The 131,905-nt window shown below is 37.0% G+C and overlaps 2 protein-coding genes across 2 annotated transcripts; both read right to left on the bottom strand.

Annotated features, from left to right (window-relative positions):
- Nucleotides 1-12,516: 12,516 nt before the first annotated feature.
- Nucleotides 12,517-55,657, bottom strand: LOC146002819 (pseudouridylate synthase TRUB1-like). Its single transcript, XM_083140783.1, has 7 exons — nt 55,563-55,657; nt 43,070-43,229; nt 40,929-41,009; nt 40,390-40,527; nt 29,078-29,198; nt 17,946-18,091; nt 12,517-12,843 (listed from the first exon to the last, which is right to left on the bottom strand). Exons 2-7 carry the CDS (start codon nt 43,188-43,190, stop codon nt 12,665-12,667), a joined length of 786 nt encoding a protein of 261 aa, XP_082996909.1. The 5' UTR covers nt 43,191-43,229; nt 55,563-55,657; the 3' UTR covers nt 12,517-12,664.
- A 68,837-nt stretch (nt 55,658-124,494) lies between these two features.
- LOC146002985 (uncharacterized) lies at nt 124,495-125,922 on the bottom strand. Its single transcript, XM_083141140.1, has one exon. It carries the CDS (start codon nt 125,920-125,922, stop codon nt 124,495-124,497), a length of 1,428 nt encoding a protein of 475 aa, XP_082997266.1.
- Between the last annotated feature and the right edge of the window lie 5,983 nt (nt 125,923-131,905).

The following is a 131,905-nucleotide window of genomic DNA, read 5'->3' as shown; positions in this document are numbered from 1 at the left end:
TATAAAACACCTTGGGATGAATTAGAATGTCAACTTAGCTCTACACCTCATGTCCCATATCAGTACCTGGCCAGTGCTCTTCAGGAAGAATGCGTAACCATTCCTCCAGACATGTTTAGATGCATGGTGGCAAGTCTCCCCAGGAGGGGTGCTGGGATGAAAGCAAAGGGTGGACCTACCCCATATTATTACCCAGTACTGAGGAGTGTCTCCTCAGGAAATTGGGACTATGGTTTGGGGTAAGTGTTCAGATGTTTTGATCACACAGTATATACACTATACGAGGTGTGGCAGAAAAGTAACGAGACTGATTTTCTTTCAACCATGAATCTTATTCTTTTTTACAAATGAAGTTTATCCCCCTTCAAAATAGTTCCCTTGGGCAACTACACAGTGATGGAGGCGTTGTTTCCATCGTTCGTGGCAGTGCTGGAAGGCTTCTACTGGAATATCCTTCAGCTCGTTGGTTACTCTCTTATGGATATATTCCAAAGTACCAAAATGGCACCCTTTCAAGTGGTTTTCGAGGCGGGGGCATAAAAAGAAGTCATAGGGAAAAAGATCCGGCGAGTACGGGGCCTGAGGAATCCCTGGTATGCTTTTTTCTGCCAAAAATTTATTGATGTAGACTGCCATGCGACATGGGGCATTGTCGTGGTGAAGCATCCAAGTGCTAAAATGTTATGGACGGTAAACGGTTCAAATTTAACTCACTACTGATTGTTCTCAATGTCAAAAGATGATCTGACCTAACAAGAGACCTCACTCTTTCTACATTGTCATTCATTTTTGAGGTTGAAGGTCTTCCCGCACGAGGTTCATCTTTCACTTGTTATCGGCCTTCTAAAAAGGACTTGTGCCATCTGAACACTTGTGTCCTGGATAGGGAATGTTCTCCATAAGCCCTTTGTAACTTTTTATAAGTCTCAGTAGCGGATTTGTCAAGTGTTACACAAAATTTGATGGCAAAACATTGCTCAAACTTTCTGCCAGTCCATTTTCATAACGCACCTCGCAAACACAACTTCACTTCAGACACACTCAACAATCGCGTAGCAACTGTAACGAGTTAAAACTTGTACCAGAGATATTCTATACTTGTACTGAGTCAACATCAGGGGTTAACGTAACTGCCATGTCAAGGGGAAGGCAGGAGCGTCATCGATTTGTGCACAGTGTTGCCAGTCTCATTACTTTTCTATCACACTTCGTACTTAATAGATGAAAAGCTTGTGATTATTATTTTAAAACATATTATTTACTAAATTAATGTAATAACTATGAATACATATGCACATGCAATTGTTTATATGGTGCGTGTACACATGCACATAAGCATCTGCATATTATGGTGTGAATATAAATTGGTTCACGCTATTTAGTGACTATATTTTTATTTCTGCGTACCAGATATGTTCTGGAAACAGGGATATGAAGGCCCTTGAAGGGCCTAGGCCGATCTCCCGACTGCGTCTCCTTCCCACAATCCTACCTAGATCTTCAACATGGGGTCAGCATGTCGAACCCCCAGCCGTTAAAGAAGATTTCCCAGACCGGATTCGCTACTCACTCGTAGCTCCCCATTTTCCTCATGATGGTGGGTGGTCACCAGTCCTATACACAGGCCAAAAACCCAGATACTGAACCCAGGTGGATTCGAATCCATGCCGTCCCACCGTCAGAGCCAAAAGCACAGCACCTTAGACTGCATGGCCACGGAGGAAGACTAGAATCTCATATCTTTGCATATAATTTATTGAAGAAAATAAGTCAATGTAATTACTCCTGTTCCATTTTCCTACTCATAATAAGGTTGTTAGTAAATTGTAACAAACAAAACTATTTGGTTATTAATAATAATCCTTTGCGCTACAGCCCATGAAGGGCCTTGACTTGCCTACCGACTGCCGGTCTCCCTCCCACGCTTTCCTTCGTCACCTCTAAGCGTGGAGATCTTCAACCAGTATTGGAATAGTCGGGGGGGAGGGGGGGTCAGCCCGACGTATCCCCAGCCGTTATAGTAGGTCTCCGTGACCGGATTAGGCTTACTTATTCGAAGTTCCCCAATTTCCTCACGATGGTGGGTTGCCAACGGCCCTATACACAGGTCGAAATTTCCCGAGACTGAACCCGGGATCCAACCCATGCCGTCCAAAGCAAGGTGCCTTAGACTGCACAGCCACGGAGGAAGACATTACACAGCGTTAATTTTTTTTTTTGTGAATTTCATTTAACACATTGGGGTCTCACGACGGGCATAGCCCGCAGTGCACTTAAAGTCAATGTGGACGAACGACGGGCATAGCCCGTCGTGCAGTATGTAATCCCTTTGCCGATTGAACGACGGGCTATGCTCGTACTTCGTCTCATGCGCTTGTTCTTTCAAGCTCCTCTGTTGAAATTCCGACCGCTAGGTGACTCATGTGCTATTTTTATCTCGCACCTGTGACTGTTTGTTGTCGGGTTGATGTACTGTGCATTGTTTAGAATAGCGTCGTTAAATCCAGACTGCATAGAGGATTCCGCCTCAGAGTTTGAAGTTAGCGACGATTTTGATGATGCAGATGAATTTGAAGATTTGGAAGGTAGGTTATATTCGTAATAATTATTGTCGACAATATAAACAGTGTTGCAAACTCTAGTATTTTATGAATGAAGTGAGAAGAGGTAATTTTTTGGGTCTATTCATCTTGCCTCTTGCTTGATTCTCCTACATGCACTGATGTAATTTTAGTTTTTCCATTTATTATTTTGTATAGTGTATGTAAAATGAAAATGTATTTTATTTATTTAGTTTATTTATTTATTTATTTAATTTTTACAGATGACGCAGAACCAACTGATACATCGTCTGGTCCTGTCCTGCAGCCACTTTTTCATATAAAAAATAATTACTTGTAATTTGTAATTATTTTTTGTTATGTGCACATAAGAAGTATTCTTATGCAAGATTCGAAAGATGTATTGATAGTTTATGTAGTTAATTATTGAAATTTCCAGATTACGAACTTCAAATATCTCTATATTAACATTTGTTACAATGTTCTACTTTTTTCTTCTTCACAAAACATTGCTGAAAAAAATATTAAAAAACGTCTGAAAATGAAAATAAAATGTAACAAATTTTTGTTCATTGAAAAGAGGAAGTTTTGTAGATTTTAGAAACATGTGGATTAATAAAAACAAATTAAAAATATTTGTCCTATGAATTTTTGAAAAACATCCAAAAACCGCAGACCAGAGGTAACAATGCTGTATTATGAGGCCAGACCCGAATGTGTTAAAAACCTGTCTTGTATTAGGCAGAGATGACAATCTCACAGCACACATATTGTACCTTAGTTTGGCATTTGCAGTATTCATGGTAACATCATCGTGACAAAATAGTATCAATATTAAATGCATCATACCCATATACAGGGTGTTTGTGACCTTGAATTAAACTAGCAAGGTGGATGGAGACTGACCCAAGCACCAATATGAGATTACGAGCCCCGGTCCACAAACATGTTGTTAAAAAGTTGGAACTGCTATGGCAATGGAATAAGACAACTGAAAAATGCAGCTTGTATATTTAATGTGGACATTACTACAGTGTATTGTAGTAGCACTCTACAATGAAAACATTACAGTAATTGTTCAAAATGGTGGCCCCCAGCATTGATGCAGGCACATCATACAACCGCCTTTCGGGGCTGAACTCCTACCAGATCTGGGCCCATAAGAGGTCCTCAAAGCTCGGTCTAACAGTCACTCAATTTGCAGCAATTGAAATTTGACACCACCATTTATGCTAGCTATACATTTATTCAAGCCAATCAGTGGCTTAGTTACACATTATGGGTTTAATTACTTAAGATACTATTTCACATGGTTACATATTCAGTGGGAGAGCTTGCTTTCTTGAAAATGGTAATATGGAAATTCAACTAAATTAACCTTTTTTTTTTTGGAATGATCAAATAATCAATTAGCAAATTATCAACAGTTATGCACGCACAAAAAAATAAAGACCAAACCAATAATTTCCATACTTAACTGAAAACTAGACTGAGGATTGAAGACCAGGCGACTCTCTCTCCCCCATGGCTCCCGATAGACAAGGGCAGTTCTCTTCCTGCACGTACTCCTCCACTCGTCCACCAATCATCACCCTTCAATGACGTCACTATTGACGTACACTCACTGCTGCCAAGCTTTATTCTTCACAATCGCACACTTACACAAATAAAAAAAATAAGATGTGATAGAGGGGTTATAATCATCACAAGACGCTCTTGTCACATTCACTTGAACATCCCTGGAGTCGTTCGCCTGATCTGACCCTACATGATTTTTTCTTGTGGGCTCATGTCAAAAGTATTGGCTACGAGAGTATATAGGACCTGCTGGCAAGAATCCTTGCTGCCTGCGATATCATCAGAACGACTTCAGTGATGTTAGAGCAGATGCAACAAGCTTCTTGCGATGCTGTTGTGCCTGCTGGGGGTCACCATTTTGAATAACTATTATTACGTTCTCATTGTAGAATGCTACAATACACTGTAGCAATGTCCATATTAAATATACAAGCTGCATCTCCAGTTGTCTTATTCCAGTCATAAGCAGCCCCAACTAATTTAGGCTTATACTTTTTAATGATGCTATTGCGGACTGGGGTTCTTAATCCCATATTGGTACTTGGGCCAGTCTCCATCCACCCTGCTAGTTTGATTCAAGGTCATGGAAACACCCTGTATACATTGGCACCTGGTGTAACTTTACACACTAGTCCTGTTTGCCATTACTGTTCCAGTTCATTATTTATGTATGCTATCTTCTACCAGATCTTCAGTATCAGAAGTAGAATCCTTAATCCCTTGGATGCCAAACTATGACATACAAGGCTCATTCAATATATAACCGGAAATATTTGTAACAAATATTTATTACAAGTACCAAAAGAACTAGAGTACTATGTTTCAACATAGTCCCCCAGCTCAATGCACCTACGCCAGCGCTTGATAAGGGCACTGATTCCACAGGGAAAAAACATCTTTTGGACGCTTGCATAACCACTCATGCACCGCTGACTGGACTTCATCGTCATTCTGGAACCTCAATCCACTTAGTACATCTTTCAGTGGGCCAAAAGTGTGGAAATCGGAAGGTGCAAGATCGAGCGAATATGGAGGATGGGGTAAGCACTCAAACTTTAGGTCCTCGATGGTAGACAATGTGACATTGGCAGTGTGTGGTCTCGTATCGTCATGGAGCAAGAGCACAACAGTGGACACCAGACCACGTCGTATCTGCACAATGGCTGGTTTCAGTTTTTGGCACAAAAGGTTGGAGTAGGTGGTAGTTTACATTATGCTTCCATCTGAGAAGCAATTACACTGACAGTAATATGCCTGTTCTCCCGTATCAAGTCCTCCACTTGAGCAATGTTGCTTTCCGTGACTGCAGTGACAGAGCGACTTGGACGCGGAGAATCTTCAACACTGGCCCTGTTTGAACTTTTCAGCCCACTCGTACACTTGTGATCGACTCATACAGTTGTCACCATACAGAACTGTCATGCAGCGATGAACTTCTATTGGTTTCACGCCTTCACTCATCAAAAATCTCACGACACTTCGCTGCTCCAGCTTGGAGCACTCATGTAAGGGTGCCGCCATCTTGTGTAAATTTTTCCCAGCATCCCGTGCACGAGGCAGGCGTGCCAGCCCCATCTATGAATAGCTTACAGATGCCTTCACAAAATAACAAACATATAACAATCACGGTCGTACTTTAGATTTTTTATACGGCTTTTCCGGTTAATTTTTGAATGTACCTTGTATATTGGCTGGATATTTTCACAGAAGGTGATGTAATCTGATTGGCAACTTTGGAGGCATTCTATACCTCAGTTAATAATCCGGAGTTTCACATTCGAATTGTGTCATGAGCAGGGTTGTGCATTTTTAATTAAAAATAAGGAATATCAAAAACAAGAATAATGAGGTGAAAACCAATATGAAGGAAATTTTAGATACGTGGAATGAATATTATGCGGAAACCTTTAGAGAAGAAGAAGAGGAATTGTATGAGGAAAGACCCATGAGGGAAGAAAATGAGAACATGGAAGCTGAGGAAGAAATCCAACTAAAGAAGTACAAGAGGCAATTAAATCCTTAAAAACTGGTAAAGCACCCAGTTGGGATAATATACATCCAGAATTTATAAAATATGGAGGAAAGGAAATAGAAAAATGGATATGGGACTTATACAGACTAATATGGGCAACAGAGAGAATACCAAAAGATTGGGAACAGAATGTAATAATTCCTATACATAAAAAAGGAAGCACCCTCGATTGCTCAAACTATAGAGCAACATGCTTAGCGCCAGTGGCCCAGAAACTATATTCACACATTATAGAAAAAAGATTAAGGCAACAAGTGGAAGATAAATTGGAAGAAGAGCAAGCAGGTTTCAGGCCTCATCGTCAAACTCAAGATCTAATCTTCTCCCTGAGGAACGCAATAGAGAAGATACTAAGCAGAGGAGGGGAAATATTTACAGCTTTTATTGACTTAAAGTCTGCCTTCGACAGAGTACCAAGAGGGCAAATATGGAAGGCCCTTCATCAGTTCCAAGTAACGTCAAAACTGACTAGAATAATTCAAAGTCTATATAAGAACGTTAAAGGAACTGTTAGAATAAATGGACAATCCTCCAAGGAATTTAATATGGGAAAAGGTGTAAAACAAGGTGATGGACTTAGTCCTCTTCTTTTCATATTATTCATGGATCAAATTATAAAGCAATGCAAAAGAAGAAAAAGAAAATGTAAAATTGGAAATTATAAGATGAAACCGGTATGGGTACAAACATTAGTATACGCTGATGATATTGTTCTCCTAGCAAAAGATAGCAACAGCCTACAAAATGCTGTCCTAGAGTGGGGCCGAGCATTCAAAGAACGAAAGATGGAAGTCAATGTTAGCAAGACGAAAGTCATGCACTTCACTAAACAAGAACCAGCAAGGATGCGCATTCATTGGAATAATAAGACCTTAGAACAAGTAGAACAGTTTGAATATTTAGGAACCATACTAACTGCGGATGGGAAAATGGACTCTGAAATTAATCACAGAATTCAGAAAGCAAATAATCTGTACTATAATATTAGTAACACCATTATAGGTAAAAAGGAGATTAGTAGAGAAACAAAAATGAAAATATATAAAACAGTCTATCTCCCCACGCTATTATATGGATCAGAAAGCTGGATAATGCAAACTAAATTGGAGAGCAGACTTACTGCTACTGAAATGAAATTCTTAAGAAAAACTGTAGGAAAGACAAGGAGAGATATGATACGAAACACAACAATAAGAAGAGAATGCCTGAATCAGGAACCACTGATTGAAATCATCGAGAAGAGGGAATTAGGCTGGCTGGGACATCTTATTAGGATGGAGGAAGAGCGTAAACCGAAACAAATATTTGAGGCCCGACCAGAAGGAAAGAGAGGAAGGGGACGACCCAGGTTGAACTGGAACCAGTACATTTATGGACTGGCACAAAAGAGAGGGAAGACACCGGACGAAGTGAAAAGACTGGCACAGGATAGAACTTCTTTCAAGAAGTGGCTGAAAGGACCCGATGCTTAAGTGGGCATAAGGGAGAAGAAGAAGAAGAAAACCCTTGCTGATCACCTCATTGTATAGTAACAATATGTGAAACTGTAACAGAGTTATTTTTAAACTGTATAACTATAATTAAGTTACTTTTTGAATCAAGTATCAGTAACTCAGTTTCTCTACAAAAAGTAACTTTTTGGTCACTGCTTTTAAGTATCCTTCAAGTGTTCAAAAAAATTTCCAAACTCACAAATAAAATTAAAACTTCATTCAGATAGTTGCATAAAATATTTTATTTAGGTTCATATTAGCAACAATATCTGAAATACAAATCTTCAGAACTATATACACTCACTTCTACACTTCATTTCACTTTGTGACTCAGGAACATACTGTACCATAATTCAAAATGCAACAAAAACATGAAATCCATAAGAGATGTTCACGCAATCATACATGAAACTTTATTGAGGTAATGTTTAGTACTTTACTTTGGTAGCATACAATTTAACGAAGCAGTAACAGTAAGTACATTTATGAGATCTTTCCTTTGAAATATTCAAACAAATGAGTTATACATTTGGGATATAGCAAATTTATGTTTATAAATAATGATAAAGTACTGATATAATTTTTATTCACTATATGTGTATTTACAAATACCACATTAATTATTTTATAACAGGAAACATTTCACAAACCTCTCACTTGCCATGGTGGTATAGTCAGTAGAGGGCATCTGACTGCCATGTGGAAGACCCAGGTTAGATTTCCGGGGTGGGTGATCTAAAGTAGGATTTTTCCCTGCATAAAGTGCCTCTGGGGCTCACCCAGCCTCAAATTAATGGGAACTTGGGGGGGGGGGTTAAAGGCAGTTTGGAGCCTGGTGATGATCACATCACCTCCAAAATGGCCAAGATCCCTACCCCCCAAATCACCTAAATATGCCATCATGGCACGGTGCTATATGCAAGGGAAACTACATTTTTACCTTGCATCATCAAATCCAATGGAGTAGGAAGATAAATACTTTTATATTACATAGTTTGATGAATTGGTCCCAAGATGGTTGTTTTTTTCTTTATATATACGAAACATGTAATCTCATAGTTGCCAGGTCATATGATCTTTGTGCTAAGTTTTTACCATTTATCACTTGATGATCACTTACAGTCCTGATTGTATTTTTGCTTCACTATTGGTACCAAGGTGAAATAAAAGTTTTGCAATTCAATGCTATTTAAATTATTTAAACATATATTTACGGATGTAATATTTACCTACACAGATAACTTATCAATTGCCAACCTGTTATAAAATAACAAATACCTTTGAGCACTAGGCATTATTTGAACACTTCTGCCACAAAACAGTTGCAAAGGGGAAAAAAATGCAATTTCTCTTAGAGACAACTTGTAACTACTTCAAAGACATTGCTGGCCACTACCTCACTTGCTGCACTTTCCAGATTTCACCAGCATGCATTAGATTCGGAATGCGCATGCATATCTGAGTTTATCAGGAAAAAATCACCATCAGTGATTAAATCACAGAAGAGATTTCATGAATATTATATATTTTCACTTAACGGCATCTTATTTTGCATGTTCAGTACGAATTTAAGTGGTTTTCTTTTGTAATGATAACGAATGGATGCTTTACTGCATGTTGCAGCAGAAGAAGGACGCATCTTTTGATGCATCGGCATACTTTATTTCACTTTGCGTGGAAGTGAAGGAGCAGTAGTATTTAAAATGTCGACAATTTATGCCTGCATCCACTTTATTCGCCCTCCGTGCAACAAAATTGACGTGACATTCCGTACTATTGCCTACAGAACGCATATCACGAATCAGAAGCAGCTTCAGTGCAGACAACACCATTTTGATTCACCAGCTGTTGAGGCTGGTGTAAATTGATGATGTCATGGTTTAACCTGGTGAAAGCTTTGGTGCACCCCGGTGAAATACGGAAAGCTGAAGCATGCATCAGCAGTGCACCAGCCCGTCCACCGGAGAAATCTGGAAAGGACAGTTGGTAGCACTAATAGTTAGCCATGAGTTTGTATTCTATTTACCTCAACAAAATAAAGTTGATTTCAATCTTTTTTCATTTCATATATCGTATGAGGACCAGAGGAACGTAACTCCAAAAAAGGCAATTTCAGTTTCATTTGAAGAATTTCCTCTATTTGGAATCAGATCAGCAGATCTCCACTTCTAATCCTTAGCAGTACGGTGGAGTCATGCATCTCTAATTTAGTCAGATATATTCCTAAGAATACATTATTTCATCTCCTGTTAATTTGATAAATTCGCCCCTATGGTTCTCACAGAGCGATATACTCATTGGTATTGACATATATTAGAAATGGACCGATATGAAATTGTAACCAATATACAATTTACCAAGAACTGATCTGATACCTGCCATGAAGAATATGAATAGTTGTTAATTAAAATATCACCACCTGTTTTGCCTTAAGAGAAAATAATCTAAGTACAGTTGAACGTCGTTTATCCGCACACTCAAAAAAGCAACAGATACAGGACTGTACTTTAGGCATGTACTGTACGTATATTACAAGTGTTTTCTCATTTTCCCATGTCTTTTGTTTTCTTGTACTGTATACGTATGTAGTACTGTGTACTGTTTGTATAAAATAAACCTGTACTGTACGTGCTTTTCTCTGTTAAATAAACACATGTTTGATTATCCGCAAAAATTGTTATCTACATAACCTTCGGTTTCAATTAATGCGAATAAACGATGTTCTGCTGTCTTTAGAAATGGAACAGGCTAAACCAAGGCATGTGAATTCCATATTATTATGGAAATATCAGATTAGTAAAATTATGAACTCTTTTCCTGATACACCAACATTGGCCAATCCCAATAGAATACTAAATCAGTGGTTCTCACCTTTGTGAGCCTGCAGCCCAGTAATTTTGTTTTTTTAAAAGTCAATGCCCTGATCCCAACAATTTTACTTGTAAATAACGTTCTATTTTTTAAACTTTTATGCGTTAATTGATGTGTGCCTTTCAAATGTATTATTAATAAATAAATTAGTTTGATTATGTGTAGGCTTGTTGAAAAATACACAATTTTGTTTTAATTATTTGACGACGGGATCTAATGGAATCTTCTAGTTTCCTCTGACCAATATCATTAAATTAATTTGGTAAGTGCTTATATTCATTGGCATGTTTAATTTCAGACACTGAAAAATTCCAATTAATCAGAATATTTTCACTTCAATATATTTGTTAATGAAGATTGACCATAGTGCTTGTCCGCGAACCTTCAAATTTGGAGGCAGGAAGCAATGCACCCTGGTTAGATCGTGTGATCACTCACCACCAATGTCACGAAAGCATTTTCTGTTATTGCTGGTGATACCCTTCTGGCTCTAACTCAAGGAAGCCCAATCATAAAAAAAACAAATTTGGAGGCTGCACAGGAGACAGTACTCTCTCGGTGGCTTTATTTCTCAACGGTGCTGGCGAGAAAGAATGTACTGTTATTGCTGGTGAGCAGCGATCTAAAAAAAATATTTGCAAATGGTGGTAGGCTCGTGCTGTAAGTTGCAAACTTCAGGAGATCCTCTCGCGGCTCAGTAGAATTGATGCCAGGCCTGATACCGGGCCGGGTTGAGAAACTCTTTACTAAATAACCTGCTCCATCACTACCATATACAGCTTAACACCTTCAAAAGTTCTTTTGTTTTGGCATTACTCACTGGATACATGGATCAATCAAATTTCATTGAAAATCATCGAGCCTGGAGCTAAAAAAAATACAATTTGTTATAACTAGACCTCGGATTTTTAGGATCTAAAAAGTGTGTTTTTAGGTTCGTAAAATAGGCTCTAAAATCCTAAAATAGGTTCTAAAAACCCTTAAATAGGTTCTAAAAATCCTAAAATAGGCTGTGAAAATCCTAAAATAGGTTCTAAAAACCCCAAAATAGGTTTTAAAAATTTTAAAATAGGTCCTAAAAATCTAAAGTTAGGCTCGAAAAATCCTGAAGTAAGTTCAAAAACTTAAAATAGTTCAAAATTCCTGAAAAATGCTGATTAGGTATAGTCACCAGCAATGAAAATGGGACACCTATATCCTGAAATACGCATGTGGCAGAACTTACCCTTGGAAATTTGCTATTAAAATCCACTCTTCACCTATAGTTAGGCAACAATATTTTTTCATGTTATCCACAGTCAAACTCTGCAATTTTGTCTGTGAGGATGATCTTATATGCTGAAAATAATCTTTCAACAAAAACATAGTCAGTGGTGCAAACTTCAATGCCGAAATGTTAGTTTGCAAGGCGTAAATGCCACAAAGCATCAAAGTGATGCGAAAGTGAGCAAGACCACACAGATCAGACTACTTTGGATTGTACAGGTTAACAGTGGCACCAGACATTTTAATTTGTTTAGAGCTTTGAAAAATCACCATGGACTTAGAGGAAGGGAAATCGACAGAGAGTACATTTAAAACACGTTCGTCATTGATTTTTTTCATTACCAAACAAAGCAAATGCCTCTGTGTGACATAAAAATCCTGAAAAACCTTTAAAAATATATAAAAACCTACAAATAGGCTTCATTTAGGCACATAAACCTAAAATAGGTTCTAACAAGCAAAATAGGTTTTTTAGGCACTATTAAACTTCATCAGTTGTTGCATTTTTTAACGAAATGCTGACATAACTTATTATTTCTTAGATAACTTTAAAGGAAAAAATAGGTTAAAAACCTAAAATCCGAGGTCTAGTTATAACTTTTAAGCCACGTTACTTCAGATTTTTAATGTATTTTTTTTTATATTTTCACTGTATTTCTTATCTTTTACTTTTTCTACCAGTTCCTTTGCAAATAGAGGCCTGGGGCTGCAGTCCCCCATGACCCCACCCATTAAATCTGGGCCTGAAAAACTGCATGTTGCTCAAAAACCTGGCACCAACATCATTTATGCATTTCATGCTTGTTCAGATAAAAATTTATATGATGGATGAGATATGAATAAACCCTGTACATGGAAGTAGGTCACCACTGTTCCTTGAGCTTTTTGAGTCTGAATTCTTTTCCATACTTCTCTCTGCAATCACCAATTGTGTTCATAATGTTTTCCACTTTCCAGTCTTCTTCATTTAATGCCTCCTGAAGTAAAAAGGGCCCTTGCTTCACCCTTTGCAGTTCTCGAACATGTGCACAACTTCCTAAAACTGTATTTTAAAAATTCAAACTTATTATTGAGAAATAGTTCTATGTTTTGTAAATATGTACATTAATAGATTTCAGAACATATTGTGTATGTAAATTCTCTAAAGCCCATCTACCAGTGGCGTGCCCAAGGGGGTTGGGATTGGTGGGGGTTATAACCTCCCCCCTCTTTCGGCCAAGTATTACTAAGAAAAGGAACATCAAATGGAGGAAAAGTTGGCAAAATGAGGACTGACTACTAAAGAATATATACCTAACCCCCTCCTTTCAAAAATCCTGGGCACGCCACTGCCATCTACTATACCAGGATAATATTATTTTGATTCCTGATTTTTCAAATAAGTTTCCAGACCAACCTGAAATATTTGATCGTACATTAATGCTGTCTAGACTACATTTGTTTGGCTGGAAATATGAAAACAATCGCAACAGTAACATCATATTTTTAAGAATTTCTTTTACATACCAACATGTTTCTTTCATATAAAAAATCCATATTCATTAAAAGCTTAACAATTATATTTAATGTTCCCTAATTAATTAATTTTGTGTTAATGTTTAATTTTTTGGGGAGCGTGTGTGTAATTTCATAACTTTACCATGACTTATTTTTCCATGGTCTTCAGGACAATAAGAATGCTGCAAGGTGAGTCACTTAAAATTACCACCGGAAATTTTTCTTCAACAATAATAAATATTGAAAAATTACTTTTACAGACATAAAGTTATGAGAGGGGCTAATGAAATCAGTGAATACAATAAGTTCAACTACATAAGAAAGTACACTTTTCAAAACAAACTTACGTTTTTTTTAATGGAAACTCCATATTATTTTTAGTGCAATTGAAAGTAGGAAAAAATACATTATAAACGGCCTTTGTTACATTGTAATTATGTCAAGTAGTTCTCAAATAATTGTAACGTGAAGTTGACGCTTGAAACAAACATCTCAGAAGTTGATTTGTGTGTCATAACAAACATGTTTCCCATTTTGACTGTAAATTGGTACAGTCAAAAGGGAAAACATGTTTGTTACAACATAAGAATGAATAGTTAAAAGGGGAAACATGTTTGTAAAGACACACAAATGACGTCAAAGGTGGAAACATGTTTGTTACGACACATGAATGATATCAAAGGGGGGCGCATGTTTGTCAAGACACACTAATCAACTTCTGAGATGTTTGTTTCAAGCGTCAACTACATGTTACAATTACTTGAGAACTACTCGACGTATTTCAATGTAACAAACGCCATTCTTAGTGTATTCTTTCCTACTTTCAATTGCACTTAAAATAATATGGGGTTTCCATTTAAAAAAATGTAAGTTTATGTTGAAAATCATACTTCCTAACGTAGTTGTATGTATTGTATCCACTAATTTCATGAGCCCCTCTCATAACTTTATGTTTGTGAAAGTAGTTTTTCAATATTTATTGTTGATTCTGAAATATTTCCGGTGGTACTTTTAGGTGACTCACCCTGTATATCTACTGGGGATATAGTGAAACTGATTTCTAATGTTGGCTGAAATTGGAACTTCGGAATCAGTAAAGATCTGATATTTAAATTGATTTTGATACTCAATTTGACATTTTAATAAAATAAGGCATAGTGTTTATATTTAATGTAATATGATTATGAATTTTTTAACTTCTATTTTCTTGAGATGTTTTCAAATCTCTCGCACTCTATTCCTATCTTGTATAAGTGAATAATTGGTTCTGTATCAATGTACTGTTATACAGGTTCTGGTATTGTTTTGAAACAAACATTTCATAAATACCATTACAAATGATATAAGAGGCTTGTCAGGAAAGTAAAGATACAAACGAAATATAAGATATACAAGAAATGTATTGCACGCAACTAAAGCTACACTGGATACACTGGTACAGAGGCTATTTCTCCACATAAGTGCCACCATTGTCCAAACATTTGTTCAAACGTGGAACAAGTTTCTGTATCCAAAAATCTTGCAAATCCTCCGCCTGCATCTGGAACCAAGTTTGACTTCTTCCCTGACCTCATCGTTGTTGTCAAAGTGTTTTCCACCAAGATGTTTCTTTAGGTACAGGAACAGCTGGTAGTCGCTGGGTGCGAGGTCGGGGCTGTATGGTGGATGTTCAAGGACTTTCCATTGAAAATGTGCAAGCAGATCCTTGGTGACATTCGCTGAATGGGGCCGGGCGTTGTCATGAATAAAGCGGATTCCACGTGACAACATGCCCCTCCGTTTGTTTTGAATTGCACGTCGAAGATGTTTCAAAGTCTGGCAGTATGTTTCAGCACTATTTCTCGATGGATCTCCGATGGACACTTTCCTTGTGCCTGCAAAAACCTGATCACGGCGTGCACTTCACACCTTGGCGGGATTCGGTATTGTCGCTGCCATTTCCAATGTCTGTTCCTCGCACAAGACTCAGCGCAGCACTGACGACTCACTCCCAATCCTCGTCGTATGGATCAAGGTTACTGCCAGTGTTGCTAAATTTGGTACACATTTTCCCCCGAGCGTGCAAACGTGTTTGTATCTTTACTTTCCTGACAAGCCTCGTAATTGCGATATTTTGTACAAACTCTCATAGAATTGTGCAATCAGTGAAAGTATAAATAATTTTATTATGTTTGAAAAGTTTCATGTTTCCATGATGCAGATTATTTTCGAAGGCTCACTGCCTTCACTCACTCAGGCTACGGCATCTGGAATGGAGATGGTAGTGCATTTTCTAGGTTTTTTTTTCTTTTGTGGTCTGGGATTTTTTGAAGAATGGGATGCTAGGTTGGGTGTGCCTGTCTATTGTCTAGGTTCAGTGCTGGTTTCTGTTTGATGATGGCATGGGTTTCTTTGATAGTGTTTTCTATAATGGAGCCAGTTGGGTGAAGTATCGATGTAGAGGAGACAGGCCCGCACCTAGAATTGATCTCCAGGGGGGCTCACGGGTGATCAGGGGAGGCTTTGTAAACCAAATCCATTTTTCAAAAGTTTAACAGTATTAAATGAAGGTAAATTATGTGTGTGGAAAAGGGGGGGGGGGTGTTATTAAGTTGTATAAAATTTAGAAATATTATACAATACTATATTTTTTCTATATGTTTTAAAACATCGCTTGAAGTGTTAATTGACTGCTGCTGAAATCATCCCTTACTACACACTATATACTGTTTTTGATGATACAGATTTATATCACAAGAAAAAATGCACAATATTCAATCATAGTGCCTACAGTACATTCCAACTCCGGTCGTAGCAATGAAACTCTCCTTCGTTCCCAAAACTTGGGAGCTGTTAACCTTTGATGCAGATGTGGAGGGAATGTGAATGATGATGTCAAAGTCACAGATTTCTATCTAAACAGGAGGTCGCAACAAGGGCAGCGAAGGTTCAGATAAAGAAGCTTTCCTGTGAAAGAACTTTCTAGAACCTGGAGAAGAGAATCTTCTAAATACTTGCCGCTACTTAGACTTCTTCTTATAAATAAAATGAATGAATGTATTAGCTGTCGTTCATGATCTGTGAATTTATCCTTCACCAAAGTTGTGAGCAAGTAATATCTGCTGTCTACATTTTCACTCTTCACTGCAAACAAATTATACAACATAGTTTTAATGTCAAGGGGGCTGATGGCAGCACCAGGAGGGGCTGACGAAAGTTCCGGGGGGGGGGGGGCAGCCCCCCTGACCCCTGCCTGGCTACGGGCCTGGTGTGTGGAGTGGAGGTGTTGAGAAAGGCCTGATCCTAGTGGCATCTTTTACATGTTCCTCGATCCGTTCTTGAACAGTGAAGATGGTTCTGCCAATCTAGCTGTCGTGGCATTGGCATGTGGCCTTGTAGACACCAGGGGATGCAAGTTTGGGTACGTATTATCTCTAGAAATTGGGTAGGAATCTTGCAATTTGGGATATAGCTTTGTGTGTCAGTCTGATGTTAATGCGTTTGAAATTAATCAGGAAAAACTATCCAATCTGCAATGCGGAAACACGAAACTTTACGTATGTAATACATTAGCTGCATTTACCGCATCCATCATGAATAAATAATGTTACTCATAAGTCTGTTACAGAATGAATTTGTGCTATCTCTGAGAATTTTAAAATTTGAACTCAAAGCAAGGAAGGAAAATCCATACAGTGCAAAGGGAGGGGGGGATAGAGTCCCACACATTCCATAACCATATTATAAATGTAATTTTATTTTAATTTGTGCTTCCTTCTGTGAAGCTACAGTCTTGCTGCTATGTTGCCAACTTATGTATATTGTAGGGAGAGGGCAATTGCAGCTCTCACCCAATACTGAAAGTTTAGTTCTCAATGAAATGTACTTGTGTCGAGAAAGCACTTCCTTGGAATGCGTTTACTTTCATAAGAGCAGAAAATTCCATGGCTTTAAATGCAAGTATGTACATATACATTTTTAACTGAAAAAAGAGAAAACATAAGAAACTGCATATCACAACCAGTGAAGGTTACTTCAGAATATCTGAGTATCATAAATAAATGGACAGCAGGTAAAGTAGCTTACAAAAGCATGTCATTTGCTTGTTGTTCCGAAACAATTATTTGTTAAATAAGCAGAGGCAGTCTTAGAGATCTGCAATGCACCATTCCCATGCCAAAAGTAAAGTGTAATGGATCACTCGAGACCTCCAGTTGAAATCGTTTCCCTCAAATAAAGATCTTTTTGACCTATCATTCAAAATTTTATATCAATGGATGATATTCGGTGAACAACTTCCCCCACAATTCATTGCGCCATATTCTGAGCAAAGAGATCAAATCCTGTGACGAAAACATGCCGGGTAAACATTGTGCATATGGTCTTGGCCGAAGTGATTCAAGGAATGATTATTGTGTACTTTTTACCTTTTCCGAAGCCCTACAGAAAACATGAAATGTGGTTAAATGTAAATTTCCTCGCTGTAAGAAGGCTTCTCACATGCTTTCCTTAGCACATGTGAATCTGTTTGATTTCTTCCCAGAGGACACTGCATGATGATTGATGATGTAGATTGATCAATAAGTTCAATTCTACCCCATCAAAATTAGGTCCATAAAACCAAACACTATATTAACAAATATTCATGCAATATAGAATGAACTTTACCTTTTCCTAAGTCATTTACAAGGCTACGCACATAAAATCCACCTCCACTTGAAACAGCAAGCTTGAAGTATGGTGGGGAGAATTCCAAGCAACTTATGCTGTAGCAGACTACCTCTCGACTCTTCAGGTCAACTGGTTTGCCCTCTCTGCAAGGAATTATAAATAAGCAAAATGCACAAAATCAAAATTAAACAAGCTAACTAGCGAAGCAATGACACAGTAAAAAGAGTCTAAAAACTTAGTGACAAAAATCTGTATGCCTCAATTGTACTATACAACTCTGTGGTGAGAGATGCATCAAGGTATTTAAAAACAAAATAATACATGGTAAAAGACAATTCACACAGGTTATACAGGAGAGTAATGAAATATTGCGATGGCACTGTTGCTTCAACAGTAAAGTCAGTGGTGTAGTCATGCCAGGATGCACCAGGGAACCACCATGGTACTTTTTTTATGTAAACAAGTTGCACCCTGGCTCACAAAATGACAGTAAATACAGTGGAACCTCGATTTCATGTTCCTGGATATTACATTTTCCTGCAATAAAAATTCAGTCTTGATGGTCCCAACATATAAAAATGTTATAAAATTTACCTCGATTTTACATTTTTCCGCAGTTTAAATTTTATCAGCTTGGTTCGCTGAAAAATGTAAAATCGAGGTTTCACTGTATTTAGTTTTTTTTAAAAAAATGTTGTGTGTCTATCTAAACAAAACCTAATGTAGCACAATGACTTCTTTGTTGTGTAACAACATAATTATTATTTTATTGGGAGACACTTCGAGACGAAGCTCAAGAATTGAGAGGGTAGTCTGGAATAGAGTTGGGCAATATATCGTAACAGGTTCCCCTGATTAGAGAAATGTAGCAAGCCAGAAGCAATAACCTCCTTCGTCGGCTGTTACTCTCTCAAGCATTGAAAGAATGCTAGGTCAGTATTAAATCAATCCTCCTGGTTGATTGGAATTAAGTTGCTGATCAACTGGTTTGGTTTGAGTTGCTGTTTTAAGTCCACTTTATGCACAGTAAGACTAATCAAGACTGGACCTACAGTTTAAAGTGGGATCTGAACCACTTGTGCCTCCACCGGGTATCGAACCCGGGACCCCTTGATTACAAGGCAAAGACATGGGGGAGGCCGCTGATCAACTGGTATTAGGGAGCAATAACCAGGTGGTGGAAGAAAGGATAAGTCAGAGTGTAACGGGTGACGTGGGGTCTTTTGCTTTGGATTGAGAAACGAGGAACGAGAAACATCGGGGAGCTTGAGCGAGTCTGCATAACACAATTTTAAGAGTCTTCTCCAAGGAACTATTCATCATCAAATAGACAGGTAACATCCTTCTCTAACCATGTTGATCTAAACTAGAAGATATAAACCCAAATTCTAAGTGTTGTGCCATTTCCATGTGTGAAAAGTAACCTCTCGCCCATTATCCAGGCGATATCAACTAGATGATATATCGTCATGATATTTTGGCAATATATATTGTGTCGGCGATATATTGTCACGATATTTGGTGATATATATTGTTATTTTCTTGTAGTTTACGGTTATTACAAGCATAAGAAAAAAGTTTTTCGTTGTGACGTTTCAGGAGAACACACGCTCCCTTCATCAGACATTTATTTTCATTTTGACTAAAGATACAGTTATAACAATGGTTAGCAATTTTTTTAAACAAAAAGAATAATATGTTATATAATGGATGTTCTCAATGTTACATTGTTGTAATATAGCAACTTAACTGTGAAAAGAAGCAGTCTGTTTTATTTTTATTTCAGATAAAAAAAATTTGATCACATTATTTTTTTTATTTAAAATTATGAATCCCAAATATCATCAGGTAATTCAAAATCATCATTGTTTTCACAAAGTCTCTTGATGTTTTCTGTTACATTAAATTTTAAAGATGGTGGCTTACTCCATTTGTGAAAAAGAAAACTCCATACTGGATCTATGTTACCATTTTCATTATTTAATTTATTCCAGTGTTCTTCTGCAATGAACGAAGCTTCCCAGACAATCAACTTTATGTTTCCCGTCAATCTTTTGAAAACCCTTCTATTTTTAATCAAATGCTTCTCTTCGATGATGTGAGCTGACAAAACTTTTCTTGGGTTTAGATTTATAATGTCCAAATCGTGTTTGTGCCATCTTATTGCCATTTTCCTTGCTGTTTGTCCTACATAATCCTTTGAACATGAACAACTTATATTATATATTCCTGTGGTTTCCACATCTGGTAGAGAGTTTCTAATTTTGAATTCATTAAATGTACATTCCAAACTTCTTGGTGATCTAAAAACAATTTTGAAATTAAAACTTCTAAACCTGTTGGCAATTTTATGTGAAAATCCCTTGTGGAATGGAATGCACACACATTTCTTTTCAACAGATTTTTCATCTTTGTCTGTATTTCTAGTTTCCTTTAGTTTTCTTGCGACTTGTTTTTTGATTTGATTTATTCTGTTAGTGTGAAAGCCATTTTCTTTTGCTATATTAAAAAGCCTTTCTTCTTCTTTTTTGATATTCTTATTATTAGAACATAGTCTTTGTGCTCTGAGGAAAAAATTCAAAATATATTATCCATTGTTATATGCGAATCTTCTGAATTGGCATGGATGTATTTTTCCCCTGCTATTTTTTTCCAATGGACTGACGTTTGAATTGTTGAGTCAGTTGTCTTAATTTGCAGATCAAGGATAGAAATTACATTGTTATTCATGGGTTCGCAAGTGAATTTTATGCGACGATGTGATTCATTTAACGATTTAAATATGTCCATGATGGTGTTCTAATTTTTAGCATTCAGTGTTAAAAATGCATATGAAGTGAAACAGAAACTAAAAAATATTGTTTGGAATAATGAGTATCGTATTGCAAGTTTTGATGTTGAAAATGTATATCCTAATGTCCCAATAGAAGGTGCCACAGATGCATTACACAGATGGCTTATTAAGATGAAGGTTAACCCAGTAGAATCATGGGAAATGGTTCGATGGTTTACTGTATGTGCAAATTACAATTACTTTATATTTGATGGCAAAATCTATCAGCAAAGTAATGGTCTATCAATGGGAAACCCAGTATCCAGAATCATGTCCAGCATTTTCCTTCATTACATAGAATCTCCAATTGTTAATGAGATAGGTGCGGATATCATACTCTACATCAGATATGTAGATGATGTGCTAATTATTGCTAAAAATGAGAACATCATGATGATTCTGTCTTAAGTAAAAATGTCATAACTAGACTTCGAATTTTTAGGTTGCAAAAAGTATGCTTTTAGGTTCCTAACATCATGAAGTAGGTTGCAAAAAACTTTAAAAAAAATGGTTCAAAATTACTGAAAAATACTGATCAGATACAACCGTTAAAAACAAAATTTGGAAAGAACCGAAGAAATTTTAAGATATGTGTAACAATCAAATATTAATTTTCTAACCAAATTTTCATTTGTATACATAATTTTCAAAATTACCAAAAATTATTGTAATACTATACTTGTGCTGTTAGCAAAAGTTACTTGTTGATATGAAAAAGGAATTACGTATTCACTGCACAATATCAGGGTGGCTACTCACTGGGAATTCCTTGAATTCAGGGAATTATGCATGAATTATCTGGAACTTTCTTGATTACGTAAATTTGAGTTTGAAAATCTTACACAATTAACTATTGCTTGGGGATTAGTGTATGCTGTAACATTTGTAATTCGAGTCTGAGTATGGGAAATGTCAAATGTAAATCTCGCACCTTAAATTAAATATTTTAAATATATATATATATATATATATATATACCGTTTAATTGAATTGAATCAGAATTTTTGGCTATATTGGAGTCACATAGGGCACACACTGTTAATACAGTACCAATTTATAAATCTAGGAGATAATTCTATGTTATTGGAAACAGTAATCTCCTGAAACACATTAATGTTAGTGAATGCAAAGTATCAACTGAAACACATCCTATACCATTCTCTCACACAATAGGAAATTTAAGACATACCCTGGATCAGCAACATAACTGGTCTGAGCATGTTATAAAACAATATGAGAAAGAATATTTGATGGTAAAATCCTTGTTGACTTTATTCACCTAAAAAAACAACAACTTAGGTCCAGTCTTTAATAAAAATCTATTTTTACTACTGTGATGTTTACAGGCCATGATTTTTTTTAAAAAAAGTAGAAAAATGCTTCCAAGCAAAATACAGAACGTCTAAAATGCATGTATGAAGTATGTACGAGGTGCATTCTAAAAAAAGTGATTGCATGCTCATAACTGCCTCCTTACATAATTGTGCAGGACGGTGTTACTGTATTTCTTCATAATAGTCTCCGGCTGAGTATAGCACCTGTTGCCAAATTTCTGGCAATTTCATCACGCCCTCGGCAGAATTGTTTTTCCATGTATCACTGAGGGACTGCCCTAAGGCTTGCATTGTTATTGATGGTCTTGAAGCGATGTCCTTGTAGGGGGATCTTGTAGTTCCGAAGCACGTCATACTCGCAAGAACTCATGTCCAGACTATAGGGAGATGCTTTAGCACTTCCCAACCCCACTGTCCAAGCAGTTGCCCAACTGAATATGAAAAATTGCACCTTAGAGTTGTGGTGCAGCACAATCAGATGTCTCGCCAGAAGAGTTGGTGCTTTCCAACAAATAGTTGGGCAAAGATGATTTTCCAGAAAGTTACTGCAATATTCACTGTTCATGGTAACTCCCTTCAGTACTGTGTGACAAAGAAAAAACAACTTTTTAGTCGTAGGCAAATCACTTTAATCCTGCTGGGTGCTTGTTCGAACTTTCACGGCCTTGATGAATCAGTATGGCGAACTACTTAACCACTGTGTAGAATTTTCAGTGAAAAATGCATGCTCGACCAGGGCTCAAACCCAGGTCTCTGGCATACCGTGCAACCACTCTACCACTGAGCTACCAAGCTGACTTGGCTTCACCTGATTTTTCAATGCTGCTGTTTTACCTGTGTGGAATTATCTCTGCTAGTGCTACCACAATGGGATCTGTTGCCTTTGAAACACTGTAGACATCGATGTGGTTCAAAGTGAAGTGCCTCATCACCACAAGCCTAATAACATTTCTTTCATGTGCAACTTAAATTTTGATTAACGCAATCTGTTCTTTTCATGAGAGTATTATTTTAGGACACACCACTCATTATGGCTAGTCAGCACAGAGCTGCCACCACATGTCAATTTGTGGAACTACAATATGTCATGTGTAGAGGCGGAAACAAAGCCATTATCTGAATCCATGAACAAATTTTTGCTACCAGTGATAAACTAACTAACTCCCTAGCCTTCTTAAACCCAAAGGTTCATGACTGCAGCAACACAGGCCTTCCATCTTTCCCTATCTTGAGCAAGTTCTATATACTCTTTTCCATCCCTACCGATTTCCCTTAGGTCCATCTCAACGTTGTCCCTCCATCTTCGTCTTGGCCTTCCTACAGGTCTCTTACCATCAGGTTTCCCAACAAGAATCCTGTAAACTCCTCTTTCCTCTCCCATTCGTGCCACATGGCCAGCCCACCTAAGTCTTCTTGATTTAATTATTCTAATAATATCTGGACATGAATACAAATTATGTAGTTCTAAATTATGTAACCTTCTCCACTCACCTGTCTCCTCATCCCTTTTAGGTCCAAAGATTTTCCTAAGGATCTTATTTTCAAATACTCTCAATTTATGTTCCTCTTTCAATGTAAGGGACCAAGTTTCACATCCATATAATACTACAGGCAAAATTACTGTTTTGTATATTTTAACTTTTAGTTACTTAGATATTAAACGAAAAGACAAAAGTTTATGAAGAGAGAAGTAACATGCATTTCCTGAATTAAGGCTACTTTTTAATTCCTCTTTAATATAATTTTCATTTGTTAATATTACTCCTAAGTATTTGAATTTGGAAACTGGTTCAAACGAGTTGTTATCAATAATTAGATTTTGATTATTACCTAACACTTGGTTTCGGCCTGTAAGCATATATTTAGTTTTCTCTTTGTTAACTTCCAAACCTATCTCTTTAGCAGTTTTGAAAAATATTTTAGCATTATTCTTAATTGTATTCACATCATCCCCTAGTAAGTCTACATCATCTGCATATGCTAACAACTGAGTCACACCATTTAATTTTAGTCCTTCTTTAGTTTCTTTTGCCTTCCTAACAGCATATTCTAAGGCAAAATTAAAGAGCAATGGAGATAATGCATCTCCTTGTTTTAACCCATCATGAATTGTAAATTTGTCAGACATATTAATACCCACACGAATTTTACTTTCTGTTTCACTGGTGCATATTTTTATCATACTAACAAGCTTCTTAGGTATTCCAAACTCGACTAATATATTATATAATTTATCTCTTTTGACCGAATCATATGGTTTTTTGAAATCAATGAATAGCTGATGGACATTTTGATTATATTCCCACTTTTTTTCAAGTGTCTGTCTAATGTGAAAAATTTGATCTGTAGTTGATCTGTTACGTTTAAATCCACATTGATAATCACCTATAATTTCATTAGCGTATGGGGTAAGTCTTGTTTAAAGAATGTTAGATAATATTTTGTATGTTGTTGAGAGTAGAGAAATTCCACGGTAATTATTGCAGTTCATTTTATCACCTTTTTTAAACACAGGAACAATTATGGATTCTTTCCACTGTTGAGGGATTTCTTCTTTATTCCATATTAAACAAATTAATTTATGAATTTGACATATTAACGAATTTCCACCATATTTAATTAACTCAGCTGGTATTAAATCAATGCCAGGTGCTTTGTTATTCTTTAGCCTTTTAATAGCATCCTTAACTTCAGTCAAGTTAGGTTCTGGAACTAAACAGTGAACATATTGTTCAGTAATAACTTTTTTTGAATTGATTCTTGTATATTGGTTTAAAAATTACAAAAATGTTTTCCCTGTGTTTAATCAGCACAAATTACTCAACAATGTAAGACAGACGGAACTTCACATGATGTATACTACACAAAAACAACCCAAATTATCTTACTTTGAAGCTTAAATTTAGGAGTAAAATGTACTCATACACCACCAGAAATGCTACAAATCATATTCATCAACTTCACCCCAGAATGAAATTACTTGAATTAAACTGAAACATTCAATAGCTCCAATAAAAAAAATTGCAAATCCATAATTTGGTAAGCAGAAAGACCTATGAAATGCAACATATATTTTTTCAATTTGATGGCACTGTACATCATTCAAGTCACCCTAATCAGAAACTACATTACACACAAAGATAAACTTTTCACATTAAATAAAAAATATATCAACTACTAGTCTATGTGTTTGGCTGTTCTTCCTCCACCCCCCCCCCCTTTTTCTGCAAAATGGTAAACATCGCCACCATCGAACCAGTATCTGTATTTAATCATGAGCCACCCATCCCTGCTCGAGGTCTAGTTGCTGAGAAGTTGGGCATTTGAGAAGTGCAAATGAGTTACTGTTCTTATCCCTGCGGTCTGTCCCTGGGTTCAATTTTAAAAAAGTGCCATCTCTGGCACAAATCTTACCATGGCCGTAAGGTTCATAATTGTGGGACATCTTGTAGGTGTGTTTCAACACAAAGCAATTTGCCATTGGAATGAATTCTGTGGAATGTTTTTTTACTTTTGGTGATAGAAATAAAAGAAGCACATACTTCCCTTTTTTTTTATTTATTATTTAAGATATTTTTTTCATGTTGTTAGAATGCAGGAAGAGTGTGTCATACTGCTAGACTTTGAGTAATGCAGATAGTAACACTGTCAACTTACCTGTGGGGATTTGCATTTTGTAAATGGGAATTCTCATCTGCCAAGAAATGTTGTCAGCACTGAACATGAATTATGCTGTGGTACTTTCAGGGTAAAAAATGGCACCAAACATTCACCTTGAAAAGTACGAAATTTATCTCGAAAATGATGCATTGTACACAAAAGGTGAAGATGACTAAAATGAAAGAGCAGAAAATTTGCTAAATTATGTTCTTGCTTGGTAAAGCTACCATAAATATTCATTGCATTACAAAGCTTCAAAAAATGTATTTAATTTTTAGAATTAGCTTAAACGTTGGTTTTCGATACAATTAACAGCAATTATGTAAGAAACCATGTAATTTACATTCTAAAGACGTAGATAGATCATGAATTCCTGTAGAGAATGGTTTTTGGTACGTGCCTTTAGAGCCACGGGTTGAGGAGATATGGAATATAATGCAGAGTCATTTGCATTTATTACAAGTTGTTTAAAATTGTATGGACACGAAAGCGGCGATTAGTTGTCTAAACTGAGGAGGTGAGAAGGGGGCAAGGACAGATTACTTTCTACTTACTGCAATTAGAAAGAATCGTATTGATAATGGGATTCGGGCAGTTGACTTTGAGTCAAATCCACTGGTAGACAAGGCTTAGCATTGATAAACCATAGTGAACGTGCAAAAAGTGTGTGTGGGGGGAGGAGGGACTGCTATATGATAAGGTAAAATACGGTTCTAAACCGGTCACTTTGCCTAACTTAGAGTCCATTGCAATTTTTCATAGATACCTGGTGATAACATGTTCAATTTCATCATCTCCTGTACATACAGACATTCACTTGTAGCACATGTGTTGCCCCTGGTGCATAACTGATTGAAGATGTAAACTCCGTCAACAAACTTTATCAAACAAAAACCATAATTTAGCAAATTTTCTGCTCTTTCATTTTAGTTATCTTCACTTTTTGTGTACAATGCACCATTTTCGAGATATTATTTTTTTATACTTTCAAGGTGAATTTTAGGTGCCATTGGACGCGAACCTACAGGTCAGAGAGTTGTATACTCTTCTAAATCGAATTCCTCACATATTTTTTACTATAGGGGCAGTTGGTTTGATTTCTGTTGCAATTAGTTCCCCAGATGGACAAAAAATTGCATAACGTTCCTCAACTAAATGGTGAAAGAGGAGATGCCAACGAACAAGATTTAGGTCAGAAAAATGACACCGTCCAAATAATGACCATCTTTGCAGATGCATTCTATGAGTCTGTCAGTCAAGCTCAGCAGAGGTTGCTGAATCATTGCTGCCACAGCAATGTGAATTTGATGGAATTTGCTTTTGAGATACCCCAAAAGGAAGAAGTCGCAGATAGTCTGGCGATTGCTGTGCTCAAGAAATGTTGTAATTCCGGAAAATGACATGTCCTGGAAACATGCTGTTGACAACAGCCACCAAAGTCCTCATTGCATGGGACGTTGCCCAATCCTGTTGGAACCACATTCGGTACATGGGAATGCGACGTCTGTGGAGTTCTGATGCCAGGAAATTGTGCGACATCGAAATGTAGCAATCTGAATTAACAATAACTGTGTGACTATCTTCCTCAAAAATATGCAGGCCAATAACCACAAATTGTTTTTCTGTTCACACAACCTGGCAGATAGAAGTGTGCCTCGTTGCGCATAATGAGCATTGTGAGCACAGTTTCTGTGAAATTTCTTCTCATGTCCCAGTCACGATGCTAACTGACATACAGTCATTATCTATACAAGTGGAAGTGCAAATCCTGATGCAAAATGTAACTCACTGATCTCTCAGAAAGAGAGAGAACAGATGTATAATGGGGAAACTGACCACTGAGAGCTTTTGTGAAGTGCAAGCCTCACAGCTTGAATATTCTCCAGCATTCAATTACTTCATACTCTTCCGGCTGATGTCTGCTTTAATGCTGGTCTTGTAGATCAAAAGTTTTGCACCCAGGAACTTGGTCATGTTCTCCAACATTGAAACAATTCTCTGAATAAGCACAGATAGGTCAAAAATAGCCGAACATGCATCCATGGAGTGGATCACATAGAATTCAGTGGAGCAACATATGAGGGGAGAGTGAAAAGTTTTGAGCTTCACATGGAAGGGGTGTTTGAGCTACAGTTTCTCATCATGATTTTTCTACATAATCTCTATAATCACCCCCCAGATCAATGCACTTATGCATTCTGTGCTGCAATTTGTTTACAGTCATCTGGTAGAATGATTTGTCCTCAGTCTCACACCACTGAATGACCGCCTTCATCTGTGTGGAAGTGCTGTCCCCGAAGTAGTGAATTCTTCATAGGAGGGAAAAGATGAAAATCTGACTGGGGGGATAAGGTGGATGGGGAAGTGCGGTGAAGCCACACTTGACCAAAGCAGCCTGAGCAATGAGGCCTTTCCGACAGAGGTACCGAATCACGGCCCTGTAGGCCACTCTCGTCTCTGACACTTCATTCATTTTCAACTTGACAAAAAAAAATGGAAGAAAATATGTGAATTTCATAAACGTTCGCACAGTGTGTCCTAAAACTCACACCTTACATCCTCGAAAATTTTAACTACCTAGCATCACTCCTTCCATGTCAGGCTCAAAACTTTTCACTCGTCCCTTGTAAAAGTACTACACAAAGAACCAAATTGGAAACCAAGAAAAATCAAAGACATAGCCTTCATAACAATGGTCCAAAACCCTATAAGTCGTCCCAGTGTACACTTCAAGTACACATGGTCCCCTCTTCTCAAAAAATTACAAATAGTAGCATAAATGGAGCAAAAATTAGTACAGAATTCTGGGGGGTGTTGTGAAGGAGCAACGAATTTGTAGTAAAAACCACAGTTTTGCCGTAGGTTCGAACCCCACCATCGGCAAAATAAATTTGTTCACATGAAAACAAGAGAAGAGATGCTCTCTCGAAATGTAGTGTTAAGTATAGTTTAAAGCACTAGACAATGGATAATGTCTAATTAACATTGCATGCCAACATTAAAATATCATCTGAGCTTTCCCTGAGTGTTCACTGCAGATTTGTTACTTTATAAAAATATTTCCGTGGCGAATGTTGGATACAAATCCTTCTATCGCTCTGTGGTAACTGAAATGGCAGGAGTAGTAGCATACAGTGCCACTACTATGACAATGCCATCTTGCAGACTAAATACTAGCAAACATAAAAGCATCAGATATTTTGCTGGACCCTGTACTACAACACTGTTCATTCCTGAGAAAATATCAGCTTCTAATGTTATTATTGGTATTAAAGAGCAAAATTAGAAAACAACACACGTACTTTACTAAATCTGAATATCTCCTTCCATCCTTTTTAAGGGCGGAATAAGCTGGTGGAACCTGGTTGATTCTACCCTCAAACATGCGTAATGTCTTTCTAAACATCTCTTCTGTGATATGATCTGCAAACAAGAAATAAAAATATGAATGTGTACATTGGAGATGTACAAATTTGAAAAAAAAAATGACATATATACTCATATAGGAACCAATAAAATTCTGATATTCAGTTCAAAATTTTGATCCTAGAGAAATAGCTTTTGCAACTTTAATACAGTACAATATTGTACTGTTCTCTTCAGAGGAAAATCACAATGAAGGTGGTTTTCAAGCTCTGTTTTCTTGTAATAACTCCAAACAGCATAGCTATATTCCTTTTAATAAAAATGTAGCAACTATTCCCATGCCAATGTAAATATTAAGTATATATTAAGTATATTTATTAGGGATGGGGCACATTAATCGGTACTCTACGGTATCGGCTAATGTAGGCATATCGGTGTATAGGTAAAATTACTGATTATTTTACCGATCCAATATATCTATAAATATCTTATAATTTAGTGCAAAATTCTGCCATTTTGTTATAAATGTTATTGATAATCTCCATGCCCTACATTTTAAAAAAAGTAAATGTCTAAACATGCAACTTCTCTTGCACTGCAGTCACCTCGAAATAAGCATTTATTAACACATTTGGGTCTGGCCTCATAATACAGCATTTTTACCTCTGGCCTACAGTTTTTGGTTGTTTTTAAAAAAATCATAGAAAAAAATATTTTTAATTTGTTTTCATTTACCACACATTTCTTAAATCTACAAAACTTCCTCTTGTTTTGTGAAAAAAGATAAAGTACAACATTGTAACAAATGTTAATATAGAGATATTTTAAGTTCGTAATCTGGAAATTTCAATAATTAACAATGCAAAACCACATAAACTATAATAGTTTTTCTTGTATGTACGCATTGCTTGCATTATAGAATTATTTTCCTGTAGTTTACGGTTATTACAAGCATAAGAAAACAGTTTTTCTTTGTGACGTTTCAGGAGAACACACGCTCCTTTCATCAGACATTTATTTTCATTTTGACTAAAGATACAGTTATAACAATGGTTAGTAATTTTTTAAACAAAAAGAATCTGTTATATAATGGATGTTGTCAATGTTACATTGTTGTAATATAGCAACTTAACTGTGAAAAAATAGTCTGTTTTATTTTTATTTCAGATTTTTTAAAATTATGAATCCAAAATATCATCAGGTAATTCAAATTCATCATTGTTTTCACAAAGTCTCTTGATGTTTTCTGTTACATTAAATTTTAAAGATGGTGGCTTACTCCATTTGTGAAAGAGAAAACTCCATACTGGATCTATGTTACCATATTCATTATTTAATTTATTCCAGTGTTCTTCTGCAATGAACGAAGCTTCCCAGACATTCAACTCTGTGTTTCCCGTTAATCTTTTTAAAACCCTTCTCTTTTTAATCAAATGCTTCTCTTCGATGATATGAGTTGACAAACCTGTTCTTGGGTTTAGATTTATAATGTCCAAATCGTGTTCGTGCCATCTTATTGCCATTTTCCTTGCTGTTTGTCCCACATAATCTTTTGAACATGAACAACTTATATTATATATTCCTGTGGTTTCCACATCTGGTAGAGAGTTTCTCATTTTGAATTCATTAAATGTACATTCCAAACTTCTTGGTGATTTAAAAACAATTTTGAAATTAAAACTTCTAAAAATTTTTGCAATTTTATGTGAGAATCCCTTGTGGAATGGGATGCACACAAATTTCTTTTCAACAGATTTTTCATCTTTGTCTGTATTTCTCTTTTCCGTTAGTTTTCTTGCAACTTGTTTTTTGATTTGGTTTATTCTGTTAGTGTGAAAGCCATTTTCTTTTGCTATATTAAAGAGCCTTTCTTCTTCATTTTTGATATCCTCATTATTAGAACATAGTCTTTGTGCTCTCAGGAAAAAATTTAAAAATATGTTATCCATTGTTATACGCGAATGTTCTGATTTGGCATGGATGTATTTTTCCCCCGCTAATTTTTTCCTATGGACTGATGTTTGAATTGTTGAGTCAGTTGTCTTAATTTGCAGATCAAGGAAAGAAATTACATTGTTATTCATGGGTTCGCAAGTGAATTTTATCCGAGGATGTGATTCATTTAACAATTTAAATACGTCCATGATGGTGTTCTCATTTTTAGCAATAATTAGCACATCATCTACATACCTGATGTAGAGTTTGATATCCGCACCTATCACATTAACAATTGGAGATTCTATGTAATGAAGGAAAATGCTGGAGATGATTCCGGATACTGGGTTTCCCATTGATAGACCATTACTTTGCTGATAGATTTTGCCATCAAATAAAAAGTAATTGTAATTTGCACATACAGTAAACCATCGAACCATTTCCCATGATTCTACTGGGTTAACCTTCATCTCAATAAGCCATCTGTGTAATGCATCTGTGGCACCTTCTATTGGGACACTAGGATATAAATTTTCAACATCAAAACTTGCAATACGATACTCATTATTCCAAACAATATTTTTTAGTTTCTGTTTCACTTCATATGCATTTTTAACACTGAATGGTGTTTGTTGTTTAATTATAGCAAGTCTTTCAACTAAATATTTGGATAGTTTGTATGCAGGATGTGTGAAAGTTGCAATGATGGGTCGTATGGGAGTTCCCGGTTTGTGAGTTTTTGGTAGTCCAAAGGCAATCGGCAGGGTTGAATTTTTGACAATGAGTTTTTTCTTCATTTCTCTTGGTATCGTGATACTGCTTTCAATTACTTTTAGAAGTTTTAATTTCAAAATTGTTTTTAAATCACCAAGAAGTTTGGAATGTACATTTAATGAATTCAAAATGAGAAACTCTCTACCAGATGTGGAAACCACAGGAATATATAATATAAGTTGTTCATGTTCAAAAGATTATGTGGGACAAACAGCAAGGAAAATGGCAATAAGATGGCACGAACACGATTTGGACATTATAAATCTAAACCCAAGAACAGGTTTGTCAACTCATATCATCGAAGAGAAGCATTTGATTAAAAAGAGAAGGGTTTTAAAAAGATTAACGGGAAACACAGAGTTGAATGTCTGGGAAGCTTCGTTCATTGCAGAAGAACACTGGAATAAATTAAATAATGAATATGGTAACATAGATCCAGTATGGAGTTTTCTCTTTCACAAATGGAGTAAGCCACCATCTTTAAAATTTAATGTAACAGAAAACATCAAGAGACTTTGTGAAAACAATGATGAATTTGAATTACCTGATGATATTTTGGATTCATAATTTTTAAAAAATCTGAAATAAAAATAAAACAGACTATTTTTTCACAGTTAAGTTGCTATATTACAACAATGTAACATTGACAACATCCATTATATAACAGATTCTTTTTGTTTAAAAAATTACTAACCATTGTTATAACTGTATCTTTAGTCAAAATGAAAATAAATGTCTGATGAAAGGAGCGTGTGTTCTCCTGAAACGTCACAAAGAAAAACTGTTTTCTTATGCTTGTAATAACCGTAAACTACAGGAAAATAATTCTATAATGCAAGCAATGCGTACATACAAGAAAAACTATTATTCATCTATTACGGGGAGAGAGGTACGTACATTCCAGCAATATCAAATCAAGATTCAAACAACACTTCAGAGAATCAGATTTTTGAGAAGATGCAAGTTAAACAATATAGTGCCAAATTTTTTGAAGTGGAAAGTTCGAACTCGTAATACCTACACCAGTGAATTTAAAGGAAAGCTACAAATGTTAATGATAGGACGACTAATCAGGGACTCATACTCAGAATTGGACAGCCTTTCTCGAAAGACATATGATCTCCACATAACATTGTCAAATTCCTTGCATCCACTCATATGGGATAAAGTAAACAGAGCTACACAACAAGTTGTAGAACACTACATCAAACTTTCAGAAAGGAGACTTGATAGGAAATTCTACCAGCTAATTCAAGAAGAACAAGTTATATACAACAACAATAAAAGAAGGGAAGTAGTTAATGTCACTGATAAAATAGAAACTAAGAACATTGACAACAGATTATTTATAAATCTTACGGATATTGAGGTACCTGAAGAGTATATAGAAATTTTTCAATTCGGAATGAAATTTTCAGTTGGTAGTGCTTATATACACAAGGAAGATTTTGTGATTTCAATAGAGAAAGCACTGAATTTCTTAGATGATGAGGAGGAAAAGAGAAAATTACGAAGTCTCACACATGATGCTCTTGATGAACGGTTAAGTTTTGAATACAACAGAAGAAATAACAGAGGTCCAAAATACACGGAACGGGAGAAAGAGCATATAAGGTTGGGGAAAAAAGTTCATGGTTTCAAAATCTGGTTGAAAGAAAACGACATTTTCTTAATAAAATCGGACAAGGAAAATAAACCTGTCCTTATCCGAATTAAGGACTATAAAGAAAAAATGGAAGAATGTTTCAAAGTAAACAATTTCACAGAAACCTCTCGAAACCCTATAACTAAAATAATAAATGAGGTAAAGAAAGTAATTGAAAGCAGTATCACGATACCAAGAGAAATGAAGAAAAAACTCATTGTCAAAAATTCAACCCTGCCGATTGCCTTTGGACTACCAAAAACTCACAAACCGGGAACTCCCATACGACCCATCATTGCAACTTTCACACATCCTGCATACAAACTATCCAAATATTTAGTTGAAAGACTTGCTATAATTAAACAACAAACACCATTCAGTGTTAAAAATGCATATGAAGTGAAACAGAAACTAAAAAAATATTGTTTGGAATAATGAGTATCGTATTGCAAGTTTTGATGTTGAAAATTTATATCCTAGTGTCCCAATAGAAGGTGCCACAGATGCATTACACAGATGGCTTATTGAGATGAAGGTTAACCCAGTAGAATCATGGGAAATGGTTCGATGGTTTACTGTATGTGCAAATTACAATTACTTTTTATTTGATGGCAAAATCTATCAGCAAAGTAATGGTCTATCAATGGGAAACCCAGTATCCGGAATCATCTCCAGCATTTTCCTTCATTACATAGAATCTCCAATTGTTAATGTGATAGGTGCGGATATCAAACTCTACATCAGGTATGTAGATGATGTGCTAATTATTGCTAAAAATGAGAACACCATCATGGACGTATTTAAATTGTTAAATGAATCACATCCTCGGATAAAATTCACTTGCGAACCCATGAATAACAATGTAATTTCTTTCCTTGATCTGCAAATTAAGACAACTGACTCAACAATTCAAACATCAGTCCATAGGAAAAAATTAGCGGGGGAAAAATACATCCATGCCAAATCAGAACATTCGCGTATAACAATGGATAACATATTTTTAAATTTTTTCCTGAGAGCACAAAGACTATGTTCTAATAATGAGGATATCAAAAATGAAGAAGAAAGGCTCTTTAATATAGCAAAAGAAAATGGCTTTCACACTAACAGAATAAACCAAATCAAAAAACAAGTTGCAAGAAAACTAACGGAAAAGAGAAATACAGACAAAGATGAAAAATCTGTTGAAAAGAAATTTGTGTGCATCCCATTCCACAAGGGATTCTCACATAAAATTGCAAAAATTTTTAGAAGTTTTAATTTCAAAATTGTTTTTAAATCACCAAGAAGTTTGGAATGTACATTTAATGAATTCAAAATGAGAAACTCTCTACCAGATGTGGAAACCACAGGAATATATAATATAAGTTGTTCATGTTCAAAAGATTATGTGGGACAAACAGCAAGGAAAATGGCAATAAGATGGCACGAACACGATTTGGACATTATAAATCTAAACCCAAGAACAGGTTTGTCAACTCATATCATCGAAGAGAAGCATTTGATTAAAAAGAGAAGGGTTTTAAAAAGATTAACGGGAAACACAGAGTTGAATGTCTGGGAAGCTTCGTTCATTGCAGAAGAACACTGGAATAAATTAAATAATGAATATGGTAACATAGATCCAGTATGGAGTTTTCTCTTTCACAAATGGAGTAAGCCACCATCTTTAAAATTTAATGTAACAGAAAACATCAAGAGACTTTGTGAAAACAATGATGAATTTGAATTACCTGATGATATTTTGGATTCATAATTTTAAAAAATCTGAAATAAAAATAAAACAGACTATTTTTTCACAGTTAAGTTGCTATATTACAACAATGTAACATTGACAACATCCATTATATAACAGATTCTTTTTGTTTAAAAAATTACTAACCATTGTTATAACTGTATCTTTAGTCAAAATGAAAATAAATGTCTGATGAAAGGAGCGTGTGTTCTCCTGAAACGTCACAAAGAAAAACTGTTTTCTTATGCTTGTAATAACCGTAAACTACAGGAAAATAATTCACATAAACTATCAATACATCTTTTGAGAATACTTCTTATGTGCACATAACAAAAAATAATTACAAATTACAGGTAACTAGCTTTTGTATGAAAAAGTTCGAAACATTCAGAAATGCAGAGAGCAACATCACAGCTGGGGCAGTAAAATGTGTCTTTTCTTGCCCACTTGCCAGTTTCTTTTTTGTGCCTGTCTCCACAAACTTTGCATGACCTACAGGGCCTTGACTTTTTCTCTGTAGGGGGGATTTTCTTTGGAAAATGGTAGCCTGTTAGCCTATCTGCTGTAGTTGACATTGATGTTTGACCTTGAATATCTTCGCCCACTTTGATGAGTAGCGCTTCCCCTACTTGGATGATGAACTCTTCCAGAGACATATTATGATTTTCCCTGTTTACTTTCTTATAAATTACATACGCATTCACCACTGACCTAATGAACAAATGGAATGCAGCATTTCCGCTATGCGGTCTGGATCTAACGACGCCATTCTAAACAATGCAACATACATCAACCCGACAACAAACAGTTGCAGGTGCGAGGTAAAAATAGGACATGAGTCACCTAGCGGTCGGAATTTCAACCAAGAGGCTTGAAGGAACGCGCACATGAGACAAACTACGAACATAGCCCGTAGTTCAATCGGCAAAGCGATTGCATATTGCAGGATGGGCTATGCCCGTCTTTCGTCCACATTGACTTTAAGTTCACTGCGGGCTATGCCCATCGTGAGACCCCAATGTGTTAAGGAGATCAGATCCATTCAGGTTTCTCAAGGACCATTTGGAACTTTATATCGGATCGGTAAAATATTTGTTATCGGTATTGGTAAATTTTATATCAGCACTTTAATAGGTATCGGCCAATGTCTAATATTTATAGCACAAAACCAAGGTGGCTACAGACAAGCAGAAATGAAATTCTCTGACTATTCCATGTTTTCCAGGACAAAAATTTAGATTTTTCCCTAAAAATAAAAAATAAATTAATGTTTTTGGAAATGTCATACAGAACCAGGTATATTAAGTACCTATATTAGCTTCCACACAATTGACTTCATTTCTCTAGGATTTGCATTCAAACTGCAAAATATTGAATTTGGAAAATTATTACTATTCACAAGCTAGGGAGGAATTACGGGATTTTTCATATGCAGCTAATTTTTCAATACAATATTTGATTATTTTTAACGTCACGACTAAATTAGATTAGAGTGAAGTGATTGATGCAAAAAGGAATTTTGTAATTTTTCAATCTCTTTAGCCTTTCTAGTTATTATATGTTGATATTTCCACTGAGGTTTGGAACCCTCTGCTTGCAAGAACCATGAGTGCAGGCTCATTTTTCAATGCACAAACCTACTTCTCTCTTCTACGTAAAGCAAACAACTTAACCCTTGCACACAAGTGAAACAATTGAATCATACAAAACAAAGTGTCATATTTCCTTACATTATCAATAGGATTTCTCCTTCAGTACAAACATTCACAGTATATCCAAGTGAAGTACTGTGAAACTGCCAACATGCAGTTATACCGTTATTACTGGCGAAAAGGGTATATATGTATTAAAAAATAAATGGAAGCAATTTATGGAAAGGGAATCTACTGCATTGTAAAGGTGCCCGATTTAGCTAATCAAATATTAAAACAGGAACACGCTGTTGATAACAGCTAACGAAAGTTTGTGTACGAGGGGCATCCAGAAAAAAAGTTCCAGTGCCAACTGTTTGCAGCGCTAGTGGTCTGAGCGCAACATGCATATGCAGGCAGGAAGAAGTGTCACGTGGCTGTAATCTGGTGCAGTAAAACACAGCCGTTTTAGGACTGTTCTAGGTTAAAGATGTTATAACACCATTAAGCCTTGTTTCCAAGATTATGAAAAAATATAAATATGCTGACCAAGGCAGTAATTTATTTTATTAAAAACATAAACTAAACGTAACGTTTCAACCTTCTAGCAAGGTCTTCATCAGACTCTGTATCAAGTACAAAAGTAACAAGATACACAAGATGGCAGCTCTCATACAGTCTCCCACCAACTGCGAGGTAGTCAGATTTTTGCATGCTCAGAATCCGGCAGAGTGCCATCAGCAATTGTGTGAGGTGTACAGACCAGACATCATGAGCGATGGTAGTAGGTGAGCACTCGATCTCCACCAAAATCGCACCACTTAGCTTGGTGATTCAAAACACTTCTCGCGTGACAAATACTGATGATGTAGCTTCTGTGTGAACCCTGCTACTTTGCTCTGTGGTGCAAATTGTTCTGATAGAAGTTGAGAAAATCCTGGGAAATATTTGATTGACTGTGACTGTCGGAATTATTCCATGTACAACATGTATTATAGTTTTCTAGGGGTGTGTGGGACAGAATCTTTTTGGTCAGGACGGGAAATTTTTTAAATACTGGCATTCGGGATGGGAAAAATTTGCAATTTCCCCGAAGGTCAGGAAATCTCGAATTCTACATGTCATTTTCACCTTAAGTGATTGTTTTTGCATTTCTGGAAAAAAAAACTAACAATTTCCGATAAGTTTCAGATACTTACAATGCAGAAAACGTTGAGAATTAACGACTTTTTAAAATGATTATTCAGTATTTCCTGACTGCTCGGGATTTCAAAAAGCCGGGAAGTAATTTCCAGAAGTCTGAATTGGGATTGAAAATTTTTTTCCAGCTCCAACTTTTCGGGATCCTGCACACCCCTATAGTTTTCTCTTGGATAAAATGTTGGAAAACTTGTGTGTTCTAGATACACAAATACGGCACATTTTGTTTCTATAAGCCTAAAAAAGACGTGAATGTTGGATTTCAAGGTATTTTTCATTGTTTAAGCAATTATTAAAATTAGCAAAAAATGCAACAATTCACATTTAATGCCAAATTCTCGTTATTTCGCTATTTCGAACGGGTGAAAAATGTGTCCTCACATCACTGCAGATTCATAAACACTACTTTGCAGCAATTGACATTTTTCACTAAAATCAAGGTCCCTACTAATTGGAACTTACTTTATGGATGCCCCTCCTATAAATCAGTAGATGAAAAGTGAAAATTTAGCAGGTCTGGCAGGAAACGTCAATTGCAGAAGAAAGTGATATGCTTTTAGGATTGAATGATTCAAGTAATTATGATATTACAATATTTACATATTTATTATTATAATTTTATTTCATAACATTGGACATTCCACGAGTTTAAACAGACAGGACCGAAGAGGGGAGGGGGAGGGTGTGAATTGCAAAACGAGTGTTGCAAAATACTTTAGGTTGGCACTTGTCAAATTTATATGACTTTACCATTGCAGATTTCTGTTTCACTTTTTCGGGACATTATTCAACATATATATATATATATCCCGATTTCTTGGATTCTTCTGGACATGGAATTACAGTTCCATGTCATTGTAAATGAATGTTAGCCTGTGCAAAACCAGTATTACACCTAGATGATGAAAGAAAACCTTCGTACGCTTTTCTACATTGAAAAAGATTAAGTGAGCCAGATGAGTAATAAAACTCCAGCAGCATATTTGCAGTGCTGCAGCAGACTAAGGCTCCATTTTTGTTGGATGTTGCATCTGACAAATGTCATAAACGACAAAAAAATGTCATACTGGAACATCCAAGAAACATTGGATTCATGAGAGCACAATACATGTGATTTTGTCGGATTTTGCAGAATGACAAGTATCGAACTGCTACGTTCGACAAAAATCGCATGCATATAAGGAGCCAAAAAGTTAGTTCAATGAAATGTTGCACCATACCAGACAAACTCGGATGTACAAGGCTCTGTTTATGCATGGAATTTTTGTCAGATGTTGCATTTAGAAGATAACCAACAAAAATCAATTCCATAAGAATGCCATGCATGCAATTTTTGTTTTTGTAGTAACATTTTACATTTTGTCGAAGTTCAACATCAGTCAGACAGCGATATCCAACAAAAATCGTATGCATCAATGGAGACTAAATGTTCATCCGACAAATGCTGTACCACGACATTCAAAAAATTACAGGGTTGCATAGTGCCCTTTTTGTTTCCATGTTCCTTCAGAATGTCCGACAAAATGCCATGCTATGATGCCCAACAACTATCGGACAATGCCACAGTAGTAATGCCCCTCGCCCCTACCCTCCATCCCTTGACTGCTTTGTCCCTTACTACTTCCATACAGACAAGAAAAATGATAGCATTTTCCACATGACATTTAGAGGCTTATCAAATGTTTCTGCCCCTCCGGAAATTTCTCTTTCTCCCTCCCCTCCCCCCATCACTGGTTTCTGTTCTGGTGCTGTGGTTGTGTTGTACATAAAAGGGGCCCAAGATTTAGCAACAATATTTCCTGTTCCCATGCAGCACTACATAACAACATCTTTCAAAGCAAACGACTGGCACATTCATTCCATGAAAAAAAAGTCAATAAAGACAAATTCCCTGACATTTCCCTGACCTCTCAAATTCCCTGACTTTTCCAGGTTTTCCAGGTCTGTCGCCACCCTGAAAACTATTATTTTATGGCATATTCTGTCAAATGAAATCATGCATATTAGAATCAATGAAATATCAACATCAGAATTGAGAAGAAAAAAAGCTTACTGGTATTTACATTGGAATCATTTGCTGCTTCATCACTTCATTAAATACATGCTTGCAAAAATTACTCAGAACGTAATTGTTATGTTAAGAGTAAGGTGTCACTAGACCTCTTTATCATTTTCACAATACCTTCAAAGAGAGGCACTAGGAAACCTTGAAAACACATAGAGCAGCTTCTATAGGAATTCTCTTGAGGGTCAATACAATTATCTTTTTACAAAGATGTATGCATAATACTATTCCTAGACCAACTTCGTCTTGGAAATATTACATACCATAAGAACATTCCTGTGTCACTGTTCCTGTTTCATTGAATGTGTCTGTGGCTACTCCAAGTTGAGCTTTTACAATGTATTTCTTTTTTCCTTCAAGCAATGATGGTAGCAGTTTACAACCCTTAGCAACTCCTATTACTGAAATATAAATGACAATATATTATAAAGTACACAAAAACTATAAATTCGAACTAATGGGTTAAAAATAACAGTGCCATTTTCAAAAACTGAATTTAAACTATATTATACGTATATTTAAACAATATGCTAAAATACTATTATTCTGCAATTTTAAAATTTCAACTATACTCAAATCTCATTGCAATATTTTTCAAAATGCAACAAACACAAGCTTCAAAATTATTTTTCATTCCCAGTTAGCAGGATATTTTACAATACAGGCATAACATTTGTAAACAGTAAATATACTACACGTATTTAGAAATCTGCCAACTCTTGATAATAAACGTATTACACATGCATGCATTAACAAGATGCTACTTTTTTATTGTCAAAATAAATGGAAAAATATGTCAAACCTAAGACTCCAGTTGCTGTTTTATCTAGTATACCTCCATGCCCTACTGGAAATGGATTGGGAAGAAATCTTGATTTTATCCCTGAAAAAGAATAAAGAATAAAAAGGTACAAGAATCTCTCCCAACACTCAAGTTATACTTAAATCTATGGTGACACATACTTTTAGTGGCATTTTAATTTTAGAGAGAATCATTAAAAATTCACATATTCATTTACAGAATTTTGGGAGTTATTTTTGTCTTTGGTTGTTACAGAGATTGTTATGAAGGGGAAATTGCTCTCTAAGGGAAGGTAATTGTGGTTAAGCCTAAAGCTAACTTGGGAGATCAATTGTTTAGAGCAGCAGTTCCCGTACTTGCAAACTGCTTTTCAAGAAAAGGCACATTTTTTGGCTCTTTTTACACAACTGTATTTTTCAAGTTGTTAGTTGATATTTTATCATATCGCATTGTACCCAAGACATTGGGTAAAAGTGACAAGTCTGCTGTTATCTTTAACCTAACAGGAAGCAGACAAAGGAATGCTTAATAAGTAATTAGGCAAACATTAGGGGGAAGAATTGATGTGTGTGGATGGTGAGGAGAACGTGCGAGCAGGGAGAGAGTGATTGGACAGTGAGGTGAGTGGAGTGAAATCTGACAGGGAGGTCAGACGTGTGACAATTACCATTATTGAAAGGACAATCTGTGGGAATAATCGTCATCCAAACGGGAGGCAAATAAGATCCTTTTCCTAACAATGTCCATATCGATTCAGTCGTGGAGAGTATAAAACCCATTCCTAGTTCAAGTCAATTCTTTTGCCATTCCTTTGAGTGTAATCTCTCGAACATCTCACTTTTAGGCCAAGTGAGTAATAACTTTCAGGAGATAACAGTTTCGGCTGTGCTACTGTTGAGTTCCGTTTTAAGTAGCTCATTTTGTTTGTACTCATTTGATTATAAAATTAAATTATCAAATACTTTCATTACACCAAGGTTACTAGTTTTCCAGTTCCTTTTTTTACATGAAGTACATGATAGCAGAATCTACAATACATTGTTACAAATATAACCGCTCAGTTTGCAGAGAGCACCAAAAGAAATCTTGTTCACAATTTTTTCTATTTCCAATTTACACTCTCTTCCATGTGATTTCTAAGTGCTTTTAAAGACAGAAGTCTCTGATATGATTATTTCCTCTAAGAAAGACACCGCCCCAAAAAGTAATGAAAAATATGAGCAGGCAGTTAAATGTTCATAACGTAGCATTGTGAAATAAACATTTATCAATATATCTATTTTTGCTTGTTATTTTTTAACAAAATTGTGCACAAGCACCTAGTAAATAATGTTAGTATTGTAGGGTTAAGCTACAATTTATGTGACATGAAAATATATGTTTTCAAAACTGCATACAGCAAATATTTTCACAGTCTATAATTTGCATCTGGATGTAGTCCCTTAAATGTTAATTCAAATATTCCATGTAGAAATTTCAGTGAAAAATGTAAGATCGAGCAGGACTCGAACCCACGTCTCTTGCATACTGTCCCATTTCTCTACCAACCAGTTAGCAGATCAAGAAGTTACAGTTGGGAGGGGTGAATTTCGGCATCTCATCTCACCGAGAATCACTTCTAATCTACACTTGTACTGTTTAATGTAAAAAATATTATTTCAGTTCCAATAAACACAAAGTGAGCTCAAATCAAACTTAAAAAAAATATTCTCAAACCTATTAAACTTGGTGATCACACGGAACATTTGAGTCTTCAAAAATATTAGACATAATAATTATATCACAAAAACTGGCCTGCTACCAACTGACCTACCGTGCCAGCCAGCTCTGGCATTGCCTGATTTTTCGCTCTCAGTGTTTTAATTGTGTGGAATTGTCTCTGTCAGTGATACTGATTCAATTCCACACACGTAAAACAGTGACAGCGAAAAATGAGGCAAGGCCAGGGCTTCCTCAGTAGCTGTTGGTAGAGCAATGGCACAGTATGCCAGAGACATGGGTTCAAGTCCTTGTCAAGTCTGAATTTTTCGCTGAAATTTCTACATAGTACATTTCCTGTGTGTGCTAAATCTTATTGCAAATATTCCCATTTTTTAATTTTATTAATTAATTTAATCAAGTAAGTAACATACATTACCAACCTTTCAAAAGTATATCTTCCAATTTTTTCACCACTTCGAAGGATGTGTACTCCTTTGTTTTGTTCACAGGAAATAAACCATGCATAAGAAGTTTTAATGTCTTTGGATTCCCATACCTCATATCATGGAAATGACTGATCACAGTTGCAAGTCAAAAATTCTGAAAAGAAGCCGTAACAGCATATTTTACTTATACATTTTATTTTAAGAAATTTATTATTATTATTTATATTCAAATATAATAAACAATGTTTTGCTGGCTCACTATATTTATTCACATAGAGTTTCACATTTGATAGCCTTGCAAGATAAATACAAAAAATATTCTGCCAGGAATATCTTGTTTAAAGTAAAAGCAAAATTGGAAAATTTGAAGGAAAACAGAATGACAGCTCATTTAGTGGAGGTGAAATTTATACATCGAACATCTCAATAAGTAAGTTAAAGGTAGAAGAAAATCTATTTTTTTAAAATATTGGTATGTAATGCCCATCCTTCAATTTTGATTAAAAAAAATAGAGAAACAAAAAAAAAACTGAAACCATGCAAACTTATGGAAGGTCAAAATTTTCAGGAAATTTTGAAAATGGATATTCCTCAAAGACCTCTAACTATAGCACGTTGTTAGTGTTCTTTTGTTCTCATTATTACAGTAAAAAAGCAGTGGTTGAAGAGTTATAGTGCATTTTATAAGATCTATTCCACAATACACAGAGGGAAACACAGAACTTTTTCAAACTCCACTTATTAATAATAGTCACAATGAATATACTTTATTATAATTTGATTATACCTTCATGTGTATACAAATGAACAAAAAAGAGTGAATTGAAATATCATGTGTAGATTTCAGAAAATGGTACATTAATTGCTCCCATGTGTTTGCTGGGCTTGCCAGCTGTCCTTACCTGGGAGAAAGTGCACTGCGACATCTTACGTGAGGAGGCGCATGCGGTCAAAATGACTGTGCTCGAATATTTAGCTCTATTGGGTTTGTTTCATCATATTTTTAAATTAGTTTTCTTGTATTTTTGTTTCCTTGTTTCTTTTACATATTATTTATTTTTTAATACAATATAATAAACTGGTATTATTTTTCAAAAGTAAAATACACATTTTTAAAGAAAATGTTATGTTCTTTAAGTTATTTTTGTAAGAATATAATAGACAAAAGAAACATGATTTTACAAAAGTTTAATGGGTAATTGTTTTTGTTTCAGTTCATTTTTAATATTGTAAGAATAAAATATAATTATAAAATAAACATAATTTTAGATAATTAAAGTGGTTTTCTCGGGAAATTAGCCAGGTGATTTACAGATAGGCTTCTGAGTTTTCGAGAGATAACATCACTCTCATCTTCAGGGATTGATTTGGTGTGGGAGGGGTCTGGTATAGGTGGCAGGCCACTCAGGTGGCATTTCTCCAATGTCCACACTTCCAGTAGACTATCACTAACCAGCCTAGGTCCAGTTCGAGTCCCATGTCCCTGTTGAGGTTTTCCTTTTCCCCGTGTATGACTATTGTTTCTTTGATGAGACGGTCTTAGTAATTTGATGATTTATTGATGATCTCGGTGGTTGTGAAGTCAATTCTATGGCCCTTCTGGATGGAATGTTCTTCCTGATTTTTTGGGATGACAATTCTTAATGTAGCTGGCATGTTCCTTGCAACGCTGTTCGATTGTCCTCCCCGTTTGTCCAATGTGGGCTTCACCGAAGGAACAGATGATACGGTAAAGCCCGGATGTCTTCTGTCCTAGGTCGCTTTTAGGGTTTCGAAGTCGGTTGCTGACTTTCGATGGCGGTTTGTGGATCGTCTTGATGTTGTGTTATGAAAGAATGTGGCTGATAACTGCAGAGAGGTTACCAGTGTATGGGACGATGGCTATCTTCTTGGTTATCAGGTGGGTCCGGGTTTGTTCGTTGGTTGTTCTTGTGTGTTACTCTCTTTAGCGTCTTGTTGATAATGCCTTCACTGTATCCATTCTGCCTGAAAGCTGTGCGCAGGTGTCTTATTTCATCTTGAAGGTGCTCTTTGTTGCTGATGGTGATGGCTCGGTGAAACAATGTCAAGAGATCGCTGGCTGGATGGTGAAAACTCTTAGCGTTGAGGTATAGGATGGTGTGAGTAGGTTTCCTGTATAAACTGTGTCCTACGTTCCTGTCCAGCTTGCGTGTGATGAGGATATCCAGGAATGGAAGGCTGTCTCCATGGTGAATTTGATGTTCTGGTGCTGGTTGTTGAGGTGATCCAGAAACGTTTGTAGCACTGCTTTACCATGCAGCGAGATGACAAAGGTGTCATTTACGTATCTGTAAAATGCAGAAGGTTTCTGTGGAGCTGAACGGAGTGCCTCGTGTTCGAAGTTCTCCATGAAGAAATTAGCTATTGCAGGGTGTCTAGCAAAAGCCCTGAGTAAAATTCCCTGACTTTCCCTGTTGACAAGATATTTTCCCTGACTACCCTGGAAGATGAATGTATTCACATGTGATTAGCTAAAATAATGCTTACCTTAAGCTGCAATTATCAAAGTTCAGGGATTACATAGTTGCACTCATTCACTCTAGGCTATCATCAATACACAATTCTTCACTTTTTACAAATAAGCAGTCTGTCTAAACATATTTACATTATGTACACATAGCACAGCAGCACCTTCCTCACTTCTTAAGTTTCTGAATTTCTTCAGCAAGAACCTCAGCCTCCTTCCCTGCTATAAAAATGTGAATTAATACTAACAAGGTGTGTAAACAACAACTTCCAAAATCCAAGAGGTCTTTGCTACCAGGTTCAGTTTTCAGTGCCTCCTTCAGTTCCCGAAGAAATTTAAAATTTACATTCGACCTATCCATTGAAATCTGCAAAATTTTATTGCACTTAATATATTTTATTGCCTTCTGAAATGCCTCTAACATGTCATTTGACCTTGAACGGCCCAGAAACACTGACGTCAAATATCATGTCTTTACTTCCCCACAATCGTTGTCCCAGAACCTAACATTTACATCCACATGCTACTTTGTTTAGGGATTCGTCAAATCCAATGACAAACGATTCACACTTCGAAAGTTTCTCAAGCAGATCCTTTTTAAAAAAAGGCGCAATAGCAAAAGCAATGGTATAACTTATCTTATCTTTCTGCAGCTGCATTTTTTTGCGATATCACTATCGGGAAACATGACACTGAACAAATTTATATTCTGTCCTGCAGTTCACAGAGAACTGTGTGTAATTGCAGTCTGAATGCACCACAATATTTCAGCTTTAGTTAGACTGTCATTCAACAGGAATGCCTTTAGTCCCCATGGTTGTAGCACATTATCGGAACTTTGTGTATTTTCACTCTTGGAAAAGGAACTGGATGAAGCAGGTTTAAAAGTCGTATCCTTCTTCGATGACTTGAGTTCTTCATCACTTAGACAGGAAATATTTTCCTGTTCACTTCTCGCACTTGCACTCACAAAAACTTTAATCGAGGCACTTATACTTTGACTCGTCGACATTATATTGTAGCTTAACGCTTTCCATATGGCCCGACAAAGCACGACGACCCATATTGCTTAAAGTAAAAATCTTGCAGCACAATTTACACTTGGCCGAATGTAAATCTTTTGGCACTTTTTCTAGCCATGATGAAAAACAAGGCTCCTGCAGCCAGTTTACTTGAAAAACTGATTTTTTCTGTGTCATTTTAACATGTCGAGAACACGTAACATGTTCTGCAGCGTAATTTCACCCTTCTGTAGTCTTGTGAATGGTAATACGTCTTAAAATTGTTCGACACCTGAATGTGATTGGCCGAATACATTGACACGCGCTGGCGTCTGTGGTGGAGGAAAGAAGCACAAGGTAACTCGGCAAACAAACTTACGAAAGACTCACTGAAACTTTTTTTGAAATAGTATCTTGATAAATTACTGTTACTCAAGAATTCACACGACTTTTGATAAGTTTGAAATAATTCCCTGACTTTTCCAATTTTTTAAATTCCCTGACAATTCCCGATTTTTCCGGTCGCTAGTCACCCTGCTATTGCTGGTGAGAGTGGGGATCCCATTGCCACTCCATCGGTCTGTTCATAGTAGCTGAAGTATGTTGAAGTCAGGGTATGTTGGAAGAGGCTTATATGATGGATGTCTGGTGCGAAATGATGCTCCAACAGTGTTAAAAAATTTTGAAGTGGCACTTTGGTGAAGAGCGATACTACGTCGAAGCTCACTAGAAGGTCTCCAGGATAAGTTCTGATGTTCTAAAGGGTCTTGATGAAGTCCGATGAGTTCTTGACATGCTGTTGGCACTTGCCTGTCAGAGGTTGGCGCTGTGCTGTTAGGAATTTGGCAAGGCTTTAGGTAGGGCATCCTATTGCGCTGATCATAGGTCTTAATGGAACATCAGTTTTGTGTATTTTGGGAAGGCCGTAGTACTGTTCCAATGGGTGTTAACTGACCACGGGCAGTGTGGATTTCTTAAGCAGAACCCTGGTTCTCCTCTCTATTGCAGCTTTGGGATCTCGGAGTAAAGGTCGGTATGTGCCGTCGGTGAGAATGTTGGTGATTTTGCTGTCGTAGTCGGTGGATTGAAGTATAACAGTGGCATTTTCTTTTGTCTGCTGGTAGAATGATGATGTCCTGGTCTTCTCTCAGCTGCTTGAGTGTGGCTTTCTCTGCTGCTCTGATGTTTGGCTTAGGCGGAGCGGCCGTTGTTAGGGCCATGTATACTTCTCGACGAATATACTGGGTGGCTGTCACTGGGAGGTATTTTACGGCTTGCTCGATGCTGCTGATTATGTCTGTGGTAGGAATGGTCTTAGGAGCTTAAGCAAAGTTCAACCCCTTCGACAGAATGGAGATCGTTACTTCGTCAAAACGTTTGTCTATCAAGTTGACAACGTTGCGGTTTCATCCCAAAAAATCAGGGTTAGAATTGGATTGATTTGTTGTTTTAAGGCCAATTTATGCACATTAAGGCTAATCGGGACTGGACCTACAGTTTAAAGTGGGATCCGAACCACTATGTGCCTCCACCTGGAATCGAACCCGGGACTCCTTGATTACAAGGTGACGACGCTACCACTGCGCCATTGGGGAGGCCAAATCAGGGTTAGAAGAATATTCCAAAAGGGAGGGCCATAGAATTGACTTCACAACCACTGAGATCATCAATAAATCATCAAATTACTGGGACCGTCTCATCAAAGAAGCAATAGCCATACACGGGGAAAAGGAAAACCTCAACAGGGACACGGGACTTGAACTGGACCTAGCCTGGTTAGTGATAGTCGACTGGGAGCGCTGATGGAGAAACGCCACCTGATTGGCCCACCACCTTAAACGGACCCCTCCCACAACAAATACATATAACTTCACCCTGATTTATCTCTACACTTCAATCGCTGAAGATGGGAGTGGCGTTAGCTCTCGAAACCTCGGAAGCCTATCCGGAAATCACCTGGTTGATTTCCCGAGAAAACCTGTTCAATATTCGCCATCAGGAAAGCTTCAAGAATTATAATTTTACACAAGTCTAATACAAAGGTTTTAGAGACAAGATTATATACTGAAAGGTATTTACAATTGCACAGGGTGAGTCAAAAGTCCCTGACCACCCCTTATATAATGAAAGGGAGTGTAGATTGCAGAAATTGGTCATGGTAGTAATATGTTAGGCCTAGGGGAAAACATTTAGGTGCATGTCATGACAACGTCCGCTATCTTGGATCAAACTTCATTTCTTTTAATGGGAAGGATGGCATGTGGGGTATGGTTTTGGGCTAGAATTTCACCAGGAATTCAGTGACGAAGTCAGATTTATGAAAACTTTAATGATAAGGAAGTTATGGGCATATGAAAGTTACACAATGTGTTCAATATGCTGTACTTTTTGTGCTATGCACATGTTGCGAGAGTTCTCCCATGGTATGCAGACACGGGGCAATATCTCAGGTGTGATTTGTGCAGAGGCATCCAGTATCCATTGCTCCAAGTGACCCACATCCCGAATCTTTTCGGCAAACACGATTGACTTCAAATGACCCCACAGGCAAAAATCGATTGGGGCAAATCTGGTGATTAGGGAGGCCATTCCACTGGCTCACGTCAACCAAACAATCGACCAGAGAACTGGAGGTCCAGATAATGACGAATTTGTCGCCCATAATGAGGTGGTGCCCATCCTTTTGAAAATATGAGGGGAAGCTGCTATCCTCAGTCAAAACTGACGTGTTCTTATAACAAACTCCATTCTCCTATCCGGGTTGTCCTCAGAGAGAGGGTGCTGCAGCTTGTACAGGTGCCACTTAACCATCTTTAACACCCTGCAAATGGAACTCTGGCTGACACCACATTGCACAGACTTTCAACGTGTACTGCGCTGCGGAGACTTGGCAAATGATGCTAGCACTGCCGTAGCTGTTCCTTCATCAGTGGCAGTTCTGGGCCTTCCAGATCGTGGCCTGTCCTGGACTGTACCGCTCTCTTCGAACCTGGTCGGCACTTGGGATTCGCTGGGTTCCGTTTGTTGAAATCACGAGCTACAGCATGGCCTTCTGCCCCCCCCCCCCCCCCTTCCCAGCTTCATGATCTGGATTCGTTCGGCTTGGTCAATGGCATAGTTCAGCACCTGCAAATGATACGTAATTATCATTTTCATATGCTCATAACTTCCTTACCATTAAAGTTTTTATAAATCTGACTTCACCACTGAATTCCTGGTTAAATTCTAGCCCAAAACCATACCCCACACGCCCCCCTGCCCATTTAAAGAAATTAAGTTGGATCCAAGATGGCGGACGTTGTCATGACATGCACCAAAATGTTTCCCCCTAGGCCTAACACATTACTAGCATGACCAATTGCTGCAATCTACACTCCCTTTTTTTTTTATAAAGGGTGGTCAGGGACTTTTCACTCACCCTGTAGTATGTTTTCTACACTGACTACTTCAGTTTTTTTTTTTAAAAAATCTTTTTAGTTCATATCTTCACTCCACATCCTCTTCATCGCCATCAAGATTTCCATTTGCATATTCCACACATTAAAAAACTGTGTGTTCACGGCAGGTGTAGAGTGAACAGTGGATGCATTTGTTTTATTATTTATTTACATTCTTCATCGCCAAAAAAGCGTCGTCTTATTCTTTCAAATTGCCTTTCAAGCTCTTTATCACATTGTTTATCCTTATCGAAACCTATGAATTTGATCCTCTTCTCCGGGGTTCAAAATTATAAAGAAAAATCCAATAAAGATCTGTTGTTAAACACAAGAAAGAATGTGTGGTCAAAAACGCCACAGATGAAACTGAACTGCACCTTTTAAATGGTAGAAGGCCACTGTTAATATTGTTGGCTGGCCAGCACGTCTCCCACATGCCCAGCGTGCATAAGGTGGTGTGGGGGGAGGGGGGGGGGTCCAAACCAACACAAATGCACAAAAAGGCAAGCAAAGAAAGACATTTGTGGTCAAATACCTGCCACGTGTATTCTCCTGGGTTAACAGGTTTAAAGTCATGGGAAACTTACTTCCCTTCCAGCAACTAAAGGTTAAGGAATTAACCTTTGATGGTACTGATTATGGACACTTTTATTTCAATTCAATTCAGCGAAAATAGTGTCAGACAATTTGCCTGCTATTATTTTTGCTTTTGGGTGTACATTTAAAATATTTATATAGGGTGTTTTTAGGCTGATGGAGAAGAGCACATTTATCAATTTGAGATAAGGAACCCTGGTCCGGAAACGACTTAGTCGAAAGTTATAACCGAAAATCGGTGTATGAAGATGTAATGCTTTCATTATTTGCACAAGTTTCACAAGCAAATACATTCACAACAGTTGTTTAAAGTGGCGTCCCCCAGCTTCGCTGCAAGCATGACATCGTCACACAAAGTTCTGGCGTACCCATTGGAACAACCCCGGGGTCGTTCGAACAATGTCACAGGCATCGAGCATTCTTGGCAGGAGATCTGCTTCAGTCTACTACAGGTGTCTCATACACAAGACTGTCTTGTCATGCCTGCAGCGAAGCTAGGGGACGCCACTTTGAACAACTGTTGTGAATGTAGCAGCTTGTGAAACTTGTACAGGTAATGAAAGTATTACATCTTCATACACCGATTTTCGCTTACAACTTTCGATTAAGTCATTTCTGGGCCAGGGTTCCTTATCTCAAATTGATAAATGTGCTCTTCTCCATCATCCCTGAAAGTATGTATCATCAGCCCGGAAACACATATATATAAGGGATAGAATGAGAAAGACTGCCAGAAGGGCGGATAACTTTTCTTCAATTGTGGTAAGTGTTTAATGTCTCCTACGCCATTTTTGTTCAGTTTCTGCTCAGTTGGAGGAGGAATGAATAGTGACTAAAATATGAAATGTTTCAGAAAAATATTGTAGTAATGTAGGATAGGAATAATCTTGAGGTATGTATCTTTTTGCCAATTTTGCCTGCTAAATACAGCAGAGGTTCCTTCTTCCAATGAGACTTGGTGGTCTCCCCCTTGGTTTCTTCTTTATTGCATCCAAAACTAGGTGAGTAGTTCCTGGTCTTTATTTTGCTTACTCGAAGATGCTGCCGGGTCTACTAGGGATGGCCAAATCCAGATAAAATTTTATCAGGATATCAGATAATTTTCTATGTCGATTTTAAATATCCAGACATTGGACATTCTGATATCTGGATATAGGCATACGTATTATCCAGATTATCCTAAATGCCCGGAAATCCGAATGTGTGCATTATCCCGACAATTTTATTGTTTATCCGTTTTACAGGCTATCCACATATTATCTTATTCGTCATGTTCATATTCCAATGGACGGATTTTCTACAAATCCTTCATCAAATCTCTACTATCCAAATATTTGGATATCCAAATTATCTGTTGCATCCAAAATGGATGTCTGATATTTAGGAATCCTAATATCTAGATTTTGTAGCAATCCCTAGTGTCTACTATTGAAGTACTTCTATACATATAATAGCTGGTGAAGTTAGTTGACTTGCTAAGACATCAATGATTTCCAAGCATTTTCCTAACCAGTCAAATGAACAGTAAAATTTGAAGGCAGTAATACAGTAATTTATCCACACCCTTCTAACAACACCTTCCCCCTATTTCACATCATCACTGTAATTCTGAATAACTTTAAAATGCATACACAACCAGAGTACTGAAGAAATGCATGCAACATGTTGATTGATGGTTGAGTCATATGCTAAACTTTAAATTTGAAGAGGAGGCACTGTATGCATCCTTCTGTAAGAACATCAACATTAACAGGGTGAAGATCAGCTAATGTATCCTTTCCTGCAACAATGGCTGAACGAAGAGAGTTCCTGGACTGTTTCATTAAGGTACACTGGGAGCAAAGTCCAACAGTGTTGCCAAATGGCAATAGCACGTGAATAAAAATGAGTGGCTCACTATTGGAATCCCTGTATGACCACTGCAGTGTTAATGATATTTGCAAAATGGAAGTGGCACTAAAAATGCTTTGATCAATGTATGGTAATAGTTCCAAGCATTTGATGATTTTCGCGAACTGTATAGGAGCATCAGGAAATTTTAGAATACAGGAAACAATTGTGGAAGTAAGTTTGAAGTTTGTCGAAACCAATTAGCACAGTCACAAGCTTCACTAAGTATAAAGTAGCAGAGAAAATATAATTTGAAAAGTAGCTAGATTACAGGAGCACCCACGACTCCCAGCGAGCAGCTGTTCTTGGTTTACAGTCTTCTTGGACACAGACATGGTGGATTTTCGCATTTGTGCCCCCTGCTTAAGACCAGATATTACATTATCAGGTGTTGGAAGCACCTAACAATGAAAGCATTTAGAGATGCAATGCTCCTTTACATCTTATATCTTGTGAAGCAGAGGAAGAAGTATTGTATTTCACATAATCTTCGCAGATTTAATGCAATTTTTTTCTTGGCAAAAAAGGGAGGTGCGACCAGTATGTGTATTACCGGTGCTAACAAATCATTTATTACTAAGCTATATGTCATGTAAGATTAGGATAAATGGAATAGTCGTGGTTATGTGTTAAAATTGAGAAAAAATTACTGTGCTGCGAAGTAGGGACTTAAAAAAATGTACTCTTTTGTGGCCCATGATTCTGCGCGGCTATTATGGTTTTGTTATCTGACCCGATGCGATGATTGTGCGATGAAATACAGTAGATCGAACAAAGATGGGAGCGAATTTACAATATAGAGAGTATCTCCAAATTTGTTATTATTTGGTATACTAACTAATTTTGGCATTCTAATCACAAATCTGTTGTTAAAATGCGGGGGTTACGTGTGCAAATCGGGAAAAAAGCTGATGGAAGTGGAATAACCTAACCTAATCTTACTGGAAATGGTTCATGGAGTTCCCCATGCATGGTTCGTGGGGCTACCCGTGCATAATGTACAATTTCTACACATGATCCATGCATTTTAACAACAGATTCATGATTAGAAGGACAAAATTAGTTAGTATACCAAATATTAACGAAATTGGAGATACTCTCTATATTGTAAATTCTTACCCAAAGACAACAGTAAATGAATGGCTGCTACCAAACAAATGCGCATATAGGAGTATACAGAAGGGGAAAAATTAATCTTTAGAAAACATGCAGTAAAAATCACTAAGCCTCAAATCATGCGTAAACATACATAATTAAAAATTCAACGGTAAATTTTCCGTATTTGGAAAACGGATTTCTTAAAATTTATAGGAGAAATTACTTACCGAATGCAGTTTCTTTAGACTTGTGGAAGTGTTTTCTCGCATCGTTCATTGAATTTTGCTGGTACATCGTTGCTTTTTTTTTTTTTTGGATATAAATGTGTGACGGATGCACGAAAGCTGTTGCATCCATTTCCTTCCAGCCGGATGTTGCCTGTGTGTGATGACGAACACCCGGTCAGTGTTTCCAAACACGTGTTTTTGTAAGTGAAGAAGGAACGTTTCCGCAAATGGTTCGTGGGGCTATGCGTCAATGGTTTGTGGGGCTACGTAGGTATTTTTGGGTGGAGTGGGGTGGAAACAATGCATGCCGACTACGGTAGTGAAACTGTGACCGCCATTAACGTGTTACCGAAGAGAAAAAGAAACAAACAAAACTTAATTCATACGTCGAAAATATAGATTATTTCCGTGAAAAAAGCAAAATGCCACCTTCAGCAATGTTTCTTAATGCAGAATACGTAAGTAGGAATATGGAAAGTGACATAAATAGTGAGTTTCAGGTGTTGGTACCAGTTAGATATAGTCAAAACACATTTAACTCATTCATTTCCGAATAATTTACATTTGTACTTACCTGATATGCATAGCGGAATATTTTTGAACTTCTGATTTGTTTTTTTCACTGAAAAAAGCGTAATTTTTCACATTACAAGTATTTATTGGTCGTTGCTAATTCACTTTCATTACACATAATATGGCGGGCAAATCTTGACTCACGTTGTCTATCGTCAGCTGATATGCAGTGTTTTCAAACTTATGAACCAAAAAATGCCGCACAAACTATTCACAAATGTTTTTAAGCAAAAATTGATCCATAAACCATTCACGGAAGGTTAGGTTATGCAAACATAGAAAATTAAATTGGAAAAAAAAATGCTCAAATGTCATCTTGTTAAACTACTGCGTGGTTGCTACACTAACACTTATTAACCGAAAAATGATGGTTTTTAGGCTAACATTGATCCACAAACCATTCACGGAAGGTTAGTTAGGTTCAGTAATGTTAGGCAAACAGAAAATTAAATTGGAAAAAAAAACACGCTCACACGTCATGTGGTAAAACTACCCAATGGTTGCTACACTGACAGGGGGTTACATATTCGAACGAACGGAACATTTGATTCACGTAGTCGACGGTAATGGTGGCAAGAGCTATAGTGCAACGGAGATATATTAATGACGAAAATTTCATTATTTACCGGCCGAATAAGTTGCACAAATGAAAAAAAAATTATTCCCAGCTTACAAAACTCCACAGGAACTTAATTCCGTATGTACTTTCCTGTCATTTCTCCTGTAAATTTGAAGAAACGTGTTTTCACTATATCTAACTGTCACCCAGGCGTTTTCCGGATACGGAAAATTCACCAATTCAACGATGTAAAAAATGCATGTGCACCCTTAGTTCGTAATTAAACAACCAGAACTTGGGCCGAACTGGATCCCATTCTTAAAGCAACAAAATGATCTGCCAGTACTTGACATAGTATTTATGCATAAATCGTGGGGTTTCGTATCTATTTCTAAGCAGAATATACTCTTGAGCTTTCAATAAAAACATGTTCATGCTAAAAATGAAAAGTGTGTCCTAAGTCCACATTGTGCTCAAAAAAACTTATGGAGACTGCACCTACAGTTGAAAGCGCAGAACCACTCTATAATTTGCATCCACCGGGGATCGAATACAGGAATTTTTCGTTCGTGTAATTCCAATGTCACCATTGATACACAGGTTTATAAATTACTTACTGCGTCTTGTGTTCAAAACGATTATTCAGTTCTTACTTCCACGTGTGTTTACATTACATACTGAGAAAGTTTATTGTTGCCCGGGAAACGGGATGCTGCTGCCATCTACGAAACTCTCTTCTTCTTCTTCTTCTCCTGAAGGTTTTGTTTGGCTTCGACTTCGTTGGTGAACTTCCGGCCAGATCAAATTTTCTCTTTCGACCAACAGTTGTGCAACCCGTCTAGTTGGCTGCACTTTTTGACACTTGGTGCAATGCAGGTGTATCCAGTGTCAGAGTGGTGCAAGGAAATGACGTTCAACCAACTAGACAGAAAGCGGTGTTTATAGCCCCCCCCCCCTGTGAAAAATACGGAACACATTCCTACCTGGAATTCTCTCTAACCTTTACAATTATATCATGTGTTACTCTAGCATCATAACAAAGACACTTACTGATTTTGTGATTTATTAGGATGTATGGGATTCCGTATAATGAATCAGGATGAGGGGGGGGATCTCTTCCAGATTCAGACTTCGGGAAATGATTTACCAATTTTCAGTATCTAGAACAGTTGTGATATTTTGAGTACGGTAGTCTTGTATTAATGTGTTCGGATGTTACTTGGCGCTGCTTAAATTTGTGTTTCCCAAGTCTACCTTTTGGTAATAATGATTCATGTGGTAGAGAGAGAGGGAATGGATATTTGATTTTTGTTACTTAGCGTTGCTTTTCTGCCACTTCTAGCTAATCGCAACAATGAGTGATGACGTGAAATTGATGAAGAGACACTCATAAACAGTACCGCAACCACAGGGGGGGCTGGTGGCATTGTCCCTCAAACCCCATCCTCCCCGAACTTGGATGGAAGTCCATTCTAGGGGAAGCAAACATTGAAGTAAAAAACAAGTCTTTGGCTGTGTCCGAAAGGTGTAAGACCGTACTTGAAGCGAGCATCCTCCGAGTGTGGTCTTGGAGTGCGGTCTTCAAGTCGTGGACTGGAAGTGAAAGTCTTTCGAATTGTACTTCGACTGCAGCGCCAAATACGATCAGTAGATAGAACTGAGGACACGTTGTTTCCCTAGCGTTTTAAACACTTGTTTATAACCATAGAAATCACATAGCATTTTCAAATGTTCGTACACATACATTTCCACACATTAAAAGAACTGTAACTAACAACTTGCTGACCCATTTAACCCGTGTTGTTGGCTTTCCATCTCCGCGATTCAAAACAAATGAGCAACGAGTGTGGATATCACGTGACCTAGTCACCAAGCATCTGTGCTGAGAGCTGCGTACTTGCGTGCTTCTGTTCTTGGCGCTTTCGAACTGTACTAGGTGACGTCACTTCCGTCAAACCACACTTCAAGTATGTACTTTGCACCTTTCGGACAGAGCCTAGGAGAATCTAAGAATAGCAGGACAATTGGATACTCGTGATGGACTTAGTTTACACTTGTTCCTTGCATTTTGCTTCCAGACAGCCAAGGGCACTTGCAAGGGGCACAGAGGGGCAATTACCCTCCATCCTCGATTACAAATTTTATACAAGTAAAAGTACATTTCGTAAAGTTTTCTTGCTCACTCCGCTCGCAATGCTATTCTTATAGTCAAAGCTCAGAGCCATAGCTATGGGGCGGTGGGCGTAGGCCATGGGAGCCAAACGTTCTATGAAACTTAATATGAAATATTAATGATGACACTGTAATCCAAAAGTCGTTGATCAATCAAGGGATTCCTATTTGTTCGTCAGGTGTCAAACACATGTATTTCACCAGTAGGCAAACATTGCCTCCCCTTTGAAGGAAATAGAGTCCGTGGTGGACTAAGGGACCCATGTTTTAATTTTTAAGAAAATCAGATATTGCGAGCGAAGCGATCAAGAAAAATTTACGAAATGCATTTTTATTTGTATAAAATTGGATGTCGAGGGGGGAAATTGCCCCCCCCCCCCTGCAGTGCTGTTGGCCTTCTGGAAGAAATAATGCAAGAATGACGTGAAAACTAATTCCATCTTGAGTATCCTTTTGTCCTGCTACTCTTAGATTATGCTAGTCTTGCTTTATTTTACCTCAATGTTTGCCCCCCTAGAATTGATTTCAGTCCATTGTTGGAGAGGGGCAATGCCCGTTACCCCTTGTGGTTGCGGCACTGTACCCCCGTATTTGCTTTGAACTTTAATCAGCTTTAAAATAGTACTTAATTTTCTATAAGAGTATAATATCGTTTAATAACGGCGATTAATTCCTCTACTCTAAATTTCTAGGTAAAAGTATAATAATGTAGGACAATGGGCGTTTGAAAGGGGGGGCAAGGATGGCCGGCTACACCCCCCCTCCTTAGAAATCGAATGTCTAACTAAAAGTATATATTTCACACGTATAATTTGATTTCAGTCATAGTAATTTACATTAATGCGATAATTTCAAATTCAAGGGAAGTTTTTTGAGGGAGCAACACTATTACCGGGGTAATATGCCCCATGGAGAAATACCTTGCATATCCCTCCGTGGAAAATATTTGCGGACGTCCAAGATTAGGGGGGTAATTGCCCCCCGTGCGCACGCCTATGATACAACGGTCCGGAAGGTAGTGCAGACGGTGCAGACACCAAATACACTACTTGATTGACTCCAAATCAACGAACTAGACGACTCGGTGTTGCACCGTGCAACCAATTAGACCCTTCTGTGCAAAGAGAGTCAAATCGAGTCAAAAAGTGTAGCAAACTAGACGGGGCTATTGGGACGCTTGTCAATAAAAGTTTCATGTCGGGAATAATTCCGTAAAAGCTGAATTTTGGTCAGTTGTTAGAACACTACTTACTAGCAGTGCAAAATCCCAAAAGTCCCCGCCCCTTCTCGCGGCGCTTCCCCCCTAGCGCCCCCTCCCCAAACATCAGTTTCGAAGACTCTCAGTTATGGACCTGTATCTCCGTAAAGAATGCTCGTAGGCAGGTAATTTTTTTTAGTCTCAATCCTCATTAGTAGAGCCCGGAAGTTTGGCAAAATGCCTCTTTATATCTACTGCATATATTGATAAATTTTTTCCGGATATACGTTTTTTATGTTGTTTCGAATGTTTTAGAAGCCTTTTCATTTTGCCTATTTTGCCTATTTGGGACCCCACTGCCTATTTTTAATTATAATGCCTTTTTTTGCCTTTTTCAATGAAATTTGAACATTTTTTTAAAAAAATGTGTAAATAAATTATTTTTCTTCCAAAAAACGTTGTTGGCATTTATTTTTCTTCCGTTTATTATGTGAATAATTTTCGCCTTATTTAAGTAATATTGAACTCACGTATGTTTCAACATTGCTGAAGGAGAAAAGTGTGTTTTTAAAAAAATAGTACTTCATGCTGAGTTAAGATATTGCCTTTCCGTTAACATGTCCTTGTGAATGATTGACTGCTGAAAACCTGTTGCAGAACACCTGCACAATTACGTCATCACGTCCAGCGTCCGTGTCAAGAGGTTATTGACAAGAAACAGCACTAATGCCCAAGGGCCTTTGCATGGATTCCAAAATCAAGTTCTCTATCTTTAGTTTAGTTCTGCACTTTGGAAGGAAAGGATCGTGTAGTTGTCATCATGCCGAAATTTAGTGTGCTATTAAGTGGTAAGTTACATGGTTAGGTGTATGAATTTGGTGAAAGCACATTTTTGACAGATGGTACTATTCTTCTCTGCAAGGTATGTGAAAAAAACATTCAACCATGAGAAAAAAATACTTTATATCTCAGCATGTGTCAACAGCAAAACATAAATCTGCAGTTGCCAAAAAGGTTGGACAGATGAAGATATCCCTAATTTCAACAGTGGGCACTTCATCCAAAAGGCAATCTCAGTTTTCTCTTGAACTGTGCAAAGCTTTCATGGAAGCAGGGATACCTTTCTGGAAAGTGGAAAACAAGTCACTGAGGAAATTCCTGGAGAAATACACTAAAGAAACGGTGCCGTCGGAATCTACGCTGCGGAAAACATATTTAAGCATCTGCTACGAAGAAGCTCTGCAAAGAATTCGTGCTGAAGTTGGTGGAAAGAAGGTTTGGATTTAAACAGATGAAAGTATTGACGCTATGGGACGCTGAATAGCCAACGTCATCATATGAACTATGGAACCAACATGCGTCATCATTTCTTCTCAAGTCAGAACAACTAGAGAGAGCCAATGGTTCGTCAATAGCTCAGTTATTCTCAAATTCCCTACTTCTGCTCTGGCCAGATGGTGTACATCATGATGACATGTTACTTTTTATCAGTGATGCAGCTCTCTATATAAAGAAGACTGCCATAGCATTGAAAATTCTCTTCCCGAACATGCTTCATATCACATGTGTAGCCCACGCAATGCACAGAATCGCCGAAAAAGTTAGAGTGTTGCACCCAGAAGTGGACAGGTTGATTTCGAACACAAAGAAGATATTTCTGATATCTCCCTCTCGAACCCGAACGAAGTTGCACCTGAGCTTAGTTTACCTCCGCAACCAGTCTTGACGAAATGGGGAACCTGGATATCAGCAGCTATATATTATGCTAACTACCTTGAAAAAATCAGTGAGGTGATCGATGCTCTTCCAGAAAATGAAGCGAGACAATTACAAAGCTAGAAACAAGAGGTGAGACTCTTGTAGCATCCATGAAAATCTTCGAGGAATCTATGCAGCAGATGATGGAAGTGTCAGGAGAAAAGGGGTCAGCTGTTGTGGAAAAGTGCAAATGGGTAGTGAGTGCAAATGATGACTTGAAACAATTGAAAACAATTTGTGATATTCTTAAAGGTGAAAATGCTGTTATCGAAATGAGTCCAGCTACATTTGCTTGTTTTATGTATGCTTCATTAACATTTTGCCAGAAATTATAGATAAAAGTAAGTGACTTTCAAATGTGCCTTTTTCAGTTTATTTTGCCTTTTTCCCCATTTTTAGTGCCTATTTTCCACATTTAAAATGCCTATTTTGCCTGCCTATTTTAACGAAAATAAATGCCTGAACTTCCGGGCTCTACTCATTAGATAAGCTACAAAAAAGATTCTGTTTAATGTTTCGATAATGTTGGTGGTTTTGTCGTAATTTAAAAAATAATCTTCAAAAAGTGAATTTTTTCTAGTACTTTCTGAAGTTTTTGCCTTATAACTTTTGACAAATGACAAAAAAATTGTTTCTAATAAAAGTTGTAGCCGAATTTATAAGCTTTCAAGCGATATCATTTTTAATATATTTCAATGAAAGATGCGCCATTATATGTGTCAGTGGTTGTAGATATACTCACTCATATATACATATGTATATAGGATAAAAGAAAGGAGGGCCACAAGAGCTAAGTAAAAAATGAAAGAGGAGAGAGAAAAGACTCACCGGACAAAGAAAAAAATCAAATTTTCGTGATGGTATGTCACATCTTCAGGAGTAGAGAGACGTTGTATAACTAAGTGACTAGAGGGAAGAGGTCATGCTTACTCACACAACATTTGATTGCATTTGTGACGTCATATCCCGTTCTGAAGCGATGCGTTCCATGGTTACCAGGAACACTCATATTCTGTGAAAAATGACATAGCTACAATCAACCACATTATGTACCGTAAAAGAAAACGAGAAAACACGTTCTTTAACCTAAAAGGAAGTAAACATAATTCAAGTGGAAGTGGTCATATCGAATATTGTCTCGGCTTACATGTCAAATATTTACAAATGTTGTCTCGGCTTACATGTCAAATATTTACAAATGTTGTCTCGGCTTACATGTCAACTATTTACAAATGTAGTTACCAAGTTGGCATCTACAATTTAGTCTATCCACTTCGTCCTTCTGATACTAGTTGTCTGTGACGCACTGAACAGATGACAAAATAGAAATGAAAGAACTCAAAATTCCAAAGGTAAGCAACACATAATATAATGTATATTCAGGGCATTATGAGGCAAGTGACAAAAATGGTTGAAAAAACAGGGATATAAGTAGTAGTAATACAAGCTGTCCGACGACAGTGTTTGTCTATGCACCGGATACAGAGTAATGTAATAGTTTGCAACTGTGAACAGGGCAGTATATTCGCTACTGATTCATAATTAGAATGTTGCTGTGGTTGTACGTGTTTTAGCCGTAATGTAACAACATGAACCTCGGATACTTCCGTTATCAGCACAAAAGTACCACAAGGCATCTGGACACATTCCTGTAGATATCAACCTTGCAACGAGATTTGCCAAGACCATCTTGAGGTTCAGGCCACAGCGCTCAGTCAAGACGTCATCATCTGGAGGCGATCGTCTTAACGCTGTAAACTCCTTGACGTAATTTTACCGTAGATAAGTAAGGTATATTTATTTCTCTTATGAAGTTAAATTTTGACATTTACCCTCCCGACGAATATAGTTAGAAGAAAAATGTATAATATTGAATATTTACACCACAATTTTCATTCAGGAAGTCACTATGGCCACCACAAAAATTCCTACCATAGCACAAAGAAAGAGTTGAAAACCGTTAGAAACTTCATGTTGGAAATATTTAAACATTGTATATCTTTGAAAAATATTATCGGGAATATTGGTCAGCTACAGTAAAACTCGTAACCGCTTTTGTATGAACTTTTGTATGTAAAATCAATTGATTAAATAAAAAACATGTTAGGTTGACCGTAAACTTTCCAAGTTACCTAATCAATTAAATTGTCTTTAAGTTTACCCAAAATTAATCAACCAGATAATGCAGATATTCTGTGTAGCTATACAATCTCAATACAAAACCTTAATTTCTATATACTTGCAGCAAAAGCGAAAGAAATTGGTACAAGGGCAATGTTACATTTCTGTGTATAAAGACTAAACGTAAATAATTTGTCACATTGTAATTTCGATCCTATTGACTTTATTGAACGAAAGATAATAAACAAATTGAATCTTTTCATTGTCGTTAGTAAGATTTGTGACAATAACTCAAGAGTTTCATTGAGAAAAAAGCAGATTAATATTTCCATTTTAACGTTCACTTTGGAAATAAACATTTGGAATATTTCCTTACACTGTTTTTTACATTCTGTTAAAAAAAATCGTGAAGAATGTTAATACATTATGAAACAATAAAAATTATCACTGATATAATAATCAAAGTTACGAACATTGAAGCTTCACAAAGACAAAAAATAAAAAGCAGCTCATATGAAACAGTTTTAAAAATTTAATACATTTGTAGTTCATATTAACATAGCTAGGTAACAAAATGCTTTCTGTGTGAAAACATTTGTATTTCAAACATAAATAATATATATATTCTTGGATAGTTTTACACACGAATATTTCATCGACGTTCTTGTTACACGTCGCACCTTTGTATTTAAATGTACAACATACCTTCCATTAACCTCCGATTAGCATAAAGAAGCATAAAGCAGGATAAAATAAGAATAAATGTACACATGTATCAACTTTGCCCCGTTGTATAGCTTTCTTTCATTAAGCACATTTTGAAACTGAAAATTTGTGTAAATAATATGAATAATTTATCGAATGCTTGCATAAAATTTACGCTAACAAATTGCTTTGGTAGACGTAATATTAACCAACGTTTGTAATTCAGGGTAAATTATTTGATAATTCTAAAAAAAAATGTTGACATGTTGTCCACATTTACGAGTATATTTGATGCCTATTTCGGACACATGAAATGTTTACATCATGAACTATTACTATTATTTATTTTTTAGTATAATACATGTGTTACTTGTATATTTTCGTAGTGACTGAATCACATGGAATTGCCCTAAACATTTCTCATTTTTAACAACATCTTGAAGAAATGTGAATGTTACTCTTACCTTTTTCATTGTAATTGCCTCTGCAATTGAGTACACAAGACTTATACACCATACCTCTTCCACATTTAAGCATATTTACACGTCATGTAAACTCGATTACAGTTCTTAAATTTGCATTACAATTCCATATTCACTAAAAAGGTCCAACATTGATTCCGAAGAAGCAAATCAAACATGGCAGCTATCTCGCCTCCAGTTGATGACGTTTAGTCACGTGACCGGAGCAAGCCATCAGGCTTTCAGATTGAGAAGGTAATGGATTTGCAAATATTTGACATGTTACTGGGCGCAAACAGCCACATGTAAGCTGTAAGTCCAATAAAAATTTTATTGTTGTTGATATTTGACATGTAGGCTGAGACAAAATCCCATATTGACACTTCATTTTGAATACGTTTTTACCATTTCCCATATCGTTGGTTCGCTTCCCCCTTCCCCTGAGATGACTGCTGACCTTCTGACTGGTAGGCTATGATGTTCGGTCTACTGAACGCGTTTCTCGCTTCGTTTTACACTTAATCATGTGGTGGTAGTTTGTCAATTTTCACAAAACTTGTGTGTTCCTTGCAATCCTGCCGTGCGCTGTTTCGCCGCAGGATATGACATCACAGATACGATTAAATGTTGTGTTGGGTTGCCAGCATCCAGGCGGCAAAACGGTCTTTTTTGAACGGCTGTAGCGCCGAAATGATGCACCAACGAGAAAAATGTTACTGAGAAAAGTTGTTTGTTTTGATGTCCTCTATACGAATCTGTGGTCCGTGGGCGCCATTAAAATGACACCCTGTATATATATATATTTTGAATTTTGTACTCCCCAAAATGATGCGCCACTGCTCTTAGTATTAGTATTAATTAAAATGTTTTCTGCATTGTAAATGTCTGGAACTTCTCGAAAATTCTTAGTTCTTGTGTTATACGTCAAAACATCGACGTCAGCAGAAACATCTACATTCCATCGTCAATACAAAACATCGACACCTATATAACATCGACGACATAAACAGCGACAGATAAAACATCGACACGGAAAACATTAAAACCGTAGATATATATAACATGGTATTTTTTTAATTTTTTTAAATTATTTTTTGAGGAAAATGGAAAGTAGGAGGAGCAGAGTAAAAAGACAGGTGTGGGAGACAGGGTGGAAAGTAAAGGAGCGCCCAAAATCCACCTCGCCCGGATGAAACTTTTGTTTCGCTCCTGTGAAAAGAAATGGGATTTAGTGTTGTCACAATAGCAGTGTGAAGCCAGCTGTTCTATATTTCAGCCAAACATGCTCACATTTAGTGTTGTCCACGGGACGAGACGGGACAGGCTTTTAAAAATTCGAGACGAGACGAGATTGACCATGTGTCATGAGACAAACGAATATTTTCGAGACGAGACAGCATTTCCACGAGACGAGACAGGCCAAAGTCTCGTCTCGTGGGCAACACTACTCACATTGTTCGATGTTCTTTCTAGATTCCTTATCAGCCATAGTTGATGCAAAAGAGCGGTATTTTAAATGATTCGACAATTTCGAGCTCAATGGACACAAAGCTTCTGACACCAAATTAATATATCACTTGCATCTACTTCTTACCTCGGAGCTCCAACAATGGAATCGTATACAACACAAATTCCCTTTTGCTTTCGACAAAACTGTTTTTAGCTTTATACCCGCGAACAGAAGCGCCAACTTAAGATAAATCTTGGGGAGGGGCAAGATATATATATATATATATATATATATATATATATATATATATATATATATGTAAATATAGTACATAAAATGTGGGTATCTACGTGAATTTTGAAGGGGGTCAGAAAATGCCTTGCCAACCCCACACTCTAAAAGTCGGCATTTATGCCCGCGAATATTGTGTGCTCATTATATTGTGAAACAAATGTTCTTTGATGACTATGGTACGAAACCAATTGTTTAAGAAGGCCCTTTTACCTCCCCTCCGCCCAGCCTCACTCAGCAGTATCTGCAGAGCCCTTGTGACCGCCACTGGACAGAAGCCTTAAGAAAATCAGTTTTTCCCCCCGCAACTGATACAAATTTGGCCAGTCACAGGATGATTTAGAATTAATTAATATATACAGTATATACAGGATAATCCTCTTCATTGGAGAAGGGTTGCTAGATTTTTTGTCACAAATTTAGATTGTGCATGAAGTATTTTTAACAAAACAATGTATTTTCTTTTTCGAATACACAGCGTTATATGAACATAAGAAAATAAGTAGATGATATTAAGACATTTTGTCCATTGGAATTTATTTAGCTGTAAATTTTCTGCTGTTAGTTTGTATTGGGCATAAAATACACAGGTTATTGCAATACACATAGGCAAATCTAGAATAATTTTCTAGGAGTGGCATCCTGGCCTGGGCATGTGTGTTCTTTGTGAGTATTCATCAATTTCATTACATCAGTATCCATCCTCATCGTCGCGATTAGCAAAAGGTGCCACAAAAGCAAAGCCAATTAACAATTTAGCTCATTCAATTCTGCGCCAACCTATGGTAACCAATTTCTTCGAGTATGCCACAGTGGCGGCTGGCCAAGTGCAACAAGTGCAGATGTTTTCACCTAATTTTCAAATTAATATTGACATTTTTCATTTGCTTGTTAAATTAAACTATTTCCCAGCAGAACGCACACGATAATACTCAAATAACACGCCGCTCGGCGCTACGCACGTATTGAGTTCGTCCCAACCCAAGAGCAAACACCGCTAGGTTGCGGAAAACTTAGCCGGTTGTCATGGCAACGGTGACGTCACCTAGCGTTGGCCTTGAACGGGTGTCGCCTTCTAGATGAAGCAGTTCTCTCGTCGGAGAAAACATCGCATCCAGTGCTTGTGGCAAAATCTTCGCGTTCTCGCGAGATCTTGTTCCGCGTGTGTGTTTCGCGTTTCCTATCGTGTGTTGTGTTCATGTGTTGAGCTGTGGTTTCTACAATGAACCCAGTAAATGACTTAGTGTGTAATTTGTTGCAGACACCATTTTCCAGATGGACGGATGAAGACAAAAAAGACGTTTTAAATTGGGGGGGGGGCACTGGCACTTACTATTTGTTTTCATTGCCTATAAATATACTTCTTCACCTGTTATTTTAGGCACGAGCCGCTACTGGTATGCCATATATTTTTCATTGTCGTGGGAACAAAAAAATGTCGTTTTTTATCTTTTGCAAACTTGAGATTCGATCGTAATGAAATTTAAATACGGTGCATGTATAAAGCTTTTAAATGTAATTCATAATTTTCAGATTTTTTAATCTTATCAATTCTGTGAAACAATTTATCTTAAATTGGATAGTACTACAAATACGATCTTGGTTGTGTTTTGAAGCTCCTTGCAACTGTTTTTAAAACCCACTATCATTGTCAATTCACATTCCGAAATTGATTTTAAACAGATTTTTATTCAATGGGGTAAAGATGTTGCAACGTTGCAACTCTGTACACGTTGTCATTACAGCGATATCCTTTGAACCGTGAAAAATTCGAGCTGTAAATGTGAGCGCGTTGCCACGTTCAACGAACTGTATTTACTCCGTTGAATAAAAATCTGTTTAAAAATTAGTTTCGCAATGTGAATTAACAATGATAATTGGTTTAAAAACCGAAGCAAAGAGCTTCAAAACAAGACCAATATCAAATTTGTAGTACTACCCAATACTAAGAAAAATTGTTACACAAAATTGATAAGAACATTTTTTGCCAATCTTAAAAATCTGAAAATTAGATTTTGTATTTAAAACCTTTATAATTGAACTCTATTTAAGGTTCATCACAATCGGACCACAATTTCTTTACTTATAGAATCTCAAGGAGAGTGGTCGTTTGCAAGACACAAAAAAGGCACTTCTTTTTCCAACAACGATAAAAATTCCAAGACATACTTAAAAAAAATTGGTTTCCATAGATTAAAGCAGAATTGAATAATATAAAATTTGGCAAAACTCGTTTTTGTGTAAGTTTACTGGTTAATATTAAATTAGAGTCCACACTCGAGTGTCCATAATTTTTAATCCAACATTGGAGTATACTCATTTCGTATTGTTCGTTTCAGTAGCAATTCGTAGACACTATTAGTGGTTCAGACGTATTTTCCTACTGCTAACTGTTCTGAAAGACTTTTAAATTTACGTAGTCCATCTCAAAAAATTCTACGAATTGAAAGAGATACATAAATTAAGAATACCGGTATTTGAAAATAAAATCCTTTGAATAATATTTAGGCCTAAAGGGGATGAGGAGACAGATGAGTGAAGAAAGTTACATAATGTAGAACTGAACAATCTGTATTCCTCTCCAGATACTATTAGAATGATTAAACCAAGAAGACTTAGGTGGGCAGGCCATGTGGAACGAATGCGAGAGTAAAGAAGAGTTTACAGGATTTTTGTTGGGAAACCTGATGGTAAGAGACCAGTAGGAAGGCCAGGACGAAGATGAAGAGATAACATTGAGATGGACCTAAAGGAAAACTGTAGGGATGGAAAAGAGTGGATACATTTTACTCAGGATAGGAACAGATGGAAGGCATGTGTCGTTGCAGCCATAAACCTTTGGATTTAAGAAGGCTAGAGAGTTAGTTAGTTATCTCAAAATATACGTGAATAGATTTTAATTCCTCAGTGTGGAGAACTTTGTATAGAATGTTATTCCCGTAAATCTTTTTTCTGTTGACGTTTCTGCTGTCGATGTTTTTGCTGTCGATGTTTTCTATTGACGATGTTGTATACTGATGAAATTTTGACGCTGCACCTTTAATTGTTACCTACAACACATGAAAACAATATTATTTTAATCAACTACAAATTATTCTCATGCACTAGCTTCTCCTATGAGGTAGGTCGATACTTGTTTGAGAAATCGAATACAACCAAAAAATAGTTAATGATTAGTTAATGATCTCCTCTGTATCTCTATCAACATTGATTTTTTAAATGTTATTTTTCTCAAAATCGATTATGTTTATAACTTTTCATGATATTTTGAAAACAAAAATAACAATTTTTATTTAAAAAAAGTATAATCATTAATGAACACAAATCTAGCATTTAGTAAGTTTTCAAACTATCTTAATAAGAAAATTATATTCATACAAGAATTCATATCAGTTGACAATAAAAACACCTGCAAGAGAAGAAAAATAATAATTATCCCCTAACAAGGAAGATGCATTATTTTCAATTCCTGTCTCATAATATGATAAATGCTACATTTCATGCCACATATCTTTGAATATATGCAAAAATTTATTCTTCACTATTTTTATTTTATCACAAGTGTTATTATTGTCAGGAATATCCGTATATACAGGTGTACAGTACACGTATCTCCTGTATTAATGCAAGGAAAATCACAGAATTTTTGAATCTTGATAGTAACAATTAAATTGGAATACAAATCAAATTAACATCTGCAAAGTTTGATTTATACTGTTTGTCTATCTCAAAGCAAGCTGCCAAGGGTCCCGAGTTCGAATCCCGGTCGGGCTTGGTTGTTTGTGAATGTCCATTCATCAATTTCATCATTTCATCACTCATCCCCATCTTCGCAAATTAGCCAAGAGGCACAAAACGCGAAGTAAAATAAATCAAATCAAATCAAATCAAATCAAATCAAAGCAAGCTAGAAATATAATGAAATTCGGAAACGAATTATAACAAAATATATTTGTAACAGAAACAAAATTTTGTGTTTATTTTGTGATATCGTATGCATATAGAACATGATTATAATATATTGTCGGACATTCCATAAACCAGTAATTTTCGAACCCTTTTTGATTAGTAAATAATTTGTTCCGATATTTTTCACAGTAATACTATATATACAGGGTGTTTCCGAGCTGATGATACAAACTTTCAGGGATGATGATGGAGAAGGGCACATGTATCAATTTGAGATAAGGAACCCTGGTCCGGAAACGACTTAGTCGAAAGTTATAGGCGAAAATCGGTGTATGAAGATGTAATACTTTTATTACCTGCACAAGTTTCACAAGCTGCTACATTCACAACAGTTGTTCAAAGTGGTGTCCCGCGGCTTCGCTGCAGGCATGACATTGTCGCACAGAGTTTTGGCGTACCCAGGCAGCGAGAATTCTTGCGAGGAGATCCTCTGCAGTCTCGCTTCCTGTGACATTGTTCGAACGGCCCCGGGGTTGTTCCAACGGGTACGCCAGAACTTTGTGCGACAATGTCATGCCTGCAGGGAAGCCGGGGGACGCCACTTTGAACAACTGTTGAGAATGTAGCAGCTTGTGAAACTTATGCAGGTAATGAAAGCATTAGATCTTCATACACTGATTTTCGCTTATAACTTTCGACTAAGTCGTTTCCGGACCAGGGTTCCTTATCTCAAATTGATACATGTACCCTTCTCCATCATCCCTGAAAGTTTGTATCATCAGCCCTGAAACACCCTGTATATAGTATACTTAAATCTGGTTCACTTACTTAATAAAATATAGACAATTTATTAGATACAAAGTATAAGACAAAGTTTCCGAAACCATTGTACCATAATATTGCAATGCAATACCAAGACTATGATAGCGTTGGTGGTCACATCTAATACTTCAACGCTATTTTGGATCTTTTTTTTTTTACATTTTCAGATGCCCCACGACCTAAATCTGGGCGAATGTCTGGTTTCTATGTCTATTCACGTTTGTTGTCAATTGCTAATAAATTATTTTATTCATTTAATACGTGAAATGAAACTATTTACATATTGAAATATTGAAAAATAATTGAAATTTGTTTTTACGTGCACCTCACACTCCTTTAGCACTTAAACAAAACAAACAAACCAAAACATGTTTGTCTCTTTGCATCGGCTGGAGCGGCAGCAAGAACGAAGTGCTTAGCGAAAGCGTAAGCGTTTGCTGTTTTTCATTTGTTTCACTTTAAACGCGGTAACATCTTAGCGCCAAGAAGGGAGAAGGCTCCATTTCCGTTATGTACCGAACTGGGCTGAACAAGCCTAAACTTCTAAGTGCATAACGGAAGCTATGTGTTATAGTTAATCCGGAAAACTCACAGAATTGTCTCAAGATGAAAAAATAAATGTTATTATACACTATGAAACAAGGTCGTTTCATGTTAATTTTATAAGCTCACTAAACATTATATCAACAAGCCCAATTTTCCCTACAGAGGTTGAACTAAAGTGGACCCGAGAAGAAATGTTTAGTTTATACGCTAATATGTCAGGGATTAAGAATGCATATGGTTTTCTTCATACTTTGATAAAAGATCTCAACTACGAAAGTTGTTAACGACAAGCTCAAGAAGCAAAGTAGCATTATGAAAGTACCTTTCAAGTGAGTCATAGAAAATGATATCGGATCCACATTATTGATGGTCAAGTAAGTATCGAATTCTTCCTTGGAATGCTTTCGCTTTCCATTTCTTTAGAATACCTGTATCTACAATTTTCCCACTTATACTCCTGAACTGCGAGGTATAAGGACTTGACTTAGGTAAAATGATCCCCATGTATGTCGAAAGAATACTTTCTTTCATTAGTTTTACTTTTGTTCTTACGTGACGTTGAAGATAGTTCACACCACCGTATCCATGTCGTAGAAGTTTTTCGGCTGCTATTGCTAAGGTTTCGTCCTCAGCCCTTCTATTGATGGTAACACTGTCTTCTACTAATTCAAATTTTGCAGTTAGGATTCTGGTAATGGTGTCTTCAGTTCCCAGGATGTTCCAGGATGCGTCAGTCGATCCCCAAGGAAGTCCACTTTCAATATACTCACTCACGGTCTCTATTCCTTGTTCATAGATAGGTGTGCTTAGGACGGACACAAGAGTGCTACAGTAAGTTGCTGATAGAACCATGTATGTAATCAACAGGCATATGATAATGTAACGCAAGGAAGCAGAATCTGGCCATGACAGTGATCCTTCTTGGCTGAGCAAACTTAGTGTGTTGAAGAAAGAGTAGCTGAATTTTCTGAACCTGAAATCGGGAGTTGAGCCGCTAACTTTCATCAAGGAGTTCCCAACACACCATTGCACCAGGGAGCTGAATACCATGAAGGGGATTATCGTGTACCACAGCTCTGCGGACAGAGGCTTTAGGATGGCTGTTGAGTGGAATGACTCCTCTTTTGGCTTCGGCACCAGAAGCGTGAGTTCAGATTTCATGTTGTACACGATCATGTCCATATAGTCAAAATTTCTTTTCACGAGATAAGTTCCTGAAATGGCTACATCAGCGTTTGCTGTTGCAACAGCTTCATTCAGACCAAATCCAACACCCTCCTCCGTCGGTTGTCCCCATTTGGTTTCTACCCTTACTGACCAAGTGAAATTAAGTTTGTCTGCAAACGTCAAAAACAATCGGAAACCTATTCCGTCGTAAGTTGTGACATTTTTTTCTTCTTCGAAGAAAGATTGTGGAAAGTGGTTGATCAGACTCAATACTAGATTTTTGCCCTTCAAATTATTAGTTTTGATAGGAAATAAATTGGAGTCATTAGTGAACTTTTTTCCATCCCAGACATCAACTGTCTGAATTACATTTTGGTTTCTGCAGGTGAAACAGAATGACTTTATATTGAATATCTGTGTCTCAAACTCTTTGAGAGGCACAATAGTTATTACGTCTGGTGTTAGCTGCAACTCTCTTAGTGCAAGATGTTCATCTGAGTCTTTCTCGTCCAGTACATAAATATATTTTCTTTGTCTCCGTAAAATGGATTTTCTAGATGCCCTTCTCAGAGTTCTTGCTATATAGGTTGAATTTCGAACTCTGGAAATTACCAATTCACAATTGGAGTCTAATGATTTAACCACCAAGGGTAGTAATATGTTTAAAAAGATTTCTTGATCACTTTGTATTTTAATCCTGTATATTGGAATGTGTTTTTGTGTTTCGGGATTACATTCTATGCCAGTTTCGGATATAACTACAGCACAATGTGTAGCATATCTGTCTATAGCTGCTGATAATATTTGCATCACATCTTCTGTATGGAAATTGTAGTTTTTGAGAAAAATATTCCCAACCGCATATGGAAGGAAAAGCAGTGACCAAAGAACCATATTACTTCAGTAGTTTCATCTACCACGAAATTCTCTGAAAAGAAAAAAAGGAACTCATTAAAAATTTTACAGCATGTCCACTCTTGAGTATCAATTTTTGTATACAGAATTAAATTAAGTGAATTAAGTAAAAGGAATCAAGCCCAACGTAGAGATTTATAATGAATGATGTTCGGTATAGGTAATAGCGTGAATAACCCCAAATGCCGGAGGACTATAGAAGTTTTATACATAGAAAGCTGAAATTTGACATGCTGATAGCGTGTCATTATTCGAATATAATCTTAGTATTAAATCGCAAAAAAAATTAAATTAATGGTTACTAGAGTGTCTGTACGTTTGTATGTGGAATTTAATAAATGTTACTTGGGATACAGAAACTGACATACAGGGTTAGTCAAAACTATCGGGACAGGCCAGTAATAACGAGACGCGTGGACGGAGGAAAATCACATGTTGCAACTGCATTGAATGGGGGTGTGCACATCATGGCAGCCATCTTGGACTCCGCCATATTGGATATCACACAATATTTTCAAATGGAAAGGGACATGCATGACACATCAATTTAGGCTAGAATCGTCCCACATATGACAATCCGAACTCATTTGGGACCTATCGACATTCGTGGAAGAGATGAGGTGTGCTACGTTTGACTGCAAAAAGTGAGATTTCTCTGAAATAATTGTTTACTGTATTCCTGTGGGTAACTGTACACTGCAAATTACAGAGAGCATGAACAAGAAAACATGACATTGACTAACAGAATTCCTCAAAGCAAGTGCTCAAACTGGTTTCCGCCGACTGTCTGACAATATGCCAACTGATCATAAAAACTGCGAATTGCACGTTGTAGCATATCCCGAGAAAGTCCTCTTGTTTCATCTACAATTCCGTATATCATTCAGGGAGTGTGGTTTGGTGTGTTACACTTTGTCCTTCATGTGCCCCCATAGAAAGTAATCCAGGGGTGATATGTCGGGAGATCTTGCAGGCCATTCGGTTATACCTCGTCTTCCAATCCATCGTTGTGGAAAGGTTTCATGTAAGTATTGTTGAACGTCCATATTGTGGCTGCGCTCCGTCCTGTTGGAACCAAACACCATTAAAGTCCTGTGTGGACACTTGGATGGCAGTGACAATGTGTTCACGAAGCATTGTCAAATACTTCTCACCTGTCAGATTGCCGTCAATGAACAATGGACCAAGAATGATTCCCATCATTCCTACCCAAACATTCAGTTTCTGTGGATACTGGGTATGATATTCCATCATCCAATGCGGGTTTTAATCGCCCCAATAGTGACAGTTATGTAGGTTCACCTGTCCTTTTAACATAGGCTAAATGTCGCTTCATCAGAGAGTACAATGTCATTGAGGTGAATACTATTGTTATCGATATTTTGCATCATTACTTCGCAAAATTCAATACGGCGATCAAAGTCATCTTCCGTCAGTTCGTGCACTAAACTCACTTTGTCACTTTGTAGTGTTTAAACTTACTGCGCACTAAAATTCGTTGCACTGAACTCTGGGAAATATCGAGCGTGTTGGCAACGCTGGTTGTCGATGTATGCGGATATTCCAGAAACGATTGTAACACATCCAAAGAAACTGCCTCGTTGCCACAAGATTTCGGTAGTATTAAATAACTGTCGCATCTTGATATACGATCGCTTGCGATCTCCATAGCCACGCACCATTAATAACGTAATACGTTCTCGTTCACTGGGCTCCATTTTGACCACTGACACGGACACAAATCTCCTTCCTTTGGCACAACAGACACCAACATGAGCCACATGCAGAACGTTCACAAGGACGATAACAAATGCAACTGACCTTCGAGGAAGTTGACTACAATCTACAAGGGATGTGTACAGGCAGAGTAAATATCCAGATGAACACTGTTATTGCTGTCCGTGGAAGGGAAAGTAAAACAAATACGTACCAGATTATCTTAATTCGTCGAATAGGATTGTTAGCTACAAAAGAGTATGTTGCTCTGTTGTAAGGAAGGATTGTTTAGACTGGCATTCTTTAATTCGGTAATTTGCGATATTATGTTGTTTTAAACAAATTATCAAAACAACCCGGGGAAAGGGATAGAGGCAGGAAAGGAAGAAACGAAGAGAAGTAAAGGCCTCGAAGTAAGGTACCATTCCGGTATTCGCCTGGGGGAACTAAGGAAAACTGATCTCCCAGTCTATCACCCCTGGATTATTTTATGGGAGCACATGAAGGACAAAGTGTATCGTACCAAACCACACTCCCTGAATGATATACGGAATCGCACTGTGGACGAAACAAGAGGACTTTCTCGGGATATGCTACAACGTGCACTTTGCAGTTCTTACGATCGGTTGGCATATTGTCAGATAGTCGACGGGAAGCAGTTTGAGCACTTGCTTTGAGGCATTCTGTAAGTCAATGTCATGTTTTCTTGTTCATGCTCTCTGTAATTTGCAGTGTGTACAGGGTGGCTCAATAAGTCACTTAACACCCTCAGTACTGTTTGACCAGCGATCCGAGAGCTCTCGAGTTTTCTGCGCATGCCCGAAGTAGAAGAGTCCAGTCGTAAATTGGGGGAGTTTGCGGAACCGCTTCTCTGAAACGCAAGCAGCGCGAGTGTCACGTGGGGAAAGAGAGCAATGTTGCCAACCGGAGAATATTGACACAAGATATTGGAAGTGCTCTGGCCGAGGAGAGGCGTCTTTGCAAAAGCTGAAGTCTTGAACGTAGCGCCAGTTCGGCATCTTTGACCCAACCCCAGAGGAAGCCGACTGGACCCGTATCTGGTTTCGAGCCACCACTATGGGCGTCCGGAAGGGGGGGCAAGGGTTGACGCCCCCCTGAAAAATGAAAGTCATCCAAAAATTATGTATTTCGCACGTATAATTTCATTTTAACCACAATAATATGTGTTAATTATTGCATGATCACCATAAATTCAAATTTAAGCAATGTGTTTTTAGGGAACATCACTATTTTTGGAGAAAATGTGCCTTGTTTGCCCCCCTGGAAAAAAACCTTCCTTGCCCCTCCCTGGAAAAAATCCTGCGGACGTCCATGGCCACCACCTGTTTCTCCGTAAAGCGATGTTGTCACTTTTGCTTGCAGTGTTTAGACATCCATTCATTCACTGCGACAATTTTACTCACAAGGTCTTTATATTATATATAAATAAATAGCACAGCACAATAACACTAATCGAGATTCAACTCTTCAATACCAACAGTGAACCTAAAATTGACGCATGGTTGTGCATGTCCCTCGGTTTTCGTTACTTATGTTCTGGTGGATAAGCATCCTCGCAGATTGGTAACACTGTTCAACGTGCAACCGCGAGCGGGGTTCTCGGGCCTGCCTTCCTATCGCCAACTTCCCCTTTTTCTTGGCACTTTGCCAACTGGAGCTCTCGGATCGCTGGTCAAACAGTACAAGGCCACTGCGGCATGGAATGTGAAAATGGCGATGACCAATCATTGCCTGGCCAAGGGGGAACCACATTGACGCCACCCACACGGTCGGCGGCCATCTTGATGTCCGCCATCTTGAATTCAACTACAGAATTTTAAATGAGAAGGGGGTCGTGCGACATATCAAAATGGGCTAGAATTTTACGAGAAATGCAATGGTGAAGGTTTTTTCGACGTATCTTTCACCAGTAAAAAGGTATGACTGAATTCTTGTACCAATTAGCTCCTTTTCGAGGTGTTAGAAAAATGCCTTAAAATTTGTTTAGCGCATCGGTAATGCATCGAGATCAAAGTGACGTCTAGGAAGAGAAGTTTGCATGCCATTGCACACGATTTTAATCGGATACATCCATGAAGAGCTGCGTATTATGAATGGTTGTCGCGAACAATTTACAGTGTGACGCTTCCATTGAATTAAAAGTCCTTCACAGTGACAAGTCTAATGTTTATGTTCAGAAGGAAGTTCATATACAGAATATGTGACCCTTGTCATCTGATAACTAAAACTTTGGACAAAAACTGGTTCATAACGTTCCCATAAGTGTTCTGGTGTTCTTCCCTATCGAAAAAAAACTCTGTAAAAAGTACCTTCTTCCATAAGCAAGGATGAAAAAACCTGTTTATTTAACAAATCCAATTAGCCCTAAGCATTGAAGGTTCCGTTGATGGAAAATTGACTAACCAATCGTGTTCCACACAGCACGCCACACCATTAACTTACCAACACTAACCATTCAGCTTTGATCTGTTGAAAATGGGTTATCAGATGAAAAGCACCGAATATTCTGTTTATGAACTTCCTTCTGAACATAAACATTAGCCTTGTCACTGTGAAGGACTTTTAATTCAATGGAAGCGTCACACTGTAAATTGTTCGCGACAACCATTCATAATGCGCAGCTCTTCATGGATGTATCCGATTAAAATCGTGTGCAATGGCATGCGAACTTCTCTCCCTAGACGTCACTTTGATCTCGATGCATTGCCGATGCGCTAAACAAATTTTAAGGCATTTTTCTAACACCTCGAAAAGGAGCTAATTGGTACAAGAATTCAGTCATACCTTTTACTGGTGAAAGATACGCCGAAAAAACCTTCACCATTGCATTTCTCGTGAAATTCTAGCCAATTCTGATATGTCGCACGACCCCCTTCCCATTTAAAATTCTAAAGTTGAATTCAAGATGGCGGACATCAAGCTGGCCGCCGACCGTGTGGGTGGCGTCAATGTGGTTCCTCCTTGGCCTGATAACGATTGGTCATCACCATTTCCATGTTGCGCTGTGCAGTGGCCTTGTACTGAGGGTGTTAAGTGACTTATTGAGCCACCCTGTACAGTTACCCACAGGAATACAGTAAACAATTATTTCTATGGCGATAAGTCCAAAATGAGTTCGGATTGTCGTTTGTGGGACGATTCTAGCCTAAATTCATGTGTCATACATACCCTTTTCCAATTGAAAATATTGTGTGATATCCAATATGGCGGAATCCAAGATGGCTGCCATGATGGCCACATCCCCATTCAATGCAGTTTCCGCACGAATACCCATTTGCAACATGTGATTTTCCTCCGTCCACGTCTCGTTATTACTGGCCTGTCCCGATAGTTTTGACTAACCCTGTATATTCGTGACAATGTAAATGCAGCTCCTATCTGTCAGAGTCTGGAATCGGTCCAAAGCAGAATATAATAAGTGTTGAATGCTATAACTTGGAAATGGGCGCATTGTTCTGTCAGAAAATTACATGCAAGCTTTCGGAGTTGGAGAGAATGAATACTGAAAATTTTGTCCAAATCGGAGGGAGTGGTAGTAAACATGCATACCATTCCTCCTTGACGACTCGTGGCATTTTTTAGGTGTAGGAAATTATACTAAACAGATCAAGGAAAGGCTTCGAAAGTTAATTAAACAGGCCCACGGATCATTTGTACTATCCATTGCATTTAGAATAGCTACAAGCCTGTTCCGAAGGGGGTCATGGCCCTCTAACAATGAAAAATATTTATATGCGATCGAAAATAACATTGTGATTTTTCAGATTGTGATAGAATTTCGATTTTTCTCTTTCGTGAATGAATGGGTTGTTTGATAGGCAAGCTCCAGAAGTCTGCAGTCTGCAATATTTGGTAGTTTTTATTCTGTGACCATTGGGGGCGATTAGGGGGCGGGCGAGGGGGGCAGTTACCCCCACACTTTTCGCCACTTTTCCCCCCGCACTATGCTAAACCTTATCTGCAAAGGGAAATATTATGTCTTTGCCGCCCCGGTTTTGGAACCCAATCGCCGCCACTGTTTATGGCTATTGACGAGAGGCTACCAGACATACCGATACCCGAATTTTCATGGCTATTCAATGATAAGAAAGTTATAGTATAGGTTTTTATTTTCTTTATTTTGATTTGCTTTATTTTACTTCGCTTTTTGTGTCACTTTTGGCTAATTTGCAAAGATGGAGATGAGTGATGACATGATGAAATTGATGAATGGACACTCACAAACATCCACGAACCCGGGACCCCTAGTATCGTAGCACTCCGCCACTGGGGCCGGCAAGACAATTATTGGAAATTTGAAAACATGGTAATTTGCGGAATACAGCACTATTCGTATACTTCCGAGAATTGAGTGTAAATAAGAAGCACCAAACTGTACTCTGTGTGACAACCTTAGTCTGTAAGCCATTGTGTTGCTGATTGATTGTCTGGTTGGGAAAGGGGAGTTCAGTATGAATGAAATGGGTTCGGTTCAGTATTGAGTGCTTGAAAAAGTTGGAGAAAATTCGACGATTGGGAACGGCGACCAGTATGTTTTATTTGTGACCTCCAACATTCTACCGATTTACTTTCATAAAATGTTCATTTCATAATCGGTGAGGATAAAGAAAAGATTAAAACAAGACGATGGACCAAAATGTGATTGTAAAAGCTTGTCTTTTAGTCGGCATACTCTCTCTTGTTTGAAACAGTTTGATACAGAAGTACAAATACAAATAAGACATAAAATATACTCCTATATTTGCTCTTTCCTCAAAGCATCTTCCTTTTAAATTTTAACACCATTAAGTCTTGTTTCCATAATTATGAAAATCTAAGTATGCTGACCAAAGCAGTAATTTATTTTATTAAAAACATAAACTAAACGTAACGTTTCAACCTTCTAGCAAGGTCTTCATCAGACTCTGTATCAAGTACAAAAGTAACAAGATACACAAAAAGGGCATTATATATACACAAACATTACTCCCTCCAAATTATTAGAAAGTTGTTAGGAACTTTCTAGCAGGTGGCTTTCACTTGCCAACTGTACTTTCACCTAAAAGGCTAAACATAATTACATTCATATAGAACGTGGTTGGACTTTTTGTCTCACGCTCTTTTTCCTTCATTTTTCTCCCTTCTCCTCTCCTCTTTCTATCTTGTCCTTTCCACTCTTTCTAACACCTTCTTCCATTCTTTGTTTAACTTCAGTCCCCCATTCCAGTTCATTGTGTCTTCTTCACCTTTCTTCTCTATTTCCTTTGCTTCCTTCCATTTTCTCACTAGCATTCTCTTCTCCCTTCCTATCTGCTTAGCCTCATACCACTCTATGTCATGTCCTGTTTCTCTCGTCTGTTTAAATATTGCATTTCTCTCTCTCTTAAGTCGTACATCATCCCTATGTTGTTTCAACTTGTCTTTCAACCTTTTTTTCGTTTCTCCTATGTACACACTCTGACATTCTTTACATTTCACTTCGTAGATAATGCCTTCCTCTTCCTCTTCTCTGTTCTCCTTTTTCTTGCTTGCATTCTTCGCTATTCCTAAGATGCTTCTCCCTCCCTTCCTGTAAGTTTTAATTCCCGCTTTCCTAAGCACTTTGCATATCTCTTCTGTGGTCTTCCCCATACTCCTTATTCCAAACCTTCTCTCCTCTTTTTCTTTCTCTTCCAATTCTCCCCTGCCCGTTTTCTTACTTCTTCTGTTTATGTCCAGTCTATCCTGCTTCTCATAGCCATTCTTTTCCAGCTGTTACCATAGGCTATTTATTTTGCCTTCTTTTTCACATTCTTTCATGCATATTTTCTTGATTCTGTCCTCCATATTCTTTATAAAATTTATTTTTGTCACCTCACTTACATCACTTCTTTTGTGGCAGAATACCCCTGCTGCACACTTCTTCTGATGCCAAGCGGTTTCAATTTCTTGTCCTTGTTAGAAAGAGTGGAAAGGACAAGAGAGAAAGAGGAGAGGAGAAGGGAGAAAAATGAAGGAAAAAGAGCGTGAGATAAAAAGTCCAACCACATTCTATATGAATGTAATTATGTTTAGCCTTTTAGGTGAAAGTACAGTTGGCAAGTGAAAGCCACCTGCTGGAAAGTTCCTAACAACTTTCTAATAGTCTGGAGGGAGTAATGTTTGTGTATATATAATGCCCTTTTTGTGTATCTTGTTACTTTTGTACTTGATACAGAGTCTGATGAAGACCTTGCTAGAAGGTTGAAACGTTACGTTTAGTTTATGCTTTTAATAAAATAAATTACTGCCTTGGTCAGCATACTTAGTTTTTTTGAAAATTTATCTGTCTCCCAAGGACGCGCGTTAAGAGCACTTGCCAAACACAGGGTGCTAGATGCCAGCGAAGTTCAGATTATGCTAGGTATAGAGCCATAATGCTATGGTTGGTATAACTAATGAGGAAACCCTCGATCCTTCCTCGCTGGCCATTTAACCGAGCAACCCTCTCCCGCTCCCTTCAATACCCCTCGCCGATCCCGCTGTAGGTGTAGAAGATCGAGGTTACTCAGCAGCAGGGAAGAGGGAAGACTCTCGTCTTTGGCTGTCAGCTGGAGCAAGCGAGTGATAGCGATAAGTGGCGAACCTAGTCAAATGTACGCGCTCATAATTTCATAACGCACATTGCGCTCATGATTTTATAACGCACGTTAAATCCTAAAAAAGAAAAATACTGGAAATAAGTGTAAATGAACTGTAGGAAGATCCTCACTTCCTACATGGAGGAATCGCCCCTGTCCTTCCTGCTATTTTAACATTCAATGACTCACACACATATCAAAATAATATAAACAATGGAATTAGGTTTGTATGGTGGACATCAGCTTTACAATATGCTGATAATTTTTTCTTGTGATGTATTAAAAAAAATCTCAAACATCTATTACAGTAAATATTTTTTGGACTAAAGATTTCTTGCTGATGGACTGGGTTTGTTTGGTAAGTAAGGTAATTGCCACAGAGATGACAGAATTCAGAACAGAAATGTCTGCCCATTAATTTCTAGTGTTGACGATATCAATGTCAGAGTCGACACCAATTTTATTGGTGCGTGTGCAAAGGTCTCCCTTATCGCACAACGCTAGGACAACCTTGTGTTCTGACGTCAGATGGAGAAATACCTATGTTGTTAGGTTAGGTCTGTTAGGTTAGGTTCTCTTAGCATAAATACACTGCAAATGTATTATTTATTCTAAACCCAACGTAACAACTTAGGAAATTAGCCTAACAATAAAAGCATTCACCGATCACGTCAGAACACAAGGTTGTCTTCTGTTTTGCAATAAGGTAGACCTCGTGTGCAAACCCTCTTAGGGAGGAAGTATTGATTGGCACATGATACAGAAACTTCGAGGCAGAAAACTGATTTTGTGCACTTCACATTTTGATTATGATTACAAATTCTTGACGAAACTACAGGAAGGGTTGTTAAAGGTCCAGGAATTTTAAATAAATTCAATTCCGGTCCAGGAGAGAAAATCAGCAAGCGTAAATGGGTTCTGGACCGTAAAAAATCTTTTTATCTGTAGGCTAACGTATTTCCATTCGGTCCAGAAACCTTTTTTCTGAATCAATTTAAATACGGTCCAGGAATCTTTCTTTCGGATGAATTTCAACACGGTCCGGGGACCTTTTTTCCGGGAACCTTCTTTCCGAACCAATTTAAATTTGATCCGGGAACCTTTATTCCAGGTTCAATTTCAATACGGTCCAGGAACCTTTTTTCCCGAATCAGTTTAAATAGGGTCTAAGTTTCGTATTGAAATGAAACAATACGCAACTTGGATCGATTACGGACCTGACGATAAACAGTTATCCACTTGTGAGCATGGAAGACTAATCCAGGTGCTGGCTGTCTTGAGAATCTAAGGTACAAGGTAGAAATGGGCGAAACGCAAACGCTGCAGTTACGTTACTCCTCTCCATTTAGCCCCATTCTCTTGCGCGTGTTCCTTCACTATCTGTCCCTGTTGTGATATCTGCTGGGTGGCTCGGAGCTACACGTAACGGGTTTGTTTGAGCTCAATGTGACGCCACGCTAAATAGTCCATTGCGTTATGTACAGTAACTCTTCGACAAGGGAGTTTTTGAACCTGGACCACGAGAGAACAACAGCGTTATTATTTATTCCCTGTGCTACGCTTTCATTAACATCAGCGTGACATTCCAATGTAAAACGTACTTCCGGACATTTTTAGAAGGCAACTTTTAATCGGTCAACCGTGGCCCAGGAATTGTAAATAATTTCAATTCCGGACTGGGAGAGAAAATCAGCAAGCGTAAATGAGTTCTAGACGGTGTATATAACCTTTTCATATTTAAATATGAACCTAATTTCAATTAGGTCCAGGAACCTTTTTCCGGATCAATTTAAATACGGTCCAGGAACCTTTTTCCGGATGAATTTCAATTCGGTCCAGAAATATTTTTTTCCAGAATGAACTTCAATCCCTGGACTAAAGATAAGATCTACATCAGGAATAAGGATATTAAATTAGGCACCTGGAATGTTCTGAGCCTTTACCGGCCTGGGGCATTTCAGTGTACAGTTAATGAGATAGTTAAGTATAAATTAGATGTAGTAGCTCTCCAGGAAGTTAGGTGGTCAGGAGAAGGGAATTGTAAAACTAAAAATTATACTTTTTTCTATGGTGGTACTGAAAATCATAATTTTGGAACAGGCTTTTTCATAAATAATAGAATTATCACGGCTCTTAAAACAGTAGAATTTATTAATGATAGAATATCATATGCAGTTTTACAAGGTAGGTGGTGTAAAATTATTTTAATAAACATACATGCACCAACGGAAGATAAAGATGATAATACTAAAGATGATTTTTATACAGAGTTAGAACAGGTCTTTGATAAATTTTCTCAGTATGATATGAAAATTCTGTTAGGTGACTGTAATGCACAGATTGGCAAAGAAGAGACATTTAAACCCACGATTGGTAAAGAAAGTCTTCATGAATGAAGTAATGATAATGGTATAAGATTGATTACTTTTGCAACCTCAAAGAATTTAATTGTGAAAAGTACCACTTTTAAACATAAAGATATCCATAAATATACCTGGTCTTCTCCAGATGGTAAAACTCATAATCAGATAGATCATATTCTCATTGATAAGAGAAGACATACTAGTATAATTGACGTTCGTACACATAGAGGTGCTGACTGTGCCAGTGACCATTATTTAGTAATTGCTAAATTAAGAGAAAGACTTTCAGTGTTAAATCATAAGCAACAAAATCTAAAAGTTCTAAAATTTGATACAGGAAAGTTTACTGATGAAAGAATTAAGAAAGATTACCAAATTAAACTGTCAAATAGATTTGATATTTTGCAGGATTTAAATGATGATGAAAATATAAATGAAACAGACGTAAATAAGAATTGGGAGCACATACGTAATGCAATAGAATCAGCAGCTAAAGAAAGTATAGGATACCATAAACCAAGAAAAAGTAAGCCATGGTTTGATAACGAATGTCATAATCTAATAGAAATAAGAAATCAGGCTAGACTTAGGTGGTTAAATAACTCTGATGATACAAATCTAAACAATTATAATAGAATAAAGCGAGAAGTTACCCGCACGTTTAGAAGTAAAAAAAAGAGATTACTTGAAAAGCAAAATTAACGAAATTGAAAAAAACAGCAAAAATTAAAATATCAGAGATTTATATAAAGGTGTAAATGAGTTTAGAAAGGGGTGGCAACCTAAAGTAAACTTGATAAAAGATAAAGACGGTGATTTTCTAGCTGACCCAAGCGATATTCTAAATATAGATGGAAGAACTACTTTAATGACCTTTTAAATGTCCATGTAGGAGATAAATCAGAAGTGAATGAAGTCCACACAGCAGAACCTTTAGTTCCAGAACCTAACTTGACTGAAGTTAAAGATGCTATTAAAAGGCTAAAGAATAACAAAGCACCTGGCATTGATTTAATACCAGCTGAGTTAATTAAATATGGTGGAAATTCGTTAATATCTCAAATTCATAAATTAATTTGTTTAATATGGAATAAAGAAGAAATCCCTCAACAGTGGAAAGAATCCATAATTGTTCCTGTGTTTAAAAAAGGTGATAAAATGAACTGCAATAATTACCGTGGAATTTCTCTACTCTCAACAACATACAAAATATTATCTAACATTCTTTAAACAAGACTTACCCCATACGCTAATGAAATTATAGGTGATTATCAATGTGGATTTAAACGTAACAGATCAACTACAGATCAAATTTTTCACATTAGACAGACACTTGAAAAAAAGTGGGAATATAATCAAAATGTCCATCAGCTATTCATTGATTTCAAAAAACCATATGATTCGGTCAAAAGAGATAAATTATATAATATATTAGTCGAGTTTGGAATACCTAAGAAGCTTGTTAGTATGATAAAAATATGCACCAGTGAAACAGAAAGTAAAATTCGTGTGGGTATTAATATGTCTGACAAATTTACAATTCATGATGGGTTAAAACAAGGAGATGCATTATCTCCATTGCTCTTTAATTTTGCCTTAGAATATGCTGTTAGGAAGGTAAAGAAACTAAAGAAGAACTAAAATTAAATGGTGTGACTCAGTTTTTAGCATATGCAGATGATGTAGACTTACTGGGGGATGATGTGAATACAATTAAGAATAATGCTAAAATATTTTTCAAAACTGCTAAAGAGATAGGTTTGGAAGTTAACAAAGAGAAAACTAAATATATGCTTACAGGCCGAAACCAAGTGTTAGGTAATAAACAAAATCTAATTGTAGATAACAACTCGTTTGACCCAGTTTCCAAATTCAAATACTTAGGAGTAATATTAACAAATGAAAATTATATTAAATGGGAAATAAAAAGTAGGCTTAATTCAGGAAATGCATGTTACTTCTCTCTTCATAAACTTTTGTCTTCTCGTTTCATATCTAACAAACTAAAAGTTAAAATATACAAAACAGTACTTTTGCCTGTAGTATTATATGGATGTGAAACTTGGTCCCTTACATTGAAAGAGGAACATAAATTGAGAGTATTTGAAAATAAGATCCTTAGGAAAATCTTTGGACCTAAAAGGGATGAGGAGACAGGTGAGTAGAGAAGGTTACATAATTTAGAAGTACATACAACCTTGGTGACAATGAAGTTCGACCAGAAAGGAATACGTGATTAAATGCACAGAGGCATAGGCGGTGGAATGGGTGACCCGCAGAAGTGACGCATGTGTGTAAGAGGAGGCGTGTGAGCAGGCAAGAATCCCGATCCCAACATGTTGCACCCAAGGTCACGTAAAGAACGAAAACGGGGAACAATACGCGTGACATTGAACTTAGACCAGGCACCAGACCCAAACGGAAAAATTCCAGATAGTGGCGCATTCGACGGAAGCATGACGTCACGGACACGATAAGGGAGTCCGCCGTATATAAGCGCGTGCTGTGCACCGAGGAACCGCAGTGCATCATCACCATGGCCAGGGGCAAACCTATTGACAACACCGTGAGAAGAAGAGTGGTGGAGTTGAAACGGGATGGACTCAGTGAACGGGAAATAGGACGCCAACTGAACTTACCCAAGTCAACCGTCCACTGCATCATCAAACACCACCAAAATACGGGTACTACAGAGCCAGGTAAGGCCCCCGGTGGAAAATGCCTGCTGAGCGTGCGTGACCTACGGATATTTAGGCGCTATATCCAGACCAACAATCATGTTTCTGTGGCCGAATTACGACTGTGGACTCGAGAACGCTTTCACATTGAAGTGTCAACCAGAACCATTCGCAGTTACCTACAGCGATGCGGTTACCGAGTGTACAAGGCGAAACGTAAACCCTTCCTTTCCATGTTGAACAAAGGCATTCGACTACGGTGGGCACGAATTTACCGGGGATGGACATTTCGGCAGTGGAACAGGGTTTTCTGGACGGACGAATCCATTTTCAATGTTGTGTACGGGAAAATACGGAAAACAGTCATTTGTCGGAAGGAGGAACAGAATGAAGCAAAATGTTATGCACGTCGGGTACAGAAACCTGCGTCAGTGATGGTATGGGGATGCATGACGGCATCTGGGGTTGGCCCACTACACGTCTGTGAGGCCATTGTGAATGCACACGCCTATACACGCATACTGGAGCGGCATCTTCCCACAGTGCGAAGGCACCTGTTCCACAGGCGGCGTCTCATCTTTGAACACGACAATGCCAGGCCTCATACAGCACGGCTGACAAGAGAATGGTTGACTCGCCATCACGTGCGAACTCTGCCATGGCCACCATCGAGTCCCGACCTCTCGCCCATTGAGAATGTGTGGCGTGTTCTTAAGACTGTATATCATGGAAAGGCCTTTTCCGAATTCGCCTTCCTTCTACCGATAGAGCGCGCACAGCGTTTACACCACCAGATGTTTTGTCAAGACCCGCTTCGCGAGGCTCCTCAAGAACACGCCTCCTCCTGTACACGGGCAGTTAGTGATTGACAGGTCGTAAAACCCTTGTCATTTCTTTCTGCAGACATGTCCTAGGTTTAGCTGTTCGGGTCGATTGGCATCTTCATTGCCAAAAGCTGATCCTACCATTTCGTGTCAAAATTCCAGACGATAATATAGAGTTCTGCAGCAACAATATGTGGCTTGTAACATACATAATTGTGGAAGCTTCTCTTCAACGAATAGTATTTGACCTCCGGGGCGAGGTAGTTAGCACAGCGCGCTACGACAGCAGGGGTCCGGGTTCGAATCCCGACATGGATGTTTATGTTCTGAATGTGATTGTTAAAAAATATGGAACTGAGTAAATACTGATATATGAGAAAAGCAGATAAAATATGACATCGGACTGCCACGTAGTAAACCCAGGTTTGATTCTCAGTGAATGATTTCAAGCGGAAAAATTGTCCAATATTATCCTTGCATAAAACCGACTCTCTGAATGTATTTCATCTATTTTTATAAAACTTTCGCCGATACACAATATATGCACTAATTTAATCAAACTTGCATATTTTAATTAATATTAGGTCTAAAGCAAAATATGGTCATTTAATACCATGTGGTCCAGAAAGATAATAATTGAGAAAATGGTCAACTTTTTCTATTTATATATATTTTTGTTGTTGTAACCCCTATGCAAGGGTTGTATATTCCTAAACTTGACTTCGTTTACATTAGTTATGAAGAACTTCATCCTGGCTCGACAAATGTCACAAGGTCTTTCAAACTAAAAAAATAGACTGCTTTATGCCTAATTTTAAGTCAGATTACGTGTCAGTAAGCAGTTTTTTTTTACCTGTTTAGGCTGCTACTTCAACTGCGACATTTGTCCGAACGGGAAGTTTACCGATTCTGGCCTATGTTAACTTATTCTTTATAGAATTACAACAAAATGGGTTGCTTTTTTATTTTATTGTAATTTTGAAAAATCCAATTATATATAAAAATATGTTTTGTTACTATAATGAACTACTTGTATTTGAAAGAAATTGGTAAAGCCACCAACCTGCATTATGCAATGTGTTTTGAAGGCGTATTGGTGGGTGGGTGGTGGTGGCTCTTTACATATTCACAGTCTCGCTTATTTATAGAGGCGATGCAAATCGTCTATGCTCCCACGAAGTTATATAGGAGAGTCCCTTGTACGTAGATGCACCTCATGCAGTGGGAGAGCCCACTTTCCTCACCCTCTCCTCCGGGAATCGAACGGCAGTCAAGCTCTCCTATCGATTGTCTTTATCCTCCCAAAAATAATTTCCGAAATAAATTATGACCGATTTTGAATCAGGTGCAACACAAACAACATTGGAGATATTGAATCGGTAGAGAAAACCCGTTTGCAGGTTGTAAACTTATATTGGCTGCCGAGCGTTCGTGTATATAAATACAACCTCCCCCAATTTCTTATAATTCTCTAGGCATTGAATTAATAATGAATGTTAGTATATTGAATCTTTCACCCGAAATCCATTATCAAATTTTAAAATTAATTCTTAATGATTTATTGATTTTGTGTTTAAGTCCACTTTATGCACAGTAAGGCTAATCGGGACTGGGCCAGGCATGGAACCCGGGATCCCTTGATTACAAGGCGACGACGCTAACACTGCGCCATCGAGGATGCTCAGTTTTTAATGGGGGAGTAATTCAAATTATTAATATTACAAAAGCCTCCCCGCTATTTATTCCATCCTGTTTAATGATTACGAAAGATTGTTGTTTCAATTTAGCATGTAGAAGGATTCGAACAGGTGTACCAGCCAGATTAAATCGGCCTTATCTTCCAACGTTTCGAGCACATACATAGCAACAACATCTCATCCCTGAAGATGAGAGCAATGTATACGATGGAAGCTAACGCTGATTTGACCTCCCCTGTTCTATTGACGTCGCCAGGAAAGCTACAACTCCTATGTAGAAGGGTGGAAATGCAAACGAGTTGGATGAGATAATTGAGGAAATTAATGAATGATAAGTCTGATGAGATGGAGGCCAAAAAAGAATGAAAAATGTACATATGAAGATAAAGTGCCTACTAGCAAGAGCTAAATAGAATAAGATATTAAATGGAAAAAACAAAAATTGATTTAGTAATAATTAGAGGTTATTGTAAGTGTAAAAAATTGATGAATGAAAAAAATATGTTTTGATATGTTTAATAAGTTATGATTAGGGTGCGGATTTATAGGCAACTTCTTCTATCTATCTCTCTCTATCTATCTAATATATATATATATATATATATATATATATATATATATATATATATATATTAAAGATCATTACATTTGTTTTGTCACACTGCTGTTTGTCTACTAACTATTCATACTGTGCTTCAAAAGCTGCTTACTTTTAGGGATACTTCATATCGAAGCAACACGTGTCTCTTGGTAACTGGCTCTCAGTAATAAACGCAATCAACCATTCAGCTTGTGTTGTCTGTTGCTTGTGTGTCCCTCGGACTGAGTTCTTTTTCATACCGTGCATCGTGTCTCCCTGGCCTGTTGTTCGCTCATGCACAGTGAATATTTTGCTTTAGACGGCGTGAAATATCCGTGTCGCTTGATTGAACGCAGGTTTGTGTGACATGTTATCCTACAGCTGTATGAAACGTGACAGGAACTGTTAATTTAAATGAATGACATTTCTCTTTGTACATCGCATGAAATGAAACTGCGTATTTTCAGAATATCTGCATGTAATATTTCAGACTGTTGAAATTACTAAAGGACAGGGGTTCGAGGCTGAGAGCTTGAGTATAAATTCCTCGTAAGTTGGGGTAGTTGAAGTGTTTGTTTAATCGGGTTGGCCTGGATCCCAGGATACCAATAATATAATTTTGAGAATTGCCCGCACTGCCCTAAGTCCTAGCCTGGCTACCTTAGTGATATTAGACGAACGTTGATTGGATTGTTCTCTAGACGAACGAGTATATTTTTATCTTCGTATATTAAAAACAGTAACTACTACAGGGTGTCCCACGAACGGCGCAACTGGGAATTAAGAGTGGCGTTACTTTGTAACCGAAACCTGTACATACATACGTCATACACCAAATGTTAGCCCTGTCCAAGTAGATATTTTTAAACATAGAAACAACAAACGGGGTGCAGTGTTGTTCATGCAGTGTTGCCAAATGGAAGTGAAAGTGTAAATTTATTTTTCCACAAAGCATGGAAAATTGCATGTCAAACATTCGTACGGAAATTTGGACGTCAATTTCCACCTTGGGTAGGTGGACTATTTCGCCATCTATAGTTCAGAGAAGAAAACCGATCGTTTTCGCGTATAGCCAATCCTGAAATGCCTCGTAAAGGCGTACCGGTCCAAATGGGTGTTTTAAAAAAATTATGAGGTACAGTGGCAACACTGTTGATGTTTGAAGGTAACAAAAGGTGTGTTTAGTGATGGTCTATGACATGGATATACTGGAAACAGGAAAAAAAGAAAATGAAAATTATGGTGAAAAAAGTGTTACTTACCTACTCCTTGCTACCATGCAATGCGCGTAACAGGCAGTGTAGCTTTACAAAAGATGTTGAAAATGACAACCATTTTCCCTGAAGCATTCATCAACACGTTTTATCATGTTGGAAGCAACTTTATGCAAGGTTGATTGGTTTATATTGTTAATGGCTGTGCAAATGTTTATTTTTAGATCATCAAGTGTTCTTGGGTTATTAATGTAAACTGTTTGTTTCAAATAACCCCACAGAAAAAATCTGGAGACGTCAGATCCGGGGATCGACTGGGCCATAAGTTTTTGTTTATAATGTGATCGCCAAAAAACTCTGCCAACATGTCTAAAGTTTCATTAGACGTGTGACATGTTGCGGAGTCTTGTTGAAACCAACAATCACGTTCATCACATTCCAACAGAGAAATAAACTGTGTGATAAACTATTCCGTCAACTGTTGTGTTGAAAAAGAATGGACCGATTATTTTTCTCCGCGAAATCGCGCACCACACACCGATCTTTTGTGGATGAAGTGATTGTTCATGTAACAAATGGGGATTGTTACTTGACCAGTGTCGAGAATTTTGACTGTTGACATATCCATTTAAGTGGAACCATGCTTCATCCGTGAAAAAAACCTTATCCAAAATATTCACACCATTGTCTCTAATAAAATTTCTAAACCACTGGCAGTATCTTCCACGTGCACCTTTGTCTGCTTCCTTCAGTTCTTGCACAGCCTGTACCTTATATGCACGTAGGTGCAATTGTTTTAACGCTCGGTGAGTTGTTGTTTTTGATACACCTGACTGTGCGGCAAGTTTACGAACAGATTTCCTGGGAGATTGTGATATTCTCTGCTCCACATCCTGCAGCACACCTTGTGTCAAAACTGGTGGTTGTCTGTGGTAGGGTTTGTCATTAACTGATCCTGTTTCACGAAATCTGGAAACAAGTCGATATATCGTCGAATTTTCTGGAACACTGTTATTCGGATATTTCTCGCGAAACACAGTTTTTACACTAGCGTACGATTTTGAACAAAAATAATGTTCCACAATGAACACCCTCTCTTCCAAAGAGTACTTCATTTCACAGAACAATTCTAATCTTCCCCTACGAACAATGCGAAATGCACGGCTCAAACAGTTCTGACTACACAACTAACTGATTCTTTTGTTCTCGTTCGGTGGGCGCTCTTATCGCATTGCCTGGTTGCCAGGAGTAGGTAAGTAACACTTTTTTCACCATAATTTTCATTTTCTTTTTTTCCTGTTTCCAGTATATCCATGTCATAGACCATCACTAAACACACCTTTTGTTACCTTCAAACATCAACAGTGTTGCCACTGTACCTCATAATTTTTTTAAAACACCCATTTGGACCGGTACGCCTTTACGAGGCATTTCAGGATTGGCTATACGCGAAAACGATCGATTTTCTTCTCTGAACTATAGATGGCGAAATAGTACACCTACCCAAGGTGGAAATTGACGTCCAAATTTCCGTACGAATGTTTGACATGCAATTTTCCATGCTTTGTGGAAAAATAAATTTACACTTTCACTTCCATTTGGCAACACTGCATGAACAACACTGCACCCCGTTTGTTGTTTCTATGTTTAAAAATATCTACTTGGACAGGGCTAACATTTGGTGTATGACTTATGTATGTACAGGTTTCGGTTACAAAGTAACGCCACCCTTAATTCCCAGTTGCGCCGTTCGTGGGACACCCTGTATATTCAAGGTCTGGTGTTCAAATTTCCTGCAGATCGGAAGTATTCTGGTGGGAAATAAATATTTACAGTCTAACTTATAAACTGTGGGTGGATTTTCTTTACACCTACCATGAGATGGGTTGATGCCCCGACTACTGGAGAGGGTTAGAGGAGTTTCTAGAAACGCAAACCCTTTCCGAAAATAAAATGGTCGCTACGCTGCGCCGCTGTTATTGTTGTTACTTTTATGACAGTCTTGCCATTTGCCGGCTTTACTGATCTTCAAATTTAACAAGTATTATTTATATATTTTATTCAATTTCTGTTATTTTTTAGCGATGATGATGAAGGGACGCCACCAAGGTCTAGGATATTATTGTTGTTGTTTTATTTACTGAGTTTTAATTGTTTCATCATTTCACAATTTGTAATATGTAAATATTATAAACCATTGCATGAGAAGAAAGTATCGAAAGACACCAATAAAATGTCTGTGCTTAGTAGTGCGGGGGAAAGGGAGGCACCAAACCACAATCCTGCCCAGGGACTGATCAATGGGGCTGGCGTCTTGTTTCAACTCTTAGAACCTCGGAAAACTGAATTCGCCTGAATATGTGAAATGACGGCGCACAGGTTCACAGTTGAACTTACGATTTATCTTTATGATTGTAATTTCGATTATGATAATCTATAAATAATGAAGTAGATAAATAACGTTCAGGTATGTTTGAAGTAGTCGAGACCGAGAGTATGAAATACTAATAAAAAAAAATGAAACCTGCAGAAATGAGGTAACGGCGAGGAAGAAGAAAGATCATCCGTGTTAGATGTAGTGAAACAGCAGTGTTTGTTGGTGTTTACCATAAATGTGGAAGTACTGCGCAATTAACATAAAATTTCTTGCCCGATCATTTTGCCGTACCATAGAAGTGTACCATTAAAATTCCTTTCCTTTTTCATACCGTGCATCGTGTCGCCCTGGCCTGTTGTTCGCTCATGCACAGTGAATATTTTGCTTTAGACGGTGTGAAATATCCGTGTCGCTTGAGGATTTCACCAATTGAACGCAGGCTTGTGTGACATGTTATTTTACAGCTGTGTGAAACGTTGTTGTTGATTGGATTGTTCTCTAGAGGTATGTGTCGCTTGTCACTTCGGTCTGCAGCTACATTGAGAAACGTTGCTGTTGACTGGCTCGTTCCCAAGCGACACGGGACATTCACATCAAGCAACAAGAGCCTTTTCAGTTTAAAGCAAAACATGCACGAACAACAAACCGAGTCGACATGATACACGATATTGAGAGAAAGTCCCAATCCGAGCGACGAGTAGCTTCTTTCAGTCATGAACAAGCTATGAAGATGTAATTGAATTCATTGTCACTCGCCCTCTTAGGGAGATCTCACACCGAAGCGACACGCAACACATGTCGCTTGGGAACGAGCCAATCAGCAGCAACGTTTCGCACCGTAGCGGCATGACAGGCAGCTCATGCCTACGCTCGTTTGGTGAAATTCTCAAGCGACACGTGTCGCCGGTCACTTGTCGTTCCGGTGTGTTTTCTCCCTCCATCACGATTAATGTATTTACATAATATCCAAAGTAAAATATTAATGAAACTAGAATTAAAAAAAATGTAAGATGTGGGTTCCATTATTATAACATAACATTACATATAGTATAATTGAATGTGCAGTGAATTATTTTTAAAATTTAAATATCTACCTTCAGCATAGTTGTCTTACCTCTTTATGAAATACATCGGTGTTCTCTAAATGTGAATGTATTGCCCAAGCGTGTTCTTTGTATAGACACAAATTGTATTTTTAAAATGCGTTGAAGTTAATGTGACTATAATTGACTATATTATATTCACTGATCGAGACGAAAACGAGAGAGCGTTTACATAACTTGGGACAAGAACAAGATTTAGAGTTTGAAAGGGGACCAGACTGTCACTTCCTTTCGCTGTAATTTCTATAGGGCCTCCCAAGGCACGTATCTAGAAATACACCGAACCAATTGTGTCAGGAATAATAATAATATGATGTTTAAGTTAAAATTATATTATTATCACATAAATAGGTAAAAAGATCGGATAACAGCACGTATTCATTATCTAGCTTACCTGTAGTTAAGATCGGCATAATTTGCATAAAAAACAAGTGCCCTGGCAAAGAAATTCATTTCAAATTGATGAAGAATTGAATATTTATTGAATAAAAGAGTATGTTAGATCCGGTTAGCGAAAAGTAAAGTTCCTGATTTATATTTTATGCATATTGTTATGAATAGTAGCGTGCAAGCATAAATCTTTGGTAATTGGTACTGTCCTTCCAATCTTTCTTCCAATAAGTTCAAAGAGTGGGCCTCCTCGATGTCGCAGTGGTATCGTCGTTGCCTTGTAATCAAGAGATCCTGGGTTGGATACCCGGTGGATGTAAGTAGTGGTTCGAATCTCACTTTAAACTGTAAGTCCAGTCCCGATTAGCCTTTCTGTGCAAAAAGTGGACTTAGAAACAACAAATCAATCAATAAGTTCAAAGGAAATTATAACCATCGATTATGTAATAAATGCTACACAAATATATTTTCATTATTTAATTTTTGCACTTGGTAAGTATTTCTTGGGGAGGGGTCCGGACCCCTCCCCAAATAAGTCCTTGAGTTTCCTCGATGAAATTAGTAGTAATTATCTCGCCTTGTATTCAAGGGGTCTCACGTTCGATCCCCGGTAGAACTACACAGTGGTCTGGATCCCACTTAATCCTGTAGCCCCAGTCCCGATTACCCTATTTAAGCATGTAATTGACTTAAAACTAACTTTAATTTTGCTATAATGTATGCAAGATTCAATTGGGACAGTCTCTGTATTAATGTATTTATCCTTTTGGATAATAGAAATAAGACAAATGGAACACAATGAAAAAACAGCCGGGTGAAGGAAATCAACTTTGGATTTTCCGAAATGGTCGGAGCACGGTCAAAAGCCGCCCCCAAGGGAGAAGACAATACCAAGGGTAGAAGAAGAAGTAAGCGAAGCCACGCCCACGATTGTAAAACCTGGTGAGAGTCATCTATCGGCAGACGGCTGAACTTGTAGGACTTGAACATAACCCCGCCAGCCGATGGCCAGCCCCGCTATGGCTCGAATAAAGCCATTCTCAAAGCTGTTTGAAAATGCATATCAATGTTTGCAAATGGCGTATTGTCACAATGGGCCTCTCAAATTGAAAAATAAAAAAATCAGTTTACTCAGGAAGGATGCAAGAAAGCCTTGCAAGGTTAAATTTTTACAGTAACTTAGAATCGGGCTCTATACGCTGATCAAAAAACTGAGATATTTGACAGCTAATATCTTTTAAAATATGGAAGTGATAAAAAAAATTGCAATATTCACTGTTAAGATTCATCCTTTCTAATCAATTCACCACAAAGCTCATTCAAATGTCTCAAATAGTTTTCGAGTAAAAGTGTTTTGAATGAAGGTCTGTTTTTCCGCTGCCCATGATATACAGTCTAAGCGACGTGTGCAACAGAGGGGACCCACGACAGTGGCTGCTCTTATCGCCTGCCTGCAGGAGGAATGGCACCGCATCGATGTGGAATACCTTGAACGACTCGTCCGCAGCATGCCCCGACGCATTGCCACAGTTATTCGCCGACGGGGCGGCGTCACACCATGGTAAACATTATCCCCTCTAACAGTGGTCGAACTTCAATATCACGTGTAGATGGACGAAAATGTTTTATTTTGTGTGGACACCATACATTGCTGCGTTGCAGCGGAAATTTATGTTTTCCTTTGTTCCATGTAGCCTGCTGAATAAAATATGTTCAGCATATGCATGTGTTCTCCTTCTTTCACAACGCACTCCTATATTTGCGACTGGTCGAACTTCATTGTCACTAAGGTTGTAATTTGTATTCATGTCCAGATATTATTAGAATAATTAAATCAAGAAGACTTAGGTGGGCAGGCCATGTGGCACGAATGGGAGAGGAAAGAGGAGTTTACAGGATTCTTGTTGGGAAACCTGATGGTAAGAGATCTGTAGGAACGCCAAGACGAAGATGGAGGGACAACGTTGAGAATATTGAGAATATATAAAGAGAATATAGATGTTGCTCAAGATAGAGAAAGATGGAAGGCCTGTGTTGCTGCAGCCATGAACCTTCGGGTTTAAGAAGGCTAGAGAGTTAGGTAGTTAGTTAGAACTTCAATTCGGTACAGGAACCTTTTTCCGGAAGAATTTCAATTCGGTCCAAGAACTTTTTTCCCCACATCAATTTAAATACTGTCCAGGAACTTTTTTCAGGAACAATTAAAATACGGACCAGGAACCTTTTCTCAATGTAACAATACGCAACTTGGATCGAATTTAAATTGTGTGGGAAAAAAGGTTCCGGTCCTGAAGCGGAACCCAATATAAACCATAATTTATGGGTTCCCGGACCATTAACAACCCTGACTACAGGTAAGAATACTGTTTGCAGAACATGAATGTGTGAAAGTCACTATTTGTTTTATTTCTGGTCTTAAAGTGATATTGTGCACCATAAAATGTGTTGAATGAATAAATCCTATTTCAGCACTATATTTTCACTTTGTTGTAAATTATGTTAAACCTTTCCAGTTGAGAGAAAACATTATAATTACAAGAAAGTTTTGTCTTTTAAATTAGCTTGATCACACACACACACACACACACACAAGAAAAAATTATAATTGGACAATATATTAAAAACATGGCAGGCTAAAAACAGCTTGTACTCACCATTTCCTGATTTGTTGGCTCAAAGTTCACTTAGTTACAAATTACAAACCAGCCAAATTTTATACTTTTACATATAGACTTTAGCATCGAACTAATCACTTTCACAAAATCAATCAATCTTGCTTTCTACTGTACAATCGACGTGCTTAATAAAAATAATTCAAGCATATGATTTGTTATGGATTATCATCACGATTATTTTAAAAATAATAATACTGGTATTTTCCTTGAAGGAGAAACGCTTTAAGTGGAATATATTTAGAACTAGGGTATTTGAGTTTGCTCGGGTCGAATCCAGCCACTACAAGTAGATCAAGTATAGACCCATTATTAAGGGACAAAGAAGAGAAATATACTTCTTTCAAAGCAAAATAAGCATGAAAATTTGTCAGAATTGGTTATGCTCTTTATACTCACACAGGCTACTCAGAAATAGACCAACAGTTTAGAATGGCACTCTCATTGACTCAACCGGCTATCGAATACTGGACGACTTGATTACCAGATAATACCCTACGCTACCTATCAAAAGGCTTTATTGATACTGTAATTAATTATTTATTTTCTAATTGTATGTGTACCAACATAGGGCTGATGTGTTTCTTGTTTTGATTGTATCACTGCAGCATGTTGTGTGTGTGTATTATCCAGCTTGGCATACGTGCGTTCGCAGCATGAGCCTATATTGTACAGAATGGAGACTGATTAGATAACAAATATATAATGGACAACAACTTCAGTGTTGATTTTGGACGTTATTTGCCCATTTACACAATTCCCATTTGACATCAAGGTTGTCCCATCGTCTCGTGGGGAAAATGCTATACGGTGTAGTAGTGAAAGACAGAACTTGAACTCTTAATGAATATTTAATTTCATTTATGGATCTGAAATATAGCTATTGACAATTGAGTCACACGAACAACGTTGTATCTAACAATGGGTTTCCTGCGTGGCAGTCAGACTAGAATCAAATCAAGCTAAAATTTCACGATAAATGCAGTGGTTTCTTCAACCTATCTTTAATCAGGAAGACGTTACGACTGCATGATTTAAACAAATGTGTCATTTTCCAGGTGTGAGAAAACAGTGTCATATATATAACACATCCCCCCTTCCCATTTAAACATTTTGAGTTGAATCAATATGGCGAACGTCCGCTTTGAAAACACCAATGTGGTTCCCCCTAAGCCTAACCTGTTTCTAGCATGACGAATTGTACCCAGTCTAACTCCTTTACATTTTATAGAGGGTGTTAAGGGTCTTTTGAATCATCCTCTAGGCCCTTATATGTGACTTTGTCAACATATATGTATATGAATATATACCGGGCGTTTCAAAATATTTGCTATCATTTGGTAATGTAATAACGTTATCAATTCTCATACCAATGATCTGAAAATTTAACAGTATGTGTAGAAACACCTCAAAAGTCAATGTGTAATGTAGTGAAGACAACTTTGATACCTGACTTGCATAATGTTCGCATTTGGGGCGAAGAAAATCCTCATGCCACATTCGAGCAACTGAGAGACTGTCTTCTGTGCCATCTTCAAGAATCATCTTCTTTCTTTGCGGGAAATGTGACCGGCGATGATTATCTGTAAATGCTTCATTCCTGACTCATGATTACACTCATTGCAAACGAACATGAACACTTCATTTTGCAACAGGACGAGGCACCACCTCACTGGAAGCTCACTGTGCTGGCGTATCTCAATGAGACACTGCCAGGGCGATGGATCGGTCGTGCTAGTGATGACGATAATGTGCTTTTGAAATGGCTGCCACGTTCACCAGACCTGAGTCCTTCTAATTTTTCTATGGGGCCATGTGAAGAGCCTCTTCTATGTCCCTCCTCTGCCTACAAGCCTAGAGGAACTCCGTCAGAGAATAACCCCCGCACTGGAGACTGTTACCTCAGACACGCTGCAGCGCGTTTGACAGAAGCTGGAGTGCTGGACTACCGTCTTCACGTGTGCCGTGTCACAGGCAGTGCGCATATTCAACACTTGTGAACAATCATTTGCGACATCCATATACCTTTGAATTTCTTATTTTTATGCACAAATCTTATTGAGTTGAGGATTACACCTGTGTAGTTTCCTTTACCGTGACTATGTAGTTACTGAGATATTTACATCTGTAATTATATCAATTTTTTTAAACACTGTATGTATACGTATATATATATATATATATATATATCTTTGTCTGTCTGTGTGCGTAAAGCTAGGTAGGTATAGGCGTCCTTTGGTTTTTGTTGATCCGGCATTGCTACTATCTTTCCAAAGTAAAAATACTTCTTTTTTCAATTTAATGTCTCTCTCGGTAAAACTGTTGGTTATAGCATTTGTTCGTGTGACCGATTCAATTCATACGTCACTGAAAACACTGCATAACTCAGGTGTGTTGTAAATCGAAAATAACAGTTTCGTAACACAAACTCCTATCAGCCTGAATGTCAGACAACCCGAGAAACGTTGTGCGGGATGCATAGAGTCACCGTTGTCTGTTTGTGCGGAATTTAATATCGGTCGTATTCGATTATTTTTACATGTCACCAGAGGGCTGCATATCGGTCAGAATCGCTTACTAGGCCCGCCTGGCTGGTCGGGCCGGCGAGTAAAACTATATACCTGAGTTTAGACCCGTCAAGCATCGAAAGCCCACGGGTAACTGGAAGGACTTGCAAGACGAAGCTCGCTTATCTTCAGCGAACGCTCATTCCGGTTTTGCTCCGTCTCCAGATACATGAGTCACGCAGTCACCGTTGCCAACTTTTAGATTCTAAAGTGTTCTAGGAGCACTTAAAATGTTCATCACTTTTATCAATTTGAAATTGCAGACATTTATTCCTTGGTAGAAAACATTTGTATCACCCAAACCCAGTGGCGGCGATTGGGTTTCAAAACTAAGGGGCCAAGGTGCAAAAGTGAAGGGGGGGGGGGGGCAAGGACAGTTTAATTTCCCTTGATACATGAGGTTAGCGTGGTGCAAAAGTTTCAAAAAGTCGGGGAGGGGGGAGGCAACTGCACTTTCTCGGTCCCGCCCCTAATTGCCGCCACTGCTGACACCTGTAAAGGAGTACGAACCAAGTTTCGCAAAAAGTGCCATCGTAAATATTTTGGAACTTTGTGTGACTGGTGGTTGTTCTACATTATATATTTTTTTTGGGGGGGGGGGTGCTCCCTTATGGCGCAGTGGTAGTGTAGTCGCCTTGTAATCAAGGGGTACCGGGTTCGATACCCGGTGAAAGCACATGGTGGTTCGGATCCAACTTTAAACTATAGTCCAGTCCCGATTAGCCTTATTGTGCATAAATTGACCAAATAAATAAATCAATCAATCAAACAGATTTTCTCTGTGGTGTAATTTTGCCAATTCAATATCCGAATTAGTTGCTCAAAATCCCCCCCACCCCTGAACACTAAGGCACGATGGTCCATAAAATGGAACATAAAATCAGAATTTGCAATGTAAAAGGTTCTTGAATATTGTCATCACTTTCAACAAATCGTCGTTCGCTCATGTTGTTGTAACACCAGTTAGCCTTGTTTCCATGATATGAAAGACTCAATATGCTGACCAACGCAGAAATTTATTTTATTTTAAAACATAAACTAAAAGTAACGTTTCAACCTTCTAGCAAGGTTTTCTTCAGACTCTGTACCCAGTACAAAACAAAATGTTGTTGCTAGTTATCTAGTTCTACAGACCGCATTGATAGTAATACGATGCAAAATATAATTATTGTTAGCTTGTATCTTCATACGAGTGCAAATAGCAGGCAATGCTACTTACACATTTAAACAAACGAACAACGTAAAAATGAAACCGAGAGGAGATTTACGAATTCAAGACCAGAAAAGTGACAAAAAATGAACAAGACACACAAACCAATTTGAAGACCTTCGAAACAAATTTGGAAAATGTGTGGTAGTTGGTTTGACACTAATTTGAGAAGTTACAAAAATCTTAGGTACAGTGGCGTAGCAACATATCGCGAGGCCCTGGGCGAGATTAGAATGCTAGGCTCCATCCGTTCTTTAAGTTTGAAATATCAATGTGAATCGATATACAGTCATCAAGGAAACGTCAGCAAATTATTATATTTATATAATAGCCTATAATAATAATAAATTTCTGACGAAAATTATATTTAATAGTACGCGACAGAGAAATTTACACTTGGCAGAGCTACATTAACACGCTGCTGGAATTTTCATTAACCAAGGCAGTAGTAATAGTACTTTTTTAAGATGTTCTTTAGACAGTGAGACAACTGAAATATCCTTAAATAAGAACCTTTAAATATAACCTATATATTATTTAATGAGTCGTTCTTTGTTTCCTCATTTCAAAATTTGTAGGATGTGAATGTCACAAACCATGGCTTAAGTAGAAAATATCGAATGAAGCACATAAAATGTCTGTGCTTGATAGAGAGGGGGAAGGGGGTGCGCTAAACCACAATCCTGTCTAGGGGACCAAAGTATCTACCTTCAAGGTCTTCGACACAATCGGTTTCAACATCAACATATCTTCAAACGATAGTCATTTGCACCATAAGTGTGAAATCTTTGGTGTAATCAATTGATACAGGTAATTTGACTCTTTTGATTAGCAATTTTGCCTTTGTTGCACATTAATTGTACCAGTTTACTTTGAATTTTAGGGCTTAGATGATAATAATAAGTGTGAATCTCATTTTGTTGTTACGTCTTAATGTTCTTGTAATATTAAATATTTGACGCAGTGGCGTAACAAAATCGTAAAGTACGCGTCCGCAAGAAACAAATTTAGGTCCCTCAAGTACAGTCAGATTCTTCCAGGAAATGTATGTAATTACTTAGAATGGCTGGTTGTGGCTACACTTACATTAATAATTATACAAATCGATGCTCTACCTCTGAATTTTCACATATTACAACATATCTTTCTTTGACATTTATGTATTCAAAAGAAGAAAATACAAATACTTACTTTTCCCCTTCCCCGCCCCTCTTAACAGCTGGGTGGATAAAAATAATGTTTTTTTTAATTATTTTTTTATTTAAATTGATCTTTTCTTTGGCATCGTACACATAGACATATTTTTTAAAATAGAAAGGCTCTTTCTGATAAATGTCCCTGTAAAATATTTGAACAGTTTGATTAAAGCAAATAACAAATTACATGTAAATATGCATTTCTCTGTTTCTAGAACTGAACATAATGAACCTAATATGAAAATGTTTGTTAAGTGTGTTAATGAAACTATTACAATTTCAGTAACGTTTCTTACAGTGCAAATATAAATTCGGGATGTACTTTATAATTTTAACTTAAAATAATATTTACAGTCTTTGTAGCCGAATTTTGAGGTTTTAATGATAGGTATTGAATTTTAAATCAAGAGAAATTTAGGTGTTTTTTTCAGATGACATATTAAATTTATTTTCGTATGAGCTTCACCCCATCAGGACATATATTTTGTTTCCTTTATTTCCTTTCTTAGAGCATAATAAACACCATTAAATGAATACGAGATTAATATACTTTCACAAAAAGTGATTCTGATATCTACAAATTTCTTATGTCCATTATTCTGTAATTTTATTTAAAGTGATTTCAATAAGTGATTTTTAAAATATAATTCCCCAATTTAAATTTTGATTTAAGTCAAACCAACTTGCTTAACAGAAAGCTAGCTTCTGGGCAGCGAATGACACTTTTACATTAGATCTTGCCCTTTCTCGTTCAAGAGTGAGATTACTGAGTCCGGTAAATTTTGGCTGAATCATACCATTCGACACTACCTTCCAGAAGTTTTTCCTAAGTTTCAATTTTGAGAAAGATAGTTCTTTCTTCGTGGTTGTTACTTGAAGAGTAGGAAACAAACAGAAGGCGGTACAGGATACAGAGAACACTGGAAGCTAGTGTAGAGCTATCAAGTAGTAGAAACTTTGCCAAAACACTTGATTTCAGATTTAAGCACATTCCTGAAACGTAAAACTTTATCAGGATATTCTGAAGATAAATCATCTTCGTGCCCGTTACAGAGGGCAATAGCTGCATCTGAAGTTGTAAGAACGAAGGAAGAACTGCAAATATTATCCATACCCTTCTTCAGTTTAAAACACCGGAAGCATTTAAATGCCCCATACTTTGCTCCGTGGCAGTTTGTGGTGCTTTATCATTAACATATTAAAATCGTGTAGGCTATGCAAGGTCACGAGACAGAAGAAAAGCCAAGACAAAGCGCTTTCTACTCAAGAAAATAATAATTCGATAAAATTGTCCAAGCAACTTTTGCGTTAATATTTCACATGAGAAATGATAATTATTTTGACTTTTTCGGGGCCCCTTAGGCTTAGTGCTCCCGCCCGCCTCTGATTTGACGTATTCATTCAAATTATAACGTTAAACTAGAATATAAAGCCAGATAAAAAAGTTTTAATTTTATTGCCCACAAAAATTAGCCTTTTCTATCTTTCTCACTTCCATTTATTACGTTCTTCGTATCAACCTCATGGGAGGCGAGGCACCTAAATGCGCGAGGCCCAGGGTGGTCGCCCACTCCACCCACGCCTTGCTATGCCAATGGTTTTACAACCTCAAGGCACCTGCGCGTAGCAGAAATTCAAATATTTCCATGAATAGTGTAATATAATGGCCGTTGGCAACACTGACAGCAGTGCTCGCGTCTACTTGCAAGAACTACATCGAGTCTCACGGGTCTTCTTAAGACCCGGGTAATAGAAAAGCCTGGCAGGCATCGATGCCTGTGTAAAACTGTGACGTGAAGCTAGCTTGCGCGATGTCGAACACCTGGGCTTGACGTGCGTGTTGCATATTATTGTAGGCGCGCCTCCTCGCAAACAGTTTTTTTCCGGGTCTTGTGCAGGTCTCTACATGTCACCCCTTCTCACAGTCACCCCTAGGGATGCCAGGGGTGTCTTATCCCTACAGTATTTCTTCACAGATTGTAAGTGATATGTGTACCAAGTGTGGTTGAAATTGCTTCAGGCGTTCGAGGGTGACTCCGGAAGAAACACACACACACACGCACACACACCCACACACACACACCCACACACACACACACACACACACACACACACACACACACACACACACACACGTTCTGGCTAGATTTGCAACGGGTGATTCATCGGTAAAGTACGTTTCTGGACTTAACAATAGAAAGGAAATAATGATTCACTTTCGAAACAACTCTATCCACCGAATGCAGTCGTTGTGTAATCGCCAAAATTAGCGACTTGAACGTCTACACAGGCGCAATATCGACAGCTAATTTCAAACAGAGTAGAGAAGAATAGAGAACAGGCAAGTGGATTGTCCAGTCGAAAAGATACATATTTAAAACTGAACATTCAAAAATGAATCGATCGTTAAAATTCAAATAATTTACTACCATATACCCACAGACGGCTGGCCAATCGTATTCATTAAAAAAATGAATACGATTGTTGATTCACGGATAGGCTATATGGGACTGGACCTACAGTTTTAAGTGTGATCCGAACCACTGTGCAATACGCCTCCATCGACTATCGAACTGGAACCCATAGATTACAGGTTGAAGACGTTACCTCAACGCCATGGGGAGGCCTCTCGTTTTAATTTATGATGTGTTGATATAATTATTACGAATGTTGTGAAATAGTTCTACGTCACATTTATATCTCTGAGAGTTTTTTTCATTTTTAGTTTTACGTCCAGTTAGTGTACGGAAAGGGTAATCGACAATGGACGTACACTTTAATGAGGTATCAGAACCACTGTGAGCTTCCTCGGGCTGTCAAACCCGTGACTCCTTGATTACAAGGCGATGATGTTACCACCAGACCATTGGGGAGACGGATGAACGGCGGATACCACTATTGCATAACAGTGCCTTGCAACTTTCGTTGATTGGTACGTTAATTAGAGTTTCAGCAACTGCAACTACTATTTGGAAATTAGAAAAGAAAACCTGTTCAACAAAACATTTTGCATATTTCAAATAAATATTGTTCTGCGTACAGTGCATAAAGATGAGTAAATGAATGACATAGGCTATCGTACATCATATTACCTTATCGACAAGAAATGCTTCAGAACTTGAAGTGATGAGCTCTGTTGAACATCGTGTTGCATACGAATGTGAGCGTTGGTGCTCAGCTGTGCACATAAAACACTGCAAAGTGACAGTCGATCACGTATTATCGATTGTGAAATCAATATTACATCCTCATTTATTTTCTATTCTAGAAAGCTTGATTATTTCTTAAAGGAATAAGCTGTCAATCCACATGCATTATTTAATGAATTATGATTGCATTATCAGTAATTACACAATAACTACTTGTTTGACGTCTTTTGCGAAAGAAGATAAAATTTACAATATTTATACCATCCTATTTGCTTGGTAAATGGATGATGGTTTTCTACTACACGATATATGAGTTGTTGTATGTAATCTTCTCTTCCATTAAACAAAAGTGATTACGATAAAGCGAATCCCGTATTGACTGTAACTACTTTGTTGGTTCAGTACATTATCGCACCTTTTGGTGGTTACAACCGGCCATGATAATGGATACAAAATTTCCGAGGTTTTCAAAATACAGTACTATACTATGTATTTTGCAAAAGGTATCAATATTCGCGCGTGTTTGTGCTAAAGTGAGTGTTGTTTCTTTACCTTAGACGCCTACAGATTGCTTGTCAAACATTATTATACACCATTAGCGCAATCTGATAAATTGTGGATAAGTGGCGTTCGATTTGAAAGAGAGTGGGACGACAATGGAATTTCCCATTTACGAGTTTTCTTCACTGTCTTTACAAAGTCTTCTAAAGCAGGAAATAGTTTTCTCACTTTGAAGGAATCGTTATTTCAAAATTTTCACGAAGGATATACTGCATTGGACCTGAATTCTAAGGAGGCACATTGCACTACTGGTATATACATGTCTGAAAACATTGTTATACACTAACTTGTAAAGAATTTTTCAGTTTATCTTCTTTCAAAAGAAAGCACACCATTGAGGAGATCTTCACAGTGCATTCTGAGTCCCGGTCCGCCATAACTTTGAAATTCAGGAAAGCTATTGCAGTCAGGCCCCTAGCCAAAGGTGGGGGGCAAGGGGGTAATGCCCAGTGGCGTAGCATGGACATTTCGGGTGGGAACGCCAAGTCCGAAGGAAGAGTCGGCCCTTTCTTGCTTAATAATTTACTTATGGTATTAGTCGCCACAAGGTATTATTTGCCTGAAGTAAGCTGGGTTTTCAATAAAACATCATCATTGCATGTTTTAGCTAGAAAATTAGATGCCTCACTATGCCACAGATGTTTTGAACTCTGGTGTTCTATACCTTTTTTTATATCTTTCTGCATGACGCAAGTCATTAAAAACCTACCTGAATCACAAGCCCCTCTGCACAACAGTAGACGTCATTGTTGTGGGCGATCCAACTACTGATTGATTTGGTTTATTTTACTTCGCTTTTCTACCACTTTTGGTTAATTGCGAATGTGAATATGAGTGATGATATTGATGAAGGGACACTGTCAAAGAACACCCGTGCTCACGCCGGGATTCGAACCAGGGACCTCTGTCGTCTTGGCGCACTGTGAAAAGCAGAGTGGATGATCCAAATATCGTACACTCTACTGACGTAACAGTGCCGATTAGTAATTCAGACCACTGTTTATTACATCTTGAGAATGCTGATAAACATTTTAAAATAATTTTCTTCAGAGTCCATTCGATGTTAAGAGTTTTCAAATGAATGCTAAACATTTCCATTCACACAATATTAAGTAGTTAGATAATGACGAAAAAATACAATAAAAAAATAATAGTTTTACGGGTTAAGTGGTAGAGCAGCCACAGGCTGAATTTCTATCACGAGGACTTCACCAACTTATTTGACAAAAACTGTGTTGATCTTTTAGTTTCTAATACACATCGCTGTTCGTGCGATAAATTATACAATGCAGTGGCCATTGAGAAGCAGTATATTTGAGATTGGTAAAGTTACGTCAGTCAGTATTGCGTATTGTAGCATCACATAGCACGAGTTGCATAAGCGCGAAGAGCGAAGAACCGGGTAGGAATTCTGCCGCTGTCGTCTGCTTCAGAAGGCAGGAAGGGTCACATGAACCAATCACGGTAGACCTCTCGTACGCTGGACCATAATGTTGCAATTCTACAATTGTACGTCCAGCTCCAATACTACCACAGCGTTGGTGGTCAAATCCAGGGTTCGAAATCCAATCGTTCCCACCAACGTTCTAAAATCCCCCCCTCCATCAAATTTTCCCAGGGGAAGAGTTTGTGTTGTAACAAAAAATATAAGCACTTAGTTTTGACTTCAAAAATACTTTATCAAGAATAATATCAGGAACATATACAAAGAAGGAAAAGAAAAGAATGACGTCTCTGTGTGTGTGAATGTTGCATACGTCTCTTGTTCTCTCTCTCTCTATCTCTTTCTTTATAGCTGGTAACAGCATGGAGTGAAAACGTACTACAATAGTCATGACAAGATTTTGTAATTATATCAAATTGGACTAGCAAGGAACGGAGCCGCAGCTGCGAAGGGCATTGTCACCCTAGGCACTGAGACAAAGAGACCAATGAATAAGGAAACTAAACCTAACTATCCCCGAGCACAGAAATTAGTTCGACCTGTTAGTTCTCCTCCATTTCTCACCTCCTTTCGTCGGCTACCGCAAAGTATATAAATACATAAATAAAACATAACACTTACATGTTAATTTAATAGGAAACTAAGGTCTTCTTAATGTATCTTATTCTTTACCCCTTCATCTAGTTACGTAAAACATTGTCCATAATATTAGTAAAGTATATCAGATCTTTCATTTGCAATCGAATTTGCAGATGTGAACAATTTCACACACTGCTTGAAGGAAGATGAGGTGCATGCACAACCTATGTCCTTTTATTAGAAACATTTCTTTAATGCTAAGTTTAATTTTTATCGGATTCAACAAAAAAGAGTAGATACATAATATTTGTTCAATGTTTAAATATGCCAGCTACATACAGGCAGGGAGGTTCAAATTCGATGCAAGGGTTGCGAAAATCTATTCTCGTTTTGGGTGCTGAAATCTCTAGCTACAGCTCTGATAAGGAAATATTTAATTTAAAGAGACAATTAACAGATTTACAGATTATAGAAACATGTACACAATAAACGTTTATAGTTATAGATCATTATTAATAAAAAGCAATAGTTAAATAAAATCTAACACTTATTAAAAACATCTCACCTATCTTCTAATTTTTTGACATTTTGAACATTTCTTTATAGGGTGGGGTTGGGTAATTTCGAGACAAATTGTAAAACTTTTGCTATTACTCGCTTATTTGACAATGAAATGTAACCAAAAAAATTGTACAATTGAATTATAGTACACCCGATAGATTAAACTTAGTCCGAATGAATGTTATTTTCAAACAGATGACGGAAAAAATAAAAAGTGGGTCTCTTATTTACCCTGCATCTGGGGTAAATGTGAGACAACCATGGGGTAAATAAGAGATAGTTCAATATCTCAGCTGCATGAACTTGGAGAGAGATGGGTGGGTAATGAAGAGACAGAGCGGGAAATTCTGCTTCGAATGATATATTTACGTTTCAATTTATGTTCCATACATAATTTATATGATTTTTTCTTGCTTCTGATAGATGCAACGTTTTTTACAGTGTTATATTCTTTGCAAAAGGTACTATACTGTAAGACTGAATACAAATGGCAATTAAAATATAAATAATACATGTTTCCAGCTATCCTCTCTCAAAATTGTATAATATGTGGAGTATTCCTGACATATATATTGAAAGTTATGTACCATAATGAATGGGCAAACACTGTCACTGCACACATAATATTACTCTAATAGCCATAACATAATAATAACATGTGTTGCTTAAGTACAAAGGCTAACTCGGGAAACTAAATGTAAAATTGTGTTGTTTTGATAACATACAGCCATTACAAATGTAAAAGAACCTCAATATATTACAAATGTTTCTTCACCAGTGTACGCCTATAGGCTACTCTGGTCTTCAAACTAGCCATTATGAAATCTACTACAGTACAGGGCCTAGGCCTATCTATTTTGGTTCAAAAACGTCAACCACACCACTAAAACGATAGCGAATTCTGTCCCCAGTAGTTTCAATACTGTTCTTAGAGAGAATACCCACAATATCAGTTTTGAAAATAGTGGATATGTCATTTTCACAAACGTTTATAAACCCTCGGCATTTTTACATCTTGCTATGGTTTACCTGTAAAAAAAAACAAAAAAAAAACGTTGTCATAACTGTAGCAGTCAGATTTAGTACTCATTGACCATGTCTCATATTTTCCCTCTCAGTGTCTCTTATTTGCCCCACAAACTGTCTCATATTTACCCCTCCTGTTTATGACATTAAATTGCAAAATATTATACCCCAACTCTACAAACACAAATGTGTCCGGAGTCCACAAAGACTTGCCTTTCTGATGGTATACAAGTTTTACATTTTTAAACCAAACCAAAACCACACTATGAAAAGTTTCAGAGGCATTGACAATTTTTCCCCCCTCAAATACATCCATTTAACCTACACATTATTTTTTTGGCCACAAATTGGTTCACATGTCTCACTATACAATATCAGTCATACAATTAGACTAAATTATCTTTCATGTGGTGCAATTTAAAAATGTATATAAAGTGTTTACGATGTTTCAGTGAGGTGTCTCTTAATTACCCCACCCCACCCTACATGTGTAATGACATTATTTAATAATTGGAATAAATTTCATGGATATATATATATATATATACACACATACATACATTTTATTGCTACATTTAAACCGAATTCTGAATTTATGGAACCTATTTTCTATTCCCCAATCTCACCAATCTATTTTCCTGTTTACTATGATAAAGTTAATTACATAGAGATAAGAATTACAAATGAGAAAAACGAGATAGTCGATTTTGCCGGTGCTAATACCACTGCAATAATAGAAATTAATATATAAAAAATTATATATATAAATACCAATGGAAAATATCGAAAGTTATGAGTTACAGTCATTCCCTCCAAACAGGAGGACATTTGCTAATCTTAATCAACCGAATAAGGAAGTACAGTTTGATATTTCTGTCGGGGACGGATTTATTCATCCTCATAGATCCGATCTGTATATAAAATTTGATATTGTAAAACAAAGTAATGGTGAAGAATATCCTCTCCCCGGGGCTAATATAAAACTTATAGATAATTTTGTTCCATTCTTGTTCTCACAAATTGAAGTCAGGAAACATGGTACAGTTATTGACAGAATTGATTATCCTGGAATTACATCCACTACTGTGGCAACATTAAAATTATCAAAATCAGAAAGTGTATATTATAAAATAGGTGGATTCGAAGCTGGAACAAAAATTATGACAAAAAGTCACACAGTACTGTTCCCCATGAGATTGCTATTTGGTTTTTTCTCCGATTATAAAGAAATTATGTGGAAAGGTGGTTTAAGCATCATATTTCGCAGATCACCTAATGATTATAATGCTATAATGAGATATAAAACTTTAAATGCAGATGGAACAGCCAACGACGCTAGTTTACCCGAAGTTGCAAAATGTGTGATCCAGTCTATGGAGTTACGCATGCCTATAGTTGAATATGAATCGAATTATGCTCTGAAGTACAAATCCAACATTTTGAAAAATCCTCAAATTCCAATACAATTTTATACATATCAATGCATACAGAAACCTGTAGAGGGTAAATTTTTCGAGTACGACATTACTAATCAGTTCCAATCTCTACAATATGACATGCCAGAATTTGTAGCCGTATTGTTTCAGACAGGGAGAGATGACAATCAGGAAAAAGATAGCAGCAAATTTGATAACTGTAAAATTAAAAATATATATCTTAAGAATGGTAGGAATGAGGTATTCCCACGTGAAAATTACAATTTAAATATTACAGAACAAGATTATTTAAAATTATATGAAGCATATTCTGCATTTAAAAGAGTAACTGAAGGAAATATCGATATGTATTATAACCCAGACGAGTTCATAGTTCACAGACCTATGTTTTTAATAAAAGCATCAAAAAGAAAATTGGTGGTTATCAATGATCGAACTAATATTAAGTTAATATGTGAATTTCATGAACCATTATCTGAAAATACCATATGTAGTGCAATTTTAATTGTGGAGAAATCATACATATATGATGTAAAAAATAAAAGAGTGATAGAACAATTTTAACAGAATAGAGTAAAATAGAACAAAATATAATAGAACAGTGTTAGGTATTATTTAAAAAAAATTATTAAAAAATTAAAAAAAAAAAATTAAAAAAATTAAAAAATTAAAAAAATTTAAAAAAAAATAAAAAAAATATTAATTATATAAAATAAATTATGTAATATTTGCATTAATTCTTTGAATTTATAGAATAATTTTAATAAAAATATAATAGAATAAAATAATTTTAAATTGTTGTAATATTTATGTTAATTTTTAAATTTATAACATTTAAAACAAATTTTTAATGTATTATAGTGTCCATATTCTCTAGTATGGATATTGCAATTTAATACTTGCAATTTATTATCATTCCCATCAAGAGCTATTTTATTTTCTATTGTAGTATAAACACCATCTAATTTACTAGTAAGATGGTAGGCAGGCATGTATATTTTTTTATTTTTATTTTTTAAACATTGTTTGAAATCATCTATTGCAAGTTTTCTTGTACATGCCTGTTTTATACCCTTAGCTTTTTTAATTTCTTTTTCTTCCCCATCCATTTTCATGCAATACATTTTCGATCTGAGTCCGGCAAATTCTGATATTATGGACCCTGCTGCCTCATCTTTCATTTTCCCAGGGATCATCTGGTTTTCAATATTGTATAATGGATGATTTTCTGGATAATTGCTAAAATCAAAATATTTATTTATAGAGAACAAGTCATTGTATAAATTATTTGTTTCTATCTCATATACAAAACTATCAGTATCCATATAAGCTACTTTAATTCTATTTTTGTATTTAGGTTTCATAACATCATAATGAAATTTATACATTTCCAATTTTGATAATTCTAAAACTGTAACACCGACAGCTATCGGTGCATCACACATTATATTGGTGTTGGATCTTTCAATAAGAGTTAGATTATTAGTAATTTTTGTAAAACTTTTATATGTGGGGTCGGCAATAAGTTTCAGAAGTTTTTTCGGTCTGACACCAAATTACACCTCACTCGATTTCTTTTGTTCTCTAAACATTTTCCATATATGGAATTACTCATTAATTTATAAAGATTTTTTTCAACTTTAGAATTTGTTTGTATTCGATTATTTGTATTTTTCTCAATATATTGAGCTAACCATCTTTCTTGATCAAATTTTAACCCTTTATGGATTTTTGTTAATTTCATACCATGTTTCAAATAATACTGTAACAGTCGATAATGAAGTACATAATTATTTTTATTTTCAAATGATAATATCAATTTTGTTTCCTCTGTACCTGGTACTTTTTGAGAAACTGGTGCCATAGCAAAACCATGGTGTCGGTCATGTAGATGTGATGGATATTCCAAATCAACTTCCAGTAGACAACCTTTTGCATGATCTTCAGACCAGTTTAAGAAATCTTTGTCCTCAAGTTCTGTATCTGTCATCCATTCGTAATTGCCAATTGGTAGTGATTGATTCATGACATAACCATATAAATTGTTCATGTCAAAATATAAAATATATTTAAATTTTTTATTAGCATTATAATTTCTAGATAAATATTTATTATTTGCTTTTGCATATCTTAAAGGACACTGGACTATACCACCACGCTTACCAGATTCAACAAACATGAACTGTTCGATATCGGTAACAAGACCAATTTCAACCTCTGTATTTAAAAGCATAGCTTGCCAGGATAAACCAGGTGTTGTATACATAAAAACAGGATCCAAATTGTATTTCTTGAAACAACGATTTCGAAAAATCTCGAACACATCAGCTAACAAAAGACCATCCAGTTTTAAATAGATATCATGATAATCTCCCATTGTTTTACAATTTAATATATTCCAAATTGTCTGTGCATATTGATAATCTATTTCACTACATTCTTCATCCTGAAGATGGTTATAAAATTTTGATTGTATTGATTGTATTGATAAGGGTAAACTCCCTTCCTTTTTAGCAATTCCATATTAACATTATTAAAATATTTTCTTGTGTGAATAAATTCATCATCGGATAATTGTTTCACCAGATTTGCCAAACTACTAGATAGAAACTGATATGAATCTAGAAACCTAAGTTTAATTATTTGTCCATTTTCTAATCTGATAGTTTTTTCTATAGTAATATATTTATCTTTACTGCGTGGTATAATATTAATATTTTCTGTATCATATCCTAATTCTTTGATAAATAAATGTGCATCAAAATTTTGTAAATTATGAATAAATACTGGAATAAAATTTGGTTTCTTTATTTTCAAGTTACATGAATTGCAAATTGTTTCAATATATTCTCCATTAAAATGGTTATGGTGTTTAACTTTTGGATTAATTAAATTAAAATTATTTTTACAATATTTGCATTGTTTGGTATCATAATGTTTCTGATGTTGTTCTGGTGTAAGTTTATTCATCAATTTTGTATTATATAAAATTGGAGCAAAATCTTTTACCCACTCTCTAAGTTTTTTAATAAATATTTGAGATGCATTTTTACCTCTATAAATAAATAATTGTTGTGGATTATTTTCTTCATAAGTTTTTACTAATTTTAGTACAAAACCACAAGATTCATGGTTAGCTATATTTGTTGTATGATTCATTTGGATCGGGAAGACATGTTTGCATCGGTATCTGTATTGTTTCAAAATCAGCATAGATTACAAATGGATGTTGTACCAGCGATTCATAATTTAGAAATTTTATACTTTTGGATGGAAATTTGTAAGTTACATGAGGATAATAATAACATTTTTCAATATATTCCTCTAATTGCTGTTCACATGATTTGTCACCTCTTCCATAAAATTTTGACAAGCATCTATCACATATAGCAATTTTAAGATGATGTAATGTTATTTGATTATGCACCAATTTTGTTAGATTTTGTATGAGACAATAGTTTTTCTTATTTCTCTCTGTAACATAATAATCTTATGATATGTGCACCAGCAGATAGTGGATGGTGTCTGAGTGGATAAATATTATTATTTATATCATAACCATAAACATGAACATTTATTGATTTTTTATTGTATTGTTGATATTGCTTTTCAAATTTCTCAATATCTGAGATTTGTACTGGATATTTTATTCCTGACATGGATTTTTTAAATTCTGTTTCAAATTTTTCATAATGGGAGACACGATATTTGTGATCAGTATGATTTTTAACTGGATGAAAATATGCTATGATGCACCAGAGGAAACATTTATTATCATTATTTTGAATATTTAATACAGATTTTTTGTTTTCAATCTCTTTAGGTAATTTAATATAACCAGATCCTCCAAGAGGGGCATTTTTTGCTATTTTCAATTCAAGTTCATGGTTTGTATCACAAAGAGACCAACCTGAATCTTGTTTTTCGAACTGTTGTTGTTGTAACTTAAGTTCTTCACAAATTCTATCATAAATATCATCTAAATTATTAGTATCATTATAGTATAATTTTAACACATGAGTCTGATGATAAAATTTTTCTATTTTATTACCAGGATTTATATAATTTGATGATAAAATACAATATAATTTGAGAGAATATTGTTTAAGTTTATTACAAATTAAATTTTTAAATTTAGGTTTAAGTTTAGCTAGAAAATTTGGAATATCTAATTCTTCATTATCTACATGTGTTGTATTATATACAACATGATATAAAATATCATGGTTTTGATTTTTAATTTGATTATTCATTTTGTTATAATTGGGTTTTATATTTATATTTTATAATTGGGTTTTATATCTATATTTTTATAATTTGGGTTTTATATATATAAAATATTTTTTTTAGGATTCTTCTCAAAACAATAAAATTTTAGGTAAATTAATTATTTAATAATTATCTTTTCTCAACTTCTAATTCTGAAATAATAATTGAAAATAGCAAAATATTTGTATTTATAATCAGTAAACTCTCCGTTTTATATTTAATCGGGAAAAATTTTGATTTATATCTATATTTTAATAATTTAGGTTTTATATATACAAAAATTTTTTTTAGGATTCTTCTCAAAACAATAAAATTTTAGGTATATTTTTGCGACGAGCTGTAGAAGCCACAATTACCTAACGTATTTTTTTAAATATATTTGTAAAATCCATCTAATGTCTGAATTAAAAAAAAATATTATATTTGTTAACTATTTAAGGAAAATTTTTGCAAAATACCCCGACAACGTTTCAGCTACTAGGACCTCATTACCATGAGCCTAATCCTAGTAAGCCACATACACACCTGTTCTTCGTATCGCATATGCTAGTAAGTCAGATGACATCATGGGAGAATCACATTTCCCCCAATGATCCCACCACAACAAACGTCGCACATGCTAGAATAAACAGGATCAGGATATTTTATGTTAAATTACGGCTGCCTGTATGCAGTTATAGGCAAATCATTAAAAGAGCGCTCTAATATACAATGATTTCTCCTACCATGTACCCTAACATACAATTTAACATAACAAGTAAAATTTTGATTCGTCTATATATACCCAACAAAACTCAGAAACTGTCATACGCGAGAGCTATATTTTGCAACAACTATAATTACCCAACACTAGCAACAAGAACAAAAAAATTATATCAATTAATTGTATAATATTAATTAGTAACTTTAGATAATATTAATTATTAGTTTTCAGTTGTAATTAATTTTAAAAAAACAATTAATAACATGTTAGGTGATGATAACCAAGTGCAAAAAGCATTGCATTTTTTTTACACACAAACAAAGCACCACTTAGTTCACAAAACCTCTAACAGATGGCAGATAGTTACATGGTTCTAGTTAGGATGATGATTTTTGGGTTGTTGGATTGGGGTTGAAGAAGACTATTTGTTGTAGTGACCACAGTATTGTTTTTTTTTGTGTGTTTTCTGTTCTCTTACGAGAATTAATTTAGGTTGTCATAGAATCCTCCAATTCATGACTTAGGAAAAATCTGTTTGCGGATTCATCATGTACACCTATACGTGGGAAAAAGTATGAATAGAACCTATGATCGGAAATCCAAAATGGCGACCGGAAGTGGGGTTATCTTGGAAACGGTAAGACTTAGGAAAAATCTGTTTGCGGATTCATCATGTACACCTATACGTGAGATAAAGTATGAATAGAACCTATGATCGGAAATCCAAAATGGCGACCGGAAGTGGGGTTATCTTGGAAACGGTAAGACTTAGGAAAAATCTGTTTGGTGATTCATCATGTACACCTATATGTGAGAAAAAGTATGAATAGAACCTATGATCGGAAATCCAAAATGGCGACCGGAAGTGGGGTTATCTTGGAAACAGTAAGACTTAGGAAAAATCTAAAAAAAAGATTATGTGGAAGGGAGGACTGAGAATCATATTTCGAAGAGCGGCAGTAGGGTTCATATTGCTATTATATTGCCGGTCGAAGCACTAACAGTATAAGAAATAAAAATTAGTACACATATGGTGATATAGAGATATACAAATACAGGATGCTGGGGTATTTTGCTAAAATTTGTAATAATTTATAATATTTTTAACTTAGCACTTCGCTTTAATTATTGAAAAATAAAATTTTAGCAAAAGTTATAGAGGGATTTTCGAAAATTAGCAATTTTGCACTATGAAAATTGGAATTTGAGGTTTGACTTTTTTTTTTGCGCTTGTATTGTGTCACTTTTTGTAACAGTCAAAGTTTGATTTTGAGTATATTACTGTATAGGTGTACACAATAAAAGTAAACCAAAATTTCGGGGGTGGCTCAGAACGTACCGTTTACCCTACTCACACACACCCCCGCACACACACACACACACACACACACACACACACACACACAGGGTATATATAGGGGCGGTGGAGAGAGTGAGAGAGAGAGATCCACAGTTTCGGGCTTGGCTTCTCCCTCAAATAAATCCTTGGTACGGGTTCAGCGAAATGGATAACATAACTCAGAATGAGACAAAAAATATTCTAACCGTCTTATGTTCTACAATTTTCTTCAAAACTCAGCACAGAATGTGTACATTAGGAGAGAAGTTGAGCCAAGTTGATATTCGGCGATACTTTCATGAATGGGACCTTGCGTCAAGTGTTCCTGAAGGTTGTTAATGGAATTTACATGAAGTAAAAGTAGCCACACTGGGACCATTTTGAGTGGTGTAGACGTGGAAATTGCTTTACCGAATTTGACAAATCCACATTATTACACAAATCGAGAACACAGTTAATGTGTGGGCTAGCATCCATGCTGGAGCGGTCAGTGTCAAGCGCTAGGAAGAGGAAGGCATGTATATCATTGTGCATGTCCCCTTTCATCCATTTCATCATATCAGTCCATCATTCATCGTCGCGATTAACCTAAGAGGTGTAAACGCTATGCAATAGGTGCCGGAATAGTAAACATTGAGCATGTTGTGTGTGTCATCAAAACGACATTCTTACTTTCCATTGAAATGCAACTTAATGTTCTATTTTCATCTTCATGCCCAAAACAATTGTTGCTTAATGTGATATTTACAGAAGGAAATGAGATGTAGGTCTTGAAGGATATGCCAGGACATAAGACAGAAAGCGAAGGTGGAACAAGAGGAAAAATGGAATGCAGTAGTATTGTTACACAACGAACCAAAACAACAGAGGCGCATAATGATTGCCAGCAGGCTCGTACCCAGGATTTTTTTAAGAGAGGGGCCAGATCCCTATATTATATACATACATACAGGGTTACCCGAATTTCGACGTATTCTTTGAAGGCATGATAGTACAGCGAATGTGCAACAAATTTAATAAATTTTCAAGATATTCCACATTTATTAATTTTGTTGGAAAACTCCCGATTTCGAAGTTCAATATTAAAATAAGAAAGAAGTGGTCATCGAATTCAACTTGCTTTAATTTTATGCCATGTCAACAAGTTGACAATATGTTAAGAACAGTAACAGTGAAATAATCAAATGCGCCGAAAATTTTCAAAGAGCAGGTCAAAACTTAATCGATGTTTAAATTTTCAATGAAGTTGCTTACCAAAAAACAGCAATTATCTCAAAACTTCAATAAGACACTAAGCGTACAAACTACTAGAAAAACTTGCTTGCTTTATCAGCTGTCCGAAGACGTATAATGTTCACAAAAAAATAAACATTCTTGGAAAAAAGTTCAATAACAACGGAGCAGGTAATCTATGAAATGGAAATTGAAAGAACAATTAAATGAAAGGAAGATTGAATGTAATATAGCTAGGATTCAGTTCACAAGTCTTATTCAAAATGTTCTCCTCAATGTCCATGTGCGTCGCCAGAAATGTTTGTATGGTGGGGGGGATCAGGCAAATGATAAAACTTAAATTGTTGATTGATTGATTGGTGTTTTAAGTTCACTTTATGCACAGTAAGGCTAATCGGGACTGCACCTACAGTTTAAAGTGGGATCCGAACCACTATATGCCTCCGCCGGGAATAAAATTTGAATAGAATAGAAATAATAAGTATTATTACCACGGTTATAAATATTATTATACAATAATAAATATAAACTAACAAAAATAAATGTTATTCGAAATAATAATAATAATCGTTCATTTTAAGTGTTAAGCACAGTATGAAACCTAATACAGCACTAAGTTAAATACAAAAGTATAAAGTTACACGAATAAAATACATAAGCTGTAGAATAACATAACATAGCAAGTGCGAGCAGCATATTTACACTTCAAGTTACAATTTTCAACGAGATCTATTATATCTCTGATACTAATAATTGTTTATTGTTATATAATATTGTGCAATTAACTGTGTATTGTTATAATAATAATAATAATCATATTTATTTAAGTGATGATAAAGATTAAACAACAAGGTATATTACTATGTCAAAATTGGTTATTCAAAATTTAAAAAAAATTAAAACATAATTATAAAATAAAACAGTGGATCCTACAATCTTATACAACCACATAAATTCAAATTGTAGGTTTCAACAAGATCAGCTACTAAACCTCTTGCCTTGTTTAGGCATGTGAGAATTGAGATATACCTATGGGAATATCTGGGAATTTTATAAGCTATATTATTCAAAAAAAATATTCACTGTCAACTTGGAAAGTTAAGATCTTCTCTACAAAATTTATCCTTTTCATTGTTCTTATTTTTTCTAATGTAAACATATTCAACTGTGTTAACCATTCAGAGTAATGTTGGTCAGAGTATTTTTAATAATAATAATAATAATAATAATAATAGGCTATTATTATTATTATTATGTAAATCTGAAGACTCGATCCACCAAACGAGTGAATACCAGCATAACTATTTTCCACTATTTCTTTTGCATTTTATGCAGTTAGTATCTGAAAAACATTTTGCTATTAACTTTTGCACGTCTCGTTCAAGAAAAGGCTTTAATTGCAAGGGTGATTTTTTTCATAATATTTGTTGTGGGACCTCTCACCTGCAACTGCAATTATTAGAAATTTGAAAACTGTGAAACCATTTGTTTTTTGGATGTTCCTGTATTTTTCACTCAATGTTTTCGATCCAATGCATTTTTACTTTGATTATTCTGTTCGAATACTAACTAAATGAACTTTATTTCTGTTCTTAACAATAAGAGTAAAAACTTTGGGCTTTCTTGTATCTTGAAATGAACGATGTCAATTTCGAGGGGGGTCCACTGACCAGTTAGACCCCCCCCCCTCCTGACGCCCATGCCTATGATGAATACACTCCAGAACCCCTTCCTTACTTCTAATACTCTTGAAGTGAAAGAGCGTCAAATTTCTTCAGCCGCATCGACGATTCTTTGTCTGAGATTTTCCACGCTACGCACTGCTGTTGGGTAAACCAAGGCCTTCATGTGCCCCCATACATAAAAATCGACAGGAATCAAGACGGGGCACCTAGCAAGCCACAGGATTGGCCCTCCCCTGCCGATCCAACGCCTTGGAAAAGTTGCGTCCAGCCATTGCCGTACGGTGACTCGATAGTGCGCCTTCAAATGAATACGTCGAATTCCATATATATATATATATACACACACACACACACACACACACACACACACACATACATACATACATACATACATACATACATACATACATACATACATATATATATATATATATATATATATATATATACACACACATACAGGGTGTCGCAAAACTCTTTGAACAACGCTTGGGTGCTGGTAGATATCATAAAAACAAGTAACTTTTCCCGATAAAGTTTACCTCGAAAGCGCTTAGTTCCTGCGCTATAAGCGATTAAAATCTATCCTGTACGTATGCAACCCAACACAGCAAACTCTGGCTCTGACATAACTACGAGGGGTGCGTGGCAGGGTTGCCACTAGCATTCCTCGTTAAGAAAGACAACTTCAAAACAACAACTTGGGAGTCTTGCCTGAGCAAGATCCAAAACATTAATGATACTTGCGATGTTGTAAGAAGCATTGACAGTATTTATAAACTGACCAAGACAAATAATGGGCAGACTGAAATTCAAGATTACTTATTCTAAAATATCTCCATAATTGTTTCATTTATTTGGTTTATTTCAATTCGCTTTTCTGCCACCTTTGGCTAATCGGGAAGATGAGGATAATATGATGAAATAACAAATGACACCAATGCCTAGGGCAGGATTTAAACCCGAGACACCGGCGCCGTAGCAAGCTGTGCTAACCACATCACCACAGTGTGTTTCGTGTATCATGCAATATCAACAATTGCAAGGGACACGTGAGATAGGAGAAATCCATGAACGAACAAATGTAAAAATTATGTGCTTTCTGCCTCGTTTCTAGGTATCTCCTCCCTCTTTCCACTTCAGCTTGCGTATCAAGTAGCCTCCGTCAATAACGTTATCTTTCCGTACAGAGAACAACATCAATTGAGGTTTGATTGTCACAATGCTCATCAATGGCATCGGCAAATTGTGTTTTATCTGCCTTTCTCAGAATGTGTATATCCTCAAACAGTGATGTTGGGTATGCAGTAAGCTGATACTTCATCATCACCTATCGTAAAAAAACGAGAGAATATGCAGACTTTACAATTCAACACTATGGGATTGCAACTGTTGTGTTTGATGGGTATAACACAAGTCCTTCAATAAAGGATAATACACATAAGAGAAGGCAACGAAACACCCATCATCCAATAGCTCATTCACCGCTGATACTGAATTCGAAGGGAAGCAGGAAGCAGTGGGACGTAATAAACAACAACTAACCACATTAATCAGTGAGGAAATGGTTATGAGAGGCTGTAAGTTTTTTCAAGCGGAAGGTGACGCGGACATTACAAAGGCCGCAGTTAACAGTGCGAAGGAACGTTCCACCACGCTCATTGGGAATGATACTGACCAGTTAATCCTTCTCCTATATTACGCTGAAGCTAATGGCAAACGACTGTATTTTCGATCGGATAATCAGTCAAGAGACACTCCAAAAGTGTATCACATCAATAACTTGAAGTCTATTCTTGGCAGTGAGTTATGTGCACAGTTGTTATTTATCCATGCCTTCACAGGATGTGATTCCACCTCCCGTATTTTTGGTGTTCGTAAAAAATCGTTATTAGAAAACTTTTAAAAGGTGATCGTGTCCTTCATTCCTGTGCGACTGTATTCACTTCACGAGGTCAGAACCCTGCTCATGTTGTTAAGTTTTGGCAGTCAAGCGATGCTTGTTATTTTTGGTAGCAACAATACAAGTTCTTTGGCAGCCTTGCTTTACCAGACACTTACGAAGAAAGTCGTCATAGCCAAATCGTTTGCTCATCCAGAACGTCTTCCTCCAACTGAGTCTTCCAACAAATTCCATTGTCTAAGAGTGTACTATCAGACAATGACATGGATGAGTACGGCTAGCGAAATGAATCGTGTGAATTGGGGTTGGCAACTTGATGGCGATGAACTTGTACATACCAGTAATGTGTGATATAAATGTTGCACCAGACACTCTACTGAAAATTATACATTGCAGACGCACATCATTGCCATCCCCATTGATTCTTTTAGCTTAATTAGCAGAGTGAACTTACAACTTTGTTGTGGGATTTGTGTGTTCTTTATTTCTAGTAAACGCAGAGTAGTACCCATCCACGAATAATTGGACTTGTGGCAGTGGCACGCCTCTACGAAATAGTAGCATGTACGGTCTCGAGTGGAACGGGGTTGCAACACTACATTTCAGAGCATGAGTGCTGATACGAACACGCGCAGCTCGGTGCGAGTGAATTCTCCATGCCACAAACCAGAAGAGGAAATCGGTTTTCTCTACGCAGACAGCGGCAGCTGTTAACACAAATCGAATTGTGTTCATAATCACAGTGTAGCCAAAGGCTGAAAATTTATGAAGGAAAGCAAATGGCAGGTAAACATTCTATGTTTTGAAGGAGATGGTGTTGAATGAATAACTACCTAGGTATAATAGAAAATATTTGCATTACAGATTTGTTTTGGTGTGCACGTGCGAATGTGCGAATACGCAGAAGCCGCTACTGGTTCGGATCCCACTCTAGACTATTGATCCAGTACTTGAAGAAACAAACACCTCTTTTGGTTATTCTGTGGCATAACGTTTTTTGTACGTTTCTTGCACCATTTAGAACAAAACGGGGTCAAATTAATGACTATTATAGAAATACAACTGTAAAAAAGTTGATATTTTTACTCTTGAGGTAGAAAAGCTATTAACTTACATTCTGCGTCAATTATTTTTTTAAAAAAGACGTGTTATCTTATATTTCACACACGATACAATTCAAGCTGCACCTGAGAACAACGAATAACAAACAAGTAGCGCATTCTCGCAGAAATTAGCTGAATTACAGACGTGAAGAATCTCACCTCGAATGACCCTACAGATCAATCCAGATTTTGTTTTTCAAGAAATAAGTTAATTCTTTACATATCTGTCGTTGCACCAGATTCAATATTTGTATCTTTATTTTGTTCTGCGATATCGATAGTTAAAAATATATCCTTTGTTGTATTATGTAGATGTTTCTGTCCACCAAATTTTATATTTCTAACATTAGTAGTTTCTGAGAAATTCAAGTTATTGATTATTACTAGAAGAGAAAAATTGATAGAGAAGATGATGATCGCGTTATATAGAGGATTCAGAGTTGTTTCAACCCACCAAATTATGTATTTATGTTTCGCATGGTTTTCGAGATAGCGAAGCATTACAAATGTTTCAATTGTTGACATAAAAAATGTGGAAATTCTTAGATCTCTCACAGGTAGTCTGGTGTGCTAATCAAAATAATGAATATTGCTTTAAACTAGCATGTACTAGGACTTTATTTGTAGATAATTTTGGATCTTTAAAGTTCGTAACTTCAGAGGTATCGATTGTTGAATCTAACGGCCAGACGAAAGGACTGATTGAGTGTTATGACGAGCAACTATTTGGTATATCATTTTACTGAAATTAGATATATCTCAGCTCTCGTCTTATACTTCAAGTCATTCATTTCACAAATATTATAATACGCAATCTTTCAAGATCGTACCTCTTGTCCTTAAGCTGCTAAAAAAATATAAAATATACTTATTTTTGTTAATCTTTTTATGTTACCTCTAATTTTCCTCTTTTCACTGTTGACGATTTCAGCGTAAAATGGCCATTTGTGCTGTAACTGATTTTTTTTAAAAATAAATAAATCTATCAGTCCACCAAATTTTCTCTTGCAGTTTCTAAGATATTGACATTTGACACGGACGGACAAATAGACAGACATGAAAGGCACAATAAAGGTGGTTACCCACCTTTAGTTTAATAATACCCTAAAAACTGTTCTAGCCAAATTCTCATTCATATTTGATATTTCATTTGCAGACTGTTGACGATAAAAAAGCAGATTTTGTATTTTTTTCTATCATAGGCCCAAAGTAAGTTCAAAACTTGATGAGGACAACAACAGAAGGACACATTTCTCAGATTTCATATTAACTCAGATTCTCTTAAAAAATACCAATTTTTTAGTGAAAATTTTCTACTCATCAACTACATCTAAACTACATCTGAAACAAAATGTAATCAACAGAACAGGTTTTATCACATATAAAAATCAAGGTTTTAAAAGAATGGTCGGGGAATCGATGTTGGACCACTTCATATAGATTAACCATCTTATATATTACTAAATCTAACTTGTTACTAAACATCTATTTCGATCAAATCTTCCATTTGGAGAGCCAGCGTCCTACTCTTGCCATTCACGACACAACTCTTTATGGGAAGAGTTCAAGTCAAAATACTTGCTGCTGTGTATTACAACGTTCCAAATAGGCTATTACGTATTAATACTTTCTAACAGATTGCCAAATCACTTCATGAATTGTATAGAGTATAGGAACATAAAAATAATTTACTTCTGTTGATAAATTTTGAAAATCCATGTACCGTTAACTTAGTCTTAGATTTTCTTGCCTGTTTACAAAGTTGAGTTAGACTACTGTTCCCTCCAATCAATCTAATTCGTTCACATAGATCGTTCTAGCAATATAGGATTTGAAATATTGAATATTGTAAATGTCCTATTTGTGTTTCTCTTTTATGAAATAGTAACATTTTTCGACTAAAAAAATTGTCACCGAGATACAACAACCACTTAAAAGCAGTATGAAAGATCCTTGCAGGTGAATTAGTGCAAACGGTTTCGGACTAGGTACCTGTGCATCGGACAAGTTACTTCCATTATCTCCATCCTTGTCTGAAATGTATTTGGCGAAGAATAAATCATCAAGCCATCTCCTTGGTATCCCTGCCTCCACAATTCTGCTCACCACAACCTGGAAGATTTCTGTAAATGGGCTACCTTTTGGTAGAATAATGGTTATGTAAGTTGACATCATGTTCTCTTTCATCACTTGAGTTTTGTGAAGTGTTTCATGAGTAAGGTATTCTGCTCCAGTGTAGCCACCGTTTTCTAATTTCTCTACCGCGGCAGCTAGATGTCCTTCTTGAACTTGCTGGTTGAGAGTTTGGACGTCTTCAATGGCTTCAAACTTCTCACACACGGCCCGTAAAATTTTGTCTTCCGATCCCTCAACCGGTGTCTTCCAGGAGGCGTCGTTCGACCCCCAATACATATCACTGTCCAGAAAGTCCTCGAGAGTCTGAATACCCGTTAAACGCACAGGAGTACTTATCACTGACACCAACACACTACAATACATAGTTGTCGACATGATGTACATCAACAACAAGAATGTATTTACTTGACGCAGAGCTGCCGAATCAGGCCAGGATATTGTACCATGATTCGTTAATAAACTTACTATGTTCAAGAAACTATAACCTAAATCTGTGAACCGATCATTGGCAGTTGATGGAATTGCGGCCTTTAACAGTCGCGCAAACAAGCACAATATGAAGGAACTGGACAGGGAAATAATGATTATAGCTGTCCAAAGTTCAAGTGATAAAGTTTTCACTATAGCCATGGAAGAGAACTCATAGTAACTCGGTTTTGGAACGAGGAGTGACATTTTGGCTTCCATATTCTGAAGGATGGAATCTAGATGAATGTAATTCCTGTGAGCTAGGTATGTTCCCCCTATGCCGATGTCAGCCTCTCCTGATGAAATCGCTCCGTTGAGTCCCACCGCTACTCCATCTTTGTCCAACACTCCCCACAATGTTTCCACTTTAAGAGACCAAGTAAAATTTAAATTTTCTGCAATAGTAGTGAAGAGACGAAAACATGCACCATCGATTGATCCGTGGGGACTTTGGATAACAATGTGGGGGAAGTAATTAATGGCACTCAAAATCAATTCTCTGCCCATAAGGTTTGGGGTCCACTCTTGAAAGAGATTTGGCACAACTGTCTCTTTATTCTTAACGTTGTATATTCTCAAGCAAGCTTGATCCTGCATATTTCCACAACGGTAGAACATTTTCAGTTGAAACTCACCATTGCTTTGATCACCAATACTGTCAACAACCATCAGATCTAACATTATTCTTAAGGCGCTAAGCTTAAATACAGTCTGAAGGCCATCGCCTGCTTGAGATAAAACAACATACCTCCTTTGTCTTCTGGACACAGAACGTCGAGTCGCTTCGCGTAGTAGTTTTAACACTGTAATTGAACTTCGAACATTTATTATAAACAAATCACATTCTAAATCTAACACCTCAGTCATATGTTTAAAAGTTTCGTTTGCCAGTAAAGACATTTGACTTCGAATGTTAAACACAATGAATTGGAATGAATTAGGTGAAAAGTCATTAAAGAAACAGTCGGATCTAGCGGTGCATATTATAACCGAGCATTTGACAGCATGCAGTTTGAATATTTGTAAGGTTGAATTAAAGTTTTCACTGGACCCAAAGTTTTCAACTTCCTGGAGAAGTGTTCCAGCTGCTGCTGGAAACAGTAAAGTCCAATAGAGAATCATCTACTTCATTTGTAGAGTACGAGGTTTTATAATGCCGAATCTGAAAAAAGAAATTAATAAATTAAAACATAGAATATAGAGTGTAATCATTAGCTATAACATTTTTTAATATGTCTCCAAGTTAACCTCAAACATAAACAAAAACAAGTTTTAACTTAATAGTAGGGCGACTTTTACTCGAAATGAATTGAACTTCGTAGGAACGTTACCGCCACAAGCGGGAACGCTATTTTTATGAAAGAGGTCATCATGGAGAGTTAAAAAAGTGATGTTGCCAACTTCGCAACCTGGGGCAGTAGCCGCCAGATTGGATTGAAAATGGCGGCAGATTAAATACATTTAGCTTGCTGTTTCTCATGATACAAACGTTACTATGCTACACAGATCTGCAAAACTGGTGTCATTCGAAACAGAAAGCTCCAACGAAGTATAACATTACCATTAATCTTAAATTGTATTGTTAACCGTTGGATATTGAAACAAAAAGCTTTCAAAGATAAATATTTGTCTTGCTCTCGACGTTGTATTTTGTTCCATAACATGCTAAATATCAATCAGATCGAAAATATGGTTATTAAAAAGTAAAGCACAGTTTCTCGTGATTACGTTGCAAGTTGTTTGAGTAAGTTTTCTTTCTTAGTTACGAAGTTATGATTCAAAACATATTTGTCGGCGTTGAATTATAACGCAGATTTTAAACCTGGCATTTCAAACTCTTCAGTTCAGTTTACCAAGATATAACGAGAAAGGCACACAACCTTCATGTACATTTGAATACATGTTTCATTCGTAACGATTTACAGTTTTTGAGATGATATTACTTTAAATTGATGTGCGAGGGGTGGTGAAAAAGTAAAGTTACTAATTGGGTCGTTTATTATAAGAACAAGACACGTGAAAGTTCTTTGTTGAAGATGCCTCCAATAAATGTTTCGTAAGATACTATAGGTCCGTTTTACGATGATATAAGAGACGTGTCTACTAAATAGACAAAGAAATAAAACTGAAACCTATTATTCTTTTTTGAATGGAAAAACTACCTCTGCAAACCATCATTTGCAACTCAATTCCACTCAAATAACACTTGTCCAGTTTTTATAATGATCAAGGCACCTAGCACAAAGACCGAAAAGTCACAAATATCATGTTATAGCATGTTCGTGGCCGTAATGCTGATGCTTGTTTACGATGACAAAATACCAAACTTTAACCCAAAGACTTTCGGGGATAAAAAGTCAACAGATTTGCTTTTCAAGCCTGATGGATCAATCCTGTTTGGTTACAAATCATCTCTTTCATATACAGGGTGTCTCAAAAGTAATAGCGCAAACTGACACAGGTGAAAGTACACGTTAATTGAAGCAAAAAAGTCTCAGTAAACATGGGTCTGCAAACGAGCCGTTTTCGAGAAAATCGCGAATGTGTAATTACAGGGCGCCACTAACTTCATTATTTGTAAACGTAGTCCTGGTTTGTAAAATGCTAAAAATGTGTGCGAATGTGTGGGTACAAGCCGTCATTGATTGCATTTTGTAAACACCGAGTGCTTTACTCCTTGCGCGATCCGAGGTTTGCTCTTTGTTTACAAAACAGAACATTTCCGAGAGGTGGCGTTGCAATCAAACAGAACATTTCCGAGAGGTTACGTTGTATGCATACAATCAGTACACAGTCTAATCGTACTGTGGGAGTTACGTCAGTTGTGTTGGACTGCGTAGTGAAAATGGAACCTTACAGCAACAAAGAGTATGCGAATATGCATTTTGTGTAAGGTTTGGCTAACAGAAATGCCCGGGAGACTGCAGGCTTGTACCAAGAAAAATGACCTGCTCGAAGGCACCCCGAGAGTTTCACATTTACTAGGGTACATCAGCGTCTCAAAAAACATGGGAGCTTTGAACATGGTAGGAGAGCAGGTAGACCTGCACACATTACGCCTGAAGTTGAGGATATGGTGTTGGAAGCAGTAGAACACTCTTCAGGAACGTTGACGAGGAGAATTACCGCACAAGTGCCAGTAAGCCTCAGTAGTGTGTGGAGAATTTTACATCGCAATTCACTATACCCTTACCACATCCAACTAGTTCAGTGTCTCAGTGATACGGATTGTGTTACAAGAGTGACGTTATGTCAGTGGATGCGCAACAACAGGTTGTACTCAACCCTCGTTTTGCAAGTAACATTTCATTTACAGACGAAGCGGGATTCACACGCGATGGTGTTTTTAATTTTCATAATTCTCATGTTTGGAGTGTACTAAACCCATGTGCTGTTCATGAGACACCACATCAGCAGCGTTTCTCATTGAATGTGTGGTTAGAGGTACTAGATGATCGTCTCATTCACTGGACCACACATTCTTCCAAGAAGACTCAATCGACCGAGGTACCTTCGGTTTTTGAGGCATGATCTTCCAGGATTGCTTGAGGATGTTCCCCTTGATCCACGTCAGAGTATGTGGTACATGCATGATGGAGCACCGGCACATTTTTCTGCTTCTGTGAGACGACATCTAACACGCAGATATCATCAAAGATGGATAGGTCTATGCGGGCCTGTACCTTGGCCTCCAAGATAACCGGATCTAAATTCTTTGCATTTTTGTGTCTGGGGTCATCTCAAAAGCGTAGTGTACAACACTCCCGTTGACACGGTTGAAGAACTGGAACAGAGAATTGTACATGCTTGTGACCAATTCCGAAATGATCCGGAGGTGTTCGAAAGAATTCGAAACTCAATGCGGAATCGCGTACAGTATTGCATCCAGATGGAAGGACGACACTTTGAACACCTCCTCTAACAGGTACGAGTTTACAATAATTGTAACGTAGAACATACTATATTAGTGCTGTATTCCTTGTTAAAGTGAGTATAATGTTCAATAAAAGCAATGAGATCTCCTGATTTTTCATACTGTATTATTGGTATTTTACCAACTAGGACGACGTTTACAAACACTGAAGTCAGTGACGGCTTGTACCCACACATTCGCACACATTTTTAGCATTTTACAAACTAGGACGACGTTTACTAACAATGAAGTCAGTGGCGGCTTGTAATCACACAGTCGCGATTATCTCGAAAACGGCTCGTTTGCAGACCCATGTTTACTGAGACTTTTTTGCTTCTATTATCGCGTACTTTCACCTGTGTCAGTTTGCGCTATAACTTTTGAGACACCCTGTAAACTTATTGGACAACTGCAAAACTGTTGAGAATTTTCAGTTGTGGATGATATGTATTTGGAAAACCAAAAGCAGCTCACTGTTTAGGAGAATTAGCAGACTCTTCATAGAGAGAGAGTCTTATATTTACCCGTCATGTAACAGAGTTGATGTTGCTTTCGCTCGGTATGTTTCACCATCAATAAACGCATGCACAAGTGCAACGAGAAGCAGCAGAGCTAAACCTATTCGCAGAATTACCAGCAGCAGGCCAACTCTTCTTCCTTAATCCTGGTCCAATTTCATGACACTTGCCACTTTCGCCCGTTTATGGGATGGGTGGTCTAGCAAATATCTGAGCTGAGAAAACTATCGAAAAATCATGAAAATAACTCAGAAGCGACCAAAAATAACGTTTCTATGGTTTTCATCAGGAAAGGCTGAAAACTCACTCAGGAAGTAAGCTTTGATGGACTTCGTTCCCAACAAATAAAAATGCAAACACAAGATTAATAATCCACGGGAAACATGCACTTGATCATAGTTGAACTTCAATTGTGTTATCTTGTGACATTACCAATGTCTCGACTGCTCTTGCACTTGGAGTATGGTTGAAAAGGAACAATACTAAAGTATAATACCCATTCATAAGATTGCAGCAGATCTGTCTGACAAATATCAGTCATATTAGGATTATGTCCCGCACAGTGGCCGAGCGGTCTTAGGCGTCATGATTTGGGCTCCGGATACGAGATGCGTGTATGTGCGATTCTTTTAGGAGAAGCGTAACAACTTTTCTCCTGAGATTTCGGCCTGTATATGGGATCGGTGGTCACCCACCATCGTAGGGAAATTGTGGAGCTACGAATGAGTAGCGTAACGCGGTCATGGAAAACTACAACAATGACTGGGGTTCGTCGTGTTCACCACACTGCACACCGTATCTGTTTGGGTGATCTCCCACCTCGGCAGGTGAGAGTGCGGTCGGAAGTCTGTGCGTAGGTCAGTCTGCGCCACTGGTTATGTTATTATTAGGAGTCCATAGGTTCTTGATTGATTGTGTGATACTGTACGTCATATTAGAGGACATATTACTAAAAGTCAGCGTGGGAAGTTTATATGGAACAACTTCCTCCTACCCAAGATGTTCTTCGACTTCGACTGCGCATAACACGAGCCAATTATCAAGCTCTTATTTGGAGAAATACATTTCATACCAATCCATTTTTTTTTTCGCCAGAAGATAGATGGAAACTTTAAGATAAAATAATTATGTATGCCGTTCATGGCAACTCGTAAATCATTTCCCAATGAATTACCGAGCATAACATGTTGCAAATGCACTAAATGATTAGGATGCTCTTGCACATCGCAAAGCTCCCCTAATGTCCAGGTTGTGAATGTTATGGAAAAGAGTGCTACAATTAACATACACGGGCAACTTCAGGGGTGTAAGAGTGGCCCTTCCTCAAGACACCCACATATAAACCTCACTTCCACGTTATACATTCTGGACTCCATTTTGCAGACTAGTAAGGGTCTGGCGTCTATGAGACTTATTTTATGAACTGCCTATTTGTGTTTGTGATTGTCCCTTCATCCATTTCTTCTTACCACCCTTTATTGTCATCTTCCCGATTAGCCCAAAAATGGCAGAAACGCGAGGTAAAATAAATAAACCGATCAATCAATAAACGGGCAACTATTTTAATTTATTTTCTGTGTGAAACCTTTTTGACAGGAACAAAGCTTACGGAAGAAATTGAAGTAAACACTTCGTTATGTTATCATCTCAATTTTGTAGTTAATAATTTATATGTCAATTTTTTTTTTTTTTTAAAAAAAAACAAGAAAAAAACAATAATATGTACACACTTAAATTTTATTGAAGTAGTACTTGTTCATTCGATTTGATTAGTTGGTTGATTTGGTGTTTTAAGTCTACTTTATGCACAATAAGACTAATCGGGACTCGGCCTACAGTTTAAAGTGGGATCCGAACCACTATGTGCTTCCACCAGGTATCGATCGGGTATTGATTACAAGGCGACGACGCTACCACTGACATCGGGGAGGCCCCCATATGAAATATATATTTAAGAGCACTAGCTTTACGAGATTACTTTATCTTGCAGTTTAATAAACTATATTTTTATTTCCGATAAGCATGGATTGATTGCAACATATCTCATGCTAAACGTTCTAGAACATCTACCTTCAAAGTGTTATTACTGTCCGTTATATTTAATTCAACAGAGCAGTAATATCAGAAAGTACCCTGGGTGTTGTGCATATTCCAGATCCACTTGCTGTGGCTACATGATACCTTGCTTAACTTCGCAATAGAAAATAGCTAACTTCACTTTTTGAACACCCCT

Source organism: Lepisma saccharinum, chromosome 19 (assembly GCF_977018435.1).
Source record: "Lepisma saccharinum chromosome 19, izLepSacc3.1, whole genome shotgun sequence".
NCBI lineage: Eukaryota > Metazoa > Arthropoda > Insecta > Zygentoma > Lepismatidae > Lepisma > Lepisma saccharinum.
This window is presented reverse-complemented; position numbering and strand designations above follow the sequence as displayed.

Coding starts and splice junctions, on each gene's coding strand:
- LOC146002985 (XM_083141140.1), bottom strand. CDS start 125,922: ATGTTAGATCTGATGGTTGTTGACAGTATTGGTGATCAAAGCAATGGT.
- LOC146002819 (XM_083140783.1), bottom strand. CDS start 43,190: ATGAGGTATGGGAATCCAAAGACATTAAAACTTCTTATGCATGGTTTA. Junction 29,199..40,389: donor GACACAGGAATGTTCTTATG/GTATGTAATATT, acceptor TCTTGTTTGCAG/ATCATATCACAGAAGAGATG. Junction 12,844..17,945: donor TGTAAATGACTTAGGAAAAG/GTAAAGTTCATT, acceptor TTTAAAATACAG/TTTTAGGAAGTTGTGCACAT.